At 37.4% G+C, this 144,179-nt stretch overlaps 4 protein-coding genes, 1 long non-coding RNA gene and 1 pseudogene across 6 annotated transcripts; 4 read left to right on the forward strand and 2 right to left on the reverse strand.

Annotated features, from left to right (window-relative positions):
* The first annotated feature begins 6,121 nt into the window (after nt 1-6,121).
* Nucleotides 6,122-6,701, forward strand: LOC135155082 (uncharacterized; annotated as a pseudogene).
* Nucleotides 6,702-23,046: 16,345 nt separating this feature from the next.
* LOC129263363 (uncharacterized) lies at nt 23,047-47,107 on the reverse strand. Its single transcript, XM_054901278.2, has 5 exons — nt 46,682-47,107; nt 37,152-37,286; nt 33,802-33,943; nt 26,277-26,368; nt 23,047-24,098 (listed from the first exon to the last, which is right to left on the reverse strand). The coding sequence occupies exons 1-5, from the start codon at nt 46,799-46,801 to the stop codon at nt 23,127-23,129; spliced, it is 1,461 nt and encodes a 486-aa protein (XP_054757253.2). The 5' UTR covers nt 46,802-47,107; the 3' UTR covers nt 23,047-23,126.
* A 5,918-nt stretch (nt 47,108-53,025) lies between these two features.
* On the forward strand, nt 53,026-59,290 carry LOC129267770 (uncharacterized). The gene is made up of 3 exons (XR_010294435.1): nt 53,026-53,175; nt 57,306-57,430; nt 57,960-59,290. It is a non-coding gene; the product is annotated as an uncharacterized LOC129267770 (long non-coding RNA).
* Nucleotides 59,291-72,304: 13,014 nt separating this feature from the next.
* On the forward strand, nt 72,305-85,569 carry LOC129263373 (cAMP-responsive element-binding protein-like 2). The gene is made up of 3 exons (XM_064104816.1): nt 72,305-72,373; nt 74,189-74,416; nt 81,127-85,569. The coding sequence occupies exons 1-3, from the start codon at nt 72,305-72,307 to the stop codon at nt 81,316-81,318; spliced, it is 489 nt and encodes a 162-aa protein (XP_063960886.1). The 3' UTR covers nt 81,319-85,569.
* Nucleotides 85,570-96,600: 11,031 nt separating this feature from the next.
* Nucleotides 96,601-108,337, forward strand: LOC135155093 (peflin-like). Its single transcript, XM_064103715.1, has 5 exons — nt 96,601-96,904; nt 100,590-100,821; nt 102,667-102,864; nt 103,336-103,479; nt 106,016-108,337. Exons 1-5 carry the CDS (start codon nt 96,875-96,877, stop codon nt 106,240-106,242), a joined length of 831 nt encoding a protein of 276 aa, XP_063959785.1. The 5' UTR covers nt 96,601-96,874; the 3' UTR covers nt 106,243-108,337.
* A 980-nt stretch (nt 108,338-109,317) lies between these two features.
* On the reverse strand, nt 109,318-140,905 carry LOC129267782 (tudor domain-containing protein 7A-like). 2 transcript variants are annotated; one of them, XM_064103701.1, is made up of 14 exons: nt 140,748-140,905; nt 136,967-137,072; nt 135,925-136,024; nt 134,743-135,096; nt 133,250-133,403; nt 127,935-128,053; nt 126,925-127,061; nt 125,261-125,371; nt 121,722-121,829; nt 116,766-116,883; nt 115,266-115,424; nt 114,730-114,825; nt 112,335-112,447; nt 109,318-111,549 (listed from the first exon to the last, which is right to left on the reverse strand). In XM_064103701.1, exons 1-14 carry the CDS (start codon nt 140,902-140,904, stop codon nt 111,468-111,470), a joined length of 1,914 nt encoding a protein of 637 aa, XP_063959771.1. In that variant the 5' UTR covers nt 140,905; the 3' UTR covers nt 109,318-111,467. The 2 variants fall into 2 exon arrangements, with proteins under 2 accessions (XP_063959771.1, XP_063959775.1); XM_064103705.1 differs by lacking the exon at nt 125,261-125,371 and having other exon boundaries at nt 140,748-140,904.
* Nucleotides 140,906-144,179: the final 3,274 nt, after the last annotated feature.

Consider the following 144,179-nt stretch of genomic DNA (forward strand, 5'->3'; position numbering starts at 1 on the left):
AGTAGTTCCACATGTTCAGGGCAAAATAAAACTATGTTTCACGGGACAAGGAGGAGAAAATTAGAATATTTCATATTTCATATAATAAAATACAAAAGTGAGTGATGTCATCAGTTCCCTCATTTGCATACTGACCAGGATGTGCATATATCTATTTTGTAAAATTAAGCGATAATTGAAAATGTCATAACTTTCTTATTTTCCATCCGATTTTGATGAAATTTTCAGTGTTGTGTTTGTTGGATTTTTCTCCTTTTCTTCAAATCAACTTTTTGTTGGGATGGACTGTCCTTCAAAGGTCACAAGGCTGATTGGTACTACCCGAATACAGTGCTTTGTTTAAGAGAACAGTTTTCTGTCCCGATACCCTAGGTGTATGCATGCACAGATTCAAGAGCGTTTCGTAGGTTAGAAAAGTTGCTTGTATACAGAATGTGCAGAAACCTGGCACGATGGAGCAACACTTGTTTGGCAACGCTGTTCGCTTCATATCAAATCATTGACTCAGGCCGGAAGTCAAGAAAAACAACACTACGCAAGCGCAGTAGGTAATTAGAGGGAAGGAATGGTAGACATGGATCGCTGCTCAAGCAGGCTTGAATGGGTGCTTCAGGACTATCTCTTTAGTTACATTCGTCTCAGGTCATAACAGAGGTAAAATACGGGGAAAAATCTTGAAAAAAGTATGTATCATACCATACCAAAATTCTAATCGATTGTGGAGAATGGTGATGTGCAGCATAATCAATTAGCTTAGAAATTTTTGTCACTTGAAAACACTCATTTTTTGCCAAAAACTTGGTAGAAATCTGCTTTTTTCTCAAAAACATCTTAAGATACACACTTCTAATCTGCAATATGTGAAAGTACAGATACTTATACCCTAGAATGACATAATTACAATATTTCTTATAGTTACCTTCCCCCTAAATATTTTTTCACACTTTTGGCCACAAAACCTTGCTCAAATCTCGAACCTTGCCCCAGCATAGAAGATTGACACTTAGCTTGGAAGCGACCTCAATCTCACAAAATATTGAATAAAAGAATAGAAAAGTGTTCCATTAACATATTGTTGTTATATCTGTTAGTTAACTGATTCAGTATACATCCAACCTCATCAAGACAAAACATTCTGAAGATTGTTAAGATAAGGTCTCACTTTTTATCTCAAGGTTGAGCTGTTTTCGCAACAAAGAAAGTCTCACAGGGAGATTTTCTGCTTTGTTATATGGGGGATCTAGTGGATGAAGCTGAAGGGAACCGGCGAGATGCTTTAGACCAAACAGGATTTAGGTACTATTTTCCAAGAAAGGGAAAGCATTTATGGTAAGTAGAACATGATAATCCTAAAACATTTGGATAACCATAAATTTTGTTAATTGTAATCTTTATTTTTTGGTTTAAGTCATAAACAATTTTGTTGACTTAGACTCTGTTTTAGGATTTCAATAGACAACTTTGTTGACTTAGACTCTGTTTTAGGTTTTCAATGCTGTCCTTAGCAACCCAAATTTTGACTTACTGTTGACTATTTTTTAAACTGACTTTCTTAAAATTGGAAGTCATAATTACTGAAAAATTGCCAGAGGCAAAGGTTCTTGTCATGTCACGAAAACTTAGAAAATCAATTTTGTTATTATTTTCTGATATGGTGAGTTTCCATTCAATAACTAATACGAGGTGAAAAAAAAATAAAAACTTGTATGTTCATGGTTTTATTTATTGTGGTAACCCCACTTTCTAATTTCAAGGTCTCTGTTGATTTCTCAAAATTCAAATGGAATTTTTGTACAAAATTTCACCACATCAGTCACAAAAATATAGATCAACTTTTGGAACCAAAATCTCAGTACATGTACATTTGAAATAAATCTTGGAGAATGATGTTATGGATCATGCCTGGCACCTTTACATAAGACTAGCACAGTTATATATCATTTCCTCATAGATTTCTGCAAAGTGAAAGTGAATGTTACAAACAATGTATTTACTATAGACATTGCAATAGTAATCAGGGTCAAAATGTGGGAAATAATTTTTGCTTAAATTTTAGAATCAAAATTGTTCAACCCAATTATAATGTATGTCCTCTGTACTGTGATAAATTTTCTCCCTTTTGTGCACTGATGAGGCACACCAATAATGTGAATACAAAAGTTTCAGCATGTGTACTTCACATATGTCCTCACCACCATCATTTAATCTGTGAAGACATTTATGACATCCTTAGCAAGTGCAGTAGTGATTCTACTGTACATTTAAATGTCCTCAGATCTGTATTGTGAGCATTGTCATAATACATGCATGAAGTGCATGATTGTTAGTTTACCTTGCCTCTCTATGCTCCCTGGCACATAAGGCATCTCTCCTCATCCAGTCCTGTCCTGAGCTTGACCGATGATGACCATCCAATCGTCTTTGTTTCCCCCCATTCCCCCCTATATTGACGCCCCTGCGTATGTCCACACATCTGTATTGTGAACATTTTTCACAGTTTTCATACAGTGGTTATCTTGTTCCTTCCTCATTCTTATTCAATTCCATATTATTCTTTTCTTCATCTTCACACTTGTTTTTTGTATTTGTGTGCTAGATCCTCACATCAGTTACCTACTCTGTTATGTCATACATGTATTGTCATACATTTCCTATGACACGATTAGCAAATACAATGCTGATTTTGCAGTACATTACGATGACCTCAATATTTTAGGCAGTAAATACTTATTGTTGCTCAAGTTAAAGTTGAATTAAGAAGACGATTCCAAATATTGAGATATTTACATTAATAGCAACCTTACAACCCCCCCAAACACTAATAGGTGATTCGACCCCCCATTTTCTTTTTTCAAAATAGTGAATTTGAACGATTTATCCCTACCCATTTTCCCTGAGTTCGCTCCTGCAATGCCTACCGAGACGGGTGTTCTTTGAGTGTGACGTCACCGGGGGGTATTCGGTCCCGGTGTAGTCATCAAGGCAGTGCCGTTTTGTGTACTATGCACGTACTCCTTCATATGGAATAACTGCAGTTGAAGTTGTATCTGCGAGCCATAGAACTTGCAAAGAGGAAATGATTTAAATATTTGTGGCCGTACTATTATTCCAAATATGTGAATTCCCTCAGAATGATACCATAGACCATAAAGGAATAATTTCAAGGTGAATAATATGAAATTTGATCGAGATCTTCTCACCAGTCGATAACGTAGCAGACGTGTTTTTATGACATATTTATCCGCGTGTGACGCGGCTCTTGCAAAAAAACACAGTTGGTTGCGGAATTGCTTTGTGCCGACCGGCCGCCCGCTCCGGCGCAGCTAGCTGTCGAGCTACCGTACCGTTCTTGTTGTCTTCAACCATAGAGATGTATACTAATTACTATATATCTTTCTGTCTTCAACTCACTTCCGAATTGCGTTTGTATGTGTGACGGTGACCCCTAGCGTAATTAAATATAGAAAACAACTCAGAAGGCCGAGAAAGAATACTATACGTTTGGTTCAAGATTGTTCTGTGGAATGAGCTATGAGTGGAAATGATCCAGAGGATATAAAAGTGGAGTCAAAGACAAAAGAAAAGAAGAAAAAACGCCAGGGGATCGCTGCACGGCCATGAACTAAGTCGACATACCAGACCATAACAGTACACTCAATGCCTGGGTACGGGTGTTGTGTGTACTAGTATTATGCGTTCAGCGCGCGCTGAGCTAGCCGCCGGAATTACTTTCCAGCTACTCACTTGATTGAACATCGTGATAAAATAAATGAGAAATAGTGAAAATATCATTCAATAACTCACTGTTTGCTATCTTACATCATGATTGAAGAGTTCATGGTGGTTATTCATACTGTTTTTTATACAGGGAAAGTAAAGATTTGTACATATCAGTCCTATTTGTTTGATTTGAGTTGCTTTGAAAAAAAATTGTAAAATATATTTCTCTCTCTGCATAGCATTTCTGTATGACATTCAGGCACCTCTTATACTAAATTCCCCCCGGTGACGTCACACTCCGAGTGACTTTTCTGTACACTCGTCTCTCGGGCTCTGACAGGTGGCTAATTTCATAGACTTTCAAAGCAAAATATCGAGAAGGCAGAGGATTATTGTGACATGCTATGTGTTTGAACAACTTATATATACTATATATTGTATGTAGAACCTATATTTATGGAAACTCACCCCCTTCTTAATTCAACTTTAAAGACCAGAAAAGGTATAATTTGTACTAAGAAGAATAAATGGGAAGAGAATTCCCAAGAACTAAACATATACATGTATGTGTATAAATTGATAATTTGCACAACATTTCCTTGAAACCAAGCCAGTTGCAGAGTTCAAAGAGAAAATATCTGCCTATGCCTAAACTGCCTATTCTAAAATGGTTCATAGTTTTAGGAGATTCTTCAGATGATTTCCCTCACCGTCTTTAACCATAAGACTTCACTCACATTATTCAAACATAAATGGGTTCATGGTGAAGCAGCTCTGTGGATTGGAATCAATGCTGAAGTGCCAAGTTCTTTTTTAGAGTGGATGTATTTGAACTTCGAAGCCTTATCATTTCTGCAGGTATCCCCTTCAGCATCACACACTGGCCTGCTGACCATTCCCATAAATCTGATTCCTCTTGGCATTTATAACTACAGCATCACCAGCCTGTCCACTACCAGGAGTTAGGGTTATATATTAAATGTACACCCATTTGCTGCATTTACAGTGTTAAGTGTTACTGCTTCCACCAATAGTAATTGAACTGTGTCCGTCCAGTTTTCATGAACTAGGTCCATATACTTTCTAAGTTATGCTGTCATTTAAAAAACTTAACCTTAGGTTAAGATTTGGTGTTGACGCCGCCGTCGGAAAAGCGGCGCCAATAGTCTCACTCTGCTATGCAGGTGAGACAAAAACCAAATCAAGCAGTAGGTATCAAGCAGCACAGAAATTCATGGCAAGAGCAATGAGAAGATATCAAATGAAAACTGATAATGCTGGTCACCGGAAGTATGACAAGGTTGCTTTTTGTATGGTATGTGAAAAGCCACAAAAGAAACTTCCTGATCATCTGTGTTCCCAGCATGCTCATGATGTTGAGGTTGGTCAGTACATGGCAACAAAACTTGGGAAAGAGAAAGACAAGCTACTGACATTGATAAGAAATAAGGGTAAGCACTTTCATAATTACAAGGTCATAGAAGAAGGCCATGGTGAGCTTATCGTCATTTACAGACCAAACTATGATGTTAACCCACATGATTATCTGCCTTGCAAGGATTGCTTAGGATGGTATTCCAGATCAGAGCAATGGAAGCACTGTTGTGTTCAAAGGCAAGGCACATCAACCAATGACAAGAAGAAACGTAGAAGAGTATGTGCACAAAGTCGACTCTTGATGCCTCCTCTGCTAAATACCACAGGGGACTCTCTCACACAGCAAGTTCTGGCTGGCCTTAATGATGACGAAATCAAGGCCTGCATTATAAATGACCCCTTGATCCTCGAATTGGCAAGAGTATATTCGCAGAAATTGGGACATGAAGAAACACAGCATAACCACTTAAGATGCAAGTTACGTGAACTCGCAAGGCTAGTCCTTCAATTCAGATGCTGTACTGGCAAGGCTAAGGCAACTCTGACTTCACTGATATCACCACATGATTTTATGACTGTTAATGAAGCTGTCAAGAAAGTAGCAGGTTTTGATGAGGAGACCCATCTCTTCGTTACGCCAAGTTTGGCTCTTAAACTAGGGCACACATTAAAACAAGCTGCTTGTGTGCTGATGCGTAAAGCATTGATGGAGAAAGAAGGAGATGCCATGCATACAAATGTAAAGAAGTTCATTAAACTGTTGGAGACTTGCTGGGCACCTGAGATTTCCACACATGCCCTTCGAACGCTTTACAAGAGAAAACGTAACAAGCCCAAACTCCTACCTGTAACAAGCGATGTTTTGGCTCTGACACAACACCTTGAGGAAAAGGCTAAACTCTGTGTAGCATGTCTATCTAATGAGACCATGATGGAATACTCCTCCACCTGGAAAGAATTGAACAAAATTATGCTAACACATCTCATTGTCTTCAACAGAAGAAGGCAAGGGGAAATCAGTAAAATGACCTTGCAAGACTACAAAGAGATTTAAAGAGGTGAATCACACACGGTTGAAGGGCAACTAGAAATGCTCGAAGAATGGGAGAAACAGCTTGTGAAACTTCTTAGGAGGGTCGAAGTAGTAGGAAAACGTGGAAGGATGGTGCCCATATTAATGACAGAGATCATGAAGTCATGTGTTGATGCTCTGGTCACCCACAGGGATAAAGCAGGAGTAAACCCAAATAACAAGTATGTGTTTGCTGTTGGCAACATTGATACCACATGCTCTTCATGAACTTTCACAAGCATGTGGAGCAAAAAGACCTGCAACACTGCGGTCAACAAAGTTGAGGAAGCATGTAGCTACAATGGCGCAGCTGGTGAGTTTGCGGGATCACGAAATGGATGCATTAGCAAACTTCATGGGTCACGATATTAGAATTCATAGGGAGTACTACAGACTACCTGATGCAGCAATATAAGTGGTTAAAATCTCAAAGATCCTTTTTGCCATTGAGGGAAAGGCTGGCAACCCAGTCCAGCTTATGGGCACTGCCAGAAGTCTCGATGACCTCGAGCTTGGCATAAATGAAGATTAGTCAAAATGAATTCATGTATTATTTGATAATCTGTTGATAGCATCTGTGACTGTCTTACAATGAGTTGTGGACTGAGATATTGATTCACGTAGGTCTGTGATGAAAAAAATTAAGTGCCTTATTATTCAATGTTTAGACAAAAAAATAATACTTACTTTGGCCTGAAAATTGTTACGGTTAACCTACTTTTATCTGTGTGCAGGGACAGTTTTAAAGCTAGAACAATGTATTGCTTTTGTTTTTAGTTGGATGCTGAATAATTATCTTAAATGAAACAATATCAAAAGGGAATTTTTCTTCATTTCCTCACAGCAGATCTTTAAAATCAATAACAATAGTATAAAAGTTTGATTATTCAGTGTGAAACCTTCTAATACTGCAAGGAATTTAGGAAGATATTTTGATAGAAACCTGAACATGGAAACACAAGTCATAAATGTATGTAAATAAACATTTTATTGTCTGTATTAAAGATAAATGCCAGTTGTGTTAACTATTTCAAAGTGAGTTTTTACAGAATCCAATAAAATGACCACCCAAGTGTCTGTATGAATAAAAAATATGTGTCAAATACGGAAGCTTAAGAGTGCCAACGAGATGACGAGATAATTCCTCGTCTTCTCGACTTTTTTGGTCCAATAAGGCGAGAAGGTGAAATTCCAAATCACGTTTTCCCGACTTCTTGGGTACGAGAAGGGGAGAAGGCGACATTTGCAATCTCGTCTTCCCGACTTCTCGGGTACGAGAAGGGGAGAAGGCGAGATTTGTAAGGGGAGATTTGTAATCTCGTCTTCCCGACTTCTTGGGTACGAGAAGGTGAGAAAGCGAGATTTGTAATCTCGTCTTCCCGACTTCTCGGATACGAGAAGGTGAGCAGGCAAGATTCCAAATCTCGTCTTTTCGTCTTCTCGGGTATAAGAAGGTGAGAAGGCGAGAGTTAATATAACGTCGATGGGTTCAAACCCGCCAAGGCGCCTTATCAGCATACGAGAAGGCGACTAGACAAAGTACTTTCAGCATGCGTTTTAATATGCACGCGCTTCAAAAGTACAAGTCCTAACGTGTCGATCATATTAATATTGCATGCAGTGCGCGCATGCAAAGCATTCAAACAAAGATCTTGGGCCTGGGCAATGTGGACAGTAGTCAGTAGTCACCTTCACTTAAGTAAAGTTCAACTGGATCTGAACTTAAGACTAGACTAGACAGACTCCTAAGTTGGATTCTAGATCTAGATCTAGAATCTATAGTAGACTCTAGGTCTACTACTATTATAGATCTAGTCTAGGGTCTACTCACCTAGGCCTATAGACTCTAGACTATAAGTGTAGGATCTATAGAGTCTAGACAAGTCTATAGGCCTAGATCTACTTTAGTCCTAGAACTTAAAAGACTATTCTAGGCCTAGATCTTACTAGATCTTCTTTAAGTAAACTCCAGGGAGCGTCGACTTCGGATTCGGAGCTCCCTTGAGTTGACCGCTGGATTCATGGCAAACTGCTGTAGACTAGGCCTACAATGCAATTGCATACCGTACCGCGGTACTGGTACGGTACGGTACTGGGTATGCAATTGTATTACAGTGCAGTCTGTCGTGAAAAACGATGAATCCCGTGAGAAAGTGTATATTACAAGTCTTCATTTTTAGGAAAAATACTCCAAAAAAGATAAGAAAATTGACATGAAAGGGATAAGAAACATAGCGACTTTTAAATCATGACCATTATTTGAACAATTGATGAAGATTTAGTTGATTTTTTGGTATGTTTTAGTAGGGTATCTCCACGCCAGAGTTACGGGTCAAAAAATGGATACGGAACTACACTAGCGCCGGTTCTTCTTGGGCTTGGCCAAACCCCCAAAAAATTGTGTGCAAGAGTCGGTGGTAAAGTCTAAAGACATTTCCGGCCAAAATCCAAATTATTTCAATCAAATAGCCTAGACCTAGGTCTAGACCTAGATCTAACCAGGAATCTGAGAATATGCTATTGACAATAACATTTATTACGACTTTTATTAAATCATGACCATTATTTGAATAATTGATGAAGATTTAATTGATTTGTTGGTATATGTTAGTAGCCTAGACCTAAGGTGGGTAGGCCTAGTCTAAGGACTCTCCACGCGGGAGTAGATCTAGACCCTCTAGGCCTACTTACGGATACGGGTCAAACAATGGATACGAAAGTAGATCTAGATCTAGACCAAAAGCTTCAGTCTCTAATCTATATCGTCGGTTGTTCCACTGAGACTGCGTCTGGCTCCACTAACTAGACCTCCGGATTTAGATCTAGACTAGGCCTAGAGAGTCTAGATCTAGATCTAGAGTCTATGTGTAGAAGTCTAGACTAGAGCGAGTATGGGGAATGTCGACAAATGTCAGTTTTATTAAAGAATGACCCGTACCAGACGGTTGTTTCTGTCTACAGTCTGACTATAGATCTATGTGAGTAGCTAGGTCTAGACCTTAGTCCTTACTACTACTAGACCTAATACTATTATTACTAGAGGTCTAGTCTAGATTCTAGATCTATATTAGAATGATCTAGACGGAAGACCTAGTCTAGTCTAGACTAGGTCTAGGCTAGCCTATATACTATAGACCTCTAGGCCCTACTACTACATTACTACGAACTCTAGAACTAGTCTAGACTAGTAATAGACTAGATCTAGACCTAGGGTCTAGTATTCTAGACTGCTAGAGTAGACCTAGGGCCTAGACTATAGTCTACTATAGTCTAGCCTACTACTATTAATGTCTAGGCCTAACAAATTAAACAAGTTAGTCTAGATCTATCATCTAGACTTCTAGATCTTTGATAATATCACAAATTGTTTACCCTGCAACTGTAATACACGTGCCAAACAACCTGGCACGTGAATTAGAGAAAATGATGTATATATTTATTTGGGGCTCGAAAAAAGAAAAGATAAAACGAAATGTTTGTATTAATTCATTCAATAAAGGAGGATTAGATATGATAGACTTAAATTCAAAATTATCTTCATTAAAACTTTCATGGATTTCAAAATATTTAAAATATGATGATCAACCATGGATGTACTTGTTCAAATTTTGGACAGCAAAGATAGGACCGATGCCCTTGTGTCTCCGTTTCAATTGTTCGAAAAAAGATATGTTAATTGTATGTATGAAAAAACAAATTCCATCCTTTTATACAGATCTATTATGCTCTTGGTATGACATACGATTTACTGAATATCACAATTAATAGTATTAATAGTATAAAACACGAAATTTTATGGTATAACAGTCATATAAAATTTGAAAGAAACCTTTTATATTTCAACAGATGGTCCGACCACAATATCTTTTATGTTCACCAATTATTACGTAATCATGCCTGGAAACCTTCCGAAGAAATTTTTGAAAGAGTAGCATGTAAATCACTTTTAGTCGAGTTTGAATATTCAAAGCTAAAAAGAGCTGTCCCAGCTGAATGGACTGACAAATGTGACACCTTTTCTTCAAAGCTTCCAGAAGATCTTTTTGAAATTAGTGGAGGAGATATTGTAAACTTAAAGAACATGAAATCAAAAGATTTTTATGTTTTACTTGTAACCAAAAAAAAGTCTGATCCACACATTATACAATACTGGCAATCTAAATTAGAATTACCAGTAAACTTTGATTGGCAAAATGTTTTTAATTTCAAACTAAAGTATTTAAAGTATAACAAGATTCGACAATACAACTTGAAAATGCTTCACAATTTATTACCCTTTAAATTCAATTTATGTCGTTGGAAATTAGCTAATGACACATCTTGTATGTTCTGTGAAGCAGAAGAAACTTTTGTTCATATTATGTTAGAATGTAATCCTGTTGCCAATTTTTGGATAAAGATAAAGAATTCTCTGCAATTTATGTTTAAAATTGCAATTCCTATTAACGAAACGACGTTGTTCATTGGATACAAAATTCACGATTGCAAGTTTACGTTGGTTAACTTGTTTATGATATTTGCACAGTATGCAATATACAAATCTTATGTCATGTATAAGATGCAAGGAAGAGCTTTTAATATATATTCAATTTGGTATGAGTTCAAGAAAGAGATACTTTTTTATGTAAAATGGCGATTTAAATCCAATGTTCATTTAATTCAAATGCTCAAAGAGCTTTAACCCTATAGAGAAATTTCATCTTTATCACATTTTAGATTAAATTGTTGATGTCTATAACATGTTTATATGTAACTTGTTTTGTAACTCTACACGCACTGTGCCTCGAAAGAAATTGTTAAAATGAGAAAGGAATATGAAGAATAAAGTACCTCTGAACGAGGAAAAGAAAAAAAAAAATCTAGACTTCTAGATCTATTTTGCAGATATGGATAGCACGTAGGCCTAGGCCTACGTTGACGTAGCGGACAAGTGTACAATTTTGGTGTTCAACTTCATGACGAGTTGTGGGTTGGTGCCCTTGGCCTTAGGCCCCTTGGGGGGGGGGGGGCTAAAGGGAGATATCACATTTCCATCTTCTTCAAAGGAGCCAGTGGTGGATTTCAACCAAATTTGGTGGGAATCATCCTTAGGGCCTTAAAGTTAGGGGTAAGGAGCCAAAGTTAATATTTGACCCCCAGGTGGGCACTGGGGGAGGGACCCCAAGGCCAGGGTTAAAGTGGCTAAAACTGTAACTGTATCTAAGCATGTTTTTTCCAGATCCAGAAGGAGTGCAATAAAGATATTTTATGTTTTTGTATGTTGATGATAGCGATACTGTTAATGTTATAGATCTAGGTGAAGAATATTAATTTTTCATGACAAGTCCTGAAGGGGGGGGGACCTTTGGCATGAGGGGGATCACATTTTCATTCTTCTTTTGAACAAGTCGCCAGAGTCAGATAAAGTTGATAGGAATCATCCTTAGGGGCAGGGCACCCAAATCAGAGGGGGGTGGCTAGGCTTCTAAGTTTTGATGGGGCTGAGGGGGTAACATTTTAATCTTCTACAATATTCATTTTTAGATTTCAACAGTGAGCAGATAGTCCTGTTCCAATTGACAGGAAAATTATGTGAATTTGAATGGCATGCTCAGGTGAGCTTCTGTTCCAGCGGGGCTCTTGTAAGTTTATTACTCTTTCTTTCTCTCTCTCTCTCTAGGGAGTCTACCAGTGGGTCATCGGATGAAGGCAATTCAACTAAAGATTGTACGGATTCTAAGGGCTGTAACATCCTTTTCCGGTTTCGTGGGAGGGCGAGGGAGACCAATGCTCCCTTTGGAACGACTCGTGAACAGCTTCTTGGCATAGGCCTCACGGTACATTTTGAATATATTGTTACAGAGTCTCAATTAGTCAATATTTCTGTACAGTGTGTATATGAGAAGCAACCAGAATTAATGAAGGAAAGTTGGGAGAGCATTAATGGAGGTAAACAAGCGCTTCGGGACTGAAATCTGGGGGACGGGGGGGTGAGATGGGTCAAAAGACCCAGCCTGATTAGGGTTAACCTCATTCACATTTTATTTTTTATTTGTTTTAAATGCACTAGGGTGACTAGGCCATGATGATAATGTGATAAAAATAATGAAAATGAATAGTATATCAATGTGCCATATGCTCTTTTGAGCATGGCCGTTCACAGAATTTCTTTCGGGAGGTGGGGGGAGGCAGACACGCTTAAACGTTCTCAAGTTGAAAGCGAGACAGCGAAGCGACAAAGCTTGTCATTTGGGCTTGGTCGCGTGACTGTCTCGCTTTCAAGATTTTTTGAGAAAGTTTACACGCTTCATGCTCCCCCCAGGAAAAAAATTCTGCATAAGACCATGATGATGAGATAAAAATAATGAAAATGAAAAGTATATATAAATCAATGTGCCAGGCTCTTTTGAGCATGGCCGTACACAGAATGCGCGTAAACGTTCTCAAGTTGAAAGCGACACAGCAAAGCGACCAGCAAGCTTGTCATTAGGGCACTTTTTTGAGTTTTAAAGGTGAAATATAAGGCGTTCGTGCACACTTTTTGTGAATTTTGTGATAATTTTCAAATAAAACAAATAAGTTTTCAAAAATTAAGGGGGCGGGGTGAAATCGAACGGGGAGCGTTGGTATGGGCATGTGCTAAGGAGGGATGATGGGCATGTGTTGAGAAGGGCTCTTGAGTTTGAGGTGAGCGGACCGAGAATGAGAGGAAGGCCAAAGAGAACGTGGAAGATGCAAGTGGAGGAGGACAGGAAGAGGGTCGGGATGGGAATACGGGATGCACTAAACCGTGTAAAGTGGAGGGAGGGGGTAAGGGCAATTGCCACTAGCTTGAGGTAAATCCGGCCACCCTCATTACAAGGGGATAAAACCGGATTCAAAACCTTGTACTACTACTACTAGTATCAAGTGTGTTCATCTTCCAACATTATTTTAATTTAATATTGCACACCCCTTGTTATAAACTATAAAATAAGATAATTATGTTTTTATAAACTATGCAGTAGATACATCTATAGACATAAATTTGCATTTTACATTTTTCATTTTGACTAGGTTGCCATGATGACAGGAACAAATCGAGGCCATTAAAGAGAAGGTGTAAGAGAAAACGGGAAGACAGTGATAGCACTGTGTGTGATAGTGACGAAGACGAGTCAGATTTTTCACTGTACCAGCCTGAGACCAATGGTTCATCGGACTCACATACGTCAGAGGAATCACTTTGGGATGAAAGAGAAACTGAAACAGATAATCCTAGGAAGAGAGTACTGAAAACACGTAAAAGTATCACTTCCAACATCACCGCTACTCTGCCAAGAGTTCAGCATTATGAAAGTGGATATCAAGACCAGTGGACAGAAAATCAGAACAGCCTTGTAGACCTTCAAACTGAAGAAGATGATGACAATGATAGTGGAAGTGAGTCTGACGAAGATGGCATCATCAGAGATACACGCATGAAATCAATATGTAAAAATGGTGAAAAAGTCATCCACTACATCTGCACAGCAGGTGCAAAGAAAAAATCAGATAGAGTATATAACTCTACTCATGCTTGCCCATTCTGTTGTAAAATGGTAACAAACTTTTCTCAGCACCTGCTTGGAAAGAAGCATCAAGGAGAACCTGAAATTATGGAACTAATGAACTTGCAATAGAGTAAAAAAATGATGACCAAACTACCCAAGATGCCAAACGAGAGAAGATAAAGAAGCTCCTCTCAATTCTCAGAAACATGGGTGACAACATGCACAATGTTAAGGTCTTGAAAAAACAAAAAGGGAAACTGCTGTTATCACGAAGGATGAATGAAAGTCATTTTACCAAAGAAGACTATGGGCCGTGCCCTTCTTGCTTAGAAATGCAGTGTTATTTCACGACATCAGAGATCATGTCCAGCAAAGCAAAATAACTCTGTTTCTCACAAAAGGAAGCCTGCTGCTTCAGAGTAACATTATATCAGGAAGAATCTCTGGAAATCCAAGCCTTGCTCTGAAAAAAGAAGTGCTCCCAATGATGAAGCATGATCAAGTAGGAAAAGTAGTCAGGGAGGATGCACTCATCATTGCAATCGGCAATGACTACATGAAGCGTAACGTTGGGAATCAACTGATGCGGAAGCATTATGCTTCTGCTGTGATGCGGCTAATGGCAAGGCTGTTAATCAATTTGAGATCACTTGCCACACCATTCCTCAACATTTCAGTCATGTGGCTGAAGCCACAATAAAAACATGCCAGCCAGATGAAGCAGATGAGGAAAACCTAAAAGCTCCCTCACATGCCCTTAAATTGGGTACCGACTTGAAGAGAATTACATTGATCACTCTTGCCAATGCGATCAAGAATGGAGATCATTCAAGAAGAAAAGCAGCAAAGGACTTTTTGACGCTTATGTCAATAGAGTGGTCAACTAAGCTAGAAAGGGTGCTGTTGCAAGAACGAAAGAACAAGAAAAGGCAGCCTTTGCCTCTACCCAAGGATGTGGAACGGTTTGCAGTCTTTCTGAAGGAAGCAGCTTTGAGTGCTGATCTGAAGGATTACTCATACACAAACTTCCACAAAAATGCAATCATAGCTCTGACCAACCTCATACGTTACAACAGACAGAGACCTGGGGAGGTGCAAGCACTATCGTAAGTCATTATTTCATAGTTCTATAATATTTAAAGCCCCTCAAACGGTATTTGGACCCCCCAAAATGTGACAGCAAATTAAAATTGTACTAACATTTTGTAAACTATGATGTGAATGCATGACTATGTCATTTCACACTCACTTCTGCAAAGAATATCAAAACAAAATGTCTTTTATTGATTGAAACAAACAAAATTGTAGTATTGATCGACATCCTCTGTACATTATACAGAGCATCCCAGAAAAAAAAAACAGAGACGCACTGTACAATCAATTTCAATTTTGCTATTTGGTACCTAACCAGTTTAGAGCAGCATTCTTATAAATGCCAAAAGGATAAAATCATCTTTGATACTGTTTTTACGTAGTTTCTTCAGAAACTTTCCAATAACTTTACAAGGATACTAATGTAGGTAACCTGTAACTTCCATGCAAAAAGTATAACTGCAATGTAGCTGAATTTCATAATGACATCATAAAATCATACTCCAACTTTTAATTGTAATTACTTGTAGCATCTATACTGGATTTAGATGATAATGCATTAAATGCACAAGTTATCACAAATAGTGTGGTATGTTTTAGAATAAGCATGGAATCTGTTTGCTTTTCTACTTAAGCTGTAAAAATTCGTTAAAAACAAAACAAACAAAAATAGAAAAAAAATGTATTGACATTTCTCTCAGCATAGGATTTGAATTCGTAACCTTATATTTTCTTGGATATATTTTTAAACAAGTGTAATGCCTCTGGCGGTCTCACCTGCATCATGCGATTCAATATAGCAGCAGTGCTAACTTTGAAAACTACTATTATTCACAAAAAAACATCATTCATATAATGATACAATACTACACGTTCATTGACATTTGACCTTGATCATGTGACCTAAAACTTGTCGGTGATACTTGATTACCCCTATATCCACATTTTATAGCCTACATCTATAAACTTTGAAAGTTATGACAGCAATCTAATAATTACCTCTAAAATGGCCAAAGTTCAATGACCTTAAATGATCTTTGACTTTGGTCATGAGACCTGAAACTCGCATGCGATGTTCAGTGATACGTGATGACTCTTATGTCCAAGTTTTATAAACTAGACCAATATACTTACAGAGTTATGATGGTAATTCAACAAATACCCCCAACATGGCCAAAGTCCATTGACCTTTCACCTTGGTCATGTGACCTGAAACTCGCACAAGATGTTCAGTGATACTGGGCACTCTTATGTCCATGGTTTATGAACTAGACCAATACACTTACAGAGATATGATGGTAATTCAACAAATACCCCCTACATGACCAAAGTTCATTGACCTTAAATGACCTTTGACCTTAATCATGTGACCTGAAACTTGCACAGGATGTTCAGTGATACTTGATTACTCTTATGTACAAGTTTCATGAATCAGATCCATAAACTTTCAAAGTTATGATGGTCATTCAACAGATACCCCCAATTTGGCCAAAGTTCATTGACCCTAAATGACCTTTAACCTTGGTCATGTGATGTGAAACTCGGGCAGGATGTTCAGTAATACTTGATCAACCTTATGTCCAAGTTTCATGAACTAGGCCCATACATTTTCTAAGTTAAGATGACATTTCACAAACTTAACCTTAGGTTAAGATTTTGATGCTGATTCCCCCAACATGGTTTAAGTTCATTGACCCTAAATGACCTTTGACATTGGTCATGTGACCTGAAACTCATGCAGGATGTTTAGTAATACTTGATTAACCTTATGGCAAAGTTTCATGAACTAGGTCCATATACTTTCTAAGTTATGCTGTCATTTCGGAAAAGCGGCGCCTAAAGTCTCACTCTGCTATGCAGGTGAGACAAAAACTAACCACATAAACAGTATGTACAGCATTAATATAAAATGGAAATGAGGCTGTTTACAAAACAAGCAGTGCTAAAAGCAAAGCCGTAGCAAGAGCTATGCGAGTGCTTCCAAAGAATCCGGACAAGTTTGCTGGAGTAATGTCCACAATTGTAGGGAAAACTACACCCAAGCACAAATCTGCTTTGAAAGAAAATGCATCAGCCCCAAAACAAAGAAGACTACTTTTCTACAAAAAAACCTATGTGAAAACTGTACTCCATCGCATCAGAAAGAAGAGGTCAACCAGGCTCCTTGAAATGCGGAATTTACTTCATCAGGTTGTAGTTGTGAAGAACAGACTTAAAAAGAAAACCGCCCAAAAACACCTTGGGCTAAGTTGGAACTTTCTCTCTAAATCCCCACGGAAATGGAAAGATGGATGTAAGCGACGTAAAGATGCACTAGACGAAGACACTATTGTGCCGCGTATATTCTAAGTGCTTTATACCAGAAAATAACATGCTGGTAAATGTATGTTAACATTTACAATGTCTTTATTTACCGGGATGACACATAATCACTTTGGTTTGATTTATATTCATCTGTATAAGGTAGGTACAGTATATATATAGAGCTTCAACTGATACAATGGATCTTTGTTTAAGTAGGAGAGGGGAGAATTGGGCCAGCAGAAAATACATGAATTAATGAAATGATAGGAGAGTGATAGGAAGCATACACTAACACATGAAATAAATGTGCAATGTCAAGCAGGAGCTCCAACCCCAAACTCATACATTCACTTTATGACCAGTACAATTGAATGGCAAATGTCTAAATACATTTTTCTTTTCTTTTCCTGCTAATGTTACTAAGGGTTAGAATTGTCATTTATTTTTGTGTATATGTGTGCTTCAGGTCCACAAGCCTGTGACTGAATGCTTGAAGGACACAGTAACCAGACAGCCCTCCTTGCTAGCGAAGGGCACAAAGAGCAAAGTTTCAGAGATCTTCCTTCTGATAGAAGAGTATGCTTGCCCCATCCATCCACCAAACATCATCAACGCATTTGACATACTCTTCAAGAGTTACTATGTGTTCAAGCTTGTTTACCCTGTCCCAGCTTCTAGCTTCTATCTGTATCTCCAGAGCCAAATCTTTGGATTGCACCATGATGGCAAGCTGCCAAGAATAAGAGAAATCATACTCCGTTCATTGCAATAATTGGTGAGTTTTTTACTAATGCCAATGGCATGAGAGTGTTGAATTGCATGAATATGAATTCAGGTTTTGGATGGAAAGATTAAAAACCAAAAGTTGATTGACATGTTGGATTTGGCTTAAATCATTCAGAAATGTTAGTGATTGGGGGTCTGTGCTTTTCACATTGTTTCAGGTTCTTGTCCCCAGTTTCAAGTTTTTAGCTCCCCTGAGCTGAAGGCTCAACGTGAGCCGTTGCCATCCATATTTTCTGTCTTCCTTAAACTTTTTACATTTTCATCTTCTTCTCCAGAACCAGTAGGCGAATTTCAACCAAACTTGCTGGGGATTATCCTTTATGATTCTTAGGTGGTAGGGACCAAAAGTTGTTCATATGGAGCATGTGGCCCCCAGGGGGCCTAGGGGGGAGGGCTTCCAAGGGAAAAAAAGGGGTAAACTTTATCTATCTTCTTCTCCAGACCCAAAAGCATTACAGTCAAGATATCTTGTGTGTACATACCTTTATATATGAAGAATATATTTGTTAATTGCAAGACATAGGATGGCCCCCTTGGGCCCCTAGAGGGGGTGAAAGTTTGGGGGAGGGGGCCCAAGGGGGAAAAAACACATTTTCATCTTCTTCTTCGGAGCCAGTGTGCGGATTTCAACCAAACTTGGTGGGGATCATTTTAGGGTGAGGGAACCCAAAGTTGTTCATATGGGGCATGTTGCCCCCAGGGGGAGGCCCTCCTCCCGAGAAGGGAGAATCTTGTGCTCCAGACCCAAAAGCAATAGTCAAGATATGTTGTATATAGATACCTTTAAAGATGAAGAATATAAGCAGTTCATGGCAATACCTGGGATAACCTCCTTGGACCCTAGAGGGGATGAAAGTTCAGGGGGGAGCAAAGGGGGGATCAAATTTTCATCTTTAAAACCAGTTGGTGGATTTCAACCAAACTTGCTGGGGATCATTCTTAGGGGGACCTACTTAAACAAGGGTGGACTTTTTGTAGGGTCAGACAATGTTTACTTGTCCTTTAGGTCAATAGAATCTATTTTCCCGTAGGCTTTTTGTAGGCGATTTTCTACAAGAGGGAGAGATGATCAAAGACAGAATGACTAAACACTTTGTAAGGAAGCACAAATGTACAAATAATCTGGGATGTGCTCTCAAATAATACGCAAAACCTTGTCAGAGAGCTTGTTTGAAACAATAATCCAATATTGGATCATTACAATATATCAGCTTATGTTAGGTCCTATGAGAGGATAGTAAAAACAAAATCAGGAAAGAAATAACAAGAAATCAAAAAAGAGTCTTTGAAAAGGACTCAAAGAAAAAAACTCGTTTAGACGCTCATGATCAATGCTAGTTCAACGATTTGGCACAGTGAAGTCTAGAGCAACTTGCCAGGAAAGTCTACTAATGACATCAACAGCTTGTCAAGAATTTTTTCAGAGAAAGTACAGTATGTAAGACATATTGGAGAAGACATTCTTTTGAAGCAAGTTACTAAGAATAACAACGTCAACGCTTCACAAGCTTAGAATCAACAGAAAGAGTATTCAAAGCACAGCATTACAATGAATGACTTCGGCAGAAACTGCTCAGTTACAGAGGGATAATGCTGTGAATTCGCCCAGTGTTAGAATGGTGAGACAAAGACCAGATCGCAAGTACGGCGAACCGGATTTCGAACACCAAACTTAGAATCAACAGAAAGAGTATTCAAAGCACAGCATTACAATGAATGACTTCGGCAGAAACTGCTCAGTTACAGAGGGATAATGCTGTGAATTCGCCCAGTGTTAGAATGGTGAGACAAAGACCAGATCGCAAGTACGGCGAACCGGATTTCAAACACCAAAAATATTTGCGTAATGCACTTTGCCAAATTGTCTCAGCTACAAAGTCAAGACGTACCAAATACATGTATTTGAACAATAGTAGCAGGATTCACTTCATCCTACCACTATTCAAACCATCGCTACTCAAGCCATATTTAGCTATCTCATCTGGTTTACAGTCCTTTTTAGGACTTCACTCACTTTCAAGAAAAGAATACTTCTAATTTTCTCTTTTGATCCTATCTCGTCTTTCCATTTCAATTTTTCTGCCTGTCTTTCCTTCCCTTCTTCATATTAAACATGGTGAACCGTAAACCTTCTCCATGCAACATATTTAAGTACTACACATTGTTGTAATTATGATAATCATAGTAAGTCCATGAGGAGATTTCCGATTGGTCTAGTGCCAATTCGTCCAGTTCCCAACTAGTCTACTATCATTTGGTCTACCATCAGTTCGTCCACTATCCACATGGTCTAATTGCCATTTCGTCCACTCACCATTTCATCTAATAACCAGTTGCTCCAATAGCCATTTAGTCCATATACCATCTGGTCTAATTGGACTAAGTGTTAATTGGGCGAAATGAATGAAAAGAAAGTGGATATTAGACCAACTGGTTATAAGACGAAATGGTCATAAACGAACTGGTGATTAGACAAAGTGATGATTGGACCAAATGGTTATTGGACTAAATGGCATTAGACAAAATGAAGGTAGACCATGTGATGAGAGGACAAGTTGGCAATAGACAATTCGGCAGTTTACCGATGGGGATCTAAACATCTTCATGGCAGGTCCTGGACAAGAGTAATAACACTATTGGCAGAGATGGGAGAGCAAAACAGACTTCCCAATTGCAATGAAAATACAGGGTAGCCCATCGCATTTAAAGTCTGATTAAAACTAAAGCAAAATATAATAATCGTACGCCTGTCAAGCAGACCCAGTGTGAGTAGGTCAAACTAATTTTTACTTCAGGAAGTAAAATCCAAACAAAAATTTTCAGAAAGGAGAAAATAGTGTGTATTCTCAACAAGGCATACGCGAATTTGTGTCTCGCCCACTTAAGAAAATAACCAGAAATATTGTGATTTGCGAGGGCACGCAACAGAATTGTATCAAAACTTCATTGTGAAATGACTGGGATGGAATAACACTTGTGATAAGAGTCTTGCCCATAAACTTTAATGTTGACCTCAAAATGAACTTTGACCATACCATGTGACCTCCAAACACAATAACATGCAGGTCCCCTAAGTACACCTACAAGTTTGGTCGAAAAGTGACTTACGGTTGCAGAGTTATGTCATAAGAGGGTCTTGCATGTAAACTTTAACGTTGACCTGAAAATTACCTTTGACCTTACCATATGACCTCCGACTGCAGCATAACATGCAGGTCCCCCTAGTCCATCTACAATCCAAGTTTGGTTAAAAAGTGACTTAGGGTTGCGGAGTTATGTGTCATAAGGTTTGTGACGGACGGACGACGGACGACATTTGGATCCCTAAGACAAAAATTGGTTTAACCAATGTAACATTGGTTTAACCAATATAATTCAAAAATTGGTTTAACCAACAGTCGAGCTTGTTGTACTCGTGAGGTGATCAATCTCTCAAAGATGGGGGATGAAACATCGCTGCGAAAGCCGAGATCAGGGAGCTGCATTGCTTTCGAATCACGGTATCAAATTACTAATCAATAGAGCCCCTAGGCACAAGCTATATCTAATTGCTCGTAGAGTCAAAATATCACAATAATGATTTTTTTTTCACACCACTAGCCTAAATTCTCAAACATCACATAGATCAGACTGTCATTCATCGATCCAGACATACTGTCACATTCATTTTATCCAAAGACACACTGATAGCGGCTCATACACACATCAAGTTTTTTACAATGAAGGGAACTAATCACCTTACAGCTTGTAATTTCAGTGTGCAGCCATAAAAAACTGCTTTAACAATTCCCTTTTTTAATGTCAAGGTACCCTCTTGAGATTGGTTTAGTACGTGGGTATGAGAATATAAACACACGTGTGAAATAGTCACTTTCTATCATCTTTCAAAAGGTAAATAACAAATTTCATCTTAAAAAGAGAGAATTGAAAATCCTGTTTTTGCTTGAATTTTAGCAGAGAACCATAGCCATTGATAATGCTGTTTAACATTTTAAGGGTGATAAGTCCCTTTTTAGTCTTGTGTTCAATCAAAAATATCTAATATCACTAAATCATTCTTGAAATATATACACCTAGGTTCATTGTACATGTACATTCAACAAAACTTGTAGAAGCAATTCACAATGCAATGCCACCAGCATACACATTCATCCTAATTCTGTAGGTCAATGGTGCATTATTCTGATGGTGGGCAAACCCAAAATACATGTATTTGTAAAAATCATTACCAATCAAGGTAAATGGCATTCTGGTTAATAAGGAGTCAACTTAATGAAACAAATAACAGGGCCTATTTGCACAAACTTATAGTTGGTATGATATACTTGGGAGTAAATAAAAATAGCATTATGGTTTGGAGTATTTCGGAATTCAGTTCTCAATCAGTAAGCCTTGGCCAGGCTTACATCAAAGGAAGAATTCTGTTCATGACCACAGTATGAATGGTATAGGTTTAACACATGTATCTTGGCCATGCCCAGATAACAACATCTAAATCAAACAATAATTTCATAACCACATGCATATATATATATATATATATATATATATATATATATATATATATATACATGTATGTAGCAGCAAACTACTATCATATCCAGTGATAATCAATGAGATCCATCATCCCTTCAAATGTAAACTCCAATATTTCAGCTCAGTACACCAAATCACACAAGATACCTGTTTCATGAACACTTGGCTTAAGAGGAATCAGGAAATGTTACTTGACTTGGAAGATTCTCTGCTCCTTGTCAGTGTTTTGCTCTGTGGGAAAGGCATTCAAATCATCAGTCAAGTTCAAAGATGTTATGGAGCTTAAAGTTCTGTTCCATGCTGACAAGTCATACTATGAAAAGGTAGTGTTGAACATAAACCAGGAGTGGCACCTATCTTTAAGTTAACATGATGGCTATCTTTGAAATTAATATGCTTGTTGAAGTCTTGTTATGCAAAACTTTATCAAGGCTGTCAATGTGACGTAGATGCCGCTAAGTTAAAGTCAAGTTCAAAGATTTTCGAGAGCCTTACGTCTTGCTCCAGGCTCATGGATTGCATGATGCAACAGGAGTAATGAGAACTGTTCTGCAGATATCAATGTGATCAAGATACAATCAAGTTCAAAGTCTCTCTCGAGTCTTTTCTTCTGGATTATAATGAACCGGTCAGTTGAAAAAGGTGAGCTTGCAGAAGTGTCCTGTACAAGCAGAATATTATCATTCAGCAATTACTGGATATGTAGAAAGCATAAAAAACATTGTCCATTACCACACATCAAAGTCATCTGGCAAATCTTCAAGACATTCATCAGGTATTTGAAACCGTTGACGCACCAGTTCACTTTTGTCACAACTGCCCAATGCCCTGGCAGCTTTACCTGAACATGGACATGCAGAATCTGTAACCATTGGTTGTATTTCAGAAACCATGTGACATCTTGACCCTGCGGAAGATGAAATTGAATTCTGAATGTTGCTCAAAATATCACTCTGGAGGGTTCTTGAGATGGGACAACAATCGGGATGATCAAAAGAGCCTTTACACTCCATTTTCTTATTTTGATACGACTCCTTAATGTCACTCTGTCTAGACGTTCTGCTACTGTGATGATGACTTTCATGTGTGTCGGCAAAGTCGAATGTGCTTACACTGCTCATCTCATCACTGTTCAGATTTTCAGGTTTACTAACTTCTTGTTGAGTTGAAAATGCTCCGGAAGAATTATCACAATTTTCAAGTAGCTCTCCCACCTCACTATTCTCCCTGTGCGAATAAACGTTATCAAGTGATTCCTCTTCTCCAAAGTCATCTTCAACATCAGTGTCAGAGGCAGGTTCTGCAAACGCAGCCCATTTGCTGTTTACAGATCCACCAGCTTGAAAGGAATTTTCTTTAGGCACACTGGTTGTATCATGACGTGAAGCAAATTCAATAGAGATTCCTTTGCAATGCTGTTTCTGGTCTTCCTCCTTGCTGATGACAGAAACAGTTTCCTCCGCCTTTTGGGTCGTCTGGCCATGATTGTAATTTTCACAGTAGGTAATAGGGTCATTCTCCAGGTTGGACAAGTTTGCTTGTCTGCTTGAAGGATTCATATTTCTCTTCCTCTGGCTAACATCATCCTGCGAGCAGTGGCTTTCCCAACTGGGTTCCTTAGCTGAAGAACATCCAGGGTACAGGCCACTCTCCTGCTGATTAGACTCTGGCAAGGTATCCCAATCACTTCTGCTACCCTCCTGTAAATGAAGTGTACAACCATTACATTACATTAACCTTGCAATTTCAAACAAAGCAGTGCTGCATTTATACTAGATCTTAATTGCAGGGGATAACACCCCAAACCCATAACATGATGCATTATTGAGCTAAATTTACCTTGTCCATCACAAAAAACTTCAGTTTCATTATTCCTTGGAATTAAAGAATCACATAGGTGCCATAATATATTCATTTACAGGGTTGGCAAGCTTCAATCGGTGCGATTTAAAACACCGCATAGACTTGCGTGTTGTAAATTTTCATGGTTAGAAGAATGTGGTTTTCTTTAATACTTCTATTTCTTAAGCTGTGTATTAGTTTCGTCTAACTAGCTAAAATTCCTTCTCAACACCACTCTTTTTCACCTCTTTCTCTTTCCCCCATTATTCTCCCCGTCTCCATTGCTTTGTCAACTTCCTTTCCTCCCTGTTCAATTGTGCACATCAATCCATAAGAATAATCTCATTTTAAAGGTCAAGTCCACCCCAAAAAAATGTTCATTTGAATAAATGGGGTAAAATCAAACAAGCATTATGCTGAAAATTTCATCAAAATTAAATGTAAAATAAGAAAGTTATGACATTTTAAAGTATCGCTTAATATTTTTCTCAAAACAATAATATGCACAACTCGGTGACATGCAAATGAGACGGTCAATGATGTCCCTCACTCATTATTTCTTTTGTTTTTTATTGTTTGAATTATATGTTTCATTTTGTACAGATTTTACAATAAGGACCAACTTGACTGAACCATAGTATTAAACAATGCTTATTACACCAGGAGGAATTCAGGGAGGAATTAATTAATGTTTCACTGTACAATGAGGAGAAAATAAGAATATTTTACATTTCAAATGATAAAATATGAAAGAAATAGTGAGTGATGTCATCAGTCTCCTCATTTGCATACTGACCAGGATGTACATATAACCGTTTTGTGACATTAAGTGAAACTTTTAAATGTCATAACTTTCTTTTTTACATCCAATTTTGATGAAATTCTCAGTGTTATGCTAGTTTGATTTTTCTCTTCTTATTCAAATCAACTTTTTGTTGGGCTGGACTTGTTCTTTAACAAACATATCTGAGTGTTCTGCTCACTTTTTGGACAGGGAAAAAAACACTATTAGAAATAAACTCATAACGTAATGGTAGTACTTGAATGAAGTGTTGCACAAGCATAACAATATTTTACAAAAAGACTGTACTTCTGACATCGTACTCTTGAGGTACATGTGAAAGCTTTGCGATTCGAAAAGATGTAGAAAAGTACTTTAAATAGTATACAAAAATCAGCTAGCAAAATTTAACCCTAACAGTCCTAGGGGACCTTAAGTTCCCCCTTAAAAATTTATATGATAAATCCATAACACGACAAGGTTACGTCATATCGTTTAGGACTATTTTGGGGATGCACGTATGGGTAAGCGGTTATGATATTACACAAGAGTATGTCTAACCCTGTATTGCTTAAAAATGTGATTTTATGTGTAAATTTAATGTGAATTCTCGCCAAAATTTGTATCTGTATCATTATTTATACTTTTTTGTTAATGATTGGAATATTATTGACAATCCCATTAAAAATAATTTTAAAAAAGTTTGAAAAAACGTACATAAGAAATTTAAAGAAAAAGTTTAAAAACATATTTACACTGACTTTGTGTTCTAATATGCATTTGATCAGAATTCCCCAATTAAACAGATAAGCAGATCAAAGGCTTATTTATAGATTTTAACCTGAACTTCTATTTCATGCACTAAAATTGGCGTAATTGATTCAAATGAAAAAAGCATACTGATAAGAATTGAAACCCTGTAGACTATGTCATTTTCTACCATTGTGCAAATTCTTGTCACCCCAACACCCAACCCCCTTAAATCATACAGTATAGTTTAATCGATTTACAGAAAATTGTATAATTCGTTGGAGAAAAAAAAATTAAAACCATTTAAAACGTTTTAATACAATAAAAAACTTTTTTTTTACGTGTTTTATTACAACCCTGATAGTAGAGCAGGTTACAGTCATCAATTGATTTTTCCAAGGCAATACTTCATGTGCACTCTGTATTAATTTTCAAAAGGTGAGTCTGACAAAAGGAGCAACTCTGACATATTCCAAGAACACAGGTTATACAGTTTGTTCAATACCTGTCTGCTGCGCTTGTTAGGTAGGTTGCTGTTATAGCGGTTCTGACTCTTCTTCCTCTTAAATCGAGATGGCCTTTCTGTAATGACATATTCTGATAGGGAAAGGGGATGAAACAAGTGTTATAATGACCATGGCAACCTCATGAAGTTATGCAATTCTTTATTGAGGCATCTTTTATTTTGTGACATATAAAACTAGAAATTTGACGTGTCCAAAGGACACAGATGCCCCCGCTTTTAATAACGCAATCAGAAATTAATTCAATGTGATTGAACTTAATATCGTGCAATTACCAATATGCAATTATATAATGAACAATTTTGTACCTAAAGGCTCACCGTTTCCATAATAATCTCTGACAGAAGATATGAGAGTCAGGTCATTCGATGTGACCTGACTGTATTTTGGTGTCATCTACCCAGACACCAAATTTTGTTAAATCTGTTGAATATTTCATAAGTTATCATGCGGAAACTAACTCGCATATTTAATGAGCTGTGACCTTTGACCTGCAGACTCCGAATTCGAATTTAGCCTGTATTTTGGTGTCATCTACCTACACACCAAAATTTTTTTTAATCCATTTAATATCTTTTTTAGTTATTGCGCGGAAACCAAGTGGGGGGACTGACGGACGGACAGATGGACAGGGGCAACGCTTATTGCCCCCTCCAGACTTTGTCTGCGGGGGCATAAAAACGAAACATATTTATGATTCTTCACATACAGAGTTTGAACTTTTTATTGCCAAATCTAAAAAATCTACTTGGAACACTTCTGGAATTTGGTTAACCAGTTGGAGATTGAAATAATTTCACTATAACACGTTTTCAGAAGACTCCAGCATATATATAAAGGGCTGTCTTCAACGGGTAAAATGTGGAGCCCGTAAAGCCCACTAAGATGTCAGATTGATTTGGACCAAAAATAGAACTTGAAACTTTAAATTCTTTGGGATGCAAATGCCAAGCCCCCACTCTCACTTAACTTGTTCTTTGGTTGCCAGCTGGGCAACCTATAATACTACTAGTATATTATAGGTTTAAATTCAAGGATACATGTAGTTTCCATAATCTTTTGAATTTTAAAGACGAGTTTCATATATCACTGTCCAATCTGGACTAAGCCACCCCCCCCCTACCCCCCCCCCCTACTGTAAATTAAATGTATTTCCTCAGAAAACAAAAAAGGATTTAACAGGTTTCATTCTAAGGCAAGCACATAATACACCCGCCTGTGAAATGGAATTATTGGTCAAGCAAGAAAAAGAGGGAGGGGGTAACTTGACCTTAGACCGTTTGACCTCAAATCAATAGGCTTCCTGGGATCCATGCTAGTATCAAACACACCAAATTATATGAGCCTAGGGTAAGTTAAACTAAAGTTATCTTGTTTATAAGGACTGCAGAAGGGTAAGATGAAAACATGTCACTGTGACCTTGAACTTTGACCTTTAGACCTCAAAATCAAAAGGCTTCCTGTGATCCATACTACAGTGCGTATAAAAAAAACAGGACAGATTTGAAAAGTCTACAAAATTTTGTTTCAAATCATGTCTATATTTTGGTGTTGATAGGTGCTCTGAAGTCTTGTCTTTCAAATGCCATTAAACGAATTCAGTTTCGTTCATGCTTGAGCGAACACGGAATGTTTTTGTCTGGGGTTAATAAGGAGGCATGCGCCAAAATGGCATAAAATGATAAATATGATAATCAGACTTCTTGCTTATCAGCAGACTTCCTCTTAACCTTTTCATTATCTTTGCCATAATTTTCAAATTATGTGGTCAAAATTCATTTTCAAATCTATTTATTTGCTTGAATTGTTCTGTTGTTGTTTCTTTTTAACATGTTCTCTTTTAGCTTTGCGCCAGTATGTTGTATTATGATGATTCGATGTTGCAACCGCAAATTGTAAGCGCGCCATCTAGTGTTGGTCTCTTGGCCATGGTCATTAAAGACAGTCACACGTAACCTCAAAGTTGTCTAGTTTATTTACTTAAGTCTTATCTTATTAACCCTTGGCGTGGTGGCAGCTGGATTCTATCCACCCATCGAAAATAAATAAGCCATCCTAAGTTAATTTCACCCTGTAAATTGGGGCTAGGCACGCCGTGATTTATATTATCGGTGGTAGACGAGAGGTTGGGTTACTTCCCGAAGTCGGAAGATAAATTTGTGTAGTCCCACATATACCGTACCATGGCCAGGGCCGCGTTGACCGCCGCGGCAGCCGTTCACGATGCGGCTAGCAGGTCGTCGCAACCATCAGGGTTGCGCCAGTTTTCTGCTAGCAGGCAGATATTAAATAAACCTTGTTTTTGTGCCCGCACAATTGATAATTCGCGGATTAATGTTGAATTGAAGAGCGGATCACAGCTCAATTTAATCACTGAATCTGTAGCAGATGATATTGGTGTCCAGATTCTTGTTGATGATTTTGGTTTTGATGAATACATTGTTGATGATGTGTCCATTGTTAGTCTCGTCGATCAGACCCACATTGTGGGTGTGACTCAGTTCACATTATTCTATGATGGTTGTGAACTTTGGTTTGATGGTGTGGTAGTCCATGATGACTACTTGCGTGGTTCTCACAGTATTGTTGCTGGGGCTCCATTTATGGAGCAGAACGATATTTCGGTTCGCCCCTCCAAGCAGTTGATCATGTTTGGAGACAGTGCTACTTTTTGCTATGCTTCGTCATCTCAAGCAGCTCCGCCATGTTTTTGTGATGTTGATCTCGCTGGCATACATTCAATTACAACGCACACTCTCATTGATCGGGAACGTGTGAAGAATGAGAGTAAAATGAATGATAGTCATGGAATTAATAATCATGTTACATTAGGGACTACGGTCACACCAGTAAACACTAACATACACAAAGAAGATGTTGGATACGAGACAAGTGATAGGGAGATGAATGAATCTAAAAGTAATAGTTGTAAATCTCGGAATGAAGACCGAAGAGATGAGACTAGTGATGGTGAGGTGCATGAAACTAACAAAGGTGAAATGAAACCATGCAGTGTAGATGATGGTTATGAGAGTAGTGATGGTGGAGGTCATGACTCTAACATAGTTGATGTGAAACAATGTAATGCAGATGGTGGATACCTGACTAGTGATGGTGAGGTGCATGAAACTAACAAAGGTGAAATGAAACCATGCAATGTAGATGATGGTTATGAGAGTAGTGATGGTGGAGGTAATGAATCTAACATTGTTAATGTGAAACAATGTAATGCAGATTATGGATACACGACTAGTGATGGTGAGGTGTATATAACAAACAGTGCTGACATGAAAGGATGGAATAAAGAGGTTGAGTATGCAACTAGTGATTGTCTGGTTTATGAAAGTGACCAGTGTGATGTGAAACAATGGAATGAGGAAAATAGACATGATGCTAATGTTGGTGTGGTAAATAAAGCTAATGTAGATGATGTGATTATTGGTCACATGAGAGACGTAAAAGAAACAAGGAAAGATAATGTAGGGTCTAATGTTAGTAATGTGATTGGTCTGGATACCAATGCCAGTGTGCCCTCATTGTTCCGAGAGTGTACAGTTAAAGACACTCATGAAAGCAGTTCGTGTTCTCCAGTTTCATGTTTGAGTGATTTAAGAACCTCTTCACTTCATTGCATTGATTGTTGGTATGGCAATGTTGCCTCTCCTACTCCGAGTGGATTGAGTTGCTCTCCACTGTCTGCCGATGATTTTCAGTCTTCGTTACTTTGGGATTGTTGCCAATCCAACGTGATCTACAGTTTCACAGATTCCCTTGATTTGGATCTTAGTCGGAACTATGTTTCTCACTCTTCGTCTGATGTGACATTTTTGTCTAACTTGACTTTGCCGGATGTGACAGTTTCGCCTACCTTGACATTGTCTGATTTGACAGTTTCCCCTATCATGACTTTGTCTGATGTAACAGTTATGCCTACCTTGACTTTGCCCGATGTGACAACTTTGCCTGACGTGACGGTATTGCCTAACATGTCGCCTGATATGCTACTGGATCGCTGCATTGGTAGCAACCGTGTCGTTGACCGTGGAGGTACCGTGCTGCCTCTTGATCATAGGTTTGACACTCCCAGTAGTGTTGATACCGTGTCCGTTACACCATCGGCCGATTCGGTGTTACCTTTCGACGCGAGTCACAGCCACGGAGCAAGCACCGGGGTAACCGCTATGCCTCTGTGCCCGGCTAACGTCAGCAGCAGTAGCTCTACTTCGCAAGCTATCTATCTGGCACGGGTACCGTTTGTCGTGGATGGGTTGATTTCGCAGAACTTTCGGTCGTTCACCCTGCAAGCGTCGCCTTCAACTGAATGTCCGTACTCGGCTAGCGTCTCAATTGCTAATAAGCACGTTCATTCTATCTGGACTGATGTCGCTTGCCATAGTCGCCCTCCAGATCAGCCCCTTGCTGCCTTAGAGCTTGGCCCTGCTGATCTGTCCACTCCTGAAGGATGTCATCAGGCTCGTCCGCCAGATCAGCCCCATGCTATTCCAGGGCATGGTCCTGCTGATCTGTCTGTCCCTGAAGGATGTCCTGCTCGTCCGCCAGATCAGCCCCATGCTAGTCCAGGACATGGTCCTGCTGGTCTTTCTCCCTTGGTTCCTGGAGGTTGTCGTTGCACTCGTCCGCCAGACCGGCCCCATGCTAACCCAGGGCATGGTCCTGCTGGTCTGTCTCCCCTAGTGGAAGAGATTCGCGGTTTAGGCCATTTTCGCCTGAATATCGACGGTACAGAGACTTGTTACTTTAGTCCATTTCCGCTCGGCTAGCCTTCCCAAGAATTGACGGAGTCATGTGTTGGATAGTGACCATTGCAGATGTGAATGTTTCTATTATGATTGGACTTTTAATTTTATCATATGATTATGAGGAACGGACTAAAACAGGAGTTTCATCGCTTGATTAGGATATGTCCTTTGAGTTATTTATTAACCGATGCCTAATTGATTTCGTATACCAATTACCATGATGATTTGTTTTATGTTTATTTGCAGGTATATTTTGCTTCAATTGACATGCTTTAAAGTGCCTTGTTTATATTATTGATAGTGATTTTGATTGTGATTTTATGTTGGGATGTTTCATTATATTCCTTTGCAGGTATTTTTATGTTACAGGATTGCATTTTGATATGTGGTTTTGGTTGATCACTATAAACAGTTTCATGATGTTTGTCATTAATTTTTGTGATGTATTTTGGGTGAGTGATTTTGCCAGTTATGTGTGTTGTTGATTTTATGGATGTGGTATGTTTTTATGATGTCATACTGGTGATGTTTATTTAATATTTACTCGTCCTTTAATATATGCCTACTGTGATGTTTGGGAAATGATTTCTGTTTTGTTCTGATATTAATTAGAATTATTGTGTTTTGAATAATGATGTATATGCCCTTGTTTTCAGTCATTGTATGTTCATGTATATCATGCATTATGCCTAGTGATATTGAGTCCGCGTGTCAACTTCATGTAGTTAAAAAGTCATAAGTTTTGGGTACATGGCTGTTTTTTGTCTTTTATCCATTTCCCTTTTTGCAAGTATTTTGTGATTTCATTGGAATGGTATGGAACTGCTTATGATTCAATACTTTTTGTGCCTTTCTGTTTTATGATACACAGACATTTGCTATTTAGGATGAGGCTGTCAAACTGTGTTTAGTCTATTTGTTATGTGGATACTTTGCACTGAGAGATTATTGGGTTTTTTTTTTTTTTCATTATTTGAACCATTTGCCCATATGCGTTTTTTCCTTTTTCATGCGAGTTTATGGTTGTTTAATTTGTGTCGGGAATTGATTTTTAGTGCATAGCATTAATTGAGCCTTGTATTTTGGAGTAGAGTGGGTCAACATTTTACTTTTGATAATTTGATGCCTAGATAGGGATAATGATTTGTTGTTTACACCTTTTTAAGCCCACAAATGTGGTTTTCCCATTTCTTGATGATGGAGGGAGATGGGAAGTGGTGATGCCATTTGATGTTATTTGAATTGTGACCTTTGTTGTATTAATATATTAGTTTAATATTTAACTCGTTATGATACATTGGTGTTTAGATTTATTAGAGTTTTACACCAACGGAGGTCTAACCCTTTTTATTTAATAGTGAGCTAGTTACGAATCATCATGATTTTGTTATACAGATTATATTGTAAAAGAGGAGAGAAAAGTAAAAGGCAGTCACGCCAGTATGTTGTATTATGATGATTCGATGTTGCAACCGCAAATTGTAAGCGCGCCATCTAGTGTTGGTCTCTTGGCCATGGTCATTAAAGACAGTCACACGTAACCTCAAAGTTGTCTAGTTTATTTACTTAAGTCTTATCTTATTAACCCTTGGCGTTGAATATTCCTTCTTCAAGCAAAAAACAATTTTTTTTTTCCAACCGAAGTGTGGGAGAGCGTGTATTTTTTTTCTTCAAATCCTTTTATTGTGTGCTACAAAGGTTATGGTGACTTTTGAACAGTGCCATACAGATGGGCAGGGGCTTGGGGATGCTCCCCCCCCCCCCCTTCAATTAAAAAAAAAATCATGACCAAGAAAACAAGGCAAAAGCGATTTTGTGTCTCGCCTACTTATGAAAATAACCAGAAATATCGTGATTTGCGAGGGTACGCAACAGAATTGTATCGAAACTTCATTGTGAAATGACTGGGATAGAATAACACTTGTCATAGAGCTTGAAATTGCACGTAAACTTTAATGTTGACCTGAAAATGACCTTTGACCTTACCATGTGACCTCCGACTGCAGCATAACATGCAGTTCGCCTAAGTACATCTACCATCCAAGTTTGGTTGAAAAGCGACCTACGGTTGCGGAATTAGGTGTCAGAAGAGAGTCTTGCATGTAAACTTTAATGTTGACCTAAAAATGACCTTTGACCTTACCATGTGACCTCCGACTGCAGCATAACATGCAGGTCCCCCAAGTCCATCTACCACCCAAGTTTGGTTGAAAAGTGACTTACAGTTGCAGAGTTATGTGTCATAAGGTTTGTGACGGACGGACGACATTTGGATCCCTAAGTCTCGCCTTCACCTCTGGTGGGCGAGACAAAAATGTTTATAGGGCCGGAGCATTAATTACAATCCTTTTCCATGTCGACATTGTCGATGTCGGGATTAATTTTGTACGCGACATGTCGACATGGATTTTTGTTCCCGACAACAGCACTACACCCTCCTGGGGCGGATGGAGAGAAAACAGATGATGATAAATATGAAATGAATACTGCAATCTATCCTGATATAGGATTAAACTTGTATCCAGCAATGAATCAAGTCTAACCATGCCAAAGTTAACAACTGGCATCAATTGAGATACCAAAGGGCATAAACATACATGTATATGCCCTTTGGTATCTCAATTGATGCCAGTTGTTAACTCTGGCATGGTTGAAATTGGTTGAAAAGGTTGAAAAACCCTATATGGTTGAAATTGGAGCTACATGTAGCTCCAATTTCAACTTTATTTTTATTATCTAGACAAACCTGATGGAATTTCAAGTCCTTGGCAGCCAACTTCGTCTGGAATACTGGCTTCATCAGGCTCCTCTTCACAGTACCTGTTCCATCTTGATGATGGTTGTGGGCACTTGGTAATATTGTCAAGATGCAGTTTAGTTTCAGTCATCTTATAATAAAAGCAGAAAAAAATGTGAGACTTATTACTAATTACACTAAATTCATTGTGTAACTGGAAGAAATTTAACAATTTTATCACAGTATGCCGAGCTGATGCTTGCTTCTAATGTTACAACCCAATCAGCCCACTGTTTTTAATTTAATGAATCCGCATTTTTTATGTTTGTTAAATCATGGACCTACCAGTAGGTCCATGGTTAAATAGTTGGCTCACTTTAACTTAACTGGGCATTGTGGCATAAGCCTGGCGTAAGCCTATAATTAATCCAAGCTATGTGGGCCAGTTACAAATTGATGAAGATGTTCGCACTCTGGTCACAACTGGGCGTTGTGTTACGACATTTGCTCCAGGCTTTATTTTGTCTAAGCAGGGTGCTACATAACTTTTTAGAAGCACTTGCCCGGTCGGGCAAGTAAATTTTTAATAGTTGGAATATACTTGCCCTAAAATACTATTTCACTTGCTCAAAAAAATCCTTGAAAAAAAAAGTTTTACCCCTTCAAAGGAAAGATTTGTTGTTATTTAAACCATTGACCCTTAAGGCTTTTCTCTCTTTTGAGATGAACTGATCTACCTTGTTATTGCATTTCTTTTTCCAAAGTGATTTCATCTTGCCTGCCATGACCAAAATTAGGGTCAAAATCATATCATATTAACCCTAATTTTTGTCATTCTACTGTGAGAATTTTGCTTGCCCAATTAGGACAAGTAGTTTCGGTCTTTACTTGAAAACACTTGCCTGACTCTAACATTTACTTGCCCGGGCAATGGGGCAAGTGATTATGTAGCAGCCTGGTCTAAGATATAGGGTTAGGGTCCAATGTTAGGTTTAGGATGGGGTATAGTGTTAAATCCAGGGTTTAAGTTGGTCATTCCATTGATGTGCAAAATTTGCAGCAGAGCAAATGAGCAATTTATGCACTGGAGCATAATTAAGAACAAGTCCACCCCAACAAAAAGTTGATTCAAATAAAAAGAGAGATCCAACAAGTATAACACTGGAAATTTCATCAAAATAGGATGTAAAAGAAAGTTATGACATTTTAAAGTTTTGCTTAATTTTACAAAAAAGTTCACATACATGTATATGTGTTTGCACATGCAAATGAGGGGGCTGATGACATCACTCACTTTTTTTTATTATATGAAATATGAAATATTCTAATTTCTCCTCATTCTCCTGTGAAACAAAGTTTTCTTCCTCCCTGAACATGTGGAATTACCATTTCCTTAACATTTTGTGGTTCAGTCAAATTGGTCCTTACTGTCAAATGAGTAAAAATTGAAATATTCTATAATTCTACAATAAAAAAAAAAAGAAATGGTGAGGAACATCATTGACACTCATGTATTTCAGAGAGTTAGTTGTACATAACTGTCTTGTTAAATATAAGTCAATTTCTTAAATGTCATTGTCATAACTTTAAATTCAAAATCAGAAAGAAGTTTTTTATGTGTCAATCCATACGAGATAATAACTTTTTGAGATTCTCAAAATTTGAATGGTCAACACAAATTAGTGAAATTTTATGAGAAATGTAGCATTCAGTAGACTATACACAAAAATAAATGCTGTAACTAACACTATCGTACTTTAAGTATTCCTTTCCTCCGACCTTTATTCATCAATATTAATAATTTCATATTTAATACAAATTGACAATTTTTTTAATTTTAATGCCAGAAATAAAACAAGAAAATAATTTTAAATATTTTAATAACAAATCATACAAATTCCCGCAAGAGTGTGAATAACACCAATTTCTATTTCAAAATTTCCACTTTCAGTAAGAAAGACACAAAAAAGTTGCACACATAAAAAAAAAATGTTTAGAGCACTTTTTCACACTACTTGAAGCATTTGAAGAAAACAAGTGGAGCGCCTCTGGCTGTCTCACCTGCATCACACGCTTCAAAATAGCAGCAGTGCTGACTTTGAAAACTACTATAAAATAATTATTCACAAAAAACACCATTCATATACTGTAATGATAAATACTACATTCATTGACAATAAATGACATTTGACCTTGATCATGCGACCTAAGACTTGTCAGTGATACTTGATTACCCCTATATCCACATTTCATAAACTATATCTATAAACTTTGAAAGTTATGACAGCAATCTAATAATTACCTCCAAAATGGCCAAAGTTCAATGACCTTTGACCTTGATCATGTGACCTGATATTCACACAGGATGTTCATTGATACTTGATTACTCTTACATGTCCAAGTTCTATTAACTAGACCAATACGCTTACAGAGTTATGTCAATTCAACAAATACCCCCACCATGGCGAAAGTTCATTGACCTTAAATGACCTTTGACCTTGATCATGTGACCTGAAACTCACACAGGATGTTTAGTGATACTTGATCACTCTTATGTCCAAATTTCATGAATCAGATCCATAAACTTTTAAAGTTATGATGGTAATTCAACAGATAGCCCCAACATGGCCAAAGTTCATTGACCTTTGACCTTGGTCATGTGACCTGATATTCACATAGGATATACTTTCTAAGTTACGATGTCATTTCAAAAACTTAACCTTCGGTTAAGATTTGGTGTTGACGCCGCCGCCGTCGAAAAAGCGGCACCTATAGCAGAAATGCCAACATCTGGGAATGAAAAATTGTAAATATTCTGTGATTAAAAAAAAAAGGATTTTTCCCAAAAAAAATGTATTTCATAATAAAATGCGTGGCGCGCACGCTCATAACGTGGCACTAAAGCTGCATGCAAGCTAAAATGCGCACTGCTCATTGAAACATGTGTATATCTCACCCTGGTTTTAACAAAATGATTGAAAAAAAAAGTTACCTGAAATTACATTGATCCAATAACCATATTTGTTGAAGTTTTATAAAATAGAAACATACAGAGATGTTTTTTCTCAAATTACAATTTTGTAAAAATCGTATTTTTTAAAGAAAAAACGTACTGTCGTATTTTGATTGCAAAAACGTACTAAATACGCCAAAAACGTACTGGTTGGCAGCTCTGCTATAGTCTCAGATCACTCTGCTATGCAAGTGAGACAAAAATATTAAGAGCCCTTTATCATTCATTCGAGCTGGTTACAACATGAATCCTTGTTTTAACTTTACTAGCATGTAAAACTAATCATGTTGTACCAACTGCAGTGTTAAAAGGTTGGTTACACTGTAATTTATGCCTCCATAAATACCTGTGACATTTCATTTTCCTCAACCAGAGGGTTAGATGAGGAAAGCTCAGTGTCCTCATCTGTTATCTGGCCTGCTGTCATGTTGAGAGACTGAACCAGCAACCTACAATCCTTACCAGCTCCTTTACCATAAACCTGAAATATCAATCATCAAGAAAAGAACATGTGACAAAATTTGAAACGTACTTGTCTCAATCAGCCAAATGTTTTCTCTTTCAAATGTGAATAATTTTTAGTGTATACAATCTTCGAATGTAAATGTTAATGCAAACATTGCACAATCAGTCTTCAGAGTGACTTTAGACTACAGCATTGTATTCTTTGTATATATTTTACATGTACGTGTATATCTGATAAACCAAAATTGAATTGAATTGAATTGATCTGGCAAGAACTGGAGTGTATATAGGAAACAGACATATGAAACTTAGTGTTGCCAGAACATTAATAACTAGAGATGCTCAGCGGGTTGTGCGGCTGAGCACATGTATCCCCCGAACCCACCGCGTCATCCGTCATTGCAATATATAGAGCTCACACAGAAATTCGACAAATAAATACAACTATCATGGCGATAATGACCCTGCCCACATTTTGCCTGTGGGTACCAAATTCGATGCCAATAATATGACGTAGCAGCGTGACTCTGGAACCAAATGTATTGTCCAGTATCACCTGTTGGGGAATACAATTATAGAGTAATCTGGATATATTTTGTAAACCTAACCCTAAGACCCCCAACCAAAAACGATAGGCATCTTCGCTTCACCTTCTAATACTGCTTCTGTGTGCCAACTGTTATGACAAAGTGGAAAAAAAACAGAAGTTACAGGTTTTACAAAATTTTCCACAAAAATATGGTTACCATGGCAACCATGTGTCCACCCACTCCAAAATCATAAGGCGGCTTTGCTTTACTATAATGGATCTTCATGACAAATATGAAGATAATTGGAGAAGAAATGCAGCCAGTAGAGCACTCACAAGAAAATCTCTGCTATTTCTATAAAAACTCTTGTTCCCATGGCAACGATGTCTCCGCCCACACCAAAATCAATAGGCGGTTTTCCTTAATGGACCTTCGAGCCACATTTGAAGATGGTCAAAGAAGAAATGCAGCTAATAGAGCGCTCACAAGGACATCTCTGCTATTTCCTTACAAAATCGTTACCATGGCAACGAAGTCTCCGCCCACACCAAAATCATTACGCGGCTTTGCTTTACCATATTGAACATGCCACATTTGAAGATGATCGGAGAAGAAATGCAGTTGGTAGAGCACTCACAAGGACATCTCTTTAATTTCCACAAAAACTCTTGTTACAATGGCAACGATGTCTCTGCCCACAGCAAAATCAATAGGCGGCTTTGCTTTACTATAATAGACCTTCAAGCCACATTCAAAGATGATCGGAGAAGAAATGCAGCTGGTAGAGCGCTCACAAGGACATCTCTTTAATTTCCACAAAAACTCTTGTTACAATGGCAACGGTGTCTCCGCCCACACCAAAATCAATAGGTGGCTTTGCTTAACCATAATGGACCTTCATGCCACATTTGAAGATGATCGGAAAACAAATGCAGCTAGTAGAGCGCTCACAAGGACATCTCTGCTATTCCACATAAACTCTTGTTACCAAGGCAATGATGTCTCCGCCCACACCAATATCAATAGGCGGCTTCACTTTACTATAATAGACCTTCATGCCACATTCAAAGATGATCGGAGAAGAAATGCAGCTAGTAGAGCGCTCACAAGGACATCTCTGCTATTCCACAAAAACTCGTTACCATGGCAACGATATCTCCGCCCACACCAAAATCTATAGGTGGCTTCGCTTTACCATAATGGACCATCATGCCACATTTGAAAATGATCGGAGAGGAAATGCAGCTGGTAGAGCGCTCACAAGGACATCTCTGCTATTTCTATAAAAACTCTTGTTCCCATGGCAACGATGTCTCCGCCCACACCAAAATCAATAGGTGGCTTTGCTTAACCATAATGGACCTTCATGCCACATTTGAAGATGATCGGAGAAGAAATGCAGCTGGTAGAGCGCTCACAAGGACATCTCTGCTATTCCACAAAAACTCTTGTTACCATAGCAACGATGTCTCCGCCCACAGCAAAATCAATAGGCGGCTTTGCTTTACTATAATAGACCTTCATGCCACATTCAAAGATGATCGGAGAAGAAATGCAGCTAGTAGAGCGCTCACAAGGACATCTCTGCTATTCCACAAAAACTCGTTACCATGGCAACGATATCTCCGCCCACACCAAAATCTATAGGTGGCTTCGCTTTACCATAATGGACCATCATGCCACATTTGAAAATGATCGGAGAGGAAATGCAGCTGGTAGAGCGCTCACAAGGACATCTCTGCTATTTCTATAAAAACTCTTGTTCCCATGGCAACGATGTCTCCGCCCACACCAAAATCAATAGGCGGTTTTCCTTAATGGACCTTCGAGCCACATTTGAAGATGATCAAAGAAGAAATGCAGCTAATAGAGCGCTCACAAGGACATCTCTGCTATTTCCTTAGAAAACTCGTTACCATGGCAACGAAGTCTCTGCCCACACCAAAATCATTACGCGGCTTTGCTTTACCACAATGGACCTTCGTGCCACATTTGAAGATTATCGGAGAACAAATGCAGCTGGTAGAGCGCTCACAAGGACATCTCTGCTATTCCACAAAAACTCTTGTTACCATAGCAACGATGTCTCCGCCCACAGCAAAATCAATAGGCGGCTTTGCTTTACTATAATGGACCTTCAAGCCACATTCAAAGATGATCGGAGAAGAAATGCAGATGGTAGAGCGCTCACAAGGACATCTCTTTAATTTCCACAAAAACTCTTGTTACCATGGCAACGATGTCTCCGCCCACACCAAAATCAATAGGTGGCTTTGCTTAATCATAATGGACCTTCATGCCACATTTGAAGATGATCAGAGAAGAAATGCAGCTAGTAGAGCACTCTCAAGGACATCTCTGCTATTCCACAAAAACTTGTTACCATGGCAACGATATCTCCGCCAACACCAAAATCTATAGGCGGCTTCGCTTTACCATAATGGACCATCATGCCACATTTGAAAATGATCGGAGAGGAAATGCAGCTGGTAGAGCGCTCACAAGGACATCTCTGCTATTTCCACAAAAACTCTTGTTACCGTGGCAACGATGTCTCCGCCCACACCAAAATCAATAGGCGGCTTTGCTACACCATACTTGACCTTCATGCGAAATTTGAGGATGATCGGAGAAGAAATGCAGCTGATAGAGCGCTCACAAGGAAATCTCTGCGGCGGCGGCGGACGCGGCGCAACGAGGCCAAATCCATAGTGTCCTCCGAACTCTGTTACAATAATAATAATAATTGGCATTGATATAGCGCTTTATCAATCTACAACTGCTCAAAGTGCTTCACAATTATTATTACCCGGTCACTGGATTCATAGCATTTCAAGCAGCCTGTTAGGCGCATGCTTGCTAAACCAACCACAATGACGGTTGTTTCCTACTGGTACCCAATTAGCACCTGGGTGAGAAGGGCAAAGTGTGGATTGACGCCTTGCTAAAGGACGCTAGGCCATGGTGGGATTTGAACACACGACCCTCTGATTACAAGGCGAGAGTAACAGCGCTACACCACGGCGCTTCCACATTCTGGTTATATTAGAAAAGTGTTTAAAGTACACACCCGAAGAATCAAAAGTATTTTATAATGACTTTTTGTAGTCATCATGATACAGGGGAAGTATTACTATTCAGATAATAACTTCATTTTTTCAAAATAGTGATTAGTTTGTACAAATCAGCTCTCAAAAATGATTTATTTTCATGCCGTATTTCTGCATTTATTGGTCCTCCGGCGAGCTCCAGCTGAGCGATTTGAAAAATTCCAAGTTGTCTCTCATTTTGGTGTGACGAGTCACATAGCTTTATTCCATCAAATTTCGAGCAGGATCTAGTTTGTGTAATAGTCCATAGACATCGGTTTATTTTAATAGTCAGTAAAGGGTCTGTGAGTCAAGGCTAGTCGAACTATCGGCCGATACGTTGAAATCCCTCTTCCGGTATCGATGGTTCTCGCTAGCATAGCGGGATCGGGAAAGAGGTCTTGACTGCAAATAAAACGAGGTGAGTTCGAGTCCCAACTATGGTGCCAACAGTAAAAAAATGATAGAAAATCTTAAGTGAACGAACTGGAAGTCTCAACAATCTTCTGTTTTTCTTCTTCTTGAAACAGTACAGGCCACCGTCTGGTGTATTGTCGTACTGGTGACGTGCAGCTTGCAAGTTAGACAGCTGGCAGCCGTCTGTTTCGAGGAGTTTTTTAACATTTTTTTTTTTCATTTCTCCTCATATACACAGACGGCTTGCTATCGTGCAGCCACCATAATAACAATGCATAATCTCCCCTCCCCGACAGGCTTCATTGATTTTTGTCTTTATTTCATAACAAGAGGAATGCCTGTGGCGGTCTCACCTGCATCATGCGATTCAATATAGCAGCAGTGCTGACTTTGAAAACTACTATAAAATAATTATTGCCAAAAAACACCATTAATATAATGATACAATACTACGTTCATTGATATTTGACCTTGATCATGTGACCTAAAACTTGTCAGTGATACTTGATTACCCCAATATCCACATTTTATACACTATATCTATAGACTTTGAAAGTTATGACAGCAATCTAATAATCATCTCTAAAATGGCCAAAGTTCAACGACCTTAAATGACCTTTGACTTTCGTCATGTGACCTGAAACTCGCATGAGATGTTCAGTGATACTTGATGACTCTTATGTCCACGTTTTATGAACTAGACCAATACACTTACACGGATATGATGGTAATTCAACAAATACCCCCAACATGGCCAAAGTTCATTGACCTTAAATGACCTATGACCTTGGTCATGTGACCTGAAACTCGAACGGGATGTTAAAAGATATTTGATTACTCTTATGTCCAAGTTTTATGAATCAGATCCATAAACTTTCAAAGTTATGATGGTAATTCAACAGATAGCCCCAACATGGCCAAAGTTCATTGACCTTTGAACTTGGTCAAAAAAAAGTTTTTAAAAATGACCTTAAATGACCTTTGGCTTTCGTCATGTGACATGAAATTCGCACAGGATGTTCAGTAATACTTGATTACTCTTATGTCCATGTTTTATGAACTAGACCAATAAACTTTCAAAGTTATGATGGTAATTCAACAAATACCCCCAATTTGGCCAAAGTTCATTGACCCTAAATGACCTTTGACCTTTAATCATGTGACTCGAAACTTGCACATGATGTTCAGTGATACTTGATTACTATTATGTCAAAGTTTCATGAATCAGATCCATAAGCTTTCTAAGTTATAATGGTAATTCAACAGATACCCCCAATTTGGCCAAAGTTCATTGACCCTAAATGACCTTTGACCTTGGTCATGTGACATGAAACTCAAGCAGGATGTTCAGTCATACTTGATTAACCTTATGTCCAAGTTTCATGAACTAGGTCCATATATTTTTTAAGTTATGACATTTCAAAAACTTAACCTTAGGTTAAGATTTTGATGTTGATTCCCCCAACATGGTCTAAGTTCATTGACCCTAAATGACCTTTGACCTTGGTCATGTGACCTGAAACTCAGATAGAATGTTCAGTTATAAGTTTGATGAAATAGGTCTATAAACTTTCTAAGTTATGCTGTCATTTCAGAAACTTAACCTTAGGTTAAGATTTGGTGTTGACGCCGCCGCCGTCGGAAAGGCGGCGCCTATAGTCTCACTCTGCTATGCAGGTGAGACAAAAATTATTTCCCATACTAAAATTTAATACGTGATTATAGATAATTAGTATAATACTACTAATTATTTATAATCACGTATTAAATTTTAGTATTTGTGAAATAATAATTTTTATCTATAAATTGTTCTTCAAGACGGCATCGCTAATCAGATGCAGGTTATAGAGAAGCGGATCAAGGGTCAGGATGTATTGTATTTGCTTTGTTGACAAACGAATTGAGGGATCTACAGGAAAACGGTCTGTATACCATTTATAGTGACATAATTTTTATCCCTATATACGCATTAGGCGCATGAAGGTTCATAGATATATAAAATTAACCCCTACAACTGATTTCACCCTCTAACTATGGATTTCCTATTGTTTTACATGAGTCTCTTATACATACTCCATGATGAAGAAGTTATGTCAAAATATTTAAAAAAACATCATCATGGAGTCCTCAAGACTACATTTAATTGAGTCCCTGTACGGATCGAGCTAGAACTTCGGTCTCTAGCTGTATTTGGTGAGTGGAGCCAACAGAGTTCAGCGGAACAACCAACCCCGGTGGAGTCACTCAATGTGACTTGGGGACCGCATGACCATTAGCAAAATCGCGGGAAATGGGGTCAATTTCATGGAACGTCCGCGGACAGAACACTCCTCGAAGAAATGAAAATAGGGGTGCTCACCGTCCTCGATCTGATGGAAATAGGGGTTAGGAAAAAGGGGAGAAACACGGTCACAGGAAGAAAAATCCCCGAAACTGTCGCAGATGCACCAGCCGCAGAGGGCGCACTCATATCGATGTATTTAACCTTGATATAACAAGGTTTCAATATAAAGAGGTAATTTCTCTGGTCCCAAAGACCTCATTACAACCAGGTTCAACTGTATTTGGTATTTGGTCATGGTCTGACAAAATGCTCCTTTTAATTTAACTGATCATGCTCTGTATCTTTATGTGGACAACTCTACATTTATTTTTACAAAGAATTCTACTTTTTCTTAATTTTCAAGAAAAATGACAAGTTCTTTTGGATTATTGTATCAGTATGACATGGCTCTTGGTCATCTTTAAGGACTGAGCACTCTGATGCCTGTGTTGCAATCTCCTCTGAGGAAAGGGTATAAATGCCCTGTCTTTGAAATATGGTAAATAGGGGCAAGTTTGCAAAAATGGGCGAAAGTGTCCTTACAATCTTGTAATTAGGGGTGTAATTTTCAAGGTACCATTTTGCCGCCATTTTGTCCTTGTTTTGCGTGAAAATAGGGGGGTAAATTTCACAAAATGTCCTTGAAATTGACGGCAATAGGGGGTTACTTGCATTTGTGGTAACGGTCATACGCGTCCCCCTCTGCGGGTGAGTGACCCCACTGGGCAACCAACATAACAGAGACCAAAGCTTTTGTTTCGGTCTACGACGTGCAAATGTATGTCATTATCCGATAAAAATTGCTTACAGTTATAGCGCGCAATTAAAAACAAATTTCTGTTTCTGGTAGGGGGGGCATATGGAACTCTTTCCTAATGTTTCGCCATTTCCCTATCGTCCAAAGGTGAAAATTTGTGTTTTTTCCATATTTTGAACTGAATTATATTAGGAAAACACAAAATATTTGGTACCCAATTTTTTAAGTAAAGTCTAGTCTCTAGACTAGAGATCTACTTGTTTATTTTACTTTTTAGTTCTCATCATGAGAACTAAAATAAACAAGTAGTAGACTCATGTACTTAGTAGGGTGTCTGAAGCCACAATGAAAAGTGTCAGCTTAAGGACGTTCAACAGTTATGTTTGTGCGCATTATGATCTGCGCATAGTTTACACTCTGCGCGCTGACGTCACAATGGATGAACAGGTGATTAATTAGCTGCGGGTATGAGCTGGTTTTTCTCATCTTCTGCACTTTAACTGCAGATCTGATACGTTATTTCATGAAGCTAAAAAATTGAATTATTCCATGGACCATTCAAAAAAATTATCTACAATTTCAAAATACTTTACTCTGCAGTGCTGCCAAGAATCACGAATATTACCCCGAGTTTGAATAAATGGTAGAGTGGTTTTGATTTTTTCATCACATAGATACAAGGCATTCGGCGCATTTTTGGTGTTTTAAAAAGCACATTTGCTCTAATAAAAATGCTGATAGTTTAAAAACAAGCACATGAACCCCTATTTTTTAATGTTTGTACCTCTTAGATATACCCTCCTCTACAACTCTGCAAATTTTGGTGAAAATGACATGGATTTTAAATAAAGTGCAGCATTTGTTGTACGTTTGTAGTTTGTGGCTGAAATTTTACATTTTTTAGATTGGGATTTTGTTATCTTTTACGCCATTTTAAAGAACTGACAGTGCTGTTCAACTTAAAATTGCAAACAAATAGCACTTTAAATAGATTCTCTATTCTAACGATACAACTATTAACTCTCTCGCGAAATTTGATGACTTTTTCATGTATTTTGACTGAGTAATACAGGTTTAAACTCATTGTAGTAAACTTGGGCGGTCTAAAAATGCCCAATTCTTTAGAATGCGCAATTCTAAAGAACATCAATTTGGGTGAACTTTGAAGCTCTATAGCAAAAAATCAAGCACATGGACCTATGTTAATTTTTGCATATTTCGAATATTAAGGTTCTTAATTATCTATGTGCAAAGTTTGGAGAAAATGACATGGATTTCACTTTAACTGTGGAACGTCCTTAAAACAGGCTGATTTAGGGGAAAATATCATTATGGCACATTTTTTCTGGAAATTCAGGCTGCTATAAAAATGTGATCTGAATTAATTATTAACTTGTGTTTGGCATGTATGGAAAGAGAAAATTCAGGGGCTTCTTTTGACAGTAAGGACAAGTTTATAGGATTATTTGAAATGAGGATTTAGAGATAAATTGCAAACCCTTATTTGTGTGTGTGTTGAGATTGCCATTTGCCCATGCGTTTTCTATGGGAAAATGAAATTTTTGTTTTGCACAATTTTTTTCACTTTGTCGCAATTTTTCATAGTGATCTGGTTTCCAAATCTTTATAAAAATCATACCATCAGATAGAGCATAAAAATTCCTATTAGGCACTGTATGGAGTTTTTGGCATTAATAATGAATTTATAACAGCTCTCGGAAGCTAAAAATTTGGATTTGTGTGTGTCCATTTCTTAACTAGGCCTACAGTCTATAGGAGTATAGGCCTAGCAGGGAAATGCTGAAAATTTACCTAATTTCATTCTTCTTTTTTGCAGCCAATAATTGGATTTTTAAAAAAAAATGTTATATTTCTGTCAGTCTGATGGTTATTTCTCTTCAAATTCACAAAGAAAATGTGATATTTTTTTTAAATAATAATTTCTTTTTTTTCTCCAGACACCCTATACTTAGTCTAGAGTTAGATGCCCTAACTCCCAAGGAAGATCAGACTCTACACTTAATCAGGTTTTAAAATTTAAGTTAAAAAATGGCAAAAAACACATTTTCTGCCATTCTTTGGCAGAAAATCGCGCTTTGCTGGAATTTGGAAATTTGCATCGGCTGTATCTCAGTAACCATTGCCACTCACTGGTCAGATTTTTACCATCCATCTTGGTGTTATTTTAAATCATTTTCAAAGAATCAAAGGCCTTTTCGCTGGCCATCTTGAACATCTGAATAAGATCATTTGAAATTTTAGGTTGACATCCCTATTATTAGTAGATTCAAGTACCTTTCTGACAGACTGCTTTTCTCCACACATCTTGCATTGCCACTTCGGTTTCTTCTTCACTTGATGGACCTGAAATACCAGACAGGCAAAGCACCGAATGACGTGAAAATCTTGAGGCATGTTCGTTTTAAAGTCAAGATGTGTGAGTTCTAATTCGAAGATCTAACGATACCGTATGTATCATTTGTATGGCCTAATCTGAGGCCTGACGCTTTGGAATTGCCAGTTTTTGGGAGCCTGGACTAACACCGTCAAGATCATCAGGCATGCAATCGACAGCTCGAGCACGTGGATTTTTCATAACAACGGCCGACGTCCGCCGAGGCTAAGAGGCGGCCAGCTAGAGCAGCTGAGCCGTCTCGGACCCATGCAATAACGAATTCTCGATTCAGCCCTCGCGCTCATTGAATACCGTAGTCTGCATATAAATTTGGCAGACAGGTTTAGCTGAAAGACGTTGAGATATGACAGACACTATCTAACTTTGATAAAGTTTCGGTAGATTTGTTTGCTCATGCTAGGGCCTAGCCTTTGGAATTCTCTCCCACAGAGGCTGAAAACCCAGTGACAAATCTCATGAATTATTATTAATTATTTTGTTACATTTTCCCTTCCGAAGTGTAGTTTGGTCGCAATTTAAAGACTAATAAAATAGTGACAATTCTATGCGGTGCCGCATGCGCTATATCAACACGGGTAATTAAAAAAAAAAATCGGGAGTAGGCCTTTTCATAAAACGGACATGGCAGCGAGGACATCCCCCGCCCTCACACACTAACACAATTTATGTTATCTTTTTTTCAGTGAGAGAGAATAATATTAAAAATGAAAAAAAAAGATGAGTTGGCTAAGTGCTAGGTACAATGCCTATATACGCCCTCTACATGTATACTTTGATGAGCCGTAAGCCATAAATAATAATATTGGCGGCGTAGGCCCCCCTATTAAAAAAGACGGGTATAAGATGAGAAAAGGAACGAGTGGAAAAGAAGATTTAAAAAACAGACAGCGAATGATCGAATTGGCTGTTAAAAATAGAAAAAAGATGACAAACATTATCACATCGCGCTTTGATCGAGCTCACAGTAGAGGAAGCTAAACATATATAAAATCATAATTATTTTCAGTATTTTTTTTTTACATGCATGGTTACTGAATAAATGGGGGCCACCGGAGCCTTTCCTCCAACTAATAGCCTCTATAAATAACCGCTGGCGGATCAAGGGGGGCACAGCCGCCCCCCCCCCCTCCCCTTTGAGAAGCAAAATTAAAATTTGTAATGTAAAAATGGCATTAAAACAGAAGTGTGCCCCCCCCCCCTCCTTGAAAATGAAGACCTTTTTTTTGCCTGTCAAAATTTTTCAGGGACGAAATATCATTAATGTTTTTGGTTATAAACCTTTCTTTTTTCTCTTTTTTTTTTGCTTGTCAAATTTATCCTCGGAAAAATGTGCCCCGGGCCCCCCCCCCCCCCCATTTTTGAAAATCCTGGATCCGCCCCTATGCCTCTAACAACTGTAGCCCAGGTTATATTTAAAATCACAAGAAAGGTCAGACTGATAAATGGGCTTCACTTGATTGAAGGAAAACACCCACTGCCTTTTTTTGTCTGTATATATGCAAAACTAGCGGACAGAAGCTCCTCGATCGCTGCAGGAAAAAAGAGAGATTGACCTACATTTTTAAGCCGACCCCTAACGGGCCCCAAACTATAATATAAACTCCTAAAAAAAGTTTGGAAATCTGACTTTGATCGATAATCCCTCCTCAGTTTTAGTAAATCGTCATGTGTCATTGATATCAATAAATATATCTTTCAAATAACACCCTACATGATATGATTGTGGTTCACAAGTCATGGAGGTGCAGTGCTTTGAAATGTGGGGCAAGGTCAATTTTCAAAGTTGCAAAATTATACAATATTGAAAGTCACTGTTCTTATTATCCGCGGGTTTGAATTGAATGGATTTTCATTTCTATTGATACAGAGAAAAGAATCATGTTCTTTTATGACCCTAATTCATGACTATATATCTGCTCGGATTCGTTTGGCAGGTTTTCAATTCAGACCTCATCCAACACTTTTGAATCCTTCTCTTTTATTGATGGCATGACATGGTATCATTTTAAAGAGAATTAAAAATATGCATTGTGTAAAATTGGGAGTTGGGAGTAATTAATGGCCGAACTCAGATTTCCAAACTTTTTAGGGTATATATATATATATATATATATATATATATGTAATATGGTATTTATTCACTGGCAAAACAGTCCAAAGACTGAAAAATCCAGTGCACAGTATAAACAAAGGCAAAGTACAATAATTATAAAGATGTAATATAAGCAAAAAAATTACAACCAACCGATAATCATAAAAGATATACCAAGAAAAAAAAACACTTTAAAAAGTAACATATTGATCATGCAATGAAGCATGTACAAAGTTAACGTCAAGAAGTGTGAAGGTGTAATTCGAACAGAACGCAACTATATAGGGCATTAAATGCTATATATGTATAACCATGTAATACGGGGACAAAAAGGGGGAAAAAAGAAGAGAGAGAGAGAGATAGTGAGAGGAAATCAATATTACGGGAAACAAATATAAAAAAGCAAATGAGAAAAGGAAGAGAAAGAAAGAATGAGATATTGAGAGGATGAGATAGGATGAATGAGTGGAAAAGGGAAGAGAGTGGATGGAAAGAGACAGAAAGGAAAGGTAAAGGGAAAATATGGAATAGAAGACCAACAGAAAGGGGAGAGTAAGAAAAATAGGAGGAAAATATGGACGCAAAGCTGGTTTTAACCTAACCCCATGTCGAGGCCCTGGAGGCTGCTTCCCGAGCGAAGCGAGGGATTTCCTAATTCGCGAAGCGAATTAGGCCTGCCTCGCGGCGCTCTGCTTCGCTATATATCCCTTGCTCCGCCATGTTCGCTCGGAAAGCAGCCGACAGGGCCTCGACAAGAGGCTAGTTTTAACCTTGTAAAGATATAGCAGAAAGAGATGTAAAATTACCAAGAATAAGTCAACGAAGAGAAAAAAGGTGAGATGTGTGGTCGATGAGATAATGGCAAGAAAGATGGGCATTGGCACGAATTACAATTTAGTATATACATACATTAGAGTTAACTGTTACATTCATTTGATCTAAAATTAGTAAGTGCAAATCACCGGATTGCCGGGGGATAAAAACCAGTTCAGAGAACATTACAATTTCAAATATAACTAGGTAAAATATGGCAGTAACAAGCTTTGAATATTGCACAAAATCAAAATGACAGTGAGCTCATTTACTCGCTTGAGGTAAAGTAAAAGAGGAAAGTAAAGAAAGAAGGGGATAAGAAAGGAAAAAAAAGGAAAATCAGAAAAGGGAAAACAATAGGAAAGTAAGAAAGTAAGAAATAAAGGAATTGAGCAAGGTTTGTGATAATGTAAAAGATACAACAAAATCATTGTGAATTCAATACAGATACAATGTGTGGTATAGATCGCGGATTGTTTATATCTTCGAGTTCTGCAAAAAAAGGTATATCCACGGGCGCGTCGTGGTCTAGTGGTTCTGACTCTCGCCTTTCAAACAGAGGGTTGTGGGTTCGAATCCTAACCATGGCGTGTTTTCCTTCAGCAAGCAAATCCGACCCAGGTGAGGTGAGGTGAATGGGTACCCGGCAGGATTAATTCCTTGCATGCACTGAGCGCCGGTGATGGTAGCTCGAGCTACAGCCGGGGTAATAATAGCAGCGCTTTGTATCCTCAGGCAAAAGGCACTTTATAAATACAGCTATTATTATTATAAAGCATTCAGAGTTCCGCAGCTGGACATTCGAGCAGGACTGGGATCTTATAGAGGGGGAGCATATCTCGATGACGCTCAGATTTTAGTAATCCAAGTCCAAAACGAAGCAGGAGGTCATCTCTACGTTCTTTGAGAGTTGTTTTATATATATTATATATATATAGTTGTGCTTGGTCTTGGTACCAAAATAATCTTCATTTGGTTGTGAAAGGCTTTTTTTTTTTTTTTGCTCGTCCGTCCGTCACAAACCTTATGACACATAACTCCACAACCGTAAGTCACTTTTCAACCAAACTTGGATGGTAGATGGACTTGGGGGACCTGCATGTTAGGCTTTAGTCGGAGGTCACATGGTAAGGTCAAAGGTCATTGTCAGCTCAACGTTGAAGTTTACATGCAAGACTCTCTTATGACACCTAACTCCGCAACCGTAAGTCACTTTTCAACCAAACTTGGATGGTAGATGTACTTATAGGCGACCTGCATATATGCTGCAGTCGAAGGTCACATGGTAAGGTCAAAGGTCATTTTCAGGTCAACATTAAAGTTTACGTGCTAGGCTCTTAATTATGACAAGTGTTATTCCATCTCAGTCATTTCACAATGAAGTTTCGATACAATTCTGTTGCGTATACCCTCGCAAATCACGACGATATTTCTGGTTATATTTTCATAAGTGGGCGAGACACAAAATCGCTTTTGCCTTGTTCATGATTGACAAACATGAATAGTGTGTCCCATTTTTAGGTCTGAAACCTCAATTTTTTCCGCTCGCTCTTCGCGCTCGCATCAATTGTTTAGTTTTATATACCGTTTATTTCAAAAAGTGCTTAGAATGTCAATTGTTTAGGTCGGAATGTCAAAAAAATTTATAGATCTAAAAGTTGAAATATGTATCGTCTTATGGCTATAACTGCAATCGTCTTTAACAGGTCCCTTTTCGATCAAGCAAGAACCCATATTAAAAATGTCTGCTCGCGCTCGCAGTAATTATCTTCATACGCATCTTGTTCAGGTTCACAAACATTGCCCATTTTTCACCAAAAAAATCGTCAATTTAAGTGACTTAACTTTATCTGATTCATGTATTTTGTTCTCAGTGACCATGAAAACATATACGTAGACATATTGCAAGCCTTATTTGTATAGATATTTAAAGGAATGGTCTAGGCTGAAGAAATTTATATCTCAATAAATTCAGTAAAATTCACGTACAAAGCAAAATGCTGGAAATTTGATCAAAATCGGATAACAAATAAGGAAATTATTGAATTTTTAAGATTTGCATTATTCTAGTGGTGAAACAGTTCTAGGCATGTCTTCAGCAATATTCATAAGGTGGGCTAATGATGTCATATCCACACTTGTTCTTTTTTATTTTACGAAATGAAATTATAGGTGTATTAAAAATGTTGCTACCACGAACTAAAACATTAATGGGAATGACAACTGATTAAGTGCATTAGTGATTTATTGCCGCAACTTATTTCATTATAATGGAGACACATCATTTACAAATGTATGAGAAAATGAAACAATTCATCATGTAATAAGATAAGAAAAAGGAAAGTGGGGATGTGACAGCATCAACCTAATGAATATTCATGATGATGTGCATATAACAGTTTTCACAAAATATTGATGAAATTTAAAATTCAATCACTTTATCATTTGTTATCCGATTTTGATGAAATTTTCAGCAATTTGCTTTGTAAATGTTGCTCTATTTATTTAGATATACATATTTTCAGCCCGGCCATCGCGCCCTTTAAGGATTTACCTGTTAAAACACTGATTTGGAAGGAATTTGGCGGCCATTTTAAAAAAATCGCTTGGAACCAATATAAAACTACATCGTATGTCAAAATGGTTGTCAGATTTGTGCTCAGCAGCAAAAATCGCCATAGAATCGATCCACCCGTTTAAAAAAATGTCATTAATTTGCACACACCCCCTTATGCATGCACCCATCAACAGCAAAATAATGAATGAACTCGTTTCAAGGGGCATTCCTAATAATATTGATGGCAAGGATTATCCCCCCCAGGGCCCCCAACCCACTCCGCTCTTGCCTCCCACTATTAATATCAATTAATCTGCTCCTACTGGAAAAAAAAAATTCAAGGCGAGAGAGAGCTACAAAAGATGGATCAGCTAGGAGAAAATCAGGAGAGAGATTCCAGGTGGTCCCCTGTTACTAAAATGAGAAAAATGACGTAATTTTAGGTCACTTTGCCCCCGCCTCCCCGGGCCTCTTGTCACTTGACGCCGCCCCTTCGTCTCAATCTGCAGGCGCAGACCCTAGATTGTGATCAACAAGTGTGCCTCCACGCACAGACTAGCACATACAAAACTTGCTGTTCCCACGAGAGGGCCTTCAGTACACAAGGAATGAGTAGGCTGCACATTCAGACCCTTAACTCGAGTGAAGGGTTTGCCCAGCAGACTACCTTCGTCTCTGGGCTTTTCAACGGTGCATTAACTCCGTCCAACTAAATTAGTGACGGTTCAGATGGCGTTCCATAATTGTCACGTCACAAAGTTGTTTACAAACAATGTTCTCAGTCTCACATGCCGATCCGACCACTTGTCCACGACATCGACACGAATCCTGTGGCAGAGATCAGATCGGCTAGATTGATGACAAAAACAGACTTAAGTGAACCTGCTAAAATGGAAGAAAACGCTGATATGGTGCGTATACTTTTTTTCAATTTTTAGGTACCGGGCGAAGTTCGTGCAGGCTCCACTCACTCACACGTATTGCGAGGTTAACCGTTAGTATTACTTAGTATACTAACCTCGCACCATGCGCATGAACCGCGTTTGGCAGTGGATTTCTATCTAGTGGGTCGCGCGTGCTGGGATCCCACTTCTGGTTTCCACAACACACGACTTACCGGTATATGGCTTTATTTTTCTGTGCGCGGCGGCATGTAATGAACCCTTGGTTGGGCTCCACTCCACTTCACTACCGCTACACTACGTCTACGCCACTTGTTCACTTCAACCACCCACTCATTCAATGAACAAGGTTATGATCACTCATCCTACGAACGAGGTTATAATATAACCTCGTTCTCGGCTGTATACCTCTCTATTGTTAAAATATACATTGGTCATTTTCCCCCCATCTGTTGCCCAAAGCATCGCGAATCAGTTCATACTTGAACTTATCCGTTGATGTAAACTGTTATTTTGACAGATATGACTTTAAATTAATAAATATGATATAAAAAATGAATAAAAACTCACCGATTTCTCAACGTGAACCTCACCCAACTGCCTCCATTACGTCTATTGTGTTCGACAGTGACAAATCGAAAAAGAAAAAAGAACTCACGAAACCATAGAGGCTCATCAACCCGTTTGGACCACTGACCATTGATGTTTCGACGAAACTTTGCTTGTAATGAATTCTGGTAAGGAAGTCTTGATAGCCTCAATCAAGACAAATTTGCAATTTTGTTTCATGTTTATACAAAGTCAAAAGTGATACTAGTAGTTGTGAAAGTGGAATGAAATAAGACATTTTTGTATGAAATAAAAAAAAATTAAGGAGAAATTCAGTTGTTTCGATTTTGTTAATTTTCTGTTATGGGACTCTTGATGAAAAAGCCCCTTATTCTTTTCTAATTAATGAACCTGACGATAGAAATACTTTTCACAAAGTTAGGCATTAATTTCCAAATTATTATGTAACAGAAATTCAGAATAACAAACTTTACTGTGGGTCTAATCAGGGGAGAATCCAGGATTTTCCAAAGGGGGAGGGGGTGGTTTCTTTTACAGAAAAAAATAACAAGCTCCCCCCCCCCCCGTGAAGGAGATTTATGTAACGAATAATTTCACAATTATGATTTGATTTTGATTTATTTGATTTAGTTATTTATTTATTATGATAACAGCTCCTCGCTATACAGTATGAAGTTTCAAGTTTGTTTTCATTGATTTAAAATCCTAACCTAAAGGATTTTCATTAAGAAATAAATAAAATAAAAAATCACTTACCACAAAGGCCTATTTAGGGGTAGATCACAATTTTCAAGGGGAGGGCGGGAAAGTTTCAAGTTAATTTAATTGATTTCAAATCCAAACATAAAGGATTACAATCAAATGAAATTAACAGTACAAATTATCAAACAAAATGGATGCAAAATAAATGTGTTCTATGGCTTTCGAGGGGGTGGGCACGAGCCTGATGTGCTCCCCATCCTGGATAAATAAAAGAAACTCATTAAAAAGAATTGGAACGTAATTATGTTCTGTTTTATCACTTTGTCTTGAGTTTCTTGCCCCTTCCATTCTTTTCACATTTCAGCCTTTACCCATATTAATTTCAGGATGGTACAAAATGTTGGCTTACAAAAGTGATATGATGATGAATATTCCATAATAATATGAAAAATAATAGAAAACCAAAATAATAATATTAATAATTAACCCTTACAATGATAGTACTCAATAAAAGAGAGGCATCGGGGATCAAGAAAAGAAGCAATAACCCCCCCCCCCCCAAAAAAAAAGGCATCATATTTCCTTTCAGCATACGACAAGATACAGTTCATTATAGAATAAACTAAGCTGATGGCGCTAAAATTATTCTGATGTATAAAATAATAAAAATAAAATATTGTGTGTCAGGGGAGAAAGAGACTACTATCGCTGGATCTTGGATTTTCGAAATAGAAGCATCACCGGAAACAGGTATCTGTGGTGAGAAGCATTTTTATACAGCTTTGTAGAGGACAGTGGTGTGGTCGCTTCCGTTAGCTTTCTTTAATTGAGCACAAGAGGGCGCGTTACATCCTCTACGTCACAGAGATACGATCTTACGTATACGTAAGCTCCCGAAGGGAGCTAGAGAGGGAACTCTTTCCGCGCGTTTTCATTTCCCATAGGTTTTGTACACAGCCAACATGGCTGCCGGTGGACAATTTGAAGGTTGATTTTGGAAGGTCAATGTTTAATTCATGAGTAATGACGTCAAAATACGCATAATGCACTTGTATGATTGGCTAAAGCGCTAATGTTTTATTCATATCGTCATGCATTCAACATTTTTTTTCCGTCCCACAATTCCCTGCGATAGCTGTGCGAAGTGTCGTTCTTTTTGACTCTGCGAAATTCAACTTTCTGAAATACAATAGCAAGACTAATTATCTGTTTATAGAATTAGTATCCGGAATCATGATTTTCTGAGTGAAATTCAGCTGAGCAGAAAATATATGAGGGAACATCTACATCGAAATTATGGCATTCCATACAAATAAAAGTAAGTTAAGTTCAATTTCGTGCTTTGATCTCGGTTGTAATTGTAATGTGTTTGCCGCTGGGGTTCGGCGTTGCAGTCAGGGCCTTACGTACTTTGTGTAGTTTACTATAGGCCTAAACCACAATTTCCATTTCTTTTTCCTGATCCCAAATAAATCGGAGATCTGACTGACATATTTTCTCAGAAAATAATACGGTTTTTCGTAGAACTAAGTTGGTTAATTAGAATGCTTCATGTCCGTCATTATTAAATATGTATTTCAGTACATTGTCAAATATCAGGGGTAGATGTGGACTTGTTCAGTAACGGCAAAGCTGCATTAAATAAAGCCAAATAATATACCGTAATCAGAGCGAGAAATGGGCATTGATACCGCCGGTGCCAGTCGGCTGCATATTTGCCGATGGCGATGTAGGCTAGGTCATTAGGTGTTGGGAATCAAGCAAGCTTGAGTTGAAGTTTAAAGTTGGGCCTGGGCCTACTGATTTTTTGACACTATTCCATCTATTTATGAATCAATATAATTATCTGCATTTAAAAAGAAGTTAATTTAGATTAATTATTTATATGAACTAAATCTATTTGGAATGATCGGTAGATTTCCCTCTGCATGCCCACTTATTACCACTGGAATGATTTGAGACAGATTTTAACATTAGTCCCTTTTTACTACAAAAAAGTAAGGCCCTAGGATAGGTCTAACTTAGATCTAGATTTCTAAAAATGAAATTCTAGATCTGTCTGGTTTGACTTTTTTCTACGAAGATTTCAGTTAACTTTATTCTACTTTCTTGTCCCTGCCTGGACCATTGGGCTTAAGTTAAATTATATAACAGAGTTAAATGAATTTTTTTTTTTTGGGGGGGGCAGCATTTCTTTGTCAGGTTTCAGACTGCTCAGTTATCGTATACCATGAGTGCAATTTTTATGGGAAGGGTTGAGAAAATTAAGTGCCCCATTTTCAATTTTGTAAGTATCTAGCAGAGAGAGGGCTGATCCAATTGATTTATCTCTATTGTCCTCCTCACTGGACCTTAATGGTGAAAGGCAAAGGGTCATTTAAACTTGCGAGCAAGCTAACTTTTTTTAATCAAAATCAAACTTAAAGAGGAACTCACTTAGACGTAGAGATTCACGGGTTTATAGATCTAGACAAAAAAAAAAAATAATAATTGTCTTGCACTGGTGAATGAGCGAGAGCCAAATTATCACACAAATATTAATTATCCTACATCTGTCAAAGCTGGCTTGGTGTATAAGATTGACAAAAGGCCTCGCTATAGTAGGCCACGTATGCTTGAACCATTTACTGACTCTTATTGACAATGAAGATGGTCGGTGGAAACAGAGCCAGGTATGCCTATTTCGTCAGTGGAACATAATATAGAGAGAAGGAAGTTTTCGGTCAAGACCAGCTTTTTTCTAGTTGGGAATATTCATAGGCTTAGAATAGGACTAGCTGGAAATTTTGAAAATATTGTTTTAAAAGAGGAATTTTATTTATCACCTCTAAAATTCTAAACTGTATTGTGTGTATTTTGAATTGCAGATCCAATGGGATCAAGTTCTTAGCAGTCCCAGCCCAGTCAGAAGTACCAAGTCAACTACCATTTACACATCACCAAGAGTTACAATCTGATGAGGAACAGGATATATGAACTCAAAACTTGTAAGGTATGCTTGTTTTCGTTAAAGAAGGCCTCCTATTTCTTTTTTTTTATTTGGGGGGGGGGGGGAGGGCTATAGCAACTTTTTCTGAATCATGTTATCCCATATAGTAAAGCTCCATAGTGAGTTAATATTTATTTGGATTCAGATTTACCAGTATTTCCATTCTCATCAATGCATACTTATTGTCCATGTCTCTTATCTACATGAGTCATATGTGAAATCACTTTAAAACTCAGTTAATCTGTAGACAAAAATTAAAAAAAGGACAAAATATTGAGAGTAATATTATGATATATATTTAAATGAGTTTACACACTTAATCAAAAAAGTTTTTTGAATAATGATCTACAAATAGTGATCTATGATTTTTATCTGGCTATATAGATTACTACATGTGCATTATCTTAACAATATTGCATGGAAGAGTAGGGCCTAATAAAAAAGTTTAAAACTTCTTAATAAACTGAAGTAGATGAGTTAGAATAATTTATATCAGCAGCTCATTTTTTTTACATTTTTTTTTACCATGCAGGTTCCGCAGGCAGTTTGAGTATCACCAGGGCAGACTATAAGAAGAAATATGGAGGCCAAGTTCATAACAAGTAGTTACTTCATCACAATTACAGTATACACATTTTAAAAATTGAATGAATTTGAATAAACGTGTCAATACATATTTAATGTTGCTTGAATTACACATCTGTAGAAAAAAAAATTGGAGTATAGATATTTAGGTCCATAGGTTTCACACAAGATTGAAATATTTTCCCAAAGGGCACACCTACCCACCCTTTATTAATGTTCTACTCATCTACATGTAGTAGTAGTGAAAGAACTTTTAATGATATAAGTAGTTTGAAAGGGATAAGTTGTATTATGGTAATATAATTAATTCAGAATGTGTCTTTACTAAGTTCTGGGCTATGTAATATACATGCCTACAGACATGCATAAGACAATAAGAAATAATTGGTTTTCATTGAAAAATGTGCATACTAAAAAACAAGGTGACAGAACAAAGGATTAAGAAATCACTCTCATTCCTGGACCCCATTTCATTAAGACTAACCACTACTCTAACTTTGCCATTCTGGTAAGTAACGTGGAAACATTAAAGCAACAGATCAACATTGAGGTTCCAATGCTAGTTGCTATACAATTGGGGCAAATTTACCATAATTGAAGTCTTTATGAAACAAGGATCTGTAGTGCTGGACATTAAGCTGTTAAATTTATTTTTTTGGGGAAGTGAAAAGTTGCACTGTTTTGTTCGTTTTTAATCTCTTTTTTTTCTTGTAGCACTGTATTGTTCATGTCCCATATTATGAACTAAATTGGCTCTGCAAATGAAAAAAAAAATTGTTGGAAATAGAACACAGCTCTAGCAGCACTTCACAACAATAGACAATAAGCAAATTTGTTACTAATTTACTAATGTGCAGATTTGGGAAGGCACTCTTTAGAGAAATGTGGCAATGTGGTCCCTTTCTTGTGAAGTGCCCTCAGTTAGATTAGCATGCTATTTCTTGTCAGCAAATGCTGAAAAAAATTACTTGATATTTAAGTAACTGACTTTGAGATAGAGGTGTATCGTTAATTTTGTTTAATGACATCCTTGATGTCCCCTTATATTGACTATATATAAGGCTTATCAATACCTATGTAAGTTTTCTATATATTTTTTTTTCTCTCTAGATTTAACCAAAGAAATTACATCCCCTCCCTTGTAACAGCCTAGCCGTTTCTGTTGCAATCATTATATGCATTTTGCTGATGTAATGTGATGCTTTGGCTAGAAAAAAAGGATAGGAATATTTTGATCACGTATTCAGAAATTGATTCCTTAATAAATATTTTAATTTGAAATATACTTTCTAATCTTGATATTCGTGATTCATTTATTCACATTGCGTGAAAGATATGTGATAATGATGTTATTGTTACCAAATTGTGTTGTGATGTAGGTAATGATGATACTGAAGAATACTTATATATGACTGGAATATGATGGTGCTACTGTTTGATTGATTTTGTTTGTCAGGTATCTATGGGTATAGTACTAGTGAGAGGCAAGATAACCCATAAAAGATGTTGCAACATGGCATACTGTGACATTTTAAAATCAAATTAAATATTCTTCCTAAAGAGATAAATGAGTTCGATTTAAGAGTGGGATAAAAATGATATAAGAATAATTGTTTGCTCGCATGATATGTGGTATGTGTGTGTGTGGAAGAGAGAGGGGGGGGGTGGGATCAATAGAGAGATTTGGGGGCGGGTAGGTAAAAATAAAATTTTGTTTGGAAGTGACCTTTTTAAGATCTAGCCTTGATGAGAGTGAATTCATGAGGGGGGGGGTACTGGGCTGTCTTAATTTTGCTCCCATCCCAAACTCGGAAAATGGGGGGGGGGGGTTGATCTTCATAAGATTTGCACCAGATTGTTCATTTCAATTTCAAAATATAGACAAAATGGCCTTTTAAATTGCTTTGCTCTCTTGCTCAGATTTTTCTGATCATTTTAAGTATTTACCCCCCCCCCAAAAAAAAAAAAAACCCAAACATAATGATGTGTAATGAAAATATTATGCAGTGATGACTGCATGAATAGAGCAAGCAGATCCCTAAGTTCAATCGTATTAATGAATTCCTTGTAATAGCTTCCACATTTCTTCAAGGGAAATAGCAGCTAGCAAATAATATGTAAACAAGGAAAGATGAATTAACAATTGAATGCCGGGGGGGGTGAACGGGGGAATGAATGACATACTAAATCTACCTATATTATTTACCAAAGACGCAACTCCATAAATTCATTTCATATTCAATCACGTCGCGCATTATGCTAATTAGTAACAATATACTTATTTGCATATCTTTACGCTGTGCGCGCAGGCCAATTGTGACCACGCCTCCGTTTCGCTGGTGTGCCATGAAGTTGCGGTGTCCATAGGCTTGTACGCGAAAAATGGGAGCAGTGTGCAATTTTGACCTTCCAAAATTTCCCCATGTCTGACCGGATGCAGAAGCGGAGTTTCACCCCCCTGCTCTACGTAGAAGTCTATGCGCTGCGCTGCTGAGGATCATGACAAATTTCATCATACATTCTGACGACTTACCGAAGAGTCCTCGAATAATTGACAAGATATCGTTGAGTCCAAGATAAATTCCAGCAACAACGGAAGGAAGATCAACGTTTGGTTCGGGGGGAAAGACTGGTAAGTCAAACTCTCTTACTTTTACATTTTTTATCACAAATTTTGTCTATGAGTACGCCTCACATACCTCTAGTCCCATCCCCTACCTTTTGCTGTTTGGCAAATGGTCGGGGATGACGAGTGGTTATGATATAACCTTGTTAACTCTCAGTTAGGCTTACCTTTAGAATCCAATGTCATGAATCGATTACAAAAATCTCTAGATTTTAAAACGAGAAAACAACGGATACGACGTACCGGTACTTGTTAACTTTTTTAGAAATTACGTTTTTGAGATAAAAGCGGATACATGGATACTAAGATACGTGGATACACATGGATACGAGGATACGTGGATACTGGGATACGTGGATACTACTACCGTACTGATAAATGGATACATGGATACGAAGATACGTGGATACGCGGATACGTGGATACTACTACCGTACTGATAACTGGATACATGGATACGAGGATACGTGGATACGCGGATACGTGGATACTACTACCGTACTGATAACTGGATACATGGATACGAAGATACGCGGATACGTGGATACGAGGATACGGGCAGCTGGGATAATGTTTGTGGATACGGGGGAGGGGGTACAGGGGAGTATCCAGCTTTCGCCAAAGGGGGGGGGGGGCGCGTAGCCAGGGGGGGCGGTGGGGGCGGTCGCCCCCCAAAAACGTCCCCAAAAAGAAAAAAAAAAGAAGGGAAAAAAGAGGGGAGAAAAGGAAAAGGGAAGGGAGGAAAGGGAAGAAAGGTAGCTTTGTGTTTTTTTTTTCTTTATTTTTTTTTTCTCAAAAGAGAAACTCCTTCTCTCTTGCTCTAAATTTATATATGAATTTTGCTTCCGCGCGGCGCGCGGTTAAATTATAATATTGAAGTTCTCCATTGTTTCCCCCACCCTTTCTCTAACCCTGTTTTTCCACCTCAGCTATATGTGTTTCTTGCCAGTTAAAGTTCAAATGTATACATTAGGGCATATAATTAGAGTAAGGTTAGGCCGAAGTATATGAAGTTATCTTTTTTTTTAATTGATTGCGCAACTTCTGGACGGGTCGGCCTTGGGGCGGGTAAAATCTTTATATCAATTTCTGCCGTCACTTCCATAAAGTCAACTTCTCCTGCTTTTCAGCTCATTACTAAACAACCATAATTTTGGGGCAAACAGGTTCCTAATTTAAAAAGAGGAAGGTATAAAATTTGTGTCGTATTAGATAAAAAAGTACAATATTTATTATCAAATTCTATTAAACTTCATGTCATTTCCCTGCACATTCATCTCCTGTCCTGTTTTGCGCACTCAGTTTGAAATTTTGAATGACACTTAGGGTTCTTTATAATTCAAAATGAAGCGCTTCAGGATAAGTCAAAGAAATTAGGCATCCTTTTTTTATATAATTTCAATGAATCACAGAAGTTTCAACTTTTTGCGCACTATTTTCCTTGTAATGAAGTTCAATAATCTTAGAAAATCAATCGAATTAGATCCGATGGGGTATTAGAGATATCTGCATTTGATGAAACGTCCGCCCTTTGAAACTTCAGAGTTTCATTGCTCTGCGCGGGGAGGAATATCTTCCTCCCGGCATATACACTTCTTCTCCTCTGTTTTGCGAGTTATGCACTGTCGCTAAATTGTTTGTAATCAAATCTGATCTTTCCAAGGGAAGAATTCAATATATCTTTGAAAATACCCTTTTATCGGGACCCTTTTCATGGCAGAAAAAAAAATTGAAAAAACGCTTTAGCTTCCGCGCTTCGCGCGGGGTTATTATTTTAATTTCCTCCATTGTATTCCCTTTTTATGCGTTCGCTCACAATTACTTTTGAAAACAAGGTTCATGGAAAAAAGGTTCAAAATCACAATATTGTCAACTGAAATGGAGGTGATATAGGTACTAGAGACAAGAGAGACGGCTCCTTTTCATTTTGATTTATGAAACACCAAAAGCTTCGCGCGGGAGGGGGAAACTCCCCCTCCCTGCACCCACCCCCTAGGGAGCGCGCTTTGCGCGCTCTGTAAGTGTAATTGGCACGCTTCGCGTGCGATTACCGCCCCCTCCAAAATTAAATCCTGGCTACGCGGTTGGTGGAAGGAGGGAGAGTCGTGGGGGTATGTTATACAGGGGAGGATCCATGCACCTTTCGCGAAAAGGGTGAAAAGAAGGGAGAATCAGAAAATATTTTCATCCACATTTCAGTCGGTCGATCTGTCGTTAACTAAAAGTAGAATTTTGTTGGTTTATATTCTTTTCTTGGTTTAACATGGCCCAGTGCAGTACGTGTCTCAGTCATCTTATTTAAAAAAAATCATTTTCAAGACAATACAGGCATATAGCTCATTTTTTTGTCCTTGTTTAAACACTTTTCCTTTTCCTTTACGTTGTTTTTCTCCTTTCTTTTCTTCTTTTTTTAAAATATATTTTTCTTTTCTCTTTTATATTCTTCCTTTCTTGTCCATTCTATTTTTGTTTCTTTTTTAATTAAAAGAAAAATTGTACAGGCCTACCTATTTTTTTTTAAATCAAATTCTTGTGATTTTCACAGTAAATTATAAGACAGAAAACTGGACTTTTGGTTCGTATAATTAAAATAATATATACATGTATATACCCTTCTTTTTAGAATTGTAGAGCAATATTTTTGCTGTTTTTTCTCTATAAATCTAGAGATTATGATGAATATGACATGGATTCTGAATGTTTAGGAGGATAAATATGAAGCGATTCGTATAATATAGGCATAGCTCATTTTCTGTCCTTGTTTGAACCCCGCGGGGGGGGGGGGGCACTTACATTGACGAGTGGATACCATGCGCGACCAAAAAAAAAAACACGTAAAAAGGATGTCTTTTTCACGATAGGGCACGTTATGTACGTAACGTGTTAAGGGTGTCAAAAACACAAAAATAATGAAAAAAGGGTATCTATTTCGCTAGGAAAATTACGTGTTTAAGGTCGAATTCGCGGGGATGATAAAACAAAATTAAAATGTTTTATAAAGGATGTCCTTTTTGCCCCAACACTTCGTATTTAGAGTCACGATTTGCGCGAGGTGTAGAAGGTGGGGTCGTACTAAACCAAATAAGGTAAAGCCGACGACCGAAGGACCCGTAACAATAAAACATTCCTGTACTTGTTTAGGGGTTCATTTCAGGGAACATTTGCCAAGAGTATCGTTTTGTTACCAATTCTTGTTAAGGGTAGGGTTTCACGCGCCAATACTTGGGGGCGCATTTTCAGAATATGGAAATTACGTGTTTAGGGTGCTTTTCGAGACCCCACGGTCGCGCATGGTATCCACTCGTGAATGGAAGTGGCTCGCGCTTCGCGCTCGCATTGCCTTTGTAATGATTCCCATTCAAGAGAATTAAATGACATTTCATATATCCAGTTCTGAAATCAATTTGCACACAATGTTTTAGCTCGCACCTCAAGCTTTCATTATTTTGTTTGATTTACACAAATTGTTATATAAAAGTTTCCAGCTCGCGCTGCGCACTCGCATTGTTTGATTTGTGAGATACCTATCCTCTTTGGAAATTCTTTCCAAAATTTGTCAAAATGCTCCTTTATCATGTCAATATACAAAAAATTAAGCTCGTGCTTCGCGCTCACATGTAATTGTTCGAGACACACAGCTTGTTTTTTTAAGGCGGTTTTCCACTAGGGCGCGGACAAGACCAGGAAGGGTTGCGGAAGCTACTTTTGTCATTTCGGCATGCTGTCCGCAACCAAATTCCGTAAAAGATTATGCAAATGATCTTGTCCTAGGACACGACCAGGACTGTCTGCGTATTGTCGTAGGACATTCCTGGAACTGTCCTGGGACAAGATTATCTAAATCAATTTGTCGGCGTTCGGCGCGGACAGCATGCAGATCGTATTAGGACAGAACCGGAGACATTTAGGACAACGTCACGAGTGGTAAATTTAAGGACGAGGACAATAAGAATAATTTTCGGAAAAATTGCGAATACTCCAAGAAAATTATCGTTCATATATTTTTTTTAAATGAATTTAGGGGTGTTATTTGGGGTTTGGGGTGCGGTTTTTTTTAAAGAAACATTGATTTTCTTATTAAATCCGATTTAGGAGCAGGCGAGAATGAAGTAATTCGTCATGAAAGTACGCTATTAAAAAAAAAAAAATCGACTACAAAGACGATGTAGGGTTTTCTTTTATTTCAAATCAAATTGCATACATTGGTGGAAATCCCTGGGGGACAGGGAGACGCTTCCCCCTCACTTTTTGGAATTTGATATCAAATGCCCCCCCCCCCCCCACTTTTTGGAACGAGCAAACAAGAAAAAATGGAAAGAGAGGAAAAAGAAGAGAAAAGAGAATAGAAAATGAAGAGGGAAAAAAAGAGGAGTAAGACGAGTGAATTAAATAAGATGAGGGGGGGGGATTTCATGTCACTATTTTAAATTTTCGCTCGCTTTGTGCTCACATTGCCTAATCTATGATATACATAACTTGCTCAATAGGCTTATATTGAGCTTAAAATATCAAGTTTTGAAGTAAATATATGAAATATTTCTCGGACACTGAGTTTTCAATTTGTTTGATTTACAAATATATTTTATAGTTTTCTGTAAAATGACTATATTTTATGGTCTAAATATCGACATTTTCCGCTCGCGCTGCGCACTAGCATTATTTAATTCGTCAAGTAACTATTCTCTTCGTGTATTCCATATTTTTTTGAAAAATATCAATTTTTAGGCTTATCTGATTCTGAATAGTATCAGCTAAAGCTGCGCACTTGCATTTTCATTGGGGAGTAATGTATACCTATATCAATTGTAACAAATTATTTTAAATTCCTCTTTCTTGACAGTTTATCAAAATTTTCGGCTTGCAATTTGCGCTCGCATTATTTTTAAAGTATTCTTTAAAGTATATTAACCCATGCATCCTTTTCATGATTACAAAATATCCAGTTTTTTTACCTTGATATTAATTTCGCGACCTCATTGGGCTTATTAGATTAATGAGTAAGATAATAATATTTTCATTATTTCCTAATAATCATTGTCCGGTTTTTTTTTCAGAACGGAATATCGACAAGTTTCATCTCTCGACAAAAACAAAAATGTCCTTAAAATTTCCCGGTCGCAACTGGAAATATATGTATTGATAAAAATATCAACTTGCGCTTTGACTCGCATCATTTATTAAGCAGAATCCATATCCAATTCGTAATTGCGCTTAAATTAACTTTTTTTGGGGGATCGGAAAATCAAATATCTTTAGCTCGCGGATCGCGCTCTTATTATTGATATTATGATAAAGAATGTAATTAGAATGTCCAGATTCTAGGTTTGAATCTAAACACACGCACGCATATTTATTTAGATACGAATCTTGTTCCAGTTTCAGATCAGATTATCAAATTATTAATGTAGGAATGTTATCCACTTATCCATCCTTTTCATGATTTACAAAACGTGAGATGTCGAATTTCGTTTCGGCTCGCGCTTCGCGATCACATCAAGTGTATAGTCATACCCCTATCCTGTTCGTGATTTTAAAAGGTGCTTAGAATGCCCTGTATATAGCTGGGAATGTAAGAAATATTCAGCTCGCGCTTTGCGCTCACATTATTTGATTGTTGAAATATGTAGGCTAAAAACAATTGTGTTTGTCGGTGTAATAGTATTCACTTTTTGAAAGCAGATTTTGTGCATTTTATACATGACAATAAATTATCTCGGATCTAAGGTAACTTTAAAAAGACTGCATATGTTAATAGCAAAGTCGAGGCTCCCTTTATAACATTACTTTCTAATAGTTTTTTCCACAAATTAATACATATATTACAAAAGAGGAAGAAAACGGGAAGTTAAGATGCAAATTGCATTCGACAGGCACATGCAGACCAAGGGGCGAGGTGGTCTTGCTTACCCCTTTAAAAAAAGTACAAACAGAAGAAATATAAGTAAAATGGAAAGGGAAACTTAAAAAATGATATGGTGGAAAAGAAAAACGAAGGGGGAATGTCGTGCTAATACGGCCCTCCTCTCCCTGCTGCTGGATTATCCCTCCCAGTATTAAAGAGATATACAAACAGCACAAAAGAAATAGGAATTACAGGGGCCGCGGAACCGGGGGGGGGGCTGGGGGGCTTCAGCCCCCCCCCCCACTTTTGGCTCAGCCCCCCCCCCCCCACTTTGAAAACCGTTCCGCGGCCCCTGGATAAACAAAGGAGATGAATGAAATGAGGTGAAATAGAATCAAGTAGGAAAAAAAATCGCGATAATGAACAGAAAATAATTGGCCAAGATTGTGAATGTGTAAGATTAGAAATATCAGTTTTAATTTTTGGACGAACTTGTGAATCCAGTGTCTAATCGCCTTTGCCTCCTCTTGTACCAATTAAAATATAGACTAAAAAAGAAAATGTAAATGGGCAATTCCAGGAGGCCGAATGCGATCTCTACGCCCTATTGGCTGCGTAAAAAGGAAAAATGGAATAAATGCAAAGAAGAGTGGAAAAGAAGAAAAAGAGTGAAAAAATTTACAGACGGGAAGATATCAGTGTTTCAGCTAGGTCAATTTGTTAAAATTATTGGTTCATTTCGCTCTTCATGCTTTTAATACTTTAATTAAGAAGATTGTGCACGCTATTCATTTTTACGAAAAATACTTAGGTCTTTTCGTCCTTGATGTTTGAAAGAAGTTCGCGCTCATATTTTATGTTTATGAGAAACATGTTCTGTGCACGACTTTTTCAGGAAGGCCTTTTTTTTAAGAGTCGTGGCGTATAGTGGTTCTGACTCCCGCCTTGTAAACGGAGAGTCGTGTGTTCGATTCACACCGCGGTCTAGTATACCGTCCTTTGGTAAGACGTATTGCCGGCACACCTTGCCACTCTCGACCCAGGTGCTAAATGGGTACCCGGTTGGATGCGAAAGTTATTGTATGCTTGAATTTGCAAGCGCCATTTCGAGGCTGCGATGAATGCAAGGAATGCTTCCCAAGATGTGGAAATTGTGCACTTTTCATGCGGGATTGAAATGAATCATGGGACAATAATATGCTGTAAATCGTTTTGAGCCGTTCTGAGAAAAGCGATATTTATAAACATGCTATCATTTATTATTATTTCTTATTAATAAAATATCATTCACGATCAAACAAAGTGCTTAAAATGCATTAGGAATATAAACTTGAATTTCTGTTTTTTCTTATATTCCTTTTTCACATTTTTTTCTCTTTTTTTATTTCATCTTTCTTTCCTCGTCTCATGCCGGTCTCACGTTCATGCCGGTCATTAACTTCAATAGATTACGTAATCACTATTAAATCTTAATCCCTCCTTTCAAGAATTTGGGGTATTAATCTTACACGGTATCCCTATAGTCTCAAAGGCATTCACAGGTGGTTCTTTATCAATGAACTGAAGGAATTCTGAAGTGACATTTTTTAACATAATTAAATCGAATTACATGTGTTGTGCAAGCACGTCATATTTCAAAATTTCCAATTGTTGAAAATAAGCGTATCTTTAAATGTCATAACTTTCTTATTTTATATTCGATTTTGATAAATTTTCAGTATACTGCATTCGAGCAAGACAGTATCTATTACCAGTTTATTAATAAGGTGATGTTGTAACTGTAGGTATGTCGTGTATGCATTTTTCGTTACAGCATAATCGTAGATGATAATAAATATTGGCAATTAAACACATTATTTAACGTAAATTACTAAAGAATTTTTAATGCATACAACAAGACCCCCCCCCCAAAAAAAAAAGCAAGGAATGTCCGTTTTTAGGTTTAAATTTATGTACAAAACGTACTTAAAATATGAAGTTTCCGATCGCAATAGGCCCTATAACATATTTTAAATCGCGCTTCGCACTCGAATCAGTAATATTGTTTAGTCAGATATAACATTCCTGTTCACCATTTCAAAAAACGCTAAGAAAGTCATGTCTTTTCATAAACCGGTCAACTTATTCAATTTTTAACTAGGTCTAAATTCATAAAATACTTATTTAAAAAAAAAATCATTTTTGATAAAAATTAAGATATAGAACGAATCATATAGGACTAATACTTATCTGTATTTATAATCAGAACGAGACATTCACATTACAACCCACCAATTAAAGTTTAATCCAATTTATGCTTAAAACGAGATATTATATCATAGGCGTCATTGCATGCCGATGTTCTGTTACAATTGCAGTTCTCCATGCTCTCTTGATAGTCTTCTGGATGTATAGAAGATAATTTTTGAAAAGAAGTAAATTATATGCCAATAATGCAATATATCATTCACAAAACTTTGTATTGCACTCCCTTACTTCATATTCCTATTTTTCTTCATTCTCCTCCTCCGTCTTCTCCTTTTATCCTATTTTCCACCTTCTGTAATTCCTCTTCTATTTCTCTTCATCAAGTTCACTCTTTCTATAATTTTTGAAAAGAAGTAAATTATATGCCAATAATTATAAATAGAACGAGTCATATGAGATAATTTATAATCAGAACGAGACATTCACATAACAAGACATAGGAATGAAAAAAAAAGGATTGTGATATTGGCCCTATGATGTGTCTCGTTGCAATTACCAACAGGAGTGAGTGAAATTAATTGTCGAATTGTAACCAATGTTTTGAAATTGATTGGTCATTTTAATATAACCAAAACGTATATCGTTCTTATTATCCCCTTACTTAACTATTTTGTTGTTCTCTGTTGCTCGTGTCTTATTACTTATCACTGAGTTGTACATGATTGTAATTGTTTTGCGAAATATAAGCGAAAAACTTCCAAATGTCATAACTTTCTTATTTTACATACGTTTTTTGATGAAATTGGCTTGTTTCTTATTTCTCTATTGATTCAAATCAATAACTTTTTGGGTAGACTTGACCTTTAAGCTGCATATTCGTACATGTTATTATATTAGCCTTCTTTTATGTTGACTGAAAAATCTATAATAATCCAAATAGTTTATTTATATTTTGTTTACTGAAATCAACTTAATTAAATAAAATCAATCCTAAAAAGGATTAAGATTAATTGGTCAAATTGTAATCATATGGGCTTAGGGAATTGATATATGTCTCGTTATAATTATAAAGAGAGCAGCCAATTTTTAACGATTCACTGATGAAAGTAGCCTTTTCTATCTTTTCTCTCAAGAAAAATACAGATTAAAAGTGACGATGTCAATTATCTGAAAATAAGGTAATTAGGGTCTGTGATGCTTCGTTCTAAAAGTACACTTAGTATCATGCACTTCTTCATGTGTTTTCCATGTTCCAGAGTATCAAAAGCTCCTTGATGTTCTTATCCAAGTATCTATGTATCTAAGTTTTCATGTAGGCATGTGCCCGTAGCCGCGTATCCAAGTATCCATGTAACCAAAGGTATCTAAGATCTCCGTATCCACGTATCCGCGTATCCACGTATCCAAGTATCCAAGTCTCCAATAGTATCCAAGTATCCAAGTATCCAATAGTATCCACGTATCCACGTATCCGCGTATCCACGTATCCAAGTATCCGCGTATCCAACAGTATCCAAGTATCCACGTATCCACGTATCCAAGTATCCACGTATCCACGTATCCGCGTATCCACGTATCCACGTATCCGCGTATCCACGTATCCAAGTATCCAAGTATCCAAGTCTCCAATAGTATCCAAGTATCCACGTATCCGCGTATCCACGTATCCACGTATCCAAGTATCCAAGTATCCAATAGTATCCGCGTATCCACGTATCCACGTATCCACGTATCCACGTATCCAAGTATCCAAGTATCCAATAGTATCCAAGTATCCACGTATCCACGTATCCGCGTATCCACGTATCCAAGTATCCAAGTATCCAACAGTATCCAAGTATCCACGTATCCAAGTATCCAAGTATCCAATAGTATCCAAGTATCCACGTATCCTAGTCCGCGTATCCACGTATCCAAGTATCCAAGTATCCAATAGTATCCAAGTATCCACGTATCCATGTATTCATATCCATACATGTTTTAATATAATAGTATCCAAGTATTCTGTATCCATATAGATATCAACGTATATCATTCCTTAAACAACATCATCAACATAATTATATACCATTGCACGTGTCCTCGATCACGCGCCCCCTCTTTGATCCCTTCATATATATCATCCCTTTTTAAGTCCTCTGATTATTATATCACCTGCCATTACTTCACTCTCTCCTACTACATCCACCACATTGGACAAGTCGTGTACTCCCTCTACGGGGCCATCCCCCCTCCCCCATCTGCCCCCTCCCCCCATCCTTTATCCATCTCCCGATCCGATTCCTGCTTGTCGCCGGGGACTCTTAATTCACTCACGAACGTAGAGGGCGACAAAACTGATATCGCACCACACCGGCAGCAGCAATTAGTAGGTAATTGCTCTTTTGTAATCGATTCATGACATTGGATTCTAAAGGTACTCCCTCAGTTACATCTCTATGACTGAGTATGACTATGTGTGGCAAAATAAGGTTGACAATGTTTGGATTATTTTCTCTTTTTCTCTTGGACAAATGCTTGATTTTTTTACACTGTCAGTTTCCATGACAGCTTTTCATTATATATAACTTGATCTTGGCTCTTAAGTAAATTTGATTCTTTAAATTATTTTTTCTTTATTAAAAATAGAGCTTGAAAAATGTAAATTTTCTTGCCATATTACTTTCCACCAATAGAGGGAGTACACAAAAATATGCCAAAAATTCAAGCTTTTGAGCGCTCTGGTCAATACAAAAATTATTCTAAGTTAATAATGAAAATTGAATTGCAACTGTATGGAAATGAATAATTTTGGTCACAAAAGTGATATTTTTATGATTTTTTAAAGTGAGTGCTCAATACAGCATTGGCATACCATAGTCCTACCTGTAGTGTAGATTCTCCACAGACAGGATGGTAGCAGTGAACAAGTGCACCTACCCCACTCACACAAGCATGCGAGGTTAGTTGTATTGTAACCTCGCACAACGCATGTCATTTCATGAATTTTGACGTTTTCATTCATCACACGAATGTGAGAGAATGAAACACGCCAAAATCTTCACAATATACTAAATTTATTCATCTAAATCTTATCATTTAATTTAATTTTAAAAATGTGTCGAACGTATTTATAAAAAGGGATTTTAAACGCTTATCTCCAAATCTCAGCCAAGACACTCCGTCCGATCCTTAATACTGCGGTGGAAATTACGCAAACAACAATCGAAATGCGAATTTTTCCTATCGAACAGTCTAGATTCAAGTCGTCGGCGCATAATAGGAAATTGTACCAAAAAATCAACAGGTTGCATCTCACGTATAATCGCTGATGGCGCTACATCATAAAATAACGCTGAACAGCGAAAAAAATGCGGAGCGCCTAGAACGCAACCAGCTGTACAGCTGATCTGACGTAAACGACATAAACAAGCAAGTTTATTAAATAATATCGCGTGCCCTCTCTGTGCGGATAGAGAAAACCAGCGAATTAGCTCCATGCCTGCTTCGACATCATCGATATAAAGTACCAGAAAGACAGAGAGGAAATGAAATTGGCTTCATTTTAAATAGGTATCTATTTCTAATTTTTAGAAAAGACGAATAAACTTTATATACAAGTGCCGTGCCAGTGGTAATCCTGTGCACGGCGGCGGTAATGTACCCGTGGGTGCACCTACCCGAACTTCCGGACGGTGAACTCGATCAGATATTCCGAGTGACAAAGGTGAGATGGAAATGTTATTTATTGTAAAAAAAATCATTGAAAAAAAATATAACGAGAAAGTAAAATAGCTTAATTTCTTACTCTTCACCCGTATTTCACTCCGTGTCCTTCCTCCGGTTATCCTCAAAATTGGTGATTTTGTTTTGGGCCAGTATCTTTTTCCTCACACGTATTATTCACGGCCGATTTCAAAACATCGCATAATATGCGATCGGTAATGACCCCTGGGGGGGGCCACTTCCATTGACGAGTGGATACCATGCGCGACCATGGGGTCCCGAAAAGCACCCTAAACACGTATTTTCCATGTTCTGAAAATGCACCCCTTAACAAGTATTGTCGTGTGAAACCCTACCCTTAACAAGTATTGGAAATAAAATAATTCCCTTGGCAAGTATTCCCTGAATTGAACCCCTAAACAAGTACAGCAATATTTTAATCGTTATATGTCACAGACGTCGGTTTTACCTTTACATCATTGGGTTTAGTACGGCCCCACCTCCCACACCTCGCGCAAAGTCAGACTCTATTATTGAAGTAGTGTTGATTGTTGGGCTAAAAAGTACATCCTTAATAAAACATTTTAGTCTTTTTACCCTCGCAAATTTGACCCTAATCACGTAACTTTCCTAGCAAAATAGACACCCTTTTTTCACTATTTTAGTGTTTTTGACACCCTTTTTACGTTACGTACGTAACGTGCCCTATCTTGAAAAAGACATCCTTTTTACGTGTTTTTTTGGTCGCGCATGGTATCCACTCGTCAATGTAAGTGGCCCCCCCGGGGTTTGACCTGCTACCGAATATATCTTGTCACTTGACAAAGGATTGCTATAAAAAAAGTATCATTTCATAAAATTAGTCCATGGCGAAATGTTATGCTATCATACAAGAATTCTATAAAGACTATTCTATATGTCCGTTTTCAAGTGATTGTTGTGATTAAAACAGTTTCATATTTTCATCATAATACAGACCCGCAGCACAGCGCACTACTATGTGTATATACAGCTAAATTGGCAACGCAATTTTTTCTGCTTGTATATTCAGTTTCAGTCCGATACGCGAAGCTACAATTTTCTCAACTGTTTTGGTAAATTTGAGGATGTTATTATGGAATATTCATATATTGCGATGATTTACAACTAAAGGTATATTGTCGTTCATGAGGTCAAAACTGTTGTTTGACCTCATTGGTACTATAGAAGTGGGTGAGACTGAAAGAGAGCGGTGGGGGGGGGGGGGGAGGCAACCAGGATATGACGTCATATCACATTTCCTCTTTTTCCCCAAAAAATGGTATTTGGAACGTGAACCTGTATGGTATACTGGTATGGCAATTTCTGACATTCTCTCGCCCCCCACTTTTGAACACAAAAACAGGCCGATGGAAAGATAATGCGGAAAAAATTAGGGGAAAGAGTTCCATATGTCCACTCCACTGATTAAAAAAAAATCCCATTCTTTTGTCTCTGTTCCTTGTTATTTTTCCCCTCTCATTCCTTTGGTTGGATTCAATCTAATTCCACCCTCTTGATCCATCAAAGTTTATACATTGCAAAATATCTCAATTGGCTTAGATTTTGAACGAACATGGAGAAGGTAGCAAGTTGACCAATACTGATTTATTCAATCAAAAGATGGGTCAAGTTTTAGACTTGAAACATTTAAATATGATTGTTAGCGTGATTAGATACTTTACGAAAAATATTCCATAATTGCATTGTGGTATATTTGAACATTACTATTTAAGCTTGAAGAAAGTTTGGCTTTATGATTACTTAATACATTTATTTTCCCCATTGTTTGGTACAGGCGAATTTGAAATCTGGTAGGAGTGCGAGCAGACTAAGAAGAGTGCAATCCAGTGGGGGCAAGAGAGGAAGGAGGCCCTCTAGAGTTGATCGTGATGCCAAGTTGGAGAGGAGCAGACAAAGTGCACGAGAATGCCGTGCACGGAAGAAGCAGAAATACCAGCTGCTAGAAGAGACTGTTGCAGAAAAGGAGAAACGGATAGTAGCACTTAGAGAGAAACTTGAAAAGGTACATTGTTCTTTTAGAGTTTAGATGCGCGATCTTCACTCCCCTATGGTATTCTCTGATCGCTACATGCATATCAAGTGCTATTAAGGGACGCACCATTAGATACCAGGGGGGGCTGGAAGTTTGGGTTTTGATACAATTTTTTTTCCTTTCTTCTTTGAGCAAATATTTTTTTCCTTACTCCACTGAGACACTTTTTTTTAAACACCTTTCAGATGATTTGAGCGGAGCCCCCCCCCCTCCTGGATATCTATGGTGCGTCCCGAAAGCATACACTATTATATCCTACATAGAGTAAATCCTGTATAGTGATTGGTTCAAGTAGCATCATGTGACCTAATATATTTCAACTATGATGTTGCGTGACGTCAGACCTCGATATATTTTTGGATATAGCGAGGTCTGACGTCATTATTTCACAAAACTGGATATCTAGCTAAATTCTCTGGCGCACCGGCCAGTGCGCTCTCTCTCCCGGGCAAGTCCCGCGATGCGTCGGCGCAGGCATAATCTGCGTTCCGCTGAGCGCGGTGGCTCGGAGAAAAGTAGGTAATTCAACTCAAGTAACCTGACTTTGCAAGCTCAACACATAGTAATTGCCAGACCAACCTCGGATAAATAATTCCACTATACTTTCTCAAAGCCTGATATATTTGTTTATTGTTATATGCTCTAATTGTCGAAGAATGCTGAAGAGTACTGTTTACGTACATTCCCATTTGGTTAGTATGTTACTGTTTATTATTGAAAGTTAAAGAAAGTTCCCCCTATATCAAAAGGATGTAACCTTATAACACAAAACAGAAAAGCTCCTGATTGAAACGAGTCATGACAAGATAAGTTAAAATGATGATCTCACATGTTAATAGTGAAATAAAACCATGTTTACATTGACAGATTACCAAAGGTGGCGGAGCAGAGGATAATCTTTTGTATTTAAGAGGGACGTAACAATGCCGCCTCCCCCATGAACATAGGATAATCCTCTGCTCTGCTGCCCATGCGGATTGCAACACTGAAATATTATGTATTATGTTATGAAATGTAACATAAATTATGTGTGTGACGTCTTCAGTTCCCTTATATGCCTTTCGCTTAAGTGCTATACATGCAACTGTTCTTTTTTTACTAGGCATAAATTTCAAATGGTATAAGTTAGAGGAGGCATTGCTCTGCATGTAGGTAGCAATTACATTCAGGCACCTTAAAGCATAGTCCCGCAAGAGCATGTCGAAGGTACCCCCACCCTTATCCGTAGAGCTCTTGACTATTAAAATATCTTGCATTTTGGAGCCCTCAGTGTGGCAAAATGATGCTTTGGTAAAAAAAAAAAAAAAAATTATTTTCTTGAAATCACTTGGAGATGAAAGAGTAGGCTTTTCACTATCAGCTACGTACATGTATAAAGGAGGGAGGGCACAGTACAGCAAAGCCTACCCTCTCAGGGGGCTGCCCCAAGTCACCCAGCCCCTTTTTCGTATTTTGCCCATTTCTTGGAAAATTCACCATTTTGGAGCCACATTGGGGAAAAGGTGTTTCTACTATATGTAGTGAAGCCACTTTTATTGTTTTAAACCACTTGGAGACGAAAGAGTAGACTTTCTTCTATCTGCTACATATAAAGAATCGCTGGCACATCGAAGCCGCCCCCGTCAGTGGGTTGCCTGAAGACACCCTCCCCTTTTCCGTATTTTGCAAATTTATGGAAAAATCTGCAAATTTGGAGCCCCCACTGAGGCAAAAGGGTGTTTCTTCTAAATAGCAATCCTCTTTCATTGTCTTAAAATCACATGGAGACAAAAGAGTAGCATTTCTTCTAACAATTACATATAAAGAAATGCTGATACAGCGAAGCGTACCCCCGTCAGGGGCTCCCGAAATCACCCACCCCTTTTTCGTACTTATTAGAAAATCTGTGAATTTGGAGCCCACATTGAGGCAAAAACATGTTTCTTCTATATAGCAAACCACTTTCATTGTCTTAAAACCACTTGGATACGAAAAAGTACTAGTAGTATTTTCTCTATCTGCTACATCATAACGAAGTGCTGGTATATCGAAGCCTACCCCCTCAGCGGGCGGCTGAAGTCATCCAACCCCTATTTCGTATATCGCACATTTCTAGGAAAATTCGCCCTTTTGAAGCCCCATTGAGACAAACGGTGATTCTGCTTTGCAGGAAGTCACTTTTTGTCTTAAAGATCCAAATGTCGTCTGTCCGTCATCTGGCGTCCGTCCGTCACAAACCTTACGACACATAACTCCACAACCGTAAGTCACTTTTCAACCAAACTTGGATTGTAGATGGACTTGGGGACCTGCATGTTATGCTGCAGTCGGAGGTCACATGGTAAGGTCAAAGGTCATTTTCAGGTCAACGTTAAAGTTTACATGCAAGACCCTCTTATGACACCTAACTCCGCAACCGTAAGTCACTTTTCAACCAAACTTGGATGATAGATGGACTTGGGAGACCTGCATGTTATGCTGCAGTCGGAGGTCACATGGTAAGGTCAAAAGTCATTTTCAGGTCAACTTTAAAGTTTACATGCAAGACTCTCTTATGACACCTAACTCCACAACCGTAAGTTACTTTTCAACCAAACTTGGATGGTAGATGGACTTGGGGGACCTGCATGTTATGCTGCAGTAGGAGGTCACATGGTAAGGTCAAAGGTCATTTTCAGGTCAATGTTAAAGTTTACATGCAAGACTCTCTTATGACACCTAACTCCGCAACCCCAAGTCACTTTTCACCAAAACTTGGATTGTCGATGAAGTTATGAGACCTGTATGTCACGCTGCAGTCGGAGGTCACATGATAAGGTCAAAGGTCATTTTCAGGTCAATGTTAAAGTTTCTGTGCAAGACTCTCTTATGACACATAACTCTGCAACCATAAATCACTTTTCAACCAAACTTGGATGGTAGATGTACTTAGGGGACCTGCATGCTATTGTGTTGGGAGGTCACATGGTATGGTCAAAGTTCATTTTGAGGTCAACATTAAAGTTTACATGCAAGACTCTTATGACAAGTGTTTCCATCCCAGTCATTTCACAATGAAATTTCGATACAATTCCATTGCGTGCCCTCGCAAATCACGATATTTCTGGTTATTTTCATAAGTGGGCGAGACAAAAAATTGCTTTTAATTGCCTTGTATTGTTTTGTAACTCCTGGGAGACAAAAAGGTAGGATTTTCTCTATCAGCGTAATTTTGGAGCCACGTTGAGGAAAAAGTGTTTCTACTATGTAGTGAAGCCACTTTTATCGTTTTAAACCACTTGGAGACGAAAGAGTAGACTTTCTTCTATCTGCTACATATAAAGAATCGCTGGCACACCGAAGCCTACCCCCATCAGAGGCTGCCGAATTCTCCCCCACCCTTTTGCCTATTTTCCCACATTTTGAATAATTCGCAGTTATTGAAAGAGCTATATAGTGAAACCAATTTTATTTTTTTAAACCACTTAAAGATGAAAGAATAGGCTTTCTTCTATCAGCTACATGCAAAAAAGTGCTGGAACATCGAGGCTACTCAATTCAGGGGCTGCTGAAGTCACCATACCTTTTTGCCTATTTTCCCTCTTTATTGGAAAATTCTCAGTGTTTAGCCCCCATTGATGCAAATAGATATTTCTGCTATGTCTGAGGTAAAACCACTTTTATTATTTGAATTTTTTAAAAATATTTTTTTTGTGCTTGGGGATGAAAGAGTAGGCATTTTTTAAATAAAGAAGTGCTGGCACATCGACGCCTACCCTCTTCGGGGGCTGCTGAAAATTAAGTGACCCCATCCTGTTTGTCCATTTTGCCTAATTATTAGAAAAATCGTCAATTTAGAGTCACCATTTAGGCAAAGGGCGTTTCTGATATATAGTAAAGTCACTTTTATTTTTCAAACCACCTGGAAATGAAAAAGAAGGCTTTTTTTCCTATCAGCTACATATAAAAAGGTGCTGGCACATCGACGCCTACCCTCTTTGGTGGCTCCAAACTGGCAGATTTTCTAAAGAAAGGTAAAATACGGAAAAGAGATGAATGATTTCGGGAGCCCCTGACGGCGGAAGGCTCCGATGTGTGAGCACTTCGTTATATGTAGCAGATAGAGACAATACTACTCTTTCGTATCCAAGTGGTTTTAATACAATGAAAGTGGTGTGCTATATAGGAGAATCATCTTTTTGCCTCAATGTGGCCTCCAAATTTACAGATTTTCTAATATGGAAAAGGGGTGGGTGATTTCGGTAGCCCCTGAATGTGGTACACTTTGCTGTACCAGTACTTTATATGTAACTGATAGACTAAATGCTAATATTTTGTCTCCAAGTGGATTAAAGCAATGACAGATTCTTCCATAAATTTGCAAAATACAGAAAAAGGGGAGGGTGTCTTTGGCAACCCACTGACAGGGGTGGCTTCGATTTGCAAGCGTTTTTTTATATGTAGCAGATAGAAGAAAGTTTACTCTTTCGTCTCCAAGTGGTTTAAACAATAAAAGTGGCTTCACTACATAGTAGAAACACCTTTTCCTCAATGTGGCTAAAAAATGGCGAATTTTCCAAGAAATGGGCAAAATACGAAAAATGGGCTGGGTGACTTGGAGCAGCCCCCTGAGAGGGTAGGCTTTGCTGTGCCCTCCCTCCTTTTTATGTAGCTGATAGTGAAAAGCGGCAAAGCCTACTCTTTTGTCTCCAAGTGATTTCAAGAAAATTGAAGTTGTTTTTCTACCTTACCGATGCATTATTTTGCCACATTGAGGGCTCCAAAATGCAATATATTTCATAGTCAAGCTATGGATAAGGGTGGGGTACCTTCGACAGGCTCTTGCAGGACTGCTTTAAGGTGCCTCGAATGTAATTGCTTGCAGCATGCAGAGCAATGCCTCCTCTATTCTTTTCCAAGAGGTTTCATTAACATAAAGTTGCTTTAATATGTAGACAACGCCTTTTGCCCTCATACTGTACCCATATACATGTACATATATGTAATATACACTTTTCTATCACTACGCTCATTACATGCATTCATGCGTGCTAGTCACACCAACAAAGGCGAGGCAAGACCGATTGAGTATTTTTAAAGGTATGCAAGCGAGCGCATTGTAGTCGGTATCATTGGTGTGACTAGGTGACGGAGGTTGCTTTTTGGTGTCATTTTATACATGTAGCAATATCGGGGAATACATCTGGAGGTATTTTCCCTTTATCTAAGCAAGTTAAGACATTAATACTGTCATGAAGCATATCAATGTTCTCGTTAATATATCCTCTTTCGTGTTGAATGCTGATATTTTGCATTAGTTGTTGATATTAATGACAAAACAGAAAGATAATAATGCACATGCAAATTTTTGACCAAAAACATGGAAATTTTGGCATAAATTCTCATATTTTTCAAAAAATATTAACCAGACTGTCCAGAAAACAATTTCAATAAATTTCTACTATCCAAATCATTGCGAAAGGCGTATTTATCAATATGAAATTTCTTGTCTTCGTATGTATTTTCCTTAAGCGCTTAGAGACATTCTTTGTGATAAGCGCTATATAAATGATGTTAATTATTATTATTATTATGTAATATTTTTCCATTGTCTGTGCAAAAATATGAAAATAATTGATATTCATGAAAAATCCAAGATGGCCGACAAAAATGGGGTCGTCTGGGCCTTCTGTACAGGATATGACCTGGCAGCAACACATTTTCTTGACCACTGATATCATGCCAACATGATGGGACCATCAAACCTTATGTACCCGATCAGCTGAATAAACTCTCTCAGCCCCCGGTCTATCTCTTTGTAACTTTCTTATTTTTTTACTCATAATTGGCCACCTACCTTCAAATGGAGGACTGAAATTCATTTATCAATTTTCTGATACTTGATGACCATTATATGGAAGTTTTATAAAATAGGGACTTGCTAAATTAGGCCGAGCTTGAAATTAAAAATATTAGCACTAGTGAGATAAGTTTTGAATAGTAAAATCACAACATGGTCAAAATGCATTAACCCTAAATTACCTTTGACCTTGATCGTGTGACTTGAAACTCATTCAAGATGACTGTATTACCCATACCCTCTCTAAGTTATGATGATCTTTCAAAACTTAAGCTTGTTTAAGATTTCAAGTTTATACCCAACATGGTCAAAGTTCAGCTACCCTACAGGTATCTGACCTTTGACCTTGATCATGTAACCTGAAACACATGCGAAGTTATTAGAAAAAGCATTCATGACACACTGGCTTACTTTTCCCCTATGTTCCGATCGCTTATATTGGAATACTTAATTTGGACTTTAATACGAATTCTAGTCTGGAAATATGGAGAAAAGGACAGAAAATACTATGAAAATGATTTACTTTCTAGAATAAAGTTGATCGTTCTGATATCAATAAATTCCTTGACCTCAGAAATGATGGTTTAGGTGTCAAAATCATGATTCTATGTTACTTCGAAGCCGAGATATTGTTGAAAACCTTGTTTTTGGCAGCCATTTTTAAAAATCCAAGATCGCGGCCATATAGGTCACGGTGCAAATGAAAACATTGTTATCCTGAATCCCCATACAGTAACCTTTCCAAAAATATATAGTTTTCAATTTCTCCAAAAAAATTAGGCGAAAGCTAAAATATGAACATAGTGAAAATGACTAATAGTAACTCCCAATATTAATGCGTATCACCTGGCATTTTTTACAGTACAAGAACTTTTGTCAGCTGATGGACAATGAAGAGATTCCAGTCGACATTCACCGGACCCTGCAGGCAGATGAAGCTCAAGCTGTCAAAGAAACAGAAGCAGCGATGCGACCTGGCACATCAAAGAGTAATGGTCACCAGCCAGGAATGAAACCCGTTCTTGATTCCAGCAGTGATGAGGACTTAGACTGAGCAATGATTGACCCCTCGTTAGGTGGGCCATGATTGACAATACTGCAGTGATAGATGATGTTAACTTTCCAACCTGCACCAGAGGTCATGGTCTGATTTCACAAAGCCTCTTTATCACCAACTAACGCTATTATTCTTGGACAAAGCAGCTCATAGTATTTTATGAAGCAGGACCCTCTTGACTCTTGTAGATGAGATCAAGTCATGGAGTGTTGGTCTGGATGAATGCAATTATTTAAATAGCCGAGAAAGATGTTAAGGATATAAATTCATGTATATATGTGCCCTTTCAAGTGTATAAAAATGTGACATTAGGTGATAAAAAAGAGAGAGAGAAAGAAAGAGGGTGTGAAAGAGAGAGAGATGGGGGCAATAGACAGGACAGAGAGATTTCAATTTGAGCACATGGAGGGTTTCCAGGTGATGTTACATGTATGACGGAGGACAAAACAATATATGACACCTGTGCATTACATGTAGATCATATAATCAATGATTTATCACTTTGATGTACATTTTTTATTGATATTCCTAGAACATGGCTGCCCATGGAAATCTAGGACTGTGTCAGACCGACTGGTCCACTGAGGAATGACGGATGCTGCCAGTCACTGGTGCCATTTCTTCTAGACCGGTAGACCACTAAGATAAAGAAAAAACAATTTCAGTGTCACTAAAGATTATGAATATCAACAACTTTATTTCATTCTCTAGATCTTTACATCCAGTTTTCACATGATACCATATTCACACCATAGCTTTGACTGACTGACTTAGGTGCATAGGACGGTATGTTCCTTCGCTCTCCTATGGGTGATCCTTTTCCATTCAGTTCTACCCTGGGCTAGGTCTTCAGCATCCAGTAGAGGGAGACCCACATCTCCTCTGACTTGGTCCCTCCATCTGGAAGAGGGACGTCCTGGTGGTCTCCTCTTGTCAAAGTCATTTCTGTACGCCTGAACTGGAAAGCGGTTTTGTGACATACGGCATATGTGCCCAAACCACCTCAGGCGTTATTTTGTAGCTTCCTCACATAGCTTTACTTTGATTGATTAAAGGTTTGAAATTTATACATATAGCATATGTCTTTGACTTGTTGTTATTCCTTCGCGACTCTGCAGTGGAGTAACGAAGAGTAGCAAACACAAGAATCCATATTGCTGTGCCCATGCAACAGGATTATGTTTCCGACCAATAAATTCAAGTGAGAAAATTGAGATTCCCTGCTCGGTATGCTTCCAAAGCCTTACTTTGATTGATTAAAGGTTTGAAATTTATATACGTGTGATCTAGATAAGAAAATATCTTCATTGTCTTTGGTGACATGAAATTTCTTGTGTGTATTTCATTTGTCTCCACTGAAAAATCACCAGAAGTCACTGGTAAAAAGTCCCTAATGATTTAGCCTTAATAAACACTATCCTAGGTTTTTAAACCTTGTTTTTTTGTGTGTTTACTGTGTGTTGTATAATTTAGAGGTCCCTAGTCTGAAATGAGGGACACAGTGATAAACAAAATTACACTGTACTTACACTGTATTGAGCCCATAATCCATATATTTTTTCTGAAGAAACCACAAAATCAATTCTGCTAAAAAATTTCAACTACATCTTTTTCTGTTTTTTGTCTCACCTGCATAGCAGAGTGAGACTATATAGGCGCCGCTTTTCCGATGGCGGCGGCATCAACACCAAATCTTAACTGAAGGTTAAGTTTTTCAAATGACAGCATAACTTGGAAAGTATATGGACCTAGTTCATGAAACTTAGCCATAAGGTCAATCAAGTATTACTGAACATTCTGCCTGAGTTTCAGGTCACATGACCAAGGTCAAAGGTCATTTAGGGTCAATGAACTTAGACCATGTTGGGGGAATCAACATCAAATCTTAAACTAAGGTTTAGTTTCTGAAATGTCATCATAACTTAGAAAATATATGGACCTAGTTCATGAAACTTGGACATAAGGGGCCTGTTGCATAAAACTTTTTACCTGAGAAAACTGGTAAAAACTGAAAACTAAGGGTAGTCTGATTTCTGCCATTGACTTTTACACAGGGCAAAAACTCCGGTAAAAACAACCTGAGTTTTCTCAGGTAAAAAGTTTTATGCAACGGGCCCAAAGTTAACCAAGTATTACTGAACATTCTGGTTGAGTTTCACGTCACATGACCAAGGTCAAAGGTCATTTAGGGTCAATGAACTTTGGCCATGTGGGGGGGTATCTGTTGAATTACCATCATAACTTTGAAAGTTTATGGATCTGATTCATGAAACTTGGACATATGAGTAATCAAGTATCTTTGAAGATCCCGTCTGAGTTTCAGGTCACATGATCAAGGTCAAAGGTCATTTAGGGTCAATGAACTTCAGCCATATTGAAGGTATTTGTTGAATTACCATCATATTTCTTTAAGTGTATTGGTCTAGTTCGTAAAACGTGGACATAAGAGTAACCAAGTATCACTGAACATCTTGTGCGGGTTTCAGGTCACATGACCAACGTCAAAGGTCAATGGACTTTGGCCATGTGGGGGTATCTGTTGAATTACCATCATAACTTTGAAAGTTTATGGATCTGATTCATGAAATTTGGACATAAGAGTAATCAAGTATCTTTGAAGATCCTGTCTGAGTTTCAGGTCACATGACCAAGGTTTGTCATTTAAGGTCAATAAACTTTGGCCATATTGGGGTTATTTGTTGAATTACCATCATATCTCTGTAAGTGTATTGGTCTAGTAACCTAGTTCATAAAATGTGGACATAAGAGTAACCAAGTATCACTGAACATCTCATGCTAGTTTCAGGTCACATGACCTAAGTCAAAGGTCATTTAAGGTCATTGAACTTTGGTCATTTTAGTGGTAATTATTAAATTGCTGTCATAACTTTCAAAGTTTATAGATACAGTGTATAAAATGTGGATATAAGGGTAATCAAGTATATCACTGACAAGTTTTAAGTCACATGATCAAGGTCAAATGTCAATGAACGTAGTATTGTATCATTATGTGAATGGTGTTTTTATGAATAATTATTAGTAGTTTTCAAAGTCAGCACTGCTGCTATATTGAATCGTGTGATGCAGGTGAGACAGCCAGAGGCATTCCACTTGTTTCTATTCAGGATCTAACTTATATGGAGTCAGTTGTATTTTAGGTCTAAAAGCAAATCTCGAAAGTGTCTACTCTCCCAATACATTATCTCGTTCTTTAATAACCAAATAGTAAAGTGCAAACGTCAGTGCCAGTTGGCTGTTATATTTGTATTCAAATTAGGGTAATGTTGAAATAATTAATGATGAAATATGCGTTGAAAATCTATTTATTGAAAAGAACTCGATTCTCAAGTATATTTAATACGCATCTGATACTTCACGTTTTTCAGATTAGATTAGTAGTCTTATACAGATTACATTAATAATGATCCTGTCAGAATTAATTTGCAATGTATTCAGCTCATATTTTCTCATCAACCCAAACATTATCCTGGAAAGGTGTTACACTCAATGTATAACTGCTTGATGACATTTAGTTGAAATGAAAATGAATAACCAAAGAGGGTGTACCTATTATTCTCTAAATGATAACAAAACAGTAAATTAAAGGCCCCAAAATTTAAGACCTAAAGAAGCTACTGCAAATTCAGTATTGTGTGTAGATGAAATTAACATCCTGTGTGCAAAATATTATATTAATATGAATGGAACATGATGAATCATGAATTTGTTTAGTTTGATATAGAGATATACAACAGTTTTACATTTGTCAATCTTAAATATCCATGCCAATTCCATTTTATTACTCTCTAAATAATAATGATAATAACAATGGTGACGATGATGATTATAACAACAACAACAATAATAACGATGATAATATTGATAATAATCATAATATTCATAATGATTATAATGATTATAATAATAATAAGATGAAGAAGAATGATGCTTATGGCTTTTAACTTATTTATTTCATCGAAGGCCTCTGAGTGTTCTTCATGTATGTGGTGTTATTGCCCTGGCTTTAGCAGACCAGCTGCTATGTGCAAAGTATGGAATGGTTGTACAGTACACATTTTGGAAGGTTTCTTGTATCATGGTATAATCAAGACAGCTTATTTGATGATTCGATGTAGATTTCAGATGACTCCAAGTTGAGACAATATATTTGTTGTATTTAATGAAAATAATTACAGAGGACCATATTGGTTATCAAAATAAAATATATTTAACGGAAATATAAGTGTTTTTTTTTGCCCATATATATCATAAGGCTTTCAGACCAGTTGGTGAGTTGGTGAAATGTAAAGATCAGATAATATGCTTGTTGGTGGTGTGAGTAAATCTTTTTTTTTGGGAGAATGATATTCTTATATTGAATTATATAAAGAGACGAATCAAAGTAACATATCGATGAAAGTTTGCGAAAAAAAATTGAATGAATAATAGAAAAGTTATGAGCACTTGAATAATGAGATCACTAGTGTTATATATGTGACCAAGATCTGTGATGTCACACATGTACAACTTCCCATTACATCGAACCAAAATAGCTTCATGATCGAACCAAGAACAGTAACAATAACAAGGAAGTGGAATAACAATAATAAGCATAAAATGCCTATTTAAAAGAAGAAGAAGAAAGTTGAAAAAAATCATACGTCTTGTCTGGATCCCGTTTACATTGAATACACGATAATTATTCGTCCATCCAATTAAATATACACTACTCAAAAAAAGTTAAGGACCACTTTTTAAAACGTACATAAAGATTTTATACAAGGTGTTTTATTTCTGGAAATACCTCAGTACAACTGTCCTAAATGTCCTTAAACACGCTGTAATCAATTTCACGCATGGGTGGTTTCAGTTGTTGCACAATGTCTCTCGCATCACTGCACATCCTGAAAAGTGGGCCCCGAGGGGTATCAGCTACCGACATGAAGTGGTAAAAACGAATGTCTGAGTGTCTTTCAGGCAGTTCAGTAACGAGTGTGACCACCTCCTGCAGCAATAACGGCTTCACAGCGCTGTCTCATGGAGCTGATGAGGCGATTGATGTCTCTGACGTCCAGTGCATCCCATGCAGCCTCCAGAGCCACACCCAGCTGCTGCAGTCCAAGTGGATGGGCTTCGAGCTGCTCGAGACTCCTCCCCATCATGTCCCAGACGTGCTCTATCGGGTTTAAGTCCGGGGACCTCGCTGGCCACTCCATACGCTCAATCCCCTGGCCCTCAAGGAACTCGGTCACCACCCTAGCTCGGTGGGCACGGGCATTGTCATCCATGAAAATGATGTTTTGTCCCACATTTTCTGCAAATGGCACCACTATAGGTTCAAGGACGTCATCCCTGTACCTCACTCCTGTCATTGCTCCCCCTGGGACCACGTAGAGACGAGTACGGTTGGCGTAGGTGATGCCTCCCCACACCATGACGCTGCCTCCCCCATAACGGTCATGTTCTGCAATACAGGGGTCTGCAAATCTCTCTCCTGGTCGCCTCCAGACTCTCGAACGTCCATCATTGTGGTCAAGGGAAAATCTGCTCTCATCTGTGAACAGAACTCTACGCCATTGCTGTCTGGTCCATCTGACATGCTCCCGGGCCCAGTTGAGACGAATTCTTCTGTGAGCAGGGGTGAGTGGGACACACTGAGCTGGCCGTCTGGCATGCATATTGGCTCTGTGAAGTCGGTTACGGATTGTTTGAGTGGAAACAATCACTCCAGTTGCTGCAGCGAAGTCATTGTTGAGGCGGCGTGCACTGTGAAAGCGGTTGCGGAGGCTGAGATTCGTCAAGTAGCGATCATCTCTAGGGGTTGTCGAAACTGGTCGGCCACTGCGGGGTCTCTGTTGTAGGCATTTTCTGTCTTTAGTCTCTACAATCAACAACTTGCTGACAATAGCAATGCCAAAATACAGCTGTCCAGAATGCCATCAAACACAATGACATCAATTTCACACATGCAGTTCTTTCATGATGTCTCTGGCATCATTGCAGTGGGCCATAAGACAAGTGTCTTCCAAAGCATTTTCCGTCTTTAGTCTGTACAATCAACAACTTGCCTACAACAGCAATGCCAAGACACCACCTAAGTGAAACAGATGTAGCCAGAGCCCTAGGGATGCTGGAAGCTGGCCTCAGTCAGCGAAGAGTAGCCAGAATGATGGGCGTGTCACACAGTGTCATTAGCAGAGCAAATCAAAGACACCGAGAGACAGGGCTATACTCCGAGAGACCCCGCAGTGGCCGACCAGTTTCGACAACCCCTAGAGATGATCGCTACTTGACGAATCTCAGCCTCCGCAACCGCTTTCACAGTGCACGCCGCCTCAACAATGACTTCGCTGCAGCAACTGGAGTGATTGTTTCCACTCAAACAATCCGTAACCGACTTCACAGAGCCAATATGCATGCCAGACGGCCAGCTCAGTGTGTCCCACTCACCCCTGCTCACAGAAGAATTCGTCTCAACTGGGCCCGGGAGCATGTCAGATGGACCAGACAGCAATGGCGTAGAGTTCTGTTCACAGATGAGAGCAGATTTTCCCTTGACCACAATGATGGACGTTCGAGAGTCTGGAGGCGACCAGGAGAGAGATTTGCAGACCCCTGTATTGCAGAACATGACCGTTATGGGGGAGGCAGCGTCATGGTGTGGGGAGGCATCACCTACGCCAACCGTACTCGTCTCTACGTGGTCCCAGGGGGAGCAATGACAGCTCCATGAGACAGCGCTGTGAAGCCATTATTGCTGCAGGAGGTGGTCACACTCGTTACTGAACTGCCTGAAAGACACTCAGACATTCGTTTTTACCACTTCATGTCGGTAGCTGATACCCCTCGGGGCCCACTTTTCAGGATGTGCAGTGATGCGAGAGACATTGTGCAACAACTGAAACCACCCATGCGTGAAATTGATTACAGCGTGTTTAAAGGAGAATGAAACTCTTGGAGCAAGTTAGCTTTTGTGAAAGCAGAAAAATCAAAGAATAAGATCAACAAAACTTTGAGTAAAATAGGACTAGCAATAAAAGAGTTATGAGTATTTGAATGTCGAGATCACTAATGCTATGGAGATCCTCCCATTGGCAATGCGACCAAGATCTGTGATGTCACACACGTACAACTCTCCCATTCGGACACTGAAAATATACCCCAAAACATCTCTTTTTTGCTCATTCTAATCAAATGACAAACGATTCATCAACGATATAATGTTGTGAAACCTCTGTACTTGTCATCTCATAAAGAAAACACCTAACCTTGTGATAGACTCTATAAAAGTGAGAATATAAGTGAAATAAGTACTAAAGTAATGAGGGAGTTGTACGTGTGTGATATCACAGATCTTGGTCGCATTGCCGATGGGAGGATCTACATGGCACTAGTGATCTCAATATTCAAATGCTCATAACTTTCTTATTATTCATTCAATCTTCCTCAAACTTTCAACAATATGTTTCTTTGATTTTTCTCTTTGATATGGATTCAGCTAGTTTCAAGGGTTTCATTCTTCTTTAAGGACATTTAGGACAGTTGTACTGAGGTATTTCCAGAAATAAAACACCTTGTATAAAATCTTTATGTACGTTTTAAAAAGTGGTCCTTAACTTTTTTTGAGTAGTGTATAAACTTTGACATAATGTCTTTATATACACACAAAAAAAGTAAGTCCCCCCTTAAACAAACATCAATAATTTCCGAACCAATGCGAGTTTTTATACATTTTTACATGAGCGTATAGGTAATTTTATAAGCTACCCTCTGAGTAAATGTTACGGACGTATTTTACGTCATGTTTCAGTGAGCACCGTCAGAAGGCAAAAATGTCACTTTTCAAAAGTCACAAGCCAAATATCATGACTTTGATTCCATTTTATTGGAACTAATTCCACATTCTCATCATGAAAAATAGTCAGAAGGCTTGTAAAAGGTACTTTCTAAAAGACAATACAACTTTTTTGGCTAAATTTCACGGTTGAATAAACAAGTCCAAATTTGTTATAATTTGATTTTTTACACATTTCTATTAAAAAAATGATCGAATATGATGACAGTTAATTTTGGGAGGAGTATCTTCAACAATATTCATCGTTTCACGGTTCAATGAACATTTATTGAAAACAAAAAACACGATTTTCAAATATCATAGGCAAGTATTGTTTCATTTTGGTAACTGAAAATGATATTTTCTCAACTTTTTCGTTATGTTCATGACCAATTTACATGCTTCAATGATTCACAGGCGTTTAATTAAACATTCACGCTTGAATGAACATGTGGAATGTGATTAGCTCTTTTTTTACGTTATTGGAAAAAATGCAATTTGTAACTATGGATATCTGTCGCAAACCTCCTCGCATAGTTCATTTGATTTGATTTTTATGAAAATCCCGATGTTTAATGCATCAGTGAGCACACAATATTCGAAAATTATGCAAATGAGAAGAAAGTTCAAGGCCTTGGCCTCACTCTGTGCCGTATCGAATGGTTATTTTGGTGTGCGCGCCTTTTGGATAGTGTTACTCTGAAGCCATTTGCAAAGTTTCATGAAATAATTGTTGGCAGAAGTAACAAAATCCGTCCATGAAACAACCCTTCATTGCACATTTGTTAAAATTTTGACTTCCTCTCTCATATGGGTGCACATGTTTAAGAATAAGTAACCCCTTATTCAATATGGTGGAACTTTTTTTTCAAGGCTGTCTTTAGCAATGTCATTTGGCAGGCAGTAATGTTTATCAACCTATGGGCAGAATTCTGTGCAAAAATGAAATCGATTTGTTTATTCATGGATGAGTGAGCACGCATCAAAGTGGGAAAAGGGGTATTTTCAATGTCACAGACTCATTTTAAAGGGTAATAAAGTGAATATTGGGGGAAAATTCGGTTTCAAATGTAACTTTAATTGCTGTTGTTTTTATCATCCATCATTTCTATCACCACACACTTTCCGAACTTTTAAAATTTTCATGGTTGAGCGAGCACATTCGAAATATTAGGAATGAATACTCTTTATACCGCATAAATGATAAATGTATTCTTTTCCTAGCAATTTCTCAGGATCAGTTTAATTTATCCAGAATTTTAAAATGGGAGAGGGGCCTATAATCGGGGGAGCCACCAACATTTTCAAATTTTAACATGATCTAACAATAATGATCATAAACCCCTATGATGATATGTCACAATACAGGGGTCGCGGAACGGTTTTCAAAGTGGGGGGGGGGGACTGACCATGCAAAAAATCACAATCGTATGGTCATTTTTACATTTTGTACATGCTTTTGGAAAAAAGTGGGGGGCTGAACCCCTCCCCCCCCCCCCCCGCTTCCGCGGCCCCTGCAATACATTGTGCTCACTCAACCATAAACATACGATATCAAAATTGTGTGTGGAGTGGCTAAATGATGGTATATAGTAAAACAGCATTAACACCATAAAATCCACCTAAAAACAACTTTTGCCCAACTTGGTATTTGCACAATCTGAAAAAACGACTCTTGTGACTTTCAAAAATGGTCATTTTTAATTCAATCTTTATTTACTCATGCATGACCCAACCGATCAAACTCATTTTTCCCCAGGAGTTGCTTAATGAGTGTAGGAATCCAACTACGAAATATCATATCTCAAAATAATTATGTTCAAAAGTTACAGCAATTTGATTTAGGGGGGACTTACTTTTTTGTTGTGTATAGTTCAGTTCGCCCCTCTTTAATTTTGAACAAGAGATGGCGCTATATCAGTTTGATCAAGGCCCTATATATATTGGCACTAACAATCCGAAACAAATTTTGAAAGAAATAAAGAATTTTTATCAATCTACTCACAACAAGAAAAAATAAATGAGACAGATGATCTTTTTTTGTAATGTCTCACCTAAACATAAATGAGGATAGTAAGAAATCTTGTGATGTTAAAATGTATATCAATATTGAATAAAATGCCTTTAAATAAATCACCTGGGAATGATGGTTTGACAGTTAAATTTTATCGTACTTTTTGGCCTTATATTTGGCATCTGGTTCTAGACTCTTTCAATGCCTCTTTTGAGAATGGTCACCCACACAAAGACAAAGAGTAATAACGTTGATTAAGAAAGATGATTAAGATGCTTTATATATTCAAAATTACAGACCAATCACCCTTCTCAATGTTGACTATAAACTTTTATCTAAAGTCTTGGCTGAGAGAATAAAACTTGTATTAGGAGAAGTGATACATGTGGATCAAGTAGGGTATCTCCCAGATAAGAATATTGGGGAGCAGTGATGTCATATTTTGTACAAAAGAGTATGATATACGAGGTTATTTAGTTGCAGTTGATTTTGAGAAAGCTTTTGATACGGTTTCACGGGGTCCGACCACGTGACCGAAGGCCCTCGAGACCGAAGGTCCGCGAGACCAACTTGTTTTTCACTTTATCAGGTGCCGAGTGGCTTAGGGCGCCTCATTGCAGCGGCGTATGCCTGTTATCAGAGGGGGGAGGGGGCAGAGCCAAGTATTTCCCGGTAACTCCGTCTAGAATTAGTGACATAGCTAGGATTTCAGTTTAGGGGCGGAGGTGATTACGGGAAGCACGCTCCATTGGGGGTGCAGGGAGGGGGAGTGTCCCCCGCGAGAAGCATGGAAGCTCCGACGTACCTGTGAATCGTTCTTGTCTGCTCCCGCTCATCTTAATACATCCTCTGCCTGTTTTCAGGGGGGGGGGGGGGGGTAGATCCAAAATATTTCCCGGTAACTATTAAATTCCAGAAGGATTTCATTTTAGGGGGCGGTAGTGAGCACGTACGCGAAGTGGCGAAACCTTTTGGGCGAAACACTTATTAATGAGCGCGCCAAAGGCGCTCCCTATATAAGGGGGAGTTTTCCCCCTCCCGCGCAAATTAGCACGGAATCTCCGATGTTTTCTTCGAATTGTTCCTTGTCTGCTCCCGCTCCTCTTACATTCTCTGCCTGTTATCATGGAAAAACAGTCTCAACGATAACACCTAACATTCCCATGACCAATGCAATAAACTATAAGAACCTATAAAACATTGAAAAAAAGATTATAAGATTAAAAATTACCTACTATTAGATATTGAAAAGACGCAGTTAAGTTAAGAATAAGCAATAGTAAACTTATGATAGAACAAGGTAGATATATATTAGGATTGCTGTAAACGATAGAATATGCCCTGTTTGTTCGACTTATGTAGAGGATGAATACCATTTCACTGTACACTGTAAGGCCCTCGGAGAACCCCGAAATAAATTATTTAACAAGTTAAAGGAGGTGCTGCCGGATTTTATGAGAATATTAAACTAACAAAAACAAATTCCAGTTAATATTAGGTAGCAATGACATGGATATCAGCAAAAATAATATGTGATATAGGAATAAGTTACATGTACGTGGAGAGACTGAGGATGCTTGAAAGAAAAAGATAATATTATGTTTATGTATTTTGTATAGGTATGGGTGTATAATGTTTAGGTATAATATGTATGTGTGTGTATATTTATGCATTGATAAAAAATTATGTATCTCGCATTTAACATTTTACACACGATTGGTATTTTTTTCTTTGTTTGTATTTTGTTAATTCCTCGTTGTTACTATATTATGTTATATATATTTTTTTCTTATGTTTCTTTGTTTTTGATGATGATACTTCAATGTCAGGATTTTATATCAAACTTTTGAATTTGAATTTGCGAAACACTTACTGAGGGCACGAAACGGCTCTCTGTACAGGGGGGGGGGGGTTGGGGTTCCGCTACTTACAGTATAAAGTCACGTTGCCTAATGCCTAATCCTAGCAAATCCACTGATTCTGGACTTAGTTACCGGGATTTTTGTTCTGCCCCCCCCCCTCCGATAACAGGCAGCTAGAGGACGTATTAAGATGAGCGAGAGCAGATAAGGAACAATATTATTGAAAAGAACGTCGGACCGTCTTCTGCGCTTCTGCACCCCCCCCCGGAACGCGCTTCCCGTGCTCACTACTGCCCCCTAACTTCTGAAATCCTAGTTATGCCACTAATTCTAGACGGAATTACTAGGAAATATTTGGCTCTGCCCCCTCCCCCCTCTGATAACAGGCACCTGTTACGCCGCTGCAACGAGGCGCCTTAAACCACTCGACCGCGGCACCCGATGAAGGGAAACAACTGGTTTCACATTCATATAGTACCTAATGAAAAAGTATGGCTTTGGTGTATATTTTTGTAGATGGATAGAAGTAATATGCAATAATGCAGTCAGTTGTATTATGAATGGAGGATTTTCTACAGTTTTTTTATATAGGTAGGGGAGTAAGACAGAGGGATCCCCTTTCTCCATATATTTTATTTTATTAATTATAGAAAATTTTGCAGTGGCTGTTCGAAATTAGCAAACTTTAAAAGGTATTTCAATAGGTGACATAGAAATAACGATAGTAATGTATGAAGACGATTGTTCAATTTTTTTAAATGATACAAACGATATAGAAACATTAGATAAAATATTGATTTCATTCTACCATATTTCTGGATTGAAAATTAATAGGGACATGACTCATATTATGATATAAAAATAGTGATAGCTTGCCCGATATTTCATTAGGAAAACTGGTTCCCATTGTAAAGGTGCTTGGGATATACTTTTCTCTTGATATAAACATTAAAGAAGAAAAAGAATTATAAAGTAATACTGAATACTGAAAATAAAACGATTGTTAGGATGGTGGAAGCAACGAGATTTAACCCTATTTGGGAAAATCCAGTTAATTACAGCCTTTGGAATATCAAAATTGTTACATGTATCTTCCATAATGTTTGTACCACAATGGGTGTTCAAAGAATCTGTTTTAATTTCCTTTGGAATGGTAATGATAAAATAAAAAGGAACATTCTTAACACCAATAATGATGCAGGAGGTTTGAAAATGTTAAATTTTAACTACATGGTTTGTGCTCAGCGTGTTATGTGGATAAAAAAGACTTCTGGTGGAAATAAGGAAACGAAATGGAAACAAATTTTCCAACATGTATTCAGATCTATAGGAGAGAGTTTAATATTTCTTTGTAATTACAATCCCAGAGCTTTCAACATCAATGCATCTAACCTCTACTTGGAATTTTTGGATATTTGGAATTATTTAAAATAAAGGGAATTTATTATCAGAGAAATGCATAGTGAAAACCAAATAATTTTTTTAACAATACCTTAATCAAAGGTAGTACCTTTCCTTTTAATGAAAAATTATGTAAGGCTAACATTTTTCAAGTTAAACACAATGTTGACACAGGTGGCAAAATGAGAACAGGAGATTTTTTCTTTGGAAAAGATTTAAATGTAAATGATTTATTTTCTCTTAACGAATTGTATAACCATGGATGCCAATTAAATTGAAGAATCGGAGAATATCATCGGAGAGATGACACATGGCACGACAATATTGATTTTTCTAACATCTATTTTGATATTAACAAGAATTTGCTTTTCTCTACCTCTGTGTCGTCCTAAATGATCTGTAATATATTTATTGATACAATACAAGATTCATTCGCTTTTAAACATCCAGATGTATCAGCTTTAAACTTGTCAATAAGTCGGTAATTGCAACTTGTTTTTCTATCCCTCGAGTCTCCACATTAGACTGGAAGTTAAAAGAATTTCAATACAAACTTTTACATAGCATCATATTTTGTAATGACAAACCTTTCCAGTTTCGTATAATACATTCCAATACTTGCTCTTTCTGTAGAAGAGATAGAAACATATTATCATGTCTTTTATAAATGTGCTGAAGTGTCTAAGATTTGGACTGAAATAGGAAACAAATTACATGTTGTTTAAATTCCTTGATATACAATGGCTTGAAGTATTACTTGGTGTTAGAGACAATATAAAACACAATGCTCTATTAAATCATGTAATAATTGTGGTCAAATATATGATTTACAATAACAGTAAACTGGGAAGGATCCGTACATGTAAAGAAATATGCAGTGCCATTAAAAGGTCAAAACAGATTGAATATGTAAAGGCAAAAAGAAAGGATAAAATTGACTCTACACCATACAAAATGGGAAAAATTTTCCCAGTTGTCGGTTTGAGTCAATTACACTCTAGTGTTAATTTTTTTTTCTTCTTCTTTCTTCAAACTCTTTCTCCCACTGATCCTTACCCATCAATTTAAATATATATAGGGCCTATATATAAAATCAATATACGATTATCTTCCTACAAAGCTTATTATGTATACAATGATTTATGATATGGTATTGGAATAATAGTAATTTAATATTATAAAATATATCGTAATGCCATTATGGGTAAAAGATAAAGGAGTTTGGCTGCTCTCCCTTCACATTTTTTGTTTCTTTGTTTTGTTGTTGTTTTGTGAGTATAAACGTTCTAAGTTCTAAGTATAAACGTAAAAACTTACATTGTATTGTCTTACAAAATATGGAGATATAAATATATATATTTTTCATTATGGGATAGCCTATTAGCATCTTTATTAAACAAATTATTATGTATATCAATTTCATTATTTGCTCACAACTTAAAAAGTCTTTATGTTTGGATTTTTTTCATCATACAATACCGCATTATTACACATGAAATACAAGTGAAAATAACTGTTTTCTTTTTATTATGGGTTGTGATAATCTTTGTTCAAAAAAGTTTTATCATAATGTATAATATTTCATTTGTTATCTTGCTGTATACATGTACTTCACTTTTTTGTATATTTTATTTATACCCTTATATGTATGAAAAATGTGATATTATCTGAATAAAGGCTAAAAACCATTACAAAAAAAAAAAACAATGACGATGCTGATGATGACGGCGATGAAGATGATGGTGATGATGGTGATAACTCTTATTTACCCAGGGTATAACCATATCAGCTGTTAGCTGAAATGTTTATGAACTAAATTTTCATTTGGTAAAATTATACCTCGGCGTTATAAAAATGGGTATTAGATCCGGGTATTAGATCAAGCGTAGTAAAGACCAAGCAGTATAGTTGCAGAGAAGTAGATTAGATCAAAATTTCAGAGATTACTCTGGATGAATTTAATACAGTATTGGGCTAAATGTATAGGGGGTACATCTTCAACGATCAAGCCATTGCCGCAATATCAAAAATTACACTTTCACCCCGCAACTAAACCTCTCCTCAAAACTTTTGACCAATCGTCATTCAAAACATCACAACACAATCATGTCCGAATTTGTGGGCGTGGTCGGTTCTAATTCTATAAGCTCAGTGTTATTCTTGATTCCAGCGTGACAATCGGACGTCGACCTTGGTAGCCGATGCTAACCGCAGCCCTGTATGCCGCAGAGCTTGCCGCAGAGCCAGCGCAGAGCCCTGCTCAGCAGCGCAAGCTCGCAACAGCTCGGCATCGATCGCATCGCACGATCTAACGTTAGCTCTAGCTAGCTCTATCAGCATCATCATCTAACTTCTAAATCTAAGACTCATTCAGCGAGTGTGCAGACCCTGACCGCATTCGTCGATATTTATTTTATTTGTTCACCATCGTTAAGATCATTCATGGCTTATCCAGGTGGAAATCAAGGACACGTATGTATTGTCAAATTACCTATTTAGACAAATCGTTGTAGATCTAATAAAGTTATGACAAATTGTAATGTAGTGCCAGATGCGCACAGTGACACAGCAGACTAATAGTCCCAGACACACATTAATTTGACATGTGAGCCACAAAGTCAGTCGTATATGGAGGTCGATCTATGGACCGGGGGGGGGGGGGGGGGGGGGGGGGGGCTGGCACTCAAGTATGGGGGGGTGTGCCTCACGAAACTCTGAAATGGGGGGTCTAAGGAACTGACTACAAGGGTAAGTCTTTAAAATCCTTCTTTTGATTTTTCATATCGTCAATGGAACTTCCCCCAGTTACAACTTACAATACTCTGAGTTTAAACTACATTATACCAACCCTCAAGATATTTACGATCCTCATCTAATTTACATTATTCTAATCTCTTACAGATTCAAGTTATGCCCTAATTGCTAAGAAATCATGCACTGATGCAGGGAACAGGCCTTTGCTCATGCAGGGCCTAGCCTGTGGAATTCTCTCCCACTGAGTTTGAAAACCCAGACTTCAGTGACCACCTTCATAGGCAGATCCAGGGGGGGGGGTGCTATATAAGGAAAGAAAGAAAAAAAAAAGAGGGAAAAGAGAGGAGAAAAAAAGAAGAGGAGGAAGACGAGTTAATAAAATAAGATCAGGGGATGACTTACAAAATGAAAATAATCTTTCATGTCACTATATAAAATTTTCGCTCGCGCTCGCATTACCCGTTGGGTGATTTTCATATCTTGTTCAATATGGAGCTAAATATCAAGTTTGGACGTCAATATACAAAACATGTTTCACCTCGGAAATTGAACTTTCATTATTTTGTGTGATTTACAAATTGATTTTTAAAAAGTGCTCTGTAAAAATGTAAGTTTTGTGGTCTGAATATTAACATTTTCTGCTCGCGCTGCGCGCTCGCTAATTTTGATTTTGCAGGTACCTTATTTTCGTGTATTCTTATTATATATGATTATTTTTACTTTTGTTGGTTCAAATGGATTTATTTTATGCTATTTATGATCGCAAAAGAGTCCCCGACAAAGTTCATCGGAAAAACAATAAAAAACAAAGAATACAAATTTAAAAAACAAAAAATACATAAGAAATTATATTTTTTGCAATTTTTTGTGGATATTTGTTATAAAGGTAAAAATTGATTATCTCACCAAAGATTAGCATTCTACTAGCTTACTAAATAGAGTTAAAGGCAAAAACACTAAAAAAAAAAATTTAGGGCAAATTTCATATGCTTATTTGCATAATTTATTCATAAAAAATATAAACAATTAATTTTTGTCATGTAAATTTGATGCAGAAGTACATGAAATTGCTGATAGTTCACTTAATAATTGCATGTAAAATCAAACGCACACAAATACGCGGAATTCTACTACACAGTTGGCTTGCGTGAGTGGCTGAATAACAGAAAACATAAAGTTCAACAAATCCACTTTAAAATATTTTGAACTTGAAAAAAATAAAGCAAATATGCTAAAACCATGTAATATTACGGTTGTAAGTACTTAGTTTAAGTATAATTCGTAATTGACCATGCAGTGTTCCAACTTACCCCATACCATGTTTCAACTTAACCCATATATGGGGTAAGTTGGAACGCTTGCGATGGTCTTGTTCAAGGTGGATTTTTTTCAGTAACCGTCATAGAGTTAATGATTTTATGGGGTACATTTGAAGCCCTTAGATATATGCTTCAAGCTGATGTATTGATTGTTTCTCAAATAAAATCTATTTGGATTTTACAGCCATTTTTGTCAAAAATGTTCCAACTAACCCCAGTCTCCCCAATTATTATTTTATTATTAAAGTATGGCGTCTTGGGCCCGGTCTATGGACTATGTATAGTCACCTATATTGTATAACCGGACACTAACATGATTCCAGACGCGCGTATTAGTACTGCATACGAAAACTATTTCGTACCGTAGGACTTCTGCAGTTCAGTTTCACAGAGCAATTGATACATAGAACAAGATTGCAAAAACAAGGCAAAAAATCCAACTTTATCTTATTTATCTCTAAAATGACAGAAAATGCTTCAATTATCAGTCATAGTTTTGCATTTATAGCAATTGATATATTTTCTGACGGAAATATAGGGGCCTGATTTGCCAAATTTCATTCTTGTCCGCTGCTTTGATTGAATGTTGAGGTGTGGTGTATTGTGGGTGATCGTCGACGAGAGTCTCAAGTTACCCGGCCGTGCGTGAGGTTTACCGTGATTAGAGCCATCGACGATTGACAGTGCATCGATAAAACTTGATGAGCGTCACGATACGAACAAGCTTAATATTGGAAAGTGCCATCAAACATGCAGTTAAAAAGAAAAAAAAAAATTAAATTAGTTACCAAACACAGATTTACTACCAACATCTGCTCAGATTTGATATGAAAAAAGCAAACAAAAACTTAAAATTTATGCATGATATGATATATCATTGTTATATTGTTATTAATTATTATTTTGACATTATTATATCATTATTAATAAAGAATATCTTCACCCCTCTAGCGTGCGTCCGGAATCATGATTTAAGTTGTCACGCACAAAAATAATTGTTTTTCGTGGAGGGGTATGCGGCAAGTGCGATGCAAAGAAAACAGTTGGTAAATATCAAATAATTTTCCAATATTCATAAATGTCATAATATTTAGAATAACAAACTTCTTGAATGTATTTCCTCTAATCGTCTGAAATCGTTTGAAATACACCCGTGGGGACCGGTCAAATATATTGCTGTACACACGCGTGACCAAGGAATTTCCAAACACCCCCAAACAAGATTTTCTCTGTGTGCAAAATAACCCCCTAAACAAGTTTTTCGCGGGCCTTATTTACACATTTTGACCCCTAAACAAGTTGTCGCCAAAATATGACCTCGGGGAAAAAGCTTGGGGGAAAAAAACATACCCTAAACACGTTTGGCTAGTCTTAAAAAAAAAGCTTTGGGGAAAAAACATACCCTAAATACGTTGGACCCCGCGATTGACCATTGACCAGTCTTTCAAAACCACCCTTTTTCTTGAAAATCTGTGTTTTTTGATACCCTTAACGAGTCCACGTGCGTAATAATATAATAATAATAATTAACATTTATATAGCGCTTAATACAACAGTTTCTAAGCGCATTGGAAAGAGAAAAAAGAGGTAGCAAAATACAGTGAAAGAGAACAGGATATGGAATTAAGAGGACTGCTTAATGAGGTAAGATTTGAGGAGTGTTTTGAAAGATTCGACAGTGGATGCATTACGGATGGAGATGGGGAGATTGTTCCAGAGTTTAGGGGCAAGAGCAGAAAAAGCACGATCGCCATAACGGGTAAAAGTGCGGGGTCCTAGAGATAGTCGAAGGTGAGCAGTAGAAGAAGATCGGAGACGTTGAGTTGCAGAGGATGAGTGACAGAGAGAGATAAGATTTTGAAGGTAGGATGGGGCGAGACCATGGATGATTTTATAGACAAGGAGAAGGAGCTTGAAAATAATTCTATTATGAACCTGAAGCCAATGGAGGGAGTAGAGAATAGTCCAAAACTGAAACGCGTTTTTTTGGTCACGCGTGTGTTACAGGGGAAATTACAGGGGATTGGGAACTGAACTAGCCTTGCTAGGTCTAACCATCAACCTTTTTGGTCATATTTTCACAGAACCCTTTAGCCCAATATGCTAGGGCGTATGGGCCTCCTCCTACTGGTGCTCCAGGACAAGGATACCAGGGGCAGGCTCCACCTCCTGGAGGCCAGGGCTATCCAGGACAGCCACAGCAAGGTTTCCCACAGCAAGCTCCTCCCCAAGGCTACCAACCCCAGGCTCCGCCTACAGCTCCGGGCCAGGCACCACCCCAGGGATACAACCCAGGGCCGTATGGACAACAACCAGGTTAGTAGGCATAAGTTGGTTTAAAAATGAGGAAATCCTATTCAATTTAGTTGAATTAACATTTATTTTCTTCTGATTAACATTTCATCTATTTGGATACAGAATGTACAAATCAATAATATGAATAAACAATGGATGTAAAGTAAAATGCAATATGTAAATTTTGTATATGGAAGAAGGCGTAAAATACCCAAAATAAATGCTACATGTATGTAACAAAATCATGGCTTCACATATCCACACTTGCAGTACACTAAAAGTGTCCATTTCCAATAGAACATGTAGAAACATAATAATATAAAGTACATGTATGTCTGTTGAAAACTCAATCCGGCAATAATTTTTTTTTCCCATAATATTAGATAGGGTTGATAAATAGATCCTTAAATGGGGTCCTTTGGGAAAATAATGAAATATGTGATTGTTACCGTACTTCAATGTTCAGTGATTGTACCAAACCAACTGAACTATTATTACTTGGAATATAGCTACACAAAATAGTTTTTAATCAAGGGGCCTCATTTGCCTCACTTCGATGGGGCAAGTAAGGCCTCCCCCCCCCCCCTGACAACAATATTTAATGCTTATTAATATGCAAACATGAGATTGATTAGATCTCATACATGTATTTCTATTGGACAATGCAGGTCTACTGTAGACCTTGTATTAGACATCTAATCATGTTTCTACTGCTATGCATTAAAAAGATATGATTGGAAATATGAAAAAGGTGGCCTTATCTACCCCCACTCTCCCCTATAAATAAAGATATTTGTGTATTTTCATTCATCACTGTATAATTTACATGTTCATTAATTTTATCTGATTCGAATGATACATTTTATTCATGCAATCTCATCAGTATAGTTCATCATGCTTTTATACATGTACATGTATATACATGTTTTTAATAGTATAAGTATACAGTACACATATTTAAGTATTGTGATTTTAACACACCATTTCATTTTTAAAGGAAATTGAATTTTGTTATTTTAAATTACTTCATACTTTATTTCCATCTCTGAGTATGGAAATGAGCTTTGGCAAACCTATATGGATATTGACTCAGGATATGAGTCCCCATATGAGTAAGTTATTACGTGCCCTCTTTCAGCATAATTGCTGCCAGCAAAAGCATTATGTCTGAGTATATTTGATCAAAGTTAATGATTGACATGGACTGCTTGTCAATGATGCAGAGATATTTTTAGAATATGGTATTGACAGTTTTATGACTTGAACGGAACATTTCCGATGTTCTGATTCAGTGGGCTGTAAAAAGGGTGAACCTTTTTTGCTCACTAGAAATTTTGCCCCATATGCCACCCCTGACCCCCTCAATTTTTTGTTCATTGTGCAAGTGGTTTTGATTATAGTTGCACAGAAAAGTGCTGCATGCATGGACCTAGGGCAGTATGCAGAGTATTCAATGAAATGAAATTCCTAGTTTTATTTTGATTTTGTTTTTTCTCAGAAATAAGTGAAATAGTCGACGTTATATTACACATCTTTACAAGCCAAACTTTTGAACAGCAAGAAAGATGTCAATGACTTCTGCATTTAACATGTTATTCTGATAAGAAGATTATCAATTCACAACTAATGCATTCATAGATTATTAAAATTCTTGTAGGCCTACATAATGTAGCTCGGTCAGTAGGGCGGGGGTTTCGGATCCCGGTGACTTGAGTTCTATTCCCACTTGATGCACTAGTACCCTTTGGTAAGGCACTTAATTCCTCATTACCAGGTCCCTCTGAGAGGACCTTAAGCCATCAGTACTTTGGGTGCTTGCTTACAAGCTTTCTTAGCAATCACCACCACCAAATATGTTTTATGCAGGTTACGGGGCAGCTGGTGCACCACCAGCACCTGGCCAGCCACAGGGCATGCCCCCTGGAATGAGCCCAGACATCTACTCTTGGTTTGTGGCCGTAGACCAGGACAACACTGGCAAGATTGATTCCAAGGAACTCCAGCAGGCCCTCACCAACTCTAACTGGTCAAAGTTTGATGAGGCCACCTGCAAGTACATGATTGGTGAGTACTCTTTTGTAAATTTCAATTTTAAGGTGAAATAATCTCATTTTGTGTGAAGTTTTCTAGTCTAGTACTTTGCTTATGACACTACACTCATAGTATTAGTGATAGTGTCATAAGCAACTGAATCAGCAGATTTGACATTGAATGCAGTTACTGCATCATACAATGAATGTACAGAACGTACAGATTATTTTTCTGTGATTTCATAAGAGATTTGGAAGTCCTTGATTGTGGTTCAAATTTATTATTCCTTTTCACTGCCATGAATAGACACACTATTGAAGCTAATGAAGTTGTTTTTTGGCAAGAATCCATCTGTGAAATTCAAGAAAATTAACATGAAAATATACATGGATGTTTATGTCTTTTATTATACTTTTCTGATGTAATAATTTCCTTTCCTTCCCTCACTTCACTTATCCTTATAATGTTCACTCTCTAGTTTTTATTTCACTTTGTATTCAACAGGAATGTTTGATAAAGATAAGAGTGGCACAATAGATGCCAGCGAGTTCTCCCAATTGTGGAATTATATTCAGCAATGGAAGCAGGTCTTTGATGGCTTTGACAGAGACAGGTCTGGGGGCATTGATGCTAGTGAACTCAACACAGGTATGCAGGCTGTTCAATCAAACCATCTGTGGTGGGTGTTTAACAAAGGCGTTCGTAAATTATGAGCAATTTTACAAACAACTGGTGATCCTTTCTTGTGGTAAACCAAATTCTCCTGGGTGTTGATTAAGCTTCTAAGAAAGGATTACCAGTTATTCGTAAAGTCACTCATAACTTTCGAACAGCTTATGAAGCACCTCCCTGCTAAACTCTCCTAATATGCTATACACTATAGCAACATTCCTGTCATAATTAGAGAAAATGGGATTTCTATACCCTTGTTTTCTCATCTCAAATTAAATGTACATATATATATTCAAATGTTATATATAAAGATGAATTGTGTTATTACATAGCAAATGCACGACAGCTTGATTATTTCAAACAATTCTGGAATATTTCTTCCTATTTGTGGCTGTCCGAATTTACTGCATTATATGTTATACAGGGTCCCATTTCATTTTAATTACCATTGAATGGAAACGCTACAATGATGTCATCAATTGCAATTACCTCAACAGCCAATCAAAATCAAGGCTACAATAATGGCTACTTGGCTACTGTGAATTATGAACTTACAATAACAAGATTCTTGCTACAGAACCATGGATTTGAGTAATCGCTGTCACAGACCTTGTTTATAAAAAAAGTTGCCATCCAACTCAGCTGATTTTCAAACAAAATTTTAAGGAGGTACACACTTTGGGCTAGTGTTTGATGTTTTATTGCATTGAAAATTTGAAACACAGTTTAATCTGTTGAAAGTCAGTGACAAAAGGATTATCCTCCAGATCCCTAAAAGGATCTCTAAAACTGACTCCAGTCAGTTTAATTGGCAATTTTCTGTCATTGACCTGGAAGGACTGTGCAACACTCAATGGTAAATTTTGATATATTTTGAGGTAGGTTATGTAATCGGTGTGGAGTGAACTGCTAATGAACTTTAAATGTCATGGCAATAATTTCCAGTACAATTCTGGACCATGACGCAGAACCGTCATTGGAGAAGGCAAACCCCGATTACGAACCATGGAAAACCTCAATCACCCCGGGCCAGTTATTTAAGTATCTAAACATGTGTTTTTTGACCTCGATGGGTAAAAAAAAAACTAAACTGCAATTATATACGCATTGCGCCGATTCAAGCAAACTCGCTCGCCATCGCATGCAGTCATTTTTATTTCTCTTTAATAGTTTCCTTATTTTGGGGCTGATTTTCTTCATTCGAAACTGAAAACAGAATAACATTGGATTTCAAAATACAATATGCCTTTGAAAACTTGATTAAATATTGAATAAAATAATTTAATTCCGAAAGGCCTACTACAGGTAGAGCTGCTCTTATGTAATATCAGCTGTTGTTTATGGTCTACCCTCAGCTTGCCTGATAAGAGGGATTATCAGCGATACAGCGCCACGGTGATAGCGCTTGGAAATGAAATATCATGGATCCTCTCTCTTTTTGTCTCTCTCCCTATCTCCTTTTACGTTTCTGTGTTTCCTCTTACTTTTCCTTATTTACGTTTATATTTGTTTCTTTAATTCTTTCTTTCTTTTTTTTATTGCATACACAGCGTGATGATTCAATCAAACTCTGCGGCCCACCAGCGCATGCAATCATTTTCATTCTCTTTAACAGTTCCTTTTTTTTCTGGGCCGATTTTCTTCGTTCGAAATTGAAAACACATTAACATTGAATTTCAAAGTACAATATGCCTTTGAAAACTTGATTAAATATCAAATACAATAATTGAATTCGAAAATGCGTACTACAGGCAGAGCTGTTGTTAATGGTCTAACCCTCGGGCTTGCGCCTGCGAAGGAGAAATGTTACATAAGAGGGATTATCGTGCGATTCAGGGTTGATAGGGCTTGGAAATGAAATATCTTGGTTCCTCCAACGAGGATTTTGTTATCGGGGTATAGGACCTTAGCAAGACCATTAGCTGGTGCGGCGAACTCAGCAACGAGGGTTTGACGTAATGATAGTGGTATTGAAATACTATGTTGTATTATAATGATTGGATGATACTACCTGGATATTTTGTTATTCACAAATAGAATAATCAATAACAGGATGTCACTATTAAAGACCCATCTAATTGATGGGTTGGAGCAAGTAAATAATGATTAAAGCTGCATGTAAGTTGTGAAAGGAAGACGATTCCCTTAATGAATGCAGGATAATGTATTGTTCCATTTTCACACTGGATCAATGAAAGAATTAATGGAAGGCAGGTGATTGTATAGACTGTCTGGTATAAACAGTAACTACATGTACAAGGTTACCTCAGCCCATCTACAGTTATTCAATCAACATTGTCCAGCTTCATTCTCTTCTCTTTCAAGCCTTGATGACCAAATACTTCTCAGTGGATTAGTATTGTTGTATCTTTTTTAGATGCAAACACTCATTAGCAGGCATTGTAATTGTTTACACAATATTCACAAGGTAGTTGGAAAAATGAAGTGAAATCTCTTAAGTTCTTTGACATCATATAATACTTTCCCCTTGTATTCTATCTTCCAAATGCAGCCCTTAATCAGATGGGCTACCGTCTATCACCGGCATTCAGCCAGATGGTGGTCAACAAATACGACACTGTCCACCATAAGCAGATCGGACTGGACACTTACATCAAGATGTGTGCTGTTCTAAACAGCTTGACCGCTGCTTTCAGGCAGAGGGATACTCAGATGACCGGAAGTATTAATATCAATTATGAAGATTTCTTAATGGTAGTGTTATCCTCTCAACCATGATGAAACTTAAAAAGAAATTAAAAAATTTTACAATCTAGATAAAAAAAAAATCAGGGAGAAATCATGATTGTCATTTTAATTAGTAATGCAATGATATCCAAAAGAAAAGCAACTGATGATATTCAGAATTGAAATGCCTTATCTGGAAACTTGTAGCCTGATTGAATTTAAGACAAAAAAATGAGATAAGCAATTTGAAAAAAGATAAGGAAAATGAATTCAGATAAATAAACTTGAATGTATCATTCCATTTGAACTTTCAGACCTAAAAGTTAAGGACAGGAAGTAGTTTAAACCTGCATATTTTTGAAAGATTGTAAACTTATGTTGGACACACATGTAAGTTGACAAGTGGTCAGTCAGTCAGTTGCAAAACTTGCAGAATGAAATATGTGTATGTGTATTTTTATTCAAATGCTTACAAGACTTGGCATGCAGGTCAGTTACAATGTAGTTCTGAATTTAAGATGCACACCTCACATTTTTTTAATGTGTTGGTTTAATACTTCATTGCTATGGTAACATTACATCTATGCGATTAAATCAGAGAAAAATGCAGTTTCCATCTTTCAAGTAGGCCATAGAGATATTGATTACTTGTTTTTAGTGACATTTCTAGCCTGATATATTTTTATCAGTCATCTTTTGTTATATATTTGAGTGAAATCAAGTCTTGCCAATGAGAATTCTGTTTGATTTCAGCATGATGAAAATTCCAAATCCAAGTTGATCACCGACATTTTACTTTATAGATATATTATATATCCATTGATTTTTTTATTTATTTTTTTAAGCAGAATACTATCTAAAAGAATAAGTACATGTATATAAAGATAATGCTCATCATCCCACACTTTTTGTTGAACTAATGTTCTTTTTAAGAACACATTCCAATAACAGCAGCCCCCCCCCAAAAAAAAATATCACGGTTACTTCTGACAACCTACTGCCTAAATATGTAAAGTTTGATAATCTTTAAAATGGCAGTGAATTAGGATTTTCTGTGGCTTTTTTTATGGTATATTGTGAAGTTCTCTATCATTATGATGCGCCATCCATTTATTGGAGTCAAATTTTACCAAAATAATACAAGGCCTATTCATGCGTGATACTACTACCCTGGTCATCTCAGAGCCACCCAATAAGGGCATTCAAGAAATGCTTTACGCAACCTACTGCCTGAATCTGCAACATTTGATAAGCTTTAACATAGCAATTAATGCAGATTTTCTAGGACTCTTAGCACTTTTAGCAAAATCGCCCCAGGTCCCTGTATAATTTTTTCCCCAATGTGGAAAACTTTCTTGCTGATGGAAATGCTTGAAATCAGTATCAAACCACAATCCTCAGATTAAAAGGTGAGAGACAGAACCACTACACCATTAATCATAACTTTAATTCAACCCTACAGACCGGGCTTTTCAGAAATACTAAGATTTTTGTTTATATGAATTAATTATGCTAATTTATGTGTAAATCATAATTTGCTAACAATTAGTACAAATGAAACGAATTCTGGTTTGAAAATGAATTTATGTATTTTTTTTGTATTTTGTGTTTTAACCTTTTTTTTGCCATATATAGCAGAACCTTTTTGAAGCATAATTATGCTAAAATAAACTAATTTCATCGGATGAAAGTAAAAATAATCATATCTTTACAAGTTGAGAAAATTCAATTTACATTGACTTTGTACACAAAATCATGTTTTAGAGCAATTTGGGGTCTTCAAGACCCAAAGAATTCAAAGTAAAAAGTCAGCGAGTGGTGCGGTCGAAAAATTTTGCACAACGAAATGGTCGCGGAAAATGTCGGCAGTTTTAGGGTTAACAAATACATGTGAAGAAAAACATGCAAATGTGTCTACATGTATTTTGATTATTAAGTCAAAATAGTGCAATAGAACTTAAAAGTGAAAATAGTTATCTTAATTCCTTTTAACAAAATGTGTGTATTCTTAAGGTTATGTAGTTGTAATGGTGATCATTTAATGAATTTCGAAAAAATGTTTTTTTTACATTGTATCATATATTTTGTGCATTCTTGCACAATGATGAAATGAATAAAATTAAGAATATAATTCCTACATATATTGACCTCATGTTATTTTTTCTTGTTTTTTTCTGTGTTGGTTACTTTGTTAAAATGCCACATTTGTTATCAGAAATCTTTTCTATGCAACAATCTAATATGCATAACAAGTGCAGTGAAAAAAAAATGTCACAACATTGGGTCAAGGCACCTGCTTATGCCCCCCCCCCCCCCCCCCCGGCGAAGCCTCCCAAACCTTTTGAAAATTGCTACTATTTATTAAAGCAAATTAAATAAGGCCTGCACATTGAACACACATTGATGAAGATGAATAAAATAATTTTCATTCTTTTTATATCAATGTGGTTTGCATGCAATACCTCTAGAGGTGTGATATGCCACAAGTGGCACGCATTGCCAATTGAGACCTGAATAATATACATTGTAACAGTTTGCTGTATGGGCTCCCCTCGTCTCAAATTGGGCTTCTTCAGAGAGTACAGAACGCATGTGCACGGCTGATTTGTAGTCAATCTAGATTTTCAAGGATCACCCCTGTCTTAAAAGATCTGCACTGGCTTCCAGTTCGCCAACGAATATTTTTCAAGATTTTGTTAATCGTATACAAGGCACTAAGTGGCCAAGCCCCCAGTTATATTTCTGAGCTTTTACAAAGAAAAGTTCACAGACACTCTCACAACCTGCGCAGTTCTCATGATAATTTGCTCCTTCATATCCCCACTCATAATACAAAGATAACTTTGGGAGATCGTGCTTTTGCCTGTGCAGCCCCAAAATTATGGAATGCTTTGCCGTATGTAATAAGATCCTGTCCATCAGTAGAAACGTTCAAACTTAAACTAAAAACCTAATTGTTCAAATAATTCCCTACATTTCTTTACCCCCTTTTCTAATTCTGTTCTCAAGCATTTCACAAGCTCTTAATTGCAGTGCAGTAGAATATATGCACATAGTTTCTGCGCTATATAAATCAGTATATATTATATTATATTGCACATTGCACAAAGAATGATAATATAACAATTTTATAGTTCAGGGTACACAGGAAGATACCTTATTGTTTATTAACTTTCCTTTAAAAAAACAGTTAAAAGTTGTACATGTATTAAAACAAAATACAGAAGATGATTCCATAATCAGGTATAAAAAAAAGAATTATAGACCATGCTTTGGTGCACATACTGTACATCATCCTAACATGGTTAAATTCTGAGCAGTGTTATGGGGGGGGGGGGGATACGATCAAAGAAAAAACAGGCACAATATGTGCATGAATGTCTCTTGAGTTGCAAATAATATCAATACATGGAACACGCTAGCCCTGGAAACTTATTTATGAAAAAAAAAATACAGGGACAATCGGAGAAGGGGTTGTCACCCGACGGTGGAGAATACATTTTTATTGTAATTTTGATACGAAATATTTGAATATTGAAGTGTCAAATTGGTTGATGGACATTTTACAAACATGGTGTTTACATTATATCTTATGCACCCTAAACAAATGAGTTTAAAACGAGGGGAGGTGGGTCGGGTAATGACAGGCATAATTTCCCCACAATTTACGAAAATCAGTCTTAACAATGACTGTAACATCCCCTTCCCTCTCGTAATTACTCTAACCCTGTCTGTTCTGGCAATCGATGTAAAACTACCATGACTGATATGCCTGTCATACCTTGATGTTTTAGCCAGCGTATGCCAACATACTGTTCACGTCGTTAGCCATTTTCTCCTTTAATCCCAATTCTGGATACCAAGCATTCCCATTGGGACATCAAGAATTGCATTTTGTTCATGGCACAAAGTATCAAGAATTCAAATTCTTTATATAAGAAATCATTTGTGCTGTTAACAAGACAATTCTTAATATCAATAAATGGGATTAAGGAAATGTTTTGTCATAACAAATGTACAGTGAACATAGGCATACATGTATGCTCAATTACATGTTCAGGTGTGGCAGTCTGTTTACTGATAGTAACTTTAGTGGACACATATACAGGGTACATGACTTTTATATCATAGTATGTGACTAAACTAGAAATCCTTCTTAACTAGGAGTTAGTCTGCACATAAACAAAAAATACATCAATACGACAATCATTGTCTAAATTTCAAGACTGTTTACAAAACTCCCAAATGATAAGTTTGCTACATGATGTTCTTACATCTCAACAATGTAAAATTTCACAATCCATCACAACTATAGTGCATGCATCCAGACTCTGATCATCATCATCATCATCTTGCCTATTACAGTTGAATATATCACCATGACACTGCTCTACCTCAAAACCTTATAATCACTTGATCCCAACAGTAGATTAAACACATTCCATACTATCTGTCAATCCCATCTCCAGAGAATTCAGCAGTTACAGACAGTTTTTTGTTGTTGTTACAACACACTACTTGTTCATACTCTAGCAAAGTATCTACAGGAGCAAGGACACATCAAGGCATCTCTTTCATACAATCCATCAGTCTTTTCTTTTCTTTAGAGTACAGCAGTGAGTGGCTCCAAATGCCCATTCACTCTGCAACAGGGTGGCGGTATCTGCTGGTACTCGAACACTACTCAGCACCTGTGTAAGTCTTGGTCCATTTCCTACTGCAGCAAGAAGGCAATATCTGCTGGTAACAGAATATAACGCTATGTTAGTCTTTTCTTCAGATACTGAAGCGGATGAAACAGCTACAGATAAGTGCTGAAAGGCAGCTCGAGCTAAGGCCGGGGTAATAATAATAATAAGAAGAATGCGCCTCGGAATAGATTGTTTCTAGATAGATGGCGGTATACAAATGATTATTATTATTATTACTCTAGCCCATTTCTCACTGCAGAGAGAAGACAATAAAATTTGCTGCAAATAGAACAATACCCCACAGCTCTCTCAGTCTTTTCGTCAGAGAATGAAGCAGATGAAGCAGCTACAGATAACTCGAGCCCATTCTCACTGCAGCAAAAGAAGCCATTTCTTTGATTCTTGAACACATCCATAATAGTTCTTTATACAACCTCTCCATCTTCTCCTCAGCAAATGGAGTTGATGAAGCAACTCCAGACAATTCATGCCATATTAAAATGCATCACTTGTTTCCAAGGGCAGCAAAAGCTCATCATCTGTCCATTCCAGGACACTGTAGTGTAGAGGCAAGAGTTATAGCGACTAGGCAACTTCCCCAAGGGCACACAGATAGTTAATGTTCAGTCGGTCTCTGTACAATGTTAATGAAAGACGTTTTGACTCCCTGCAAAATGTTAAATGGAGAAATGGTTATAAGTAATAATCTGATTATTTATGAAGTACTTAAGACATACATTATCTGTATTAAAAGCGCTTACACATTTATTATTACCCCGGTCATTGGATTAAACCATTCATTCACGTACACAAAAATATGCAAACATTCCGCTCCCTGGGGAGTATTCCAGCCAGTTGCCAGTGAGGCAATACAGTACTACATAGCTACAATGACACATCCAAGCGGCTACCCCATTAGCATCTTGGTTGAGATTGGTAATGTGTTGATTGATGCCTTGCTGAAGGATGCTAGTTAGAAACAAATCTATATACCTGCTTCTGTTCATTCCAATGTACTATTTTGAACATCATACCTTGACAGGTATCCCAGACTCTTAACTACCATCTTCCAAAGTGCAAAATGTACTGGGAGTGCATAATGCACTGAGATTAGGCTACATACTCAAAGAAAGTAGAGGCTTTAAATCAAAACATTCTTCAAATCCTTTGAATTTGTAGCAATATGTCAGTGAATATGTAGCTTCTTCTTACTTAAGTGATGACACGATGCTCACAGCATCTTGGCAAAAGAAGAGATGAATCTCCTATAAACATTTACTTTTTATTCATTATTTGTCAGTTTCAGTATGTTAACCAGTCAACAACACTGATTACAGATGGACCATTGATATTTCAAACCATTCCAATGTGTAAACTTAAGTGAAACCAATGCACTGTGGTTTGGATCAACATAGCCGCTGTCAAAATTTACAAACAGATGAGCTCACTTACTTTGATATAACCTGTGCAAGTCGAATCTGACCCAAAGCAACATTGCAGAATCTTGTGGTTGCGGTTTTACTGGTTGCCTTATTGTCCATGCCATGTAACTTACAAGAAATAGCCTGATGACAGAAAAGAAATGCCCTTTCATTAAAATGTTTGAACGAGTAACCACCAGTCTATACCAAATATTGAATACACCATCACATAATGTATTGACCAATCAGTATCTACATGGAACATATAAACCAAAGCAAAAAAAGAGAAAACTTTCTATAAAGAATCAGAGCAATACAATAAAGTCTATATGAGCAGATGATCATTGCAAACAATTCATGTAATACAGATTTCAATGGAGAAATCTATTCAGGGGTAACCTAAATCTTGGTCTTTAATTCTTTATAGATAAGGGGTACCTCTATGCAGGTGGCTACTAAGGTCCCATGTCAATTGCTTCGTTGGAAAATCAGCACGTTTGTAATCTAACCTCCAAATCTAACTAAATCCTAATCTTTATCTTTACATTATTATGAACCTCTACTGTATACCTAACTCTAACCCAATGCCCTCTGAGATATCAAGACCAGAGAAAATGTTCGGAAGCAAATGTCTTTGTCACCAAGCACACTGGCAAGTAAAACTGTTTTGACTGTATATTGAAATGCATCTAATCTAAAAAGAATTTCTATATTATTCACTGAAAGGAAAATTCTATACCAATCCTGATATTTCATTGCGTACATGTATGTCTAAACAAGTGGAGCGCCTCTGGCAGTCTCACCTGCATCACGCGATTCAATATAGCAGCAGTACTGACTTTGAAAACTATTAAAAAATAATCATTCACAAAAAACACCATTCATATAATGATACAATACTACTGTACGTTCATTGACAATAAATGACATTTGACCTTGATCATGCGACCTAAGACTTGTCAGTGATACTTGATTACCCCTATATCCACATTTTATAAACTATATCTATAAAATTTGAAAATTATGACAGCGAATCTAATAACTACCCCCAAAATGGTAAAAGTTCAATGACCTTAAATGACCTTTGACTTTGAAAGTCACATGAGATGTTCAGTGATACTTGATTACTCTTATGTCCCGGTTTTATGAACTAGACCAATACACTTATAGAGTTATGATGGTAATTCAACAAATACCCCCAACATGGCCAAAGTTCATTGACCTTAAATGACCTGTGACCTTGGTCATGTGACCTGAAACTCGCACTGGATGTTCAGTGATACTTGATTACCCTTATGTCAAAGTTTCATGAATCAGATCCATAAACTTTCAAAGTTATGATGGTACTTCAATAGATACCCTCAACATGGCAAGTTAATTGACCTTTGACCTTGGTCATTTGACCTGAAATTCCCACAGGATGTCCAGTGATACTTGACTGCTCTTATGTCCAGGTTTTATGAACTAGACCAATAAACTTTCAAAGTTATGATGGTATTTAAACAAAATACCCCAACTTGGCCAAAGTTCATTGACCTTTGACCTCAATCATGTGACCTGAAACTCACAGGATGTTCAGTGATACTTGATTACTCCTATGTCCAAGTTTCATGAATCAGATCCATAAACTTTTTAGATTATGATGTCAATTCAACAGATACCCCCAACTTGGCCAAACTTCATTGACCCTAAATGACCTTTGACCTTGGTCATGTGACTTGAAACTCAGGCAGGATGTTCAATAATACTTGATTATCTTATGTCCAAGTATCATGAATTAGGTCAATATATTTTCTAATTTATGATGACATTTCAAAAACTTAACCTTAGGTTAAGATTTTGTTGTTGAATTAGGTCCATATATTTTCTAATTTATGATGACTTTTCAAAAACTTAACCTTAGGTTAAGATTTTGATGTTGATTCTCCCAACATGGTCTAAGTTCATTGACCCTAAATGACCTTTGACCTTGGTCATGTGACCTGAAACTCAGGCAGGGTGTTTAGAAATACTTGATTAACCTTAAGGCCAAGTTTCATGAACTAGGTCCATATACTTTCTAAGTTATGCTGTCATTTCAAAAACTTAACCTTCAGTTAAGATTTGGTGTTGACACCGCCGCCGTCGGAAAGTCTCATTCTGCTATGCAGGTGAGACAAAAACCATGAATATTTGAGCGCAAGTAACAGAGACAGTCATTTTGACACTGACGAAACAATAATGCTTTTCAAAATGTTACAAGTGATTTGTGTGTCCAGGGTTTTTTCCTTTTATTTAAGTCTTCACATGTACATGACTGAAATAGAAAGAAGAGGCTTTTCATATTGATAACATGTGTTATGAAGCCTATTGAAGGAAGAGAGAGGGAAGTATAATTTTTTGATTTGTGAATTTCTGAAAGTATGAAGAGTTTGATCGTTCTATACCTGGAAGGCTAGTTGATAGAAGGAAGGGTCAAGAACTCTTAGATCATCAAATGGAACAGATTCTACATCACCATGATCAACCAGAAAACAACCAGCCTGAAGAAACGGAAAAAAATCTTGATATGAACAACTGCAAAGAAAATGTGTTCATCATACTTTCTTGATTGCAGTCATGATTGTATGTCTCAAATGTGTTCATCATACTTTCTTGATTGCAGTCAAGATTTGATGTCTCCAACATTGCCAGATCAACGGTATATCACACACCTCACTTCTAACATTCTCACAAACTGTATAACAATTCTTCAATATCACTCGAAATTGTTGAAATTATCGCCAAGCTTTATACATCAAATGAGATCAATTTGGCAACACCATTTCCTATGTACAGGCTGTATATGCACATATACAGGGCTCCATAGTACGCTCTAAACTGCATCGGCTGTGTCGATTAAGGGGTTCTCGGTTCTCAACTAGGAAGCTTAGTGCAATTCAAACTCTCACTTATCTCATCGTGAAACACCCCCATTACCTACCTCCTGGTTGTCAACGGCAACAACCTTTACCCTGAGCCACCCATCATCCATTTGAGCAGCATAAAGACCGTCGACAGTAGGCGAATCACTCAATCTGAGATTGGGATCGTCTGCTTCATAGAACTCTCTCATATCATCTTCCAGAGTACATAGCTTATCCTGATAAGGAAAGGGAAAATTGATGGTGAATGCTTAGAGGGGAAGGGTGAAAATATCTTCCAATATTAAACAAAAAAAAACTTTGGTGACTTGTTTCTAATGGCACAGCCTTTTTATTTTTTCGATCAGGTGTTTCATAATGAAATACATAAAACAGCTGTTTTCCACTCATGGTGCAAGCTCAGTAGGGGAGATGTGACCCGGCCATAAAGTGAAAACTGGGATGTATTTACAAGTAAAAAGCATACACTGAATTTTATCCATTGTGTGAAAAAGTAGTGGCCACAGTAGTTGTATTTCATCAAAATCCTGTTTACAATTAACAAAACTTACATCACGCAGTACTCCTGCTAAAAGAGGATACGAAGTAAAATCAGACAAAAATAAGCAGCACTGTAACTCACTTTTTCAAAAAAAAAAAAAAAAAAAAATGTGAAGGTGTGCTGAAAAAAAGATGAATCTAGATAGAGTTATGTCAGAAGTATCAACCCATTTTACCTAGAAATTGTTTTTTTAACACTAAAAGGAGGGCCATTATGCCCCCCCCCCCATCACGCAATATTTCCAAAATGAAATAAGAGAGTGCTGCAAAATTTTATGACTTTTTTCTTTGAAGTCTCGTGTAACCTTTGAGACCAAATTCGCGACATACGGGTATACATGTAGCATCGCGACGCCACGTGACTTTTTAAGAGACAATGTCATGCCGAAATTGGCTCATTTTCATACTTTGTGTATAAAGTCTATGGGAGATGATATTCATAAAAGGGTGATTATTTTTCATTCTAATTGGTCTGCTTACTTAATATAAGAAATTAAAAAAAACAAAGAAATACATATGGAAAAAATTCACTTTCAAAATTTTTCTTTGTGGAAATCTTTAAATTAGATTAAAAAGATGACATCTGGAAAAAAGAAGAAGAAAATCTGAAGTGAAATTGGGTGTTAAATATGCAAATAATGTTTTTCACGAATATTTATTCATAATATATAAAAAATAATCATTTTCAGAATTTATTTTTGTACTGGCTTATAGTTATGTGGAAAAGAATGTGCGTGCCAAATTTTGGCGCGATCACGCGAATGCCGGCCGAGATCAGAAGGGGGGGGGGAGCCATCATGGCCCCCCCAGTCCTCAATACATCTCAAATAGCCCAGTCCTTTTAGGGTTAATGAATAAGAAGACTATTTTTAGACAATATGAGGTTGCCACAGACCATATTTCCAAAACACAGCATTTTCTGGAGCTGTGCTCAAAAGTTTTATATTTGAGATGGTTTTTTTGTCATCCCAGAAACTAAATGCCCATTATCATTACTATTATCATTATATGATACTTACAGCATATTCATCCCCCATGATGACACAATAGAAATCCACTACACTTATGATATATGATACATAAACTTCCCATAGACAGTCTTCCTCGGGAATGACTATATCAGGCACTGTTGGGGGTCTGCAAAAAAGAGAAAATGTTTGATAATTAACAAGAGCGTCGCTAAGGTGAGCACATAATACCCCCGCCTGCAACGTGAAAAATTGAGTTATTGGTCAAGCAAGAAAAGTGGAAGGTGGCGACTTCACATTTGACCTTCTAGCCTCAAAATCAATAGATTTGCTGAGATCTATGCCAGTATCAGAGACCAAATTAAGTGAGCCTAGGCTAAGTTAAACTGAAGTTATGTAAGTCTTCAGAAGGGCAAGATGAAAACATGTCAGTGTGACCTTGACCTTTGGACCTCAAAATCAGTAGGCTTCCTGGGATCCATGCTATATCATACACACCAAATTATATGAGCCTAGGTTAAGTTAAACTAAAGTTATCACGTTTACAAGGACTGCAAAAGGGTAAGATGAAAACATGTCAGTGTGACCTTGACCTTTTGACCTAACAAGTGGAATGCCTCTGGCCGTCTCACCTGCATCACGCGATTCAATATAGCAGCAGTGCTGATTTTGAAAACTACTATAACTCGCACAAGATGTTCAGTGATACTTGGTTACTCTTATTTCCACGTTTTATGAACTAGACCAATACACTTATAGAGATATGATGGCAATTCAACAAATACCCCCAACGTGGCCAAAGTTCTTTGACCTTACATGACCTTTGACCTTGATCATGTGACCTGAAACTCGCACAGGATGTTCAGTGATACTTGATTACTATTATGTCCAAGTTTTATGAACTAGACCAACACACTTTCAAATTTATGGCTGTAATTCAACAAATACCCCAATTTGGCCAAAGTTCATTGACCCTAAATGACCTTTGACCTTGATCATGTGACCTGAAACTTGCACAGGATATTCAGTAATACTTTATTACTATTATGTCCAAGTTTCATGAATCAGATCCATAAACTTTCAAAGTTATGATGGTAATTCAACAGATACCCCCAATTCGGCCAAAGTTCATTGACCCTAAATGACCTTTGACCTTGGTCATGTGATGTGAAACTCAAGCAGGATGTTCAGTGATACTTGATTAACCTTATGTATAAGTTTCATGAACTAGGTCCATATATTTTCTAAGTTATGACTTTTCAAAAACTTAACCTTAGGTTAAGATTTTGATGTTGATTCCCCCAACATGGTCTAAGTTCATTGACCCTAAATGACCTTTGACCTTGGTCATGTGACATGAAACTCAGGCAGGATGTTCAGTAATACTTGATTAACCTTATGGCCAAGTTTCATGAACTAGGTCCATATACTTTCTAAGTTATGCTGTCATTTCAAAAACTTAACCTCAGGTTAAGATTTGGTGTTGACGCCGCCGCCGCCGTCGGAAAAGCGGCGCCTATAGTCTCACTCTGCTATGCAGGTGAGACCAAAATTAAAAGGCTTCCTGGGATCCATGCTAGTATTATACACACTAAATTATATGAGCCTAGGTTAAGTTAAACTAAAGTTATCGCGTTTACAAGGACTCCAGAAGGGTAAGATAAAGACATGTCACTGTGACCTTGACCCTTGACGTAAAAATCAATAGGCTTCCTGGAATCCATGCTAGTATCATACACACCAAATTATATGAGCCTAGGTTAAGTTAAACTGAAGTTATCGCATTTACAAGGACTGCAACTTGACCTTAGGACCTCAAAATCAATAGGCTTCCTGGGATCCATGCTAGTATGATACACACCAAATTATATAAGCCTAGGTTAAGTTAAAATGAAGTTATGGCGTTTACAAGGACTGCAGAAGGGTAAGATGAAAATATGTCACTGTGACCTTGACAATTGACCTTTTGACCTCAAATCAATAGGCTTCCTAGGATCCATGCTAGTATAATACACACCAAATTATACACTGCATGAGCCTAGGTTAAGTTAAACTGAAGTTATTGAGTTAACAAAGACTTCAGAAGGGTAAGATGAAAACGTCACTGTGACCTTGACCTTTGACCTCAAAATCAATAGACTTCCTGGGATACATGCTAGTATCATAAACACCAAATTATGAGCCTAGGTTGAGTTAAACTTAAGTTATCGCGATAAAAAGGACTGCAGAAGGGTAATATGTCACTGTGACCTTGACCTTTTGACCTCAAAATCAATAGGCTTCCTGCGATCCATGCTAGTATCATACAAATCAAATTACATGTATATGAGCCTAGGTTAAGTCAAACTAAAGTCATCGCGATTATAAGGTAAAGTTAATGTTTATGAGTGCAATGGACAGAATACTTCATTCGGTGAAAGATGACATGAATGATCATTTCATCTTTCACCTCATGAAGTATTCTGTCCATTGCACTCATAGACATTATTTGTATATTATTATCTCGATAAGTGGATAATGTACACATTGACCCGGGGGGGGGGGGGGATACTGTTATGACTACCCAGCCCAAGACATCGTCTTGTGGATCTACTGCCCACATCATTTCTAATATAACAATATATATATTGTATTTACAAATCTATTGAAGAAAACTTATTTACAATATAGTTACAAAGATCTTCATGAAAGGGTATGTAACTTACATAAAACGACACAACACAGGGTCACAATACAACACGTCACATCACAACTAACCTACACGTACAGCACAAGACAGCACAGAACCAAACAGTACAAGACAACACAAGACGTCGTCTCTCTGAAAAGACACCAGCATCCTGATGTTAACAAAATTGAAATAATGGGTGCCGATAGATCACGGGATTAAAAGGGTATAACTCCCCCTGGGATATTCCAATTTGATTACGAGGCTAATATACCCTTTCAGATAGACTGGGATCCTCATAAGACAGGACAGACTCAATGTTCACTATCATCTTTACAACATCAACAATATTGCAACACATTCCTCAATTGCAACTGTATAATTTCTATATGATTCTTAACTCATCCCAGCTGCTCATACTCCGTCCCTGTAATGGCTAGGTCACACCCAACGGCCGGCGGCACCACGGCGAGCCGAAATCAGCCGTTTTATGTATTACTATATATGAATTACTATGCGCTCCACCCAAATGTAGCTGACACCAGTGTCGGCCGCACAGAAGCGTTGTTAGTGTAACAGAACACTAACAGTAGGGCCAGTCACATCTTTCATGGGCGACCACCACCTATACGCATTGTTTTCACTAACAGAGCACTAACAGGAGGCCTATCGGTATCGATAAACTCACAGAAGCTTAGCCGAATTCCTAATAATCTAACAATAAAAGGCCCAGCAGAAGCTAACAGTGGCGCTAATGTTAATACAAATCGCTAACAGTGCCAAGGGCACCAGTAGTGACGATGTTAGTGAATAATTTCTCCCTTTAAAACTTGTCTCCCTTTCTTATACCAAGTAATTTAAAATAGACCTCGACTGAATTAAAGGGGTATTCCGGGCCCACATAACAATATATGAATAAATGGAGTAAAATTAGATGAGCAAATTGCTGAAAATTTAATCAAAATCTGATAAAAAAATAAAATTCTTGAATATTAATTTAACACTGTATTTTGCAAATGATATTACTGAGCAGCATGTGGCCATGAATATGCGATAAATGGAACGATGATGCCATATCCTCTAGCTCTTTCCCCTTTTTCTGATTTTATTGAAATGAACTCGTAATTGTCTCAAATGTGTGTATGTCACCCGAGTCACAAAATGATGATCTTTGAAGCAATATTCTGGGTGGACAAAATTTAAATAAACCTAATTTTGTATGATACAACAGACCTCATTGCATATTCCTGAAGACATGAATATAAATTTCACCAAAATAGGGCCTAATGCAAAATTTCAAGATAGCATAATTTTTGTATTCATTTTCAATTTTTATCAATTTGTCAGTGTTTTGTTTGTCTCACTTCACTGTTCAAACCGTATTATTTTCTTCAGCCTGGATTACCCCTTTAAAAATGGGTATATAGCGGGGGATGTTGATTAGTGCCAAGATATGATCCTTTTCATCAAGATTTTTTTCTTCCAAGATATATCATTTATTTAAGTGTTTGAAAACATTTTAAAGAATAGACTACATTAGAAAGAAGAACAATAGCTGATAAAATTTATCGTATGATAATCATAATTGGCAAAGACACATGTACTCTATCATGAGCATGATGAGTGAAGTCTGTGAAGAGCATTTTCAAACAAAAGAAACTGATGAAAAGTGGGATTGCATTTTCTTTTGGTACAGAACCTCCATCGTAATATCATGATAGGCTAATTTTCTTGATCTTTTTAAAGCTTGTTCAATATTCAAAAAATTAAATTAGTAAATATATATTTACTACTTGCAGTCATTTTATGTTTAAAATGTAATAAGCAAATTTTTATAGGCCTATGTAATAATAAATTACATTCCTTTACCCTTTCCTAGTCAAGATTTTAAACTTGTAGGATGAGCAAATAATCGTAACTAAATCTTAAGTTAAATCTAGATCACTACTCACAAATTATAGATTTTGCCTAACTCAAATCCCCTAACACTTGCACCTAACGGCGCCCTAACAGTGCTTTCTGTGCGATCATTCTATGTTGTTAGTAGCTGATTTGTTAATGAATAATGATATACATATTGTGATGTCAAGCGTTGATCCCAGATGTAAATAATGCATTACTTTGACATTAGCCATCGCGGCAAGATTACTGGTTGCAACAGGGCCCTTTGTTAGCGCAATGTTAAGCTAACAGCATTTCTGTGTGGCTGTGTGACTAAAGGATCCCTTTTTGTTCGTCGAGGTAGGGGGCAATCTGCCGCCCCATCCCAAGTACATGTACATTATTAAATCATAAAACATTGCTTTTTGTTATTGTCAACAATTGCCATACTCTAATACCTGTTTGAGTTTAAAGATGTGACATTGCGCCTTTCTTTGCCAGAGAGTGGTGACTGTGAGATCTCCACCTTCAAATTAGGGTAGAGGATCTGATCATTCCCAACGACACTGAACAAAAGAGAAATACAGAAAATAAGTTTTAAGAATTTGAAGTGGATAAGTCAAGGCACACAATAAAAATCAATCATACAATAGACTGAACATTAAATACTGAAAAAAAACTGTACTGTATGTACGTATGTATATATATATATATATATATATATACATTATTCAATCTTTTGATTTTTTTATAAAGAATTCATCAAGGACATTCTTAAGACCATTATGGCACCGAGACAGTATAAAATCAATTCAATTTATTCAGTAAAACAGAAAATTAATCAGTTATTCGTGATTTTTAGCAGAAAGCTATATATCAATTGATATAGTGCATAAAATAATGATTTTGATGATTGATCATGTATTGAACATTTTTGAAACTGCATCTGTAGGTGTTTCAAATCTAGTATTCCAAAGTCTGTAAGTCTCTATTGTAACAGCAATAGAACAATTCAAGCAAATTAACAGATTTGAAAATGAATTTCGACCGCATAATTCGAAAATTATAGCAAAGATAATGAAAAGGTTAGGAGGAAGTCTGCTGATTAGCAAGCAGTCTGATCATCAACAAAAATTGATTTGAATAAAAAGATAAAAATCCAACAAGCATAACACTGAAAACTTCATCAAAATCAGATGCAAAATAAGAAATTTTAATATTTTGCTTACTTTAACGGTCATAACCATATTTACATACTGGTTTTAAGCACATGAGAGGACTGATGACATCACTCACTGTTTCTTTTGTATTTTATTACATGAAATACGAAATAATCTAATTTTCTCTTAATTGCCCTGTGAAATAAAGTTTTATTCCTCCATGAACATGCGGTATCACCATTGTTTTAACATTTAATAGTTCAGACAAGTTGTTCCTTATTGTCAAATCTGCAAAAATTGAAAAACAAAAGAAATAGTGAGGGACATCATCAGCTCTCTCATTGGATGTCACTGAGTTGTGCATATCACTGTTTTGTGAAGTAGAAGTAGAAGAGAAACTTTAAATTGTTGTAACTTCTTATTTTACATCCGATTTTGATTAAACTTTCAGCATTATGCTTGTTTCATTTTTTCTCTATTGATTAAACTCAGCATTGTTCAGGGGGGACTTGAACTTTAACAACGAAAGAAGAAATTCTTGAAAATAAAAAGAGGCACAGATGATAGGCCTACATGAAATATGTTCTGATTTGATTGGTTCATTTTATATGTAAATCATACTCATTGAATTTAAAGCATGCATTTCAAATTGCATAAACAGAACAAAAATCATGTTAAGCTTTCTGAGAATGGTGAATTTAGAAACCACGACAATGATCAATTTCAAAGAGAGGGAAGAAATTAGAAACTGTAAAAAAAATTATTTTTTCAATCCTGACACTCACTACCTCAGTAATAATTGGTAATTAATTTCCTATACCAAGTATATAAAAATAGAACATGGGCACAAGGACGTAAATAATAATCTCAAGAGCATGTCCGTGGAATTATATTATTAATTTTTGGTTTGTATGTGTCCCTTTTCTTACGGGGTGGAGGGGGGGGGGGTGGGTCAGGAAGAGAAAGCAAAAGTTTATGTTATGCATGCAGCACTGTTAGTTTAAAAACACACAAAAATATCACTACAAATGAAAATACAGAGTTTAAAAAATAACATTAGAGCATTCCCCCTGTTTCTAATGAACTCATCATCATGCTCTTGCTATTTCTACTATTTGTCTTCTCTCTTCATACTCATAAAAACTGCATTTTTTGCAGGCTTAAATCTAGATATAATAGTCTGTTATGAAGTAAAATGCATTGGACAATTCATTCATGGAACCTAGTTATGGAGTATTTTGCAACCTGAGGAGGAATTCTGAAAAAGCTACTTGTCAGAGATTTTCAGTGATAAATTTCAAAAGTTCCTGAACTTTTTGCATTTAATTGGCTGAAAACAAAACTAAAATCAATTAACTAATTAAAACTCACTGATTCATGAAAAGATTGTTATAGAAGTATAACTGGATAATGTAATGACTCAGTAGAAGCATAGAAGTCAAGTCAAATGTGACTCGTGTTGGGCACTAAATAGGGGGAACGTTTCATGAACATTTTTATCTGACAAGTTGTCAGATGAAACTTTCCTGGATTTTGATTGGCCAAGAAGCACAGTTCCTATGGTAACTGTTGGATAAAATGTCCGATAAGTCCTTTCATGACACGCTCCCCAGGGCTTGAGCCCGTTTTGGGAAATAATAATCATCTGCCCATCAATCCAAATAAAAAAATGTCGTATTTTACTTTGCATAATTTTCTATAGGGCTGGAGAAGGGTCTAATATATCTTTAACCCTATCTAGGCCGGGGTATTTTGGGAGTTCATATGGGGGGGGGGGGCGGCCCCCCTTGAGATCTCGGCCGTCGACCGCGCCGAAAATTGGCACGCGGGTTGTCTGGGACATAATCTACAAAATTGTATAGTAATCTATTTCATGCGAATTGCTATTAAGCGATTATGCTAGTTTTTGCGTAATTAGTATGCAAAATCATACTTCTTCCTCTAACTCCAAAAATAAAGCTCCAAATGTTCTAATTTTTGGTATAGAAACTCTTTGTGGTGTTCTTAGCAAGTGTACATGAACAAAATTGCGATATCAAATCATTTTCGTATGTATTATATTGTTTTTTTTCAATTTCTTAAGTATTTCTTTGTTTTTCATTGTTTTTTCAATGAAATTTGTTGGGGTCTCTTCTGAGATCATAAAAAGCATAAAATTAATACATTTAGACCAGTAAAACTAAAAATAATCATACATTTAAGATATTTGGTTGAAAAACAATTTGCATTGACTTTGTACACAAAATCACGTTTTTTGAGCAATTTTTGGTCTGACATGCACTTACATAATGTTGCATAATTTCGGAACCACATACCCGAGTGACGCAAAATTGGTCTCAAAAGTTGTGCAAGACTTGAAAGTAAAAAGTCAGCAAGCGGCGCGGTAAAAAAATATCGCTCGGCGGAAATATTGCGCGAATCGTTGAGGGGGGCCTCCGAGGCCCCCCCCCCCCTGGCCTAGATAGGGTTAAATCATTTCCAAACCAGTTCTTGCCCCATGCAAAGAATTAATATAACAATAACAACTATACAAGTGACTTATAATGTGCCAAATCCACTCTGTAGAGTGCTCAAGGAGCAAAAAGAAATTATGAAGTAAAAAGAAACTTTTAAGAACATTTTTGAAAGACCCAACAGAGATACAATTTTTGATGTCTTCAGGAAGTCTAGAGTATGGGGCATGCATGAGCAAAGGATCTTTTCCCCAAGTTCTTGAAACTGTTGGAACCACATGCAAATGAGCAAACATACATGTATATAGTGATGTAAAGTGAAAATAGTGAAAAAAATTAGTGAGAGGTGAGAGGAAAGCTCTTGGGCATGCATAAAACAAGCACCTATCAGTGACCCGATGACTCTTCCCTTTAATTTTAGTGCGGAGGTCAACAGAAGGGGCTTTAGAATCCTTTACTCTCAGGTTAAGGTAAAGAATGGGATCACTCTGACACCTGTGCATTGGGATGAATGTAGAGAGGGGGGGAGAAAGGAGTTATCAACATGTTTTACATTAACTCCATTAGGATACTTAAGCATTGTTCAGGCATGGCATGACAACACTCAACAAGGAAATTCAGCAACAATTTGTGTATAAGATCTATGTAGCTTGGTGCTTATTGCAAGTTGGGATAACATCTGAATGTCTCGTTACTGAGTGAACACCATTGGTGATGGATAATGCCATCCATTGTGAGTAGTGACAATGTCTGAAAGCACCCGTAATTTGAGTGTGACCAAAGAAATTTGGATAAAATCAGAGAGTTTGAATGTTATCTAACTATCTTGCTACCATGTCTGAACGAAGCTTGAGTGGATTTCAGTAAGCAGAAAAGTGAGAGAAACAAGTCCCTGAAAAACTGAAAAATACAAAGCTATGCTATAGATGCAAGCACATTCATATACCACCACTTCAAACTGTGAAACTAGTATAAGAAACCCACCTGCCATATCTGGTTCGCATTCACAGACAAGGATTATGATGTCATTGGATGAAGATGAAATACAATTAAGTGATTAGTCACACATGTATATCATTCCAACAAGGATACTATAATGTAAACATTGTAAATGTTTTCTTGCCCTTCAATGAAACAGAATAAAGTGAAACAGGAGAACGAATTGATATTAAGTAAACAGATGCAAGGCTTAGATGTATTCGCGGTAATAAGACAATGGAATACACTGGGTATAATATTAAACATCAACATGAATTATACCTTACTTCAATTAATGGAGAGACCCTGGCAACTGGATGATATTATAGCAAGGGTTAGTGTTATTGGTAGTGGACAAGGGCCCCCATTTAGTGCTGTTCTTTATGGATCAAAGAAGAGCATGCAGAATTGCAGAATGAAAAAAAAATGAATGGACTTATATTATACTTCATTTTATTCAATCCATTCATTCAATTATTTTCAATTCAATTTTTTATTTAATTCACTTTTTTTTCTGGGGGTAGGGGCAGGATGGGGTATTAAAGATTATTTAAGTAGTTGTTTGACTATGTATGCATCAACTACAGTAGAGAACTTAGGTCGGTCGATGGCCCTCTGTCTCCTATTCATACTCCTACATAGCCAGTGATGTGTAGAATTTTTGCAGTGTCAGCTTTAAAACAAGGGGATGAATTGCCACTTATAATCAGACAGTCTCCATCAGCAGTTTTCAGAAAGGCATTAAAACCCATCTACTTCGTAGTATAGTATTTAAAAGATAATATAATTACATTTAATTAATTGTAAATGCTTTGGGCCTAATGGGAAAAGTGCAGTACAAGTTTAAAAAACTCCCACATTTAATTTCTGAATGAGCATGTATAAACAAATTAACAGAAAATATTTCATACAACATATTCCATTCATATTATTAATTAATACCAAGATGTAAACTATGAACACCAAACAGGTAAATATGATATTAACTGGAATAATAAAATAATCCAAGACAGAGAAATTATTTGGATTCATCAGCACCACCATCCATCGTCATGTTATTGCATGCTTACCCGATTTCCTCAGCAGTCCATAAACTAAGCCTTGAGAGTTTGTGGATGAGATCATCTTCCATAGTTGATTGGAATTCCTCCTTGTAGAGCTTCTTCAGCCCACTCAGCCACAGCCCTCCAGTCTTTTCTGCCAATGTCTTAAAAAAGAATCACATGAAAATTGTAAGAACTTCGATTTTTACGTTACACAATGAGCAACGAATATGGCATTTTACTCATAGGTATGAAAATAGCATTTCTGCCATCTAAAAATGTCTCATGAAATGAAAATTACCATAGAATTGAAAACATATATCCTTATCATTAGTTTTGATGAATCCCCATAAGTGGATGTCACTTTTTTAAATTTCATTATGAGATTATACATGTGTGCCTGAAAATGGTTGTGATGTGAATAAAATAAAACAAAAAATGTGTTAAATTGGATGAATTTACAGATTTTACAGAAAAATAGAATATCTAAGGGAGAATTTCAGGGGCGAAATTGCTCCGAGCTCCTGTGTAATTTTTCCTGTTGTGAATTTTGTTTTATTTGAAGAAATCCCCTTCTCAAGTATGGAATGTGCTGACTATTGCAAGATATAACCTTTTATCTGCAGCTTCCTAATATCCACTTTGCTAAATTTGCAATATAAGTGCTCAACTTTAGGGTTATTTTAAAATTATAATACAAAACATTGCCAAGAGAGGGCAATAGATGCCTTGCCGCATTGGAACTTTTTTAACTGCTCAAGGAATGGCAAAAATGTGCATTCTAATAGCTGGCAAAGACATCAAATAACCACTAAATTTTGGTACAAGTGGCATGTTAGAGTATACTTCAGAATAAACTCACATTACTGACCCTTTGTCAAAGTTTTGGAAGGGTTTTAACATATTGGCTTCAGATGCACAATCTCATTCATAACATAACTTATAATCTAAAAATGTAATTTGTTAGAAGCAATTTATCTGATCATGGCTAAAAAAATAAATAAAAGGAAACCATCACAATAAAGGAAGAAACTGACCTCATTGACCCAGCTAACAATCTTGTCATCTACAGGAGGAGGCTGGTGTGGTTGCTGAGGGGGCACCTTAGGCAGCTCTTCTCTGACATACTGATTGTTATTACTCTCCTCCGTCACAGCTAATGAAAGAAAAAAAATGGTTTTGTTTGAATCATCCCTTCTTTCTACTCAATACTTAACTCAGAAAACAAGTCTTAGGACTCAATTCAAAGCATTAGTAGACCTAAACTTATTTTTTGCCAAATGAAGGTACCAGTATATTTGATCATTTGAGCCCACACCATACAAATCTCAGAATGCATAAAAGATTCACAGGAACCACATGAAACTTCTTTGGTAAGGGGGGGGGGGGACCATATTATGGTGCCAAACAATCTGAGCAAGTACTCCCCAAGAACATCCCATTTAATTAAACGCCCTGCTGACAAAGTCATAAAGTTAAAATATTATTTTACAATAAAAGTTTAAAGGAAAAGCAAAACATTTACATTTTATTCTTCAATTTGTTAAAACATATTTTAATATGACAAGATCAGTTCCAACATTTTTCTGCCATGGTCCTTGTACATGTAAAAGGGGGAGGGGATATTAACGAGTGGAGCGCCTCTGGCAGTCTTACCTGCATCACGGGATTCAATATAGCAGCAGTGCTGACTTTGAAAACTACAATAAAATAATTACTCACAAAAAACACAGTTCATATAATGATACAATACTACGTTCATTGACAATAAATGATATTTGACCTTGATCATGCCACCCAAGACTTGTCAGTGATACTTGATTACCCCTATATCCACATTTTCTATAAACTTTGAAAGTTATGACAGCAATCTAACAATTACCTCCAAAATGGCCAAAGTTCATTGACCTTAAATGACCTTTGACTTTGGTCATGTGACCTCAAACTCGCATGAAATGTTTAGTGATACTTGATTACTCTTATGTCCAAGTTTTATGAACTACAGTGCATCCCCCCAAACATATACACTTTTGAAATGGCTGCAAAATAAAAAAATATATCACTTTGGGGGGAAAGACTTTCATAAATGGAAAGCCAATAAAGTCAACTTTCAAATGACACCAAAAAGTTGGAAAACTATTCATGCTTGAGTGAGCACTGCCCATTGAAACAAAGGGTATGAAAATTAGGCTGGGCTGGAATTTCTTTCAGGTTTGTTTGGAACTTGCAAAGTTTTATTATGAATTAATGATCAATTGTGATCAGTTTGTTGTTTGAGAAAATTTCATGCATTATTAAATCGAAGTTTCCTGCAGGAGTGATCATGAATTGCAAGGTTTGTGCAGCATTTTGACTTTATCATGTGGATCTCAGCAATGTGTTCATGAGAGTCAGGAGAATAGGGGGTAAGATAAGACTTAAGTAGGTGAAGTACGTTGATGGGATAAAGGTCAACAGAACAATTAGCAACCCCTCCCCCCCCCCCCCATTTCTCTCCTGAGAGACTAAGCTCGGCTAGGCTGGGCAGGAATTAGCCTTACAGTTTTTTGAGTGGTTAGTCCATAGAGCTATTACAAAAGGAGAACCATCTTCCAATTCCTCTGTTAATCCTTTGTTATCGCTTCCTTCAGGCGAAGGAACAATATCTAACATCAATCGGCGAGCCCGCCAGGCGAAAGTTAGAGCCCGCTTACATAACGCGATAAGCCCGCTCGTAAAATCTGAGGTCAGAGATTTTTTGAAGGTCCCTGCGAGGCACCGCCGTAAACGACGTTCTCCCACATAACTTCTCTTCGAGCTCAGTTTTTTTTCAAAATCGAAACACGACTTGCTGTACTTCCAACATCCATATCTCTTCGTACGGATTCCTGATGTACGTCTTTTATGTATGGTCGAACTTCTGAGATGATCCCCTTTGCATACATACCAAATATGTTACAATCTCATTCGACTCAACAAAATTACAAACGGAGAAAGTTGGAGATTGGTCATTTTAGGTATGTCTGTCTTTCTTCCGTAGTTAAATCTTTCCCTGCTCGTACCTCTTTAGAAATTATAATAACGTGAAAAAGCATACTTTGAGCTTAATTTTTATGCAAAGATCATTTGCGTGATTACAATGGCCTTGAAAATATAACGACGAATCTGCGGGGCATTTTTACGTCGATTGATGCATCGTCGAGTATCTTCCGGTGCCCCACGTACTCCTATTTGTGTAAGTTGAAGGTGACTGTGATGCTTGAACTCCGAGCTCGCGCGCTCAGCTCATTCACACAGTACAGGCCTCAGCTCCGGGCCGTTTCGGAAAAATACAAGGATTGACGCACTTGAAGAGATAGATCTAGACCTAACTTTTATGATATTTCGTTGATTATGATCTGTAAATTTTATTTATATTAATATTACCCATTTGGTCCGAATGACGGCGTTTTAAATTGCATTTGATCAACTTTCCCAATCAGTTTTAGGGCTGATTTACGGGCGGCATGCGCCTGTAAGTGTGAAAGTGCCGTGATGGACCACCCTGCTGTGAGGGGATTAGCGGTGCCGCGCATGGGGCAAAGCGTTCGAGAGAGTCAGTCCTCCTTCTGTAATAGCTCTATGGTTAGTCCTTTGGAACTTGCAAAGCTAAGGGTGTTATGCTAAATTAATGAGTGAGATAAGTTTTGGTTTCTTAGGCAAATTTCATGAGTTACTAAATTGAAATTTGACGCATGAATGAACAGGAATTGTAATTTTAGTGTAGCATATTCATCTTGTGGACCTCAGTAGTGTGTTTGTGAGAGTCAGAGTAATGTGATGGTACCTGTTACAAGCAAGAGGGCGGGATATGGTAAGACTTGGTTAAAAGGGTATTCCTCTTCTTTTTCTCCTTTTACAAATTAAAAGTCATATGTACCCCCCCTCCACCTCCATATCCCAGGCTCTCTCACTTCCTGGATTGTAGCCTATTCAAAACATAACTGCCAAGTGACCAGTGGCTGATGGTCAGGTTTTTTTTTATTGAATGATTACAAAGAAATGGACTGATTATGATGATTTATGAAATAATTTATTGAAAAAATGAATGTTTGATTGATCACATTGCACATTGAATGAGTTGATTTATTGATAAATTGATTAAACGATTGATAGGAAAAAAAGTTGATGCCCCAATTCAGAATTTATCATTAAATCAACATTCTGCTCTGTACTGCTTCACGCGTACATGACAATAGCAATCAGTCTCTCAACAGGAGGGGAGGGCGGGAGAGAGGGGGGGGGGCTAAAATGTTCATTTGACCCATCAACCTACTTCTTCCACTTAAGTCCTATCTCACCCCCTATTCTCCCTACTCCCACGAACACATTGCTGAGATCCACATGATAAAGTTAAAATGCTGCCCAAAAAGTGTAATTTGTGTTCACTCATGCATTAAAGTTCAATTTAAGAATTTATGAAATTCGCTTAAACAACCAAAACTGGTCACGGTTGATCATTAATTTATCACAACGCCCCTTACTTTGCAAGTTCCAAATGATTTGCCTCTCAAAAACCGACATAAATTGGAAGGCTAATTCCGGCCCAGCCTAATTTTCATACCCTTTGTTTCAGTGGGCAGTGCTCGCTCAAGCATGAATAGTTTTCCAGCTTTTTGGTGTCATTTGAAAGTGGACTTTATTGGCTTCCATATACATACTGTATGCAAGTGTTTTCCCCCCCAAAGTGATATATTTTTTATTAGGCAGCCATTTCAAAAGTGCATAGTTTTTTGGGGGATGCACTGTAGATCCATACACTTTCAGAGTTATGATGGTTATTCTACAGAAACCCCAACATGGCCAAAGTCCATTGGCCTTTGACCTTGGTCATGTGACCTGAAACTCGCACAAGATGTTCAGTGATACTTGATTACTTTCATGTGCAAGTTCAGATCCATAAACGTTCAAAGTTATAATGGTAATTCAACAAATAACCCCAACATGGCCAAAAATCATTGACCTTTGACATTGGTCATGTGACCTGAAACTCGCACAGGATGTTCAGTGATACCTGATTACTCTTATGTCCAAGATTTATGACTTAGACCAATACACTTACAGAGTTATGATAGTAATTCAACAAATACCCCAAACATGGCCAAAGTTCATTGACCTTAAATGACCTTGACCTTGGTCATGTGACCTGAAACTTGCACAGGATGTTCAGTGATACTTGATTACTCTTATGTCCAAGTTTTTTTAATCAGATCCATAAACTTTCGAAGTTATGATGGTAATTCAACAAATACCCCCAACTTGGCAAAAGTTCATTGACCTTGGTCATGTGACCTGAAACTCCCACAGGATGTTCACTGATACTTGATTATTCTTATGTCCAAGTTATATGAATCAGATCCATAAACATTCAAAGTTATGATTGTAATTCAGCAAATACCCCCAAATTGGTCAAAGTTCATTGACCCTAAATGACCTTTGACCTTGGTCATGTGACTTGAAACTCAGGCAGGATGTTCAGTAATACTTGATTACCCATATGGCCAAGTTTCATGAACTAGGTCCATATACTTTCAAAGTTATGACGAAATCTTAAAAACTTAACCTTAGGTTAAGATTTGATGTTGACGCCGCCGTCGGAAAAGCGGGGCCTGTAGTATCACACTGCTATGCAGGTGAGACAAAACCTACAAACTATAAATGCTTACTGAATTGGTGGTATGTTCCTTCCTTTAAGTCCCGAGGATTACATATCCTCTAAAAACTATAAAGGTGGACTCTCAATGATGTGCAGCAAAAATGTAGGCCTCCATCCTTTACCAGATCTTCCACCTAAACTTTTCAAAACTTTCTCATAATCCTATCAGATTGTCACTCTCAGATGAATTCATGAACTAAACTTATCACTCATTTATCTATTCGACAAAAAAATTATGCACACATGAGCAAAGTTTGTAGTATATTCCTCAAATGGTTCCCCATTATCACAAGAACGTGATATTTAAATTTATGTATAAATAACCTCTAATCTTGACACCCTCAAAACAAATCGGATCAATATCAATCCTATGTGCCTACTCGGATGAAATTTTAAGTAGATCTATTCAATACTTCAGAACAAGATAAAAACTTGTGGTCTTTGATCTTGAAACCCACTAACTGTTCAGATTACTCTGACACAAGCATACCTGGACCAAAATTTGAAGTATATCAGTTAACAGATTATTTATTTATCGTCAGAACGAAAATGGAATGGATGAACAGACATCCCCAAAATATGCTGTTTGGCCAATCACCTATGTTTGGTGGAGCGGAGCCATTAAAACAATTGTAAACTTAAGTCTGTTATTTCTAAAAATCATGCCATGTTTCTTACGGTAGTCACTGTCTGATCTGCTTCTTTCTTCATGAGATGAAGGCTCGGGTGAATCTTCACCAGCACTCCCAGTACTGTGAACCTGTCTCCTGAATCTTGGTGGTAACTCATACGAACTGGAGTGTTGGTGTTGATGATGATGATGTGTCTTTGGCTACAGTAATTCAACAAAAAACGGAGAGAATTAGTATCATAGGAGATAAGAAATGAGGTATAAATGATCTTAAAATGTATTCAAAATGCATTCACATCTGTTTTAAACCATATAATTCAAACATAGCTCATGCAATACATGTATCTGCATCGAGTCAAAAAGAAAAAATATAATTTAGGAACACTTAAAAATATTCCAACTACATTAATATCACCAAAAAAAATGGGGGAACAAATCTGATAAACACTGTGTATAACAAGGCAAAAGCCATTTTGTGTCTCGCCCACTTATTAAAATAACCAGAAATATTGTGATTTGCGAGGGCATGCAACAGAATTGTATCGAAACTTCGTTGTGAAATGACTGGGATGGAATATCACTTGTCATAAGAGCCTTGCACGTAAACTTTAATGTTGACCTGAAAACGACCTTTGACCTTACCATGTGACCTCCGACTGTAGCATAACATGCAGGTCCCCCAAGTCCATCTACCAAGTTTGGTTGAAAAGTGACTTACGGTTGTGGAGTTAGGTGTCATAAGAGAGTCTTGCGTGTAAACTTTAACGTTGACCTGAAAATGACCTTTGACCTTACCATGTGACCTCCGACTGCAGCATAACATGCAGGTCCCCCAAGTCCATCTACCATCCAAGTTTGGTTGAAAAGCGACTTACGGTTGTGGAGTTATGTGTCATTAGGTTTGTGACGGACGGACGACATTTGGATCCCTAAGTCTCGCCTTCTCCTCCGGTGGGCGAGACAAAAATGTAAACTTCCACAATTTCATTTATCAAGAGTTTAACTTATCCACTGAAAAGTAGCAATTCAATCACATCTATCAATATTAATCATGTAATAATAATATGTTCCATTTGTATAGCACAGCTACTATATTTGCATACTCTACTGCCCTTGATACTTGGTATCATATCATTACCCTGGCTGTAGCTGAGCTACCGCATAGGCGCTAAAGCATTCAAGAAATAAATCCTACCGGGTACCCATTCACCTCACGTGGGTCGAGTGCAGCACAGTGTGGGCAAATTACTTGCTGAACGAAAACACGCCATGGCTAGTATTCGAACCCACATCCCTCTGATTGAAAGACAAGAGTCGTAACCACTAGACCACGACACCCCCCCCCCCCCCAAGTACAAGTGAAGTGACGCTTGCCCAGTTCCACTCTGCCTGAAGGAACGTCGGTGACTGCCTATGTCCCAGGAGATGCGATAGGCGAAAGTACATGTAAGTAAGTACAAGTGAAATGAAGAATTTAAATGATGTAGATTTAAAATACACCCAAAAGTATTAATTAATGTAGAAAGTACATGTACTTCACCTCTTGATTACGCCTCTGAGAGTTTGCAGAAGATCTATTTCCAGAATTCTGAGGATTTGAGTTCCAGACTTCACCACCCCCGCCACTGCGTTGAGTCCTCTGATGAGGACCACTGCGAGGACGATCATTCTTTGAGGCGATATCATTTCTCTGATAGGTACCACTATGAGGACCAGTGTTTCGTTGATAAGGACCACTGGAAGGCCCTGGAGCATTCCTTCCTGGAGGATAATTGGTGAACTTCTTTGGTGGATACTGCTGTTGCGAGTGAAAACCGGGCTTGGGGCGGGGTGGAGGTCTGTAAGATCGGTTACCAGATCGACCAGAATATTTGGGCAGACGTGCAGGCTTGCTCTGTGTATTTTAAACAAAATGCAATCGATTTTGAGCAAATTACAGGTATGTGCCCTGTTATATTAGGGAAAAAAAATTGATGACATTTACACATGTACTTAAATTCAAGTCCCCAAGTGCTAGATAGTTCAGTTCATGGATAACTTTAATCTGAACTGTGACACTGCATTGATCACATGATCTTGGTTGGAACAATGTACCTATCATCAAAACAACTTCCAAGATATATCAATCAACTGATGTTTGTTCTTCTGTGTGTATTACAAGATTCATGACTTGAATGTCTCAAGGGCAGTATCAAAGTATGCTTTAACAAAAAACAACAACCAAAAAAAAAAAAAACTTTTCAAAAGTAGCCTAGGTTTAGGAATGAGTACCTACATGTAGTATCTAAGGAGCAACAAAATTTAATCCATCTGAGGTACGGGTACAGTTAACACAAAATGTGTTGTAGAATCAATTACTGCACATGTATAGTTTGTTACAAAAATAAGCTTGTACTTGCTTTTTGAATATCAATTTCACTGTGATGGGCAAAATATCAAATTCAGAGAACATTTCATCTAAGATACAAGACTGTCAAGGAAATGCAAACAAATTTTTACCAAATTTAGTTAAGTGGTGCATCTGTTTCAGTTGTCACTTCTCCCATTAGCAACTTAGGTGAAGTGAAAACTCAGATTGTCCCTCATTCTTGATTTAAGTGAAAACAAAAACTACATTGGTGATACAAGTTCCCTGATTCATATACAATGAAATATTGAAGGATTTACTTTATTCAAAGAGGACAGTAATCAGAAACCTTCGCAAACAGTAATGCATAATCACCTTCTTCTTTGTAGCCTTCTGTTTTTTGACTAGGCGATCCACATGCTTGGTTTCCTCATTTGCTACACCCATACAAACAGTATTGCCAGTCGATGGGTCTCTGAATGGAATAAGACAAAAACATGAGATGTGACAAGAGGGTCAATGTCACAAACGGGGTCCTGTTTCAAAAAAACTATTTTAATGTGATAACAGGTTTACTATCAGCCAATCAAATTGAATGATTTCAGTAGCTTTTCACTGCAATTGCAACTTTGTTAATAACATAAGTTTAATGAAACAGGCTCCATGATCTGAAACATTAAACATTGATTGATGGCCATCTCAATCTTACTGGACCTCATGGCTTTTATCCAGTAACTTGAAAATAAATCTTCACTATCCTATTTTTGTACCAGGGAAAAAAATTCGCAGGACAATTTCGCCCCTGAAATGCTCAGAAAGAGCCCTGGAAAGTGAAGGAGCCACTAAAATCCTCATTCACTGCAACTGTGGGCAGGACATAGAAGAATGTAAACAGGGGCACACTTTGGCCCGAATTCACAAAGGTGGTTTTTTAAACCATTAGTTGAACCCATGGTTTATGCAGATTTCCTGTAAAAATTATGCTTATATACCAAGTATATCAATAAACGTCCAATGCTGATGCGCGCTTTTGTCACAGTGCGCCAAATTGACGCCTGTTACAATGGTTATCCACACAATTTTATTCATGTGTCCACTGTTTTGAATTAATGAGTCCAATTTTCAAACAGTGGACTCATGAATAAAATAGCATTCTTGACCATGGCAACAGGCGTCAATTTGGAGCACTGTGACAAAAGCGCGCATTAGCATTGTACTTTTTTTTAATATACGCGGTAAATAAGCGTAGTTTTATACAGGAAATCTGTATTAAACCATGAGTTCAAGCGATGGTTTTAAAAAACACTTTTGTAAATTTGGACCTTTACATGTATATCTGATCATATACAGTGTAGGTGAGGTACATTTTCAAATAGTGAATATTATTCCTAGGAATACATGTACTTGCTCAACCCACCTCTTTATTTGACAGACTGTCGGCATGGTACGTAGATAGGCCTCCAGATTCTTAAAGCCATTTTCTCGATATGGGATATCTTGACCCAGGAGATCTTTGAACTCATCTATAAAAAAGAGAAAGGAAGATGCAGAGCAGTGCAAAAATTTGTGCACACAAGAGGATCATAAAATACATCTATTGACTTGGTCATCTATTGACTATTGACGTATTGACTTTAAAATGCAAGCCCCCCCCCCCTCAAAATGATAATTTGAATAAAGAAAATGTAAATGAGCAAAATACTGACAACTTTACAACAACAAAAAACAAGTGGAGCACCTCTGGCAGTCTCACCTGCATTATGCGATTCAATATAGCAGCAGTGCTGACTTTGAATTATAAAATAATTATTCACAAAAAACACTATTCATATAACAATGACACAATACTACGTTCATTGACCCTATGATATTTGACCTTGATTATGTGACCTAAGGCTTGTCAGTAATACTTTATTACCCCTATGTCCACATTATATAAACTATATCCCTAAACTTCTAAAGTTATGATGACAGTTCCACAAATACCCCCAACATTACCAAAGTTTGTTGACCCTAAATTACCTTTGACCTTGGTCATGTGACCTGAAACTCACACAGGATGTTCAAGGGTACTTGATTGCTCTTTTGTCCAAGTTACATGAATTAGATCCATAAAATTTGAAAGCTATGATGACAATTCCTCAAATAAGCCCAACATAGCCAAAGTTTGTTGACCCTATAAAGTGACCTTTGACCTTAATCATGTGACCTGAAACTCAGGCAGTATCTTCAGTGATACACTATTACCCTTATGTCTGAGTTTTATGAACTAGGTCCATATAATTTCGAAGTTATGCCAACATTTCAAAAAGTTAACATTGGTTAAGATTTTGATATTGATTCCCCCAACATGGTCTAAGTTCATTGACCTTAAATGACCGTTGACCTTGGTCATCTGACCTGAAACTCGGGCAGAATGTTCAGTAATACTTGATTACTCTTATGTAAAAGTTTCATGAACTAGGTCCATATACTTTTTAAGTTATGATGACATTTCAAAAACTTAACCTTGGTTAAGATTTCAATGTTGACGACGACGCCGCCGCCGTCGTCGCCACCGCCGCCGGAAAAGCGGTGCCTATAGTCTCGCTCTGCTATGCAGGCGAGACAAAAAAAAAAAAAAATGATCTCGTGCATTTTTTGAGCTGCACGTTAAAAGGTAGTTAGAAAATAGTATTCTAGTGTTTTTCTCGTTGGTTTCATGCCAATACCTATCAGGGTTTTTGATTCCCAAGCAAAAAACTAAAAACGACGTCATCCAGAGCTGTTGAATATTTACGTTTCTGACGATCTTTTCCATCACGTGGTTACGATTCCTCATAAATATTAATGAATCAGTAGCATGGCGCGACGCGTGACTTTTACGTCTAGTCTCAAATACAGTCGTTTTATTGAGAATATTTAGAGAAATACCCTCGCTGCCACGTAAAGTGAGGAAAATCAATCGAATTGAAAAAATAAGACTGGATATTAGTCTAAATTATTTATGAATGGAATTTTCCACAACATGTGAGGGTGCCATGAGCCTATAATTACATCAGGAGGGCTAAAGATATTCGTTCGACCCAACCCATTCGAATTTTTAAAATTTGATATTGCTGATTGACAAAAGTGTATGAATATGATTCAAAATCTAACACTGATTCTAGAAATGGTAACTACTGAACTTCCTTTGCCCAAATTGGGAAGATATATCAATGATTTGGAACTATTTTTTGACTGGCGGATGAATTGGGGCTATTTTACTGTTTCAGTTGATGAATTTGATCCCATCATAGTTATCTTCATAAATGGCGATTTATTTTTAAAATGAGCTGGCTACGATACCCTTCTCTGGTCAGATATGGAATGTCAGATATATATCCTATCCAAAGGTAGTAAACATTCAACCCTCTAATTTCACATTTATTTTTTATGAATTTTTATGAAAGTGCCATTTTAACACACAAGTCTATGGGGAATGTTTTACGCGCGTGAGACCTGAGAGATCACATGGCACATGTGGCATGGCATGCAGCATTCATATGTCTCGACCCCCAAGGCCATCGAGAGACCCAGGGAATTCCCCTGATTGCCACAGGAACTTAAAGCTTATTCGATGGGCTTCAACATTCTATTTGAAGAAATAAAATTCAGAGAGGATGAGAGAGCATGAGAGAGATGGGGGGGGGGGACGATGTGGCGGGTGGAGAAAAAGATCAGGGATTTAAATTGCTGATAATACACAAGAAAACTGTTAAACTAAAAAGCTATTTTTAAGTTAATTTGTTCTTTTACTTAGCTCTAAATTAGATATAATTGTTATTTGTTTAGGCCTATTTTTATTACTTTTTCTACTTGCCTTTATCAAAGATTTTTCCACTGTTGCTTTTACTCTGCTTGACTCATCATTTATATTTATTTATTTAATTTTTTTTTTGGGGGGGGTAGTTGTTACCTAGAAATTGAAGTACGCAAACATGGGTGTCTCCTGCACAATAAACCTTGACCAACTCCACCATTGCCATTGGACAATTTAGCTGCTTCTTTAGTTGACTCATAAAATAAATAATATTTTCTGTCGAGATGAAAACCAGAGCTGTCTAAGTTGTAGAGGATAGAATATGCTTTCAGTGTCAAGAATAGTCCTAGTCAAGAAGACACTGAAATCCTTACAGTATACCACAGCAGGCAGGCATGGTCACTAAAATTTAATACGCGATTATAAATAATTATTAGTATATACTAATTATTCATAATCACGTATTAAATTTTAGTATTTGTGAAATATCAATTTTTATCTTTAAATTGTTCTTCAAAACGGCATCGCTAGTCGGAGGTACGTCATCACGAAGCGGTTCAAGTGTCAGGTCTATTGTCTTTGCTTTGTTGACAAACGGATCGAGGGAGATCGGGTCTAGTAAGAAACGTCTCATTTTTACCATTTATAGTGAAATAATTTTTATCCCTTTATACGCATTGGGTGCCTGAAGGTTCATAGATAAAAAAAATTTGACAATACAAACCGATTTCACCCTTTAACTATGGATTTCCTAGGGAAATCCATCTTTGTGTAGATGTGTCTCTTATACTATGGACGGGATTCAAGACTCCATGATGAAGAAATATATGTCAAAATATTTAAAAAAAAAACATCATCATGGAGTCCTCAAGACTATGTATTGGTGAGTGGAGCCAAATGCAGTTCAGCGGAACAACCAAAATACAGAGACTGAAGCTTTTTGGTCTAGGAGTAAGGTAAGAAATTAAGCTTTTCTTCTTTTCAATGCCTTTTCTTCGTAATCGTATACCGTAGGCCCTACTATAAATATAATTTTTACAATAAATTTGCATTCTTTCCCACCTTTGCCACTCAGAGTATCAGAGCGAGTTCACCACCTTGATGTTCGGGTAGGTGGAGCGGTAGTGAAGTGGAGTGTTAGTGTAGCGTTAGTGGAGTGTTAGTGTAGCGTTAGTGAAGTGGAGTGGAGCCTGCAAGTTGAGGTATCGCTTCCCAAGAAGACCCAGCCAGCGGAGCCACCGTTTACGCAGCTCAGCCGCACCGGGCCGCCGGAGCGGAGGCAGATAGACAGACCATTTTCGACCTCGCGCTCATCACCTCTGGAGTCGGGCATGGACCATGGTACAAACATACAACGTAAACAGATGAAGAATACCGGCATTTGGAAACAATTTGTGAAACAGACAGTTCTACTTACAGTTGAGCTTCTGCAAGGGTACTCCACCTTTGCTAGAAATGAGAACAGATCTCAGAACTTTTTCGATGAAGCTTTCCTTTTCACTTTTCTTGTCAGACATATTGATGAACGTCAATACACCTGTGCTGCGCTGGCGCTGCGCGCGCAGCACGTCCATCGCAGAGTGGTCCATCCGACCCCATATCCATCACTCGTACACTGTACAGTATATATATATCGTCAGTCGTTATCGTGAAACGGAGGCAAACAGTCCAAAAAATAATAGTGGGCCAATGTAATTACCGTACTTAATTCAATTCAATTGTTTTATTTTCCACTTTCAATTTCATATTCATAATTATTCAAATTCAAATTTTTTTACTTCACTTCCATCAAACAAAAACAAATTGTATACCATATATAAACAATATTTGTATCCGTTGCAAAAGAAAAATTAATAATACATATGTTGTGAAAGAAACACTTAGACAATTTGGGCAACACATTGTAGGTTTTAAATATGTCTACTATTTTTCAATATAAATTAAATTAAGATGGAAATGAAGGGACCCACTAAAAAGCAATGCTTGTACAATGTGGGCCCCTCAAAAAATAGATAACACAACAAATAACAAAATAACAAAGTACAAATACAGATATATGTAATCAATATGAGAAAAAAAAATAATGAGAGAGAAATAATACTCACAAAATAAATACGAAGTTATCAAAAAATATAGTTAGATATAGGACAAAACAACCCGTCCTAAAATATATCCACCCTTCCCTACCCCACCCCCCCCCCCCAGAAAAAAGAGAAGAAAAAAAAAGGGAGAATGCCCTGAGAAAATACATGGGTGCTGCTGACCGTAGGAACAACACATGCCATCGTGGACTCAAGCAAACTGGATTCAATGATGTGTATAAAAGGAGAAAAAATATATAAAATAACCTGGAAAGAATATATGATACAATTGACATATGATTATGATACAATTGACATAGTAACATATAATCACATTCAGGGGCGGATCCAGCCTTCGTCAATATTGGGGGGGGGGCCGGGGTGGGCCCGGAATTTTTTGTCAACCATATTTTCCCCGATCGGCCGCTCAAAGAAGATTTTTGGTTTCTTTGAAGGGGTATAGTCCTAATACTAATAGTCAGTGGCGTAGACAGGTACGTACACCTGGGGGGGATGACTGGGCTGCCAACGCTAATGACGGCGCGAAGCGCCCGAGCGAGGGAGCGAAGCGACCGAGCGGGGGGAGGGTGTGGGAGGGGGGTGTCCCCCCTCCCACGGTAGGGAGCTTTTGCAATTTTGAACTTGAAATCGTGCAATCTGATGCATACTTAATGAGGTAAAATAACACACACAAGCGCGCACGCACACACACACATACTCACCCCCCCCACACACACACACACGGGTGCGCGCACCACACACATACTACGCCTTGAATGGACAGACATACATCGACAAGATCTACACACCGTGGCATACGAATACAGAATGGACTCCCACGGTAGGGAGCTTTTGCAATTTTGAACTTGAAATCGTGCAATCTGATGCATACTTAATGAGGTAAAATAACACACACAAGCGCGCACGCACACACACACATACTCACCCCCCCACACACACACACACGGGTGCGCGCACCACACACATACTACGCCTTGAATGGACAGACATACATCGACAAGATCTACACACCGTGGCATACGAATACAGAATGGACTGACACATAGTATTGCATATTGAACCACACTACGTATTTATTTATCTCTGTGAATTTTGCTGTTACACCTCTTCAGAAAAAAAACCAATGTCAACTGTGTACACGCAGGTATAGTCTTTGTTGTCTTGATATGGGTATGTGGTTATGAATGAAAACAGCCTCTGTGGCCATTTGTGAATAGAACACATAAACAACAAACAAATAACAATATGTCTGTTCATTATAAAGCATAATGAATACGTACATACTATGCTTTTTTTTACCTCAAAGAAACAGGCATAGTATCCATAGATGGATATTGGCTGGCGGCTCATTAACATACAGATACAAAAAACATAAACAGTATCACTATGATCCATGGAGTAACAATACTGCTCTGTAAGTTTGTGAAGAAATCGGAACCATAACGGCATTGCATCGTTTCAAATTAGGGCATTATTTACTTCTATTTGATCTCAGTCTTATAATAGTAATAATAATAATAATAATAATAATAATAATAATAATAATAATAATAATACAAATAAAAAATAATACTAATACAAATAATAATGCTAATATTAATAGGTTCCTTTTATCTCGCATTTCAAGACAGGGTAAATTCACACTGCGCTTTACATGAAACAAACTTCTTTAAACATTTCAAACTTATGTCTTCATGCATCAATCAACATACTTTAAATGAATACAAAACAAAGTGCATCTTAAATAAAACAAAAATAAATAAATAGTTAACAATACAGAAAAGATGTAGCTGCTGCAAGCTTAACAACAAACTAATGTATACCAGTCAGTCCTGATATCAGTATTAGTGTAACAATATTCATATAGTGGGAGCATGAAGTTGAACAATTCATGATTATACATAATTATATATGTTTGTTTGAATAATACTTGTTATAAAGATAGTAGTATGGTACTCTCTGTCACGAATTATTATGTATACTGTTGTATCACATTCATTTTCTATTCGGTTTTAGATTGCGCTGATGCATTTTGCACACAATGTATAATGCCTAAAACACGAGTGGGCCAGACCACACATGTATTTCAATAAAAACCGACTTGAGAAAATAACGTGTATATAAATATATAAATAAATAAATAAATAAATGCATATAATGTGTATATATATGTATAAATATCATATACCTGTAATATAATCTGATATAAACTAATAAATAAATAAATAAATATAATACATATCATATATGAGAAGGTATTGCTAGTACTCGGTTCGTGCCTGAAAAGTAGTCTCGATGAAAAGAAAAAAGTTGTTGCTTCATTCCCATACCAAAAACAGCTTGATTAACAGTTGCTAATCAGATAATAGAGACATGCGGTAAGTTGGTAAACTTACTTAAGGAGCATTCATGGCTCAACAAACAAACATATCGGTCTCTTAGTCAGTTTTACTTTTGTAGTCTTGCAAATTTGTGTCTTAGAAACCAAATATCTTGCGCCTCTTTTCGTTCCTGCCCAGTAAATACTTGTAAGATTTTCTTTTTTTTACCGTCTGAATTGGCTTTCACCGTATGAATGCGGCTAATAAAAATAAACACAATTACAATAATGATGAGGATTGTTATTATCATCATCATAATTATTATTATTATTAATATTATAATTGTTATCATTATTATTATTACTATTATTATCATCATTATGACTTATTAAGTAACCAAATATCATTCCCCAAAACCTGGGGGGG

This window comes from Lytechinus pictus, chromosome 1 (assembly GCF_037042905.1).
Source record: "Lytechinus pictus isolate F3 Inbred chromosome 1, Lp3.0, whole genome shotgun sequence".
NCBI lineage: Eukaryota > Metazoa > Echinodermata > Echinoidea > Temnopleuroida > Toxopneustidae > Lytechinus > Lytechinus pictus.

Excerpts from the sequence above, each read along its gene's own strand:
- LOC129267782 (XM_064103701.1), bottom strand. The coding sequence starts at position 140,904 with ATGGACGTGCTGCGCGCGCAGCGCCAGCGCAGCACAGGTGTATTGACG. Across the intron at positions 137,073-140,747 it reads ACCCTTGCAGAAGCTCAACT|ATGAGTTCAAAGATCTCCTG; the intron begins GTAAGTAGAACT and ends TCTTTTTTATAG. Across the intron at positions 136,025-136,966 it reads ACAGTCTGTCAAATAAAGAG|AGACCCATCGACTGGCAATA; the intron begins GTGGGTTGAGCA and ends TATTCCATTCAG.
- LOC129263363 (XM_054901278.2), bottom strand. The coding sequence starts at position 46,801 with ATGCCTCAAGATTTTCACGTCATTCGGTGCTTTGCCTGTCTGGTATTT. Across the intron at positions 37,287-46,681 it reads AAAAGCAGTCTGTCAGAAAG|GTTTATGGTAAAGGAGCTGG; the intron begins GTACTTGAATCT and ends TTGATATTTCAG. Across the intron at positions 24,099-26,276 it reads CTAACAAGCGCAGCAGACAG|GAGGGTAGCAGAAGTGATTG; the intron begins GTATTGAACAAA and ends CTTCATTTACAG.
- LOC129263373 (XM_064104816.1), top strand. The coding sequence starts at position 72,305 with ATGTACCCGTGGGTGCACCTACCCGAACTTCCGGACGGTGAACTCGAT. Across the intron at positions 72,374-74,188 it reads AGATATTCCGAGTGACAAAG|GCGAATTTGAAATCTGGTAG; the intron begins GTGAGATGGAAA and ends TGTTTGGTACAG. Across the intron at positions 74,417-81,126 it reads TTAGAGAGAAACTTGAAAAG|TACAAGAACTTTTGTCAGCT; the intron begins GTACATTGTTCT and ends CATTTTTTACAG.
- LOC135155093 (XM_064103715.1), top strand. The coding sequence starts at position 96,875 with ATGGCTTATCCAGGTGGAAATCAAGGACAC. Across the intron at positions 100,822-102,666 it reads GCCGTATGGACAACAACCAG|GTTACGGGGCAGCTGGTGCA; the intron begins GTTAGTAGGCAT and ends TGTTTTATGCAG. Across the intron at positions 103,480-106,015 it reads TGCTAGTGAACTCAACACAG|CCCTTAATCAGATGGGCTAC; the intron begins GTATGCAGGCTG and ends TTCCAAATGCAG.